Raw genomic sequence first — 109,031 nt, forward strand, 5'->3', positions numbered from 1 at the left:
CCTGCAGCTCAGCATTTGCCCCAACGAGCTCTTTCAAAGCAGCGACTTGCTCTTCGCGGCTCATATCCCCTGCCTTGACCTTATCCTTCCACTCCACCAAGACTCGCTTGAGCATGGCGCTCCCCGTCTCAACGTCTTGCTTGCTGTACTGCAGTGCTAAATCCTCATGCTTGGTGGTAAAGTCCTCGAGCTCATCTGCCTTGCGTTTGGCCATACGGACAACCTTGTCCGGGAAGCGAACCAGCTCGGCGACGTGGATGCCGAAACTCTGGTCGCACACACCTGGTGCTACCTTGTACAGCAACGTCACTTCGCGCTTCGCATCCGCATCCGCCTCCGAAGCCGCTGCTGAGCTAGTGCCGCCGATGTGCGCCGTGACATGGAGGTTCTGTACTTGCGGATACTGGTCGGCGAGAGCTGTGAGTTCGTGGAAGTGAGTGGCAAACATGGCAGAGCAGCCGATCTCCTTCACAATGTGCTCTGAGATAGCCCATGCAAGACCGAATCCGTCATATGTCGATGTGCCACGTCCAAGTTCATCAATAATGATCAAGGACTCTGCCGTAGCTGACTTGAGGATATTAGCAGTTTCAAGCATCTCGGCCATGAAGGTCGAGACACCCTTGAGTTGCGAATCGCTAGCACCTACGCGTGCCAATATGGAGTCATAAATGGTCAACTCGGCCTCTGCACAAGGTACGAAACACCCAACCTGTGCCATAAGTGCAATGACACCCGTTTGTCGGATATAGGTTGACTTGCCGCCCATATTGGGGCCGGTAATGATGAGAAAAGAAGACTTGTCGCGAGTAAGCTCAATGTCGTTCGTGATGAACTGAACATCGTCCTGAAGTTCCATACAAGGATGACGGGCTTCGCGAAGTATCGTCTGGCCCTCGCCACGAGCGTGGATCTTGGGCCGGACATACGACTCAGGGGCATGGACTGAGGCGTGGGAAAAGGAAACGATTACGTCAAGATGGGCAAGAACACCAGCTAGGCGCTCTAGAACTGGGCAGTAGGAGGAAGCAACTTGGACAACTTCGTGGACAAGACTGCTTTGTGTTCTGTTGTAGTTCTGGGACAGCTGATCATACTCGCGACGATAAGCCTGCAGCTTTTTGGTCGTGAAATAAACACCGTTCTTTTGTGTCGAGCACTCTTGATACTTGGAGTTGTTTCGAATGCAGCCAGCCTCTTGTCGTGTGAGACGCATGCAAACTCCGTGTACCTTGTGGCTGGTCTCAAGGAAGATCTTCTTGTCGGGATCTTGGCCTAGGTCTTTAGCCGAAGCCGTGAACTCGGCACGAATATCCTTGTCAAGCTGGTCAAGTTTCTTTCGGATGATGCGTAAGCTTTTATCAAAATCGGCTTTAATGATGTACTCATGTCGATCAAGAGCGTCGAGATCAACGGTTTGCTCCACCATATCCTGCAACTTGCCCAAGCTATCAGATAGGTCACGAAGCTTGATAGTGTATGCCTCGTCGAGAGGGTCTTTATAATTCTCATCCATGACACCTTCAAATGTGCCAATAAAGCCAGGTAGACGGATGACAACCTGGTATGCGCGGACGACGTCCTCTAGGTTAGCCTTGCCTCGCTGGAAGCGCTTTGAAAGTCTGTAGAGGTCAGGAATGGATCGAAGGTGTTCCTCCTGGAGTGTCTGTCGGAGTTCAGTATCAACATAGAAAGCTTCTACCAACTGTTGACGCTTCTCAATCTCCGTCTTGCTCATCAAAGGCTGCTTCAACCACTGTGCCAAGAGTCGACTACCAACTGGTGTCTTGCAGTGGTTGAGTACACCAAAAATGCTCATTGTTTTGGATCCATCTCGAGGACCTGGCATGAGGTTAAGGGCCTTTAGAGCAGCAGCATCTAGCTTCATGAAATGTGCCAGGTCGTGTTGATATAGCTGATACTGGCCAAAGTTGGAAGGATCCTGCAGAACACCAAGGTATTTGATCAGAGATGCAGCAGATCCCATGGCAAGCTTAAGATCAGTCTGTGGTAGAAGAGATGTCGATCGCTCATCCTTGAGCAGACGTGCCAGGTCTTGTTCAATATCCCTGGTACCAAAGTCGCCAGCTGGTCTCTCTGCGATAGCCACACCGCAGTTATCAATAATCTTCTTCAGCTTGGACAGTTCGGGGTCCTTCTCCTTTTCACCCTTGTCGATCTGGATCAAGCACTCACGGACACCGAGCTGGATAAGGAGTGCTTCAAAGTTGGAGTAGAGGTCGTTGTCGAGAAATTCGCTTACACCAAGCTCGCGGACGCTGGCATCGGCGAAGCAAACACCAACATTTCGAGCTTCGGATGCCTTTGTGGAGATTTTGACGGCGAGAATCATAGGGGCCGACTCAATCTGGCCTCCAAGGTCATCCTCAACATCTTGTAAGTTGCCTGGCGAAGCCTGCTTGACACACTGCCAGTTCATGCGACCAGAAGGGCTTTGCCAGATCTCTATTCGCTTTCCCAATTTGAGCAGGGCTTCTCGAAGGAATTGTCGGAATACGGTCATGGTCATGGTGACCGAGGGTAGTCCGGAGTTGTCATTTCGGCCGAGTTGTCGGACAACTGAAGTTGTCTTGTAGACCTGTAAAATAGTGTTAGCGGTGCTCAGACTTGGATTGCAGAAGAGACATACAGTTTTGGCGATATATGTGGCATCTCGACCATGTGAAGTATACCAATCTCCTCGGTCAAAGATACGGATTGTGTCTTGGTTAACGGCTGGCAATGATTTGTAGAAACGAATGAAGCCGCCCTCGTCATCGAGCTGGTGATATAAAATTAGTTGGGTGTATTCTGAGGTAGTTCATTTTCTGGAGGTACCTTTAGTTCTGGTCGTGAAGCCATAATAAGTTGATTGTCTTGTGAACTCCTGATACAAAGTCAATCAACGTAAGGGTCTCGTCGTAGTAAAAGTGCCTGAGAGACGTTGTACTTGTCGCGTCACTAGCTCCCGCATTGGCCGGGAGACGCGTTTTTGTGGGTTCTCAATTAAAGTGGTGACGCGAAACCTACATAAATTGGGTGTTGCATAATGTCTACATAAATACACACATGCATGCATGCACAACAATTCATTCAGGCTGAGTGATTCATGATTGGCCAGTTGATACAAAAGCACACGGCACCAACCCGTGATTCAACCTCTATCCCTTAGAATCCGAGGGCACCTCTATGGTATCTTTCGGGGACTAGCCAATCAGGTATATGGTATCAAAGATACTTCTTTTTACAGAGATTATACCTAGATTTAGGTGTCTATAATACTGCAACTTGTAGATCGCTACCTTTAGCCTCACTATTCTGCCACCTTAAGGCTGGTATCTGTGGCGTATCGATCGGCAGCCAATCAATACTGGGTCAAGCCCCATAAATACACTGCAGAGGTGCCTTCTCGGATACTAAGGGATTGGAAAGGCAGAGGCGCCCTTACACTTCCGTTTCTTCACATATCAAATCATCAAAAGTCACAGTGTATCTCGCTATTGACATCCCACGATTCTTATCATCAAATAGTCCCCTTTCAAGATCAGCGTCAATGATTCAACAGCAGCTAGCTCAGGGACCCTTGACATGGCTAAGCTGAAGAGCTGCCACCATGCCAGAAGAAGTCAGCCTCATCTCAAGAAAGGCACAGCGGACTCGAATGTCTCGAGACCAGGAATTATAATCCGAGACATATCTTGAGACTATCGATCTCCACATCGTGATAACCAGTCAGAGGTGCGCTATCAAAAGTTCAGTCGCCAGGATAACTTTCAGTCAGCCACGCCCACAACTCTACTAGGATATTGTCGAGATCTCATTTGACTAGCGTCAGCCGGCCCGTGTCATTGCTTTGAGACTTCTTATCACGAATATGGCAAGGGTGTGAATCTTGGGCCGTGGGGGCTTGGGAATCACTGCCTATGGAACCGTACGTGGTTATTTCTCGTTTTGTGGCGAGCGACTATTGAGAAGAACTACTTGTGACGTGATGTGCGCTGGCGAATCACTAGTTCTTGCATGAGGATTCACTTCCAAGGCATGAGTTGAGTGAAAACAATGAGATTGTGTTCGCAGTGCTCGTATTGGGCCAAGCACACAGGCACACGATGCTTCTTCTCCGTATAGAAGCTGGAAAATAGAGTCATTTTTAACCTTGTTTTTAACTTCTGCCAAGTGGGTATTCTTCGTTTTCTTTAACAGCAAAGAGCCGCAACCTAAATCTGCAAGTGGAAGCTAATTTTTTACAGGTGAATACGATGGAAACTCCGCTGTAAAAACCATGGCATTGTCATTGGTCAACAAGAGCAAGTTGTGCTTGAATATTCCGTGGCTTGGCGACAAGGATTGAACGCTCGACATTGACCATCCGGGTTCTCACTAGAGGCCCAAAATGGTAATTTACCGATTCATAGTGGACACAGACAGACACAGACCACAGACACCTCAAGGCCATCAAGGTCCTCAAGGTTCTCTCAGCCAAATCCACTATTTCCTCTATCATGGCTACGGTTATTGGCTTCTCGATGGCGGCTGGAGGAGACGACTCTTCTCTGAGTAAGAGGCTGAGACATTAACTTTTGCTCTCCCTCTCTGTTCTGTGCGCTTTTATTAAGGGTTCACATTGATACATATTAACTTTCTTCACTGCTACCCAGTATCTTAAAAGTCTTCCTCCTCAAACAACCCTTTTGGACAGTTTCAAGTTCCACCTCCTAACTCGAAACACACTCTCTCTTCCCGGTTGTTCGGCTTCAAGAGACGCAAGCTAGCGATTTAAGCATAAATTTCGACGCAGTCTCTCGGCTCTCCTGTGCCGTAGTCAACACTCAACAGTCGATCTCGTGCCGTCACCCGTCCGTCTCGCGCCTACTGGCCAATCTCAAGATGCACACCTCCGCTTTGTCACTCGCTGGATGGGGCCTTGTCTTCTCTGCGGCCTCTGCTGCTGCCAGCAATGTCCATATCGCCCCTAGAGCTACCCAGGCTCCCTCGACCACCGCAGCCAACCCTGAGGTAACTACCATTACAGGTTGCCACCTGCATGCCTCTGGACTGTTAGCAAATACCTCTCACAGGTCGATGCGGTTGACTGACACCCCTTCAGATATTGTTTCGCTGGTGAGACCGAGTACTTGGTAGATGTCAAGGTCACTGCAACCACAGACGTCCCTTCGCAGTACACCGACTGCCATTCCCATGGCTCTGATATGTAAGCTACAAATTGTGCCCCGCCATTGGCTCCTAGGTACTAACTCTTGTGACCTAGGTTCTGTGTAGACTCTGACGGTGCAGATGTTTCTGTTCAAGCTGAAGGTGCTGAGTCAGAAGAGGACCACGCCAAGGAAGATGAAGATCACGACCACGACCACGATCATGAGGAAGCAAGTGGCACCGGATCTGCAGCCGCGGCTGGAAACACCAAAGAAGCTGAGAACGAGCACTGCCATTTCCATGCTGGTGTTGAGTAAGTCGCTTCCTTCACTTCCACGTATACATCATCAACACTCGCTAATGCATCTATGTAGACACTGCACAGGTCATAGCGATTCTGAATCCAGCGAGACCGAGTCTGGTTCTTCCTCTTCTGCATGCCAGCCTCGGAGGAGAGACTATGACGTTGGTCTCCGTGTTGGTCTGCTCTTCGTTATCCTAGCCACAGGTGCTCTGGGTGTCTTTGGCCCCATCCTGCTGCACAAGATGATGCCCAGCAAACTCAACATTGTCCTCATTGTATTAAAGCAATTTGGAACTGGTATTATAATCTCTACCGCCTTTGTTCACGTATGTGAGATCATCTACCTTAACGAACGATTGCTAACTAACATCTCTAGCTGTACACCCACGCATTTCTCATGTTCGGTAACCAGTGTATTGGAGAGCTGGGCTATGAAGCTACGACATCCGCTCTTGTCATGGCTGGCATCTTCCTTTCTTTCCTTGTTGAGTACATCGGCAACCGCATCGTTCTCGCAAAGACAAAGGCTTCAGCCAATCTCTCTGGTGCTGAAAGGAAGAGTGCCTGGTTGTCTACTGAGGTTGTCAGTGTTCTGGTTATGGAGATGGGTATCCTCTTCCACTCTCTTCGTAAGTGTTCCCTCTATCATCCAATGTGTAGTTGGCTAACGTCACTGCTAGTGATCGGCTTAACGCTCGTTGTAGCAGGTGATGAATACTTCCTAACCTTATTCGTCGTCATTCTTTTCCATCAGATGTTTGAAGGTATCGCTCTTGGGAGCCGAATCGCCACCATCGGTACTTCGAACGATAGTCACGCCCCACCCGTGGCTCGCATCTCCCAGGACACTTCCTCCGCTCAAGATTCAGACAAGGCCCCTGCTTCCACTGAGACGATCCCAAACGAGGAATCGACCCCTGTTGGTTTGACCATGAAGAAGAAGCTCGGCCTTGCCTCTCTTTTCGCCTTCATTACTCCTATCGGTATGGCCATTGGTATTGGTGTCTTACAACAATTCAATGGTAACGACAAGTCTACTCTTATCGCAATCGGTACCCTCGACGCTGTCTCCGCAGGTATCCTCATGTGGGTTGGACTTGTAGAGATGTGGGCTGCAGATTGGATGTCAGGGGGTCATGGCCACAAGGCTGAGCTCGCTGACGCCAACCTGCTCACAACCATTCTTGCCGGCACTGGTCTGGTTGCCGGCCTGGTGGTGATGAGTCTTTTGGGTAAGTGGGCATAGAATTGGGGTTATTGGGAATGCTTTCTAAATATTGATCTTGCCTTCACGATAATACGATTGGCTAAGGAGTTTGGTGCCTGTATTTACGGAGTTCGTGTCAGGAGCATATGCAGTTGGGTTTGCCCTTTTGACAAAACTGGGGGCAACAACTGCTTGGATCTATACTACATACAAACGGCGTTGCTAGGATAGAGCAAATCGAAACGAGGTAAATGATGATGGTATACATCACTGCGTGCCCATGTTTGTAACCAATGAGACGATTCATATCAGCCCAAGCCAAGTGCCAGATCCTCACAAGGTAGCAGGCTTCCGTTACCGGTTAATTTTTTAGGAGCCCCTTTCCAAGGCTCGGGGCCTGGTACTTGGGTGCTCTGTACTTCAATGTCGAGTTGCGTGTACCGTTGTACGGCAGCACCTGGATACTGCTGGCCGTAGGGCTGTTCATGACATCCCAGTGATCGGAGATGCTTGGATTGCCGTAAGGCCGAAGAGCTGCAAAACGCATTCTTCACGACTGTCAGAACTTCCTATTGGTAGAATGAGAAGGTACTCACGTGTAGTTTCCGGGGGCTATTCTTGTACCGTTGGCGAGCTTGCCGAACCACCAAAAGACGTGAAATCCTCGTGATTGTCGTTTAAGCGGGAATGGCAATGTGTCATTCGGATCGTTGACAGTAGGGTCGAAGAACCAGAATTCCTCCGCATCTCGCATTGTTGTTGCTGAACCAATAAACCCATGTCTTCCGACCCGTGGAGGATAAGTCCATAAAGATTCTGACCAACCTTGTTCGAAGATCTGCTATCCATTAGATATCATGATCAATGGGAATCTACAGATAACTTACATCCCACCTAAGATTGTCGCAGGCGTATGATGTCCTACTGCCAATTTCAATAAAGTCACTCGCATCTCTATCGATATTAAAAGACCATCTTCCCTGTCGTCAGCAAAATGTGTACACGGGTTGAGTCACTTACGCTGAATCTTTATCAGGATCCGTGACAAATGGATCAACAATGAACATATTGTCAAATGCTTTCTCGGTGTCATATGCAGCTCCTGCCAAGGTCTCTGTAAGCTAGGCGTGTGAGTTCTTTACAAAGAGCTAACAAACCTCCGTATGGGATAGCCAATTTCTCCCCATGATCGGAATTGATCAATACCTTGCCACTGTATAGCGGCAGGTAATCATCGTCAACGTCAGGAAGCCCAAAAGTAACACTAATCACTGTAAGAGACCAAAATTTTGTCATCAACTCAGACCTACCTCAGTTCTCTTGTCTCTCCGGGTTCAATAAGGACCCTGTGTGGGAGCCTCACAGGGGGGTCAATGTTTTTGGGCTCAATAGCATAGAGTAGAGCCACTCCATATTCGGGATCGTAAATGTTGAAACCAGCTTGAGGCTCAAGCTTGAAAGAGTATTCGTGTGCTCTGCCGCCGGTATTGGTGATGTTGAAACTCCATCGTGGCCGGAACAGCTCTGTGTCCATCAAAGAAAAAGGCTCATACTCGAGTTGAGTGTCATAGTTGAGAACTTTCCAGGCGTCAACCAGTCCAGTACCGACCTGGAAAGGCGATGCTTTGTACTTGCGCATTAGACGATTATTGACAAACGGTAGGGTCGTTCCACTTGATGCGATGCGATCTCTGAGCATTTTCGCAAAGCCTGCACCATTGAAAGCACGACCACCGTACTGACCCACGAACAAAGCCGCAATGCCTGCAATGTAGGGGGCCGACATGGATGTCCCACTCAGCTCCTCGTAGCTCTGGTTCAGTACAGTGCTCATGATCATGTATCCAGGGGCGGTAATGTCGGGTTTAAGAAGCAACTCGTTGGTCGGGCCCCATGTCGTGAAGTAGACGGGAAGTGGCCCAAGGTCCTCGCCAGTTCTGTTAGCATTTGGCTTCGTAGTAACATTAGCAGCGGCGACAGCTAGAACTCCTCTGCCGACAGCTCCGCTACTGGAGTAGAACGGTCCAAACTCTCCTTCGTTACCAGCTGATGCTATCACGACGACGCCCTTGTCTACCAGTCGGCTGGCTAACATAGCCCAGGGGTTATCTGACCAGCCATTGGGTTGGCCAATGCTCGAGGTGATAACATCAGCCTTTAAATTCCCTGTCAGCAGTAACACATACTTGTGCATAATAGTACTTACTCCCGCATTATAAGCATCACACAGTGCTTGCATAATGGTCTCCTCGTCGGTCTCCCATGGATCCTGGCGATTATTAGCGGCAGAACTCGCGAAATAGTTCTTATTGGTCTCAAACACTTACATCAGAGAATACCTTGTATATGAGAAGTTCGGCCTCGGGCGCAACTCCAGTAAGCCTGAGGTCCATGTCATTAGAACTCTATCGTATTTGCCTCCAATAGAACTGACCATTCATTCTTAGCAGCAATGATACCTGCGACGTGAGTTCCATGACCTTGATAGTCCATGGGATCATTATCGGGTTGCTTGGGGTGCATTCTCTCATTGTGAGTTTCCCCTGAATGAAATGTAAGCCCTTGGTCATGGAAACAAGTCCAGCAAACCTACAGTCTGCTCCAACAAGATCATAACCCCCTTTGACTTTGCATCCAGGTCCAAAACAGCCTCCGAGCTTTACAAAATTAGTACGAAATAGAACCTGCTTCGCAATGAACATACCGCTTTATGAGTATAGTCAATGCCGGTGTCAATTATAGCGACAGTTGAACCCTTTCCACGAATACCGGCAGCATGGAGTTTGTCAACGCCCGTCCAGTGATGAATAGAATAGTTCCTTATAGATGAAGATGGGCCGCTCTCTGAGAACTCGACTTTTGGCATGGCCACTTTGTGGGCCTGCCACACGTTCACAACCCCTTCCATCTGGAGCAATGTATCCATGTTATCTGTGTCACTTTCAACCACCATCCCACTGAAAACATCACTACAATCAAAGCTCTGGAACAAAGGTCTTTTTCGATCGGGTTTCATGAGGAGTTGGCGTGTCACTGCGGTCGTGCCTTGATTCTGCAAGTGTGAGTGATGGGTTCAAGGACAGGACTGGTTTCTTTACCGGCTCGACTTCAACAATGAACTTTCGGGTGTTTCCAGCACTCGCTCGGCCAATTCTGGAGGAACGAACAGCCGGTTTATTGACTGCCTTGACATCAACGGCCACTGATGCCGCAACCAGCAAGACTTTCAACAGATTGTATGACTTCATGATGGCGGGGTGGTTTGAACGAATGATAGGGGATGAAGAATCGCTGGTAGAAAAGAGCACTAAGGCCAGGAGAACATATATATCACTCGTTATACTTCCATAGCATTGGTGCTTCTTCGGAATATTAGCATGGTCGGCAAGGTCTCGGGAGGATGCATTGTTAACGTTGCAGTCCTCACTTGGACCACGGAAAGGGGCAACAAGTGCGAATTTTCCAGTTGCCGTTGCGTGATTCAACGTTGAATGTTTTGGTATCACAGAAAGGGCAATCTTTTCCTGCCTCTTCATGTAGCGAATGTCCTTAGCCAAAGACTGCAGGGTTAGCCAAGACATCGTTCAGGAGGTTGAATTGATGTACGGCTAAGCACATCAACCCGAGTCGTGGGTCGGCTGTACTGGCTTCTACTTGGAGAGCACCGTAGCATCCCCTGATATTTGAGAATGTAGCAAGCCTAATGCTGAGAGTGCCCCAATTGACAATTGGGCGTGACGTGAGGTTCTTGTGCTGTCTAACGGCTGAGTTTGATATATATGAGTTATCCGGAAATTGCCACTGCCGGATCGTTTTGATGTAACGCAAACGACCTTTTGGGGCTCTATATCACTGTGATAGGCCGGCTGCAACACATATTCTCGAACAAGAGCGTTGTGATCCCGGAGCTGTGGGACCTATCTCGAGATCTAGCGAGATCCGGCAATGACAAGGATAAGGGATCTTGTGTCGAGAGGATGATGCATCCATCGACAGACGTGCAAAGGGCAATCAAAGGAGAGTGAGCAGTGCTATAACGGAAAGTTGTGCTGTTTCTTGTGTAATGACGTGCCTCGACGAAATGATAATGAGTGTATTCGACGAGGAACCAAAGCAAAGTGCCCAAGGAAACTTGTCCAAAATCACGAGTGTAGGAGATGCGGTTCAAGGTGACAGCTCACGTGAAAGATGCCATGATGCAATGCAGTGCGAGGAAGTTGCACTTTCAGTTTGACAGGCTGACAGGTAAGGCAGTCGCGATACACCACACCACCGCATGCAAGCCACAGTTATATTCTGATTGCTTATCCTCCTTACAACCACCTCATTGCTTCTCATGCGGCAGATTCGATTTGTTTGATAACCGCTTGTAGCATTTTGATCTCTTCCATAAGATTCTTTGGCTGGGCAAAAGGCTGCGTCTTGATACTCTAGAAACTACCATTAGGCCAAAACGGAAGGTACCTCCACATCTTGGAAGGCAGGTATTTCAGGTTTAACCTTTTTACAGATTCAAAATACATCGATATCTGTCTACCTACTAATCTAGCGATTTTCTACTGTAGGTTCCGAATTCTAGCTTACCTTATAATAAACCCCAATTTCTTGAAACACATCCAGGAGCCAAGGTTCGCTATTAATCGACAAATGCACTAACAAGCAATATATCACCAAAGTTTCTACTCATTAACCAAAACGAGCTTCGCTCTCGTTGTTTCTATCAACTCTGACTGGCCAGAGCTTGAGCCGGTTCCGAGTCCGTGCCTGACGATCTCTCAGCCGGTCTACATACTTACCTGACTCGTTGTGATAATCCCAAGCCGAGCCACATGGTCAAAGTAGTCAATATTCGCACGTTTTTGGCTTGAAACGGCGAAGAGAAACTTTTATTCCCATCCAAATCCATCAGTCTGGAAGCCATGAGCTGCGCCACTTTGTTCATGGTGGTAAAAACTCTGTCAATGAACAGCGAGCAACAGGCTAAAACTGCCAGTGATAGCCGGGCAAGACGACGAGAAAGGAGATCGCGTAATCGAGATGGATGAACCGATTGTTTCTACTACTAGTAAGCGGCGCTGCAGAAAAAACGTGCAGCTCGTGCAGAGAAGCCATACCCGATACAGCATGTCCAATGAGCCAACCATGCTCGCTCACCGGAGACCAGCAAGGGGGGCTGGTTCACTTCGCCGCTATGGAGAGGGCGAGGATGGGCTGCAGGAGATGTTGATTCTCTTGGAATATTGTGAGCAACAATTGATCATTTCTTGGGGAAATCTATATCATATGAAAATCACATAACCCTCATCTTAATCTCGGCTGATCGACGAGCTGAAAGACATGTTCTGCGGATGACATTTTCTGAGTCGGATCGTCCCACGGTTGCAACCTAGGATCAACATTTAGAATAGAGTGTGGATACTGACTCGCAGAAACCATGTGGTTTGACGGTTTCCATGCCTCATGCCCCATTTCCATTTGACTTCCTTTCTCGCGTGGAAGCCCCAGATACTGCGTTTCCTTGTCAGGAACCAATGGAACCTCGTTCGTGTTCGGCATAAAACGAAACCATCGTCTGCAAACTGCTTCTCCTCTTTCTGAACTGGGGATTGCATGCACCTAGACACCCCCTGCGTCAAAAATGTCAACCCGCCAACGACACAATCAATGCTGGTGTGCTATTTAGCGCCTCGGCCAGCGCTGGGAACAGACTTGGTCTTCTGAGGTCCGAGCTAGATGGAATAGCGACGTTATTAGCTTTTGGTCTAATTAACAAAGAGTGTGGGCTTCTTTCTTCACGGGCTGAGCTGAGGACAAAGAACAAACCAAACGCCTTTTGACGGGCCGTCAACGGGAGGATAGGGGAGAGCTTTGACAAGTTGGTGTGCAAGATTATCATGGCTTCAGGCCAAGCCACGAGGTCACAGTGACTGATGGTTGCAGTGATTTCCACCTCATGCTCCAGCCTCTTCAAGGCTCTATCCTCTCTCTCTTTTGTTTCTAAAGTCAAGAGCCACGAGGCAAGCTTTCGCCAACCTCCTTAAGGCTCAATCAAGTAAGGACAGAGAATCACTCAATGACCATCAGCGTTACCTTTCAGGGGGCCTCAACGCTCAAGCATCTACAGGTTGCTCCCCAAAGCTTTTCGGTCGCATGGCACCCTTGACACATCCATCCACTTTCACGCGACCAGTTCCAATTAGCATCCCCTGTCTAGGCTAAACCCACTTTCCGGGCCTCCCCTGTTGGGTGCATCCTCTTTGGGTTCTCCCCAGGTCAGCGAATGAGAGCATACTCTTCAGCTCAAGATGCCACTGTCGTCTGTCTTCAGTGGAGAGAGTCAGGCGTCTTACGCGTTACAGACTCCACTAACTCTCTAAAGTTACCTAGGTGCCTGCGGGCTGCTGCCCCCCGGTGTGCTCCCCTAGACAACTACCTAACACTAACTCCCTAGGGGCCCATGCATGCATTTTCAGCACCTCAACCTTGAGTCTTATCTTCCATCCAATCCTCCCCCCTCGTTCTTGTCCCTCTTCCTTGTACCTGTCGCAATCGTAATCCTTCTTCTACCCCCAGTCTCCCGCTCTCGTTCACATCCACTCATTCATTTTTGACTCCGATCTCTTTCGTGGACAAGGAAACATAACTCCAGGCGATTTGCTTCCTCTTGCTCACGCTATTAATGTCCCCTACTCTCTTTTAATACTGTCCAACCAGCCTCGATATTACCGAAACAACCGAGCAACCTGCATCTGTACTTGACCTGCTGGTAACCATATCTTGCAAACACCAACACCCAGTCAAGACGAACAATTGCCTCCCCCTTTGTGAGTAGGGTCAATTCAAGGACAACACAAGACACACAATCCCCCGAGACGAAACATTTTCACTCGGTACAAATCAAAAGCGTACGGCATTGATTGCAGTACGAATACCTGGAAACTTAATCTCCACATACTCGACTCCTCCATTACGAAGCCAGCCTCCCTCGCCGCGCTCAAATCTCACCGAGAGATCCGAACTGATCGCCCTTACATATACACGGGCTCAATCTCACCTCTTCTGAACTCATCACCTAAAAGTTCATACACCCACCGCAAAAATGGGCAAGTCTCTCATGGACAAGATCCAGGCCAAGCTGGAGCTCTTCCGTCTCGAGCAACGCTACACCCGCCGCCGTCACCGACGTTCCACCTTCGTCTCCAACGCCGTCTACGTTGACGGAGAGTACGTCTACCAGACTCCCAACAGCACTGGCTCTTCCTCCGGTTCCTCAAACATCGATGCCCTTCACGGGGACAAGGCCGGTGTTGGCTCTATGCCCGCCCCCTCGAGCGTGGTCATTGATGAGCACCACTTCCCTTCTGAGGTTCAGCACCAGCAACAACCACCTATGGCTACTGCTGAGCGCAAGCGTCTGAACCGCTTCAGCTCCATTCCTCACTTTGGAGGCTCAGGCAACAAGCAGATGCCCAGCATTCAAGAGCGACGGAGCAGCATGATCCGATGAGTTAATTCTCGGACAGTGAAACCAACACAAAAAAGACAAAATAATAAAAAAAATCTTGCGATGTTCCTTTTTTTATGATTGACGGCATTGGCGCCAAGCGATGGTTACAGCTTAGGCGCAGGCGTAGCAGGCGCATAGCTACAACGTGTAAGCAACGGGCACGATGAGATGAGCTGAGATGAGATGGGGTCGGATCGGCTTGGATTGGATTACATGAGATGAGACGGGAGACCATCTGATGAATGAATCGGACTTGACGGATACCCCCAATTCATTCAAGGTTTTCCCTACGACGAAACTCACCTAGTTTTGTTGGTACACGTTACAACATCAGATCACATCGCTCACTACCTACCTACCTACCTCACCTTTTATTTTGGTTGGGTTGTGTACCCAGCCATGGGCCCTTGTTTAACGACTTGTTACTTTGGTTACTTTTCCGTCCCACATGCTTTCTCTCCCCCCTTTCGCTCTGGACCCTTTGGAGAGGCTTCATTTTGGACATCTGGGGGGGGGGGGCTACGGACTGCAGAGCTTTGCAAGGCTGGACGTGGCATCGGTCATCACCGACTTTTTTACCTAATTTTCCTTCTCTGGCGTTGATTTATACTTTTTTGCTGTTGTTGTTGCTTCTACATCTTACTACTCAGCTTCCCACGGGAACAGCTTGGGGTTGTTGCATCACCATTTCTAGAGCTGACAGGCAACTGTCAGGCGCTGCAATCTGTACATAACACAACAAAAGGTATTGCAGGCGAGTTTTGTGGGGGGATACGGGCTTATGGACTTTAAGTTGAGGTACCAATGAATACAAACAGATATCATTTTCAAACACTTGACTTGGTATCTTGCTGCCGTCTATGACGAATGAGGATGAAACAAGTCTTGATCGATACGAGATGTGGCATTGAATTTTAATTTCCGTGGATCTGCGAGCTATGTCAGTGTCTCAGGCTTTCAAATTCCTAAAACAAGGTCTGTTTTAGCTGACCGTCGCAATGTCATCATAACTGTCAGATGCACAACACGATTGCGAATAAGAAGACATCTTTAATCATGGTCATAAATATATATATCAATGGGTCACATGCATTCTTACACGAAACTCTAGGCTTCGGCAGCCGGTTTCTAGCGTCTATAGCTCTTAAATCATTGGATCGTCTAAGTCTGCGTCGCCAGAGACGTTGGATACTGCAGACGACAGTGGCTATACACAAACCTAAAGTGACAGAAGTCGTTTCATATGGTGCGATCGTCCCAAAATTCCTTGATCAACGCATAAGATACATACTTTTACGGTGTAAGTGGCTGTGCTGTCTGGTCTGGTCTTGTCTTCTCATATATGCATGAATGTCTGAGCGCGTAACATGCTTATGGGTTGGCTCATGCTCAATCAACCAAAGAATTGACAAGATGTTACAGAATCTAATCATTGAAAGACATTTGAAGCAATAATACAGAAGCAAGAAATGCAGAGGCCCAACATTACCTCTCTAAATACCCCGTCACTTGAGTAGGCTACCCTATAGCTTCACCGCAACTTTTGAAGTTCGTCCCACCAACTGAAATGCGGCATCTACTGGAGGGATTATTTATTATCAAGGAAATATTCAAAATAGGACATTGAGTACCGGTGGGCAATACCAAGCTTGCCTTCTTCATGGATGATATGTAAATATGTATTCACTAGGTGGTTCAGTCATGATAGTTCCATGTCACAGTCCATTATTCCTACAACAAAGGACACACATGGAATACAGGGTATTGTAAGTGGTTGTTGGACACAATATGTGGTGCAATTTCGAACCCGATTAATGAATAAACAAACACCTAAATGACAGCCTTTTACCACTGCCTTCCATGCAACCTTGGTATAAATTCAACTCACCCAAACTCCATGAACTCGCCTCGCTTTCGAATGCATCCAACAACTTCGAACAAAACAGGGGGGTATACGGCTATGATATAAAACCAAAAGCATTGGATGCCCATCCTATCTCCGGGTGAAAACCAACTTACGCCATGCTCAAACAACAAGTCCGTCATAAGCTCTCTCCACGGTTCGGCTTCCCATACCTGGAACAGTCCTCAGCTGCGCAAGACTGTCGATACGGCCACCAGCCTCGTCATCGTTGACGAGCTCAAGATAGTCAACCAGGTCACGGGCTTTCTTTGCACCGAAGCCGACTAGGCTCCGGATCTGATCGAGGTCGCGTGAGTTGACAATATCGAGAAGATGCTGAGTTCGAGGCGATGCGGGACCTTCATCATCACCTGAAAGGATGGACTTGGTGGCAAGAGCCTTAACCTTGAGCTTTCGAGACTTGGGCTTTGAGGCACGGTGAGCAAACCCTTCCTCATCAACGTCTGCCTCGGCAGTCTCATAATCACCGTCTGCATCATCGTAGACGAGCCTTCGTTTCTTGTGCTCCGAACGAGGAGTTTCCCGGCGAGGAGAAGGAGCGGGAGCGTTCCCGTTTAACCGCGATCGCAGTCTTTCAATTTTGTTGAGCAGCTTTGCTTGTCCAGGAAAGTAGGGCAAAGCTCTCTCGTACATCTTGAGCGCGATCTCATCCTCGCCACGCTCCTTGTGTTGGCGAGCAGCCAGGAGGAACCTCAAACCCTCCGACTTGGAATCATCTCGCCATTCATCGCTGTCAATCCGCCGCTCGAGAGCCTCCAATCGCCTTTGCACAGCATCGCTGATTTCAGGATGGACCGTTGGTTGTGGCTGAGATTCCTTTTCAGCTGCAACTCGAGCAGCAAGGATCTCACTGACCTTCTTCTCAACCATGGCTTCAATTTGAGCAGCGGAAACCGTAACAGATGCTGGAGCTGCAGGTCTTGAGATCTTACTAGGTCTCATAGCAGCATCATTTTCAGACTGCCGCTTGACTGGATTGACTCGACGGGCGATATTGGAGCTCACTAGGGGACGGCTGACAGGTGCTGCTGGCTTGGACTTGTCAGTGTAGACGCTGAAGGCCTTGACGGGCTTATTGGCATCGGCAGCCTTGTCAGCGGCCTTGGCAGCAACATTACCGTTGTGCACATTGGTGAGATTGGCAAGTGGCCGAAGAGGTTGACGCTGGACATTGGAACCTGCGAGACCCGAGTTTGCCCTAGGAACTTGCTTGTACACAATCTCATTCTCAATCTCCCTAACCTCAATCCTTTTCGCTCGAGAGCTGACGTTGAGACTGCTGAGGGTGTCGAGGTGATAACTTCGCAGAGGGGACAGATTTAAGATCATGACAGTGATTCCATTGTTCTGGCCCAGTGACAGAATTCGAGTCATCTTGGACTCCCGGTAGGGTATCCTCTTGTCACCGCGGCCGATAGCATCGATGCACTGGCTCAGGACAAAGAGACTCTTGTTGATGGCCGCAGATTCCACCAATCTCTCCTTTCCGTTGTCGGTTCGGCGGTTGTCTTCAGACCCGGCCAAGTCGATGGCGGATGCAGTGCTCTCCCTGACCATCTCCGAAGTCGTTTGAATCAGCTTGACCCGTAGGATAGCATGGCTGCGGCTACTGTGGGCATTGAGCTTGGTAGCTGCCGTGACACGGTTGTTGTTGGCTTCGATATATAGCTTCTCAAAATCCTTGAGGTCTTCGCAAGCTCTTTCTGACAGACCGACAACGATAGTCTTGCCATTGGCCTCAGCTCGTAGTGGCAGACCGGTTGGCGTCCGCTTCTCGGGTGGCTCGAGGAGATCAAACACCTTGTCGTTATAGATCTCATAGTAGGACAGCAAAACCTGCACATCTGTCTCACCACGAGAATCCTTCATGATCTTCTTGCCCCTTCGAAAGACGTTGCTGAGCATCCGAGGAATCACCCCGCGGTCTGCCAGCTTCATTCCGCCTCGCATCGTGTGCGTTTTACCGGTACCGGTGACACCATAGGCGAATATTGTGACATCGTATCCCTGGAAGAGAGACTTGACGTGCGGCGCCACTATTCGAGTCAACACACGATACGATACGAGCAGGAACGAGAACGTAGTAAACGAAAACAAGACGAAACAAAACGCGTTAGCTTATGAGATCGCACCTTCAGCAGTAAACAATTCCTCTTGAGTCGTAGATCGGTCGTACACGCCATTGAATGCGAATGAGAACTCCTCAGCCTCGTTTTTGGGGTTGGGAATCTTGACGATCGTGTTTGGCTTGCCAGAATCCGCGGTATCGGCTCGAACGATAATGTCACATTCGCGCTCCTTTTCCAGCAGCGGTCTTATCCTGGAGACCACTCTCACACTCATTGTGTAAGTATACACGTGTATTCGGTATCGAGAGAATTGTATTGGTTGTGAGGGCGAAGAAGCTCAAGGTGTCGTTGAGCCAGACTCTGTCAGCCTACCAAAATGGCCGCTACCACGTCCTGAAAGTTAGCAAAGATTTGCTATAGAGAAAGATAGCATGGGTAGCGGTCTAGTGAGATGAGGAAGAAAGCACGGGCCGTTGGCACAGCAACGGGTGTTCACGTGATATGCATGACGTGTGGGAACGGGAAAAGCCGCTAACAAGACTGATTCGCTTTTGGTGATAGCGGGTTGAGGTTGAATGTGAGGTGGTAGATATACAAGCTGTACAGCTCTCTCAGAGCTCATATATCCAACAAAATGCGAGGCCAATTGCCCTTGACGAGAGCGGCGCGAGGACTCTGGCTGCGGGCATTGCCCTCGTATACTTGCACTCAGTGCAGGAGTATTCAGATCAGCGCTGCGCCGAGCACTGAAGCGCCAAAGGTTGGAGCCGATGCCTTTGGAGCTCTCGAGGCAAGGGATCCCGCGGGTATGATTTCTATCTGCCATTGAGCAATGACAGAAGCGAGTCTCTGACCCTTGACATGTTTAGATGCTCGATTCGAGGTTCTCGGCTCACCATATTCGCTCCTTTCTGTGACCTTGTCGGCATCGCAGAAGCTCTATACTCGGAGGGGTACCTTGGTTGCTGTAGCCGGCAAGCCTGAAAATGTACGCAGCATCACGACAAAGATACCGCAAGATTTATTAATACGATAAATAGGCCCAGTCCACTCTCTCGGTCCTCAACCCGATCACACGAGCCTTTCTCGGCGTTCCCTTTCTCTACCAGCGCATCTCAGCCACGACGCCCATCACGGCCTTGATATCGACGAAATCACCGACAACCACTTTTACAGTCCTCCACCTTGACGGAACTACAGATTGGATGATCTCACAGAGAAACGCACTGTTGGCTTGGACAGGTCACACTCTTGCGCCCTCGGCGCGCATTCAGAGCAGCCTCACACTGGCCCATTGGGGCAACACGCTCCTAACGGGACGAGGTCTTGCCGCTCTATCGGCACCAGGGCAAATCTACGAGCTCGCTCTCAAGGAGGGAGAGGAGTTTGTCGCACACCCCGGAAGTGTTGTCGCCTATTCAATCAGCCGACATCCGCCACAGCCTTTCCGCTTTAAGAGCAACAGCCTACGACTCCAGGTGCCCTCGCTATCGAGATGGATCTCAGAGCCTGAGTGGGTGAAGACTGTGCGTAACTCGGAGGTATGGAAGTACCTTGCAAGAGCCTTCTACAGCATGCGAACCGCTACTCGACGAACCATCTGGGGCGATCGTCTTTTCCTCCAATTCCATGGTCCCACAAAGATCCTCATGTCTAGCCGAGGAGTGCGCGCTTCAGACGTTCTCACTAACAAGCAAGTAAATGAGATTGCCGATGCGCAGCCCGGTGTTCTGGCAGAAGCTCTCGACCTAGAGAATAAGCCCAAGCTGACTGACGGTACCGAGACCAAGCCTGACCCTGTCAAAGCTGTTGAGCCAGAAGTGGAAGATAAGTCAGTGACGGGAATTCACGTTGCCACAGTTGAGAAGGATGGCAAGGTGAAATTTGAGGACAACAAGGATCTCAAAGAGTTCATACGATGAGAATGTGATATGAGTGAGCCATGTTGCGGAGCATGAAATAAAAAAAAAGGAGGCAGACGAGCAGGAGGCTTTTACACAGCACAACGTTTTGTTTGTCATGTATGATTACTTCCCTACCTATACTATTCATCACAGAGCTGAAGCCTTTATGTACCAATATTGAAATGTTTGAAGAGCTGTTACTTGATTGGTGCGCTCGGGAATCCGGCTCATACTGAAGTTGTGGCTTGAGTCTTGAAGAGGCACAGCCAGCACCATCACAACAGCGCATGCCACTGGGTAGGGTAGGTACCGGTATTTGATGGTCCGTCGGGCTAATCAATTCTCGCATCGGATCCGAGCGGTTTATTCAGTCTGGCCCCTATCTATAGGAGGAACAGCTCAACAACAGGCTAAAAGTAAAAAGTAAAAAGCACGACGATCACTGACTCATCTCATGCAGCCAACTTATCTGACAAACCATTCGAGCCATTCCTTCTCAGTTGTATTAATAATGTAGGCTCGAAAGGAGCACTCGTATGTTACCATAGCTCGAAATTATTGGATGATTTCTGTTGCCAGCCACGCTTTGGGCTTAGACAGCTCGCGACTCGGCTTTGAGTTAAGTCCAATGTCAGAGTGAGACCAGCCTTATGTCTTGTGAGTACCTACCTACCTAGTGTGATAACGGGCGAAATAAGCAAAGGGCACCCTTGTTAAAGCCGATACTGACCCACACTTGGACGGATTTATCACCTCCGCCAAGGACGAACACCGATTGACGGTGCAAGGATAGATACGGTACCCCAGAGGTATTGGTTTCAACAACGGGAGATCTACCCCACTAGTTAACATAGATCATGTATTATAGTACATAGGTAGGTAGGCAGATGTAAGACGGTGAGATTTACAGAGCGTACTTAGGTAGTTATAAAGGCTCTGCCCATATGGGGACTCAGATATACAATCACTGCACAGCAATGATTTCCACTTGTTGGCACTGACATGTATCATGGCCCAGTGGCAGCTTGAGTAACAAACACACAACACACAACATACAATAATAATTCTTTCCTTCCTTACGTTAGTACCTACATCTCAGATTACACCTACACAACCATCATCATGGCTCGTTCGACAATATCCTCCTCCTCCGAGACGATCAATGACAGAAACCTCCAACCAACCACTTCGACAGACCCTGAAAAGTCAGGTCCTCAACCTATTGCCAAAACAGAAGCCAACATACACCCGGAACCTGCCAACGCCGTCGCGGCAGATCTTGAGCGTGGTGACAATGATGAGAAGAAACAGAAGCAACCGCCAGCAGGCCCTCCCCCAGGAATGGCACCAGCTGATTTCCCCGATGGTGGTTTCGAGGCTTGGCTTGTTGTCTTTGGTGGATGGTGTGCTCTGTTCTGCACATTCGGCCTTGTCAACTGCGTGGGTGTGTTCCAGAAATACTATGTTTCTGGACCGCTTAGGGACTATGATAGCTCTGCCGTGAGCTGGATCACCTCTGTTGAGGTGTTCTTCATGGTCTTCTGTGGTGCCATTGTATGTGTACACATCCTCCTCGTATCAATGCAATGAACTAACATCTTGCTAGTTTGGCAGTCTGTTCGACAACTACGGCCCCAAGTACCTTCTGTGGTTTGGGTCCATCGCCTACATCTTTGGTCTCATGATGATTTCTTTGTCGAAGGAATACTACCAGTTCTTCCTCTCACAGTCCATCGTCGCGGCCATTGGATCAAGCGCTGTCTTCAACGCTTGCATGTCCTCGCTCGTCACCTGGTTCTTCAAGCGTAGAGCTGGCGCTTTCGGTATCATGGTCTCAGGCTCATCTCTCGGAGGTGTTGTTCTTCCAATCATGATGGACAAGATGATTCACAGCGTCGGCTTTCCCTGGATGATGCGGACCATGGCTTTCATGTTCCTCATTTTGCTTGTCTTCTCTTGTCTCACTGTCAAATCGCGTCTACCTCCTCGCCCCAAACCCTTTATTGTCAAGGACTACATCAACGGTCTCCGCGAACTTCCCATACTCATCACTGTCATAGGCTTCTTTTTCTTCATGTGGGGCATGTTTCTTCCCTTCAACTATGTCCTCCTCCAGGCTCAGGCTGCGGGCATGTCCAAGACTCTGATCCCTTACCTGCTACCTATCCTCAATGCTGTGAGGTAAGTCACGCCCTTTCTAGACCATGCTTTGCAGTACGTCCTGACTTTATCACAGTATCTTTGGTCGTATTATTCCCGGCATTATCGCCGACAAGATCGGTCGATACAACGTCATGATCATCATCACATTCATATCCGCCCTCTTTTGTTTCTGTGTCTGGATTCCTGTCAAAGATACAGCCGGCATTGTCGTATTTGCTGTCATTTTTGGGTTCTCATCTGGTGGCTATATCAGTCTCGTCCCGACTCTCATCGCACAGCTCTCCGATATTCGCCAGATTGGTACTCGTGTTGGTGCTGCGTTTGCGATCCAGTCTTTTGGTGCTCTGACAGGAAGTCCCATCGCTGGGGCTATCGTGTCTGCTCAGAATGGTGACTATCTGGGCCTGCAGCTGTTTTGTGGCTGTTCTATGCTGGCCGGTTGCATATTTTTCGTCTTTGCGCGCTATGTGCAAGTCGGGTTGAAGGCTGTCAAGGTCTGAGGTCTGTCCAGCACGCACGGAAGAGAAAGTCACAGACTAGAGAGTCGCTGAGTTGGCAAAATAGGATCAAGGGCAAAAGCAGAAGGAACCCACACGAGACGGGATGAATGAAAACATTTAAAAACGGTTGACATTGAGAACGCAAGATAATCAGCATTTAATGAAAAAGATATCGCTAGCTTATACTGGCGTGAATAATGAGATTGCCGTCAAGTCAGATCAGGGTGGACAGACAATGCTTGTGGTACACATGAAAGAGCAATATACCAGAACAACTATACTTGGATGAGTTAGCAACACCTCCAAATGAGCTTGCAGTAAATAAAGATAGAATGAGCGGGTTCTCAGGATGTAGATATTCGTGAGCGTTGGAATCATTTATATCATAAACAGCCTCTGACTCGAGATATCATCATAGGACGGTATACAAGAAGATGGAAAAAATCAGACGTACCACGATGCTTCACAAAGAGGAAGTATGGTAAATGCATAGATAACGAGCTAAGTGTCTTGGTACAGTTAGTATTTTCCCTTGAATATTTAATAGACTTATAGCAAGTGAGAATAGGGGCTCAGGATGTAGATATTGGTGAGTGTTGGAATCATTAAGATCATAAACAGCCTCTGACTCGGTATATCATCATAGCAAAGTAAGAGAAACAGGGAAATACGTGACCTACCATGTGATATGATAACATGTGGTATTTCCTCATGATAGAAAGCTATCAAGGTAATCTACCATAGTCAGTGAATAGTTCAAAATAACATCATCAAAACCATGCGAATTAATAGGGGACTGTGCTCAGGATGTAGATGTTGGTGAGGTTCGGAATCATTTAAGATCATAAACAGCCTCTGACTCGGTGTATCATCATTGCAAAATGGGGAGGGATGAATGAAAGCTCAGATAACATACCTTTTGGGAGAGAACTGACTGCCCAAGCGTGAGTTGGCACAGTTCAGAGCTTCACATGGAAACAAAACAAAACTCCAATTCTCTAGTGTAGCATCTCTTCCTCGCCCAGAAGAGTTATGTACAATCGCTCCCGTCCCGTTCGCCCGCTTGTCGCATCGTGCTTATTGGCTACCCTCGACAGTCGCCTTAATGGGGTTAATCTCAACACCGTACTTCTCACTAAGTCGCTCTGCCCTTCGCTCCTCATATCCAGGAGGTCGGATACCTATCAAAGTGTGAGAGGTTGTCCGGCCACATGAAACGTCGTGCGCGACTTACCTCGGCCCTCGCCAATCTCTGAAATAGTCTGCTCAATTGGCAGTCGGGTGCTTCGTCGGATGATCTCCTTGCGCTCGAATTCGTCGTCCTCTCTCTTGAAGCTATCGTATCGGCCGCCGAGGTAGTGGAACATACCCTGGAAGATTGCGAGACCACCACCTAGTCCCATAACAACGGGCATTCGTCTGGCTGCAGCGTGTTAAATCATGCGGTTTTTGCGATTTGAGGTACAAGATCAGATCATACTGGGAAGGCCGAGAACTGAACCCAGGGCAAAGCCACCGAGAGCAGCAGAGAAGGCGTCGTCCTTTTCGCGGAGGTTCATTGAGCTTCGTGAGACGAAGACATATGCGGCGGGAGCGGCGGCTATATGACATAATTAGTACCGCTAACCCTCCAATTGATCTCGTCCACCACATCTATCGTACCTCCAATACCGATAATATGAGCACCTCGGGTGAAGACGCTCAAGATGCCGACATTGTTCTTGGCCATGGCATTCTTGACGGAGGACAGGAAGAGACCACTGAGAGCACCGATCACACCAGCCTTTGCGGTGTCATCGAGGACATCGTAAGGCTTGAAAAGGTTGTCGGCCTTCTTGTGTGCCTTCCAATTCGCGCTCGACGGGTGCTCCATTGCGATTGCTGTGAGGGAGAGGAGTTGGGAGCTTTTATTTCTTGGACCTGAGGTTGAAGCCGAGCTCTGGAAACTGTAGGATTGAGATGCCTCCACAAGAAACACGTGACGTTGGTCATCCAATTGCTCTGCTCTCATTGGTCAAGGAGAGCTCCATGAAATCCAAGTCCTCTGTCGCAGTACGTACCTCCGTCATGCCCCACCATCGCTGGACTTAGAGAAAAATTGGCTATGAACTTAATAGATATAGTCTTTGTCTTGAGCTTTAATTCTGAGTAGAGCTATTCGACGGGTTGCCATTGACTCATATAGAAGCTCGGTTTCTATTGATTTTATGCAATTATTTTAACTTCGGAAACTGCTCGACAATAAGGTTGTTACGCAGCTCATTTTCCTGGTCGACGTTATCCTGCCAAACCTCTTATACGACTTAATCTCACGTTTAGAGAAGTTGACCTCAACTTAGAATTAATTTATCAATACGCGATATTGGTTTTCTGTATAGACAAGACCGAAAGTATTGATTCCCCCAAGATGGAGCCAACAACAAGTGAAGGAGAGACAGATCTGCCTCATCAGGAGCCATCCTCACTATCAGAAAACTCAGCCAACACTGGAGATAGTGAGCAAACAGTCACCACCGACTCTCACACCAGGCCAACAGATAATGTGCCCCTTACAGAGGGCTCGAACATTCCTCAAAAACGGCCTGCAGATGACGAAGCCGCCGCACCAATGTCCAAGAACGCTCTCAAGCGTTTAAGAAAACAGCAGCAATGGGAAGCCGGAAAAGAGGAGCGCAAGCAGAAGCGAAAGGATAGCCGAGTCGCACGCAAAGTCCGCAAGCGTGAAGAAAGGGCAGCGCTTATCGCCCAGGGCATTGATCCAAATGCCAACAAGCAGCAGAAACCTCCTTCAGTCAATGTGCCTGTCACACTCATCTTCGACTGTGACTTTGAGCAGTACATGCGCGAGAAGGAGCTCATCTCACTCGGCAGCCAAATCACAAGATCATACTCAGAGAACAAAAATGCGAGATATCGTACACACATCTTCGTCTCGGGTTGGAATGGAAAATTGGCTGAGCGGTTCCACCAGATCCTCGATGACAAACACAAGAACTGGAAGGGCATTGACTTTGTGGACGGAGATTTCATCGAGTGTGCGAAGCAGGCCCGAAAGAGGATGAAGGATCCGAATGATCGCATGGTCGATCAACTCCAGAGGAGCTTGGATAACAAAATCCCTTGGGCAAGGGATGAAAAGGACCCTCTCCCCTTGCCTGACCCCGAGCCAGAGCCCTCTCCCGAATACCAGGACATCGTTTACCTATCATCAGACTCACCATACACACTCGAACGCCTCGAGCCCAACACAAGCTATGTCATCGGCGGCCTCGTCGACAAGAACCGCGAAAAGGGGCTGTGCTACAAACGAGCAAGGGAACGTGGCATCCGAACGGCTCGGCTGCCTATCGGCCAGTACATGGTGATGCAGAGCCGGACGGTTCTAGCGACAAACCACGTCGTCGAGATCATGCTCAAGTGGCTTGAGTATGAGAACTGGGGCGATGCGTTTATGAGTGTTATCCCTAAGCGCAAGGGCGGTCATTTGAGAGACCAGAGGGGTGATTCAGGTGAGGCAGAAGAAGCTGAGGGTCAAGGGGCCGAGGAGCTTGAGGAGGAGGATCAAGAGATAAAGGACCCTGATGCTGAGGAGACCACATCTCAAACCAGTACCCCTGAAGTCGAAGCTCCCTCAAAGTAGAAACATCTGTATTGGTGTCGTGCTGCGCCAGCCAGTTCCAAAAGCAAATACCAAATGTACCAAACGTACTAAATATACTGTTCATAAGTCTAGACCATCTCATATCGCATCTAAAAGTCCATGGTTTCATCCTCCCGCTCCCGTTTAACCTTGACATCCTTCTCATCCTTCATCAACCCATTAACAAAGTGTCTGAACTGCTCAATATATGGCTTCAGGCTTGTCTTTTCCCAGTCAGCTATGCCTTTGCCACCCTCCTCCTCCTCCCCCTTCCAGGAGTCGATCTCGGCCAAAAGTTCCTGCACCGTAGGCACACCTAGAGGATCAAAGTCCTCGAGATTCTTTGTATTAATGGGCACACAAACTCGGCCGGTACCAGGATGTACGACAAAAGGACTCTTCAGCAAATGGTTGAGTTTCTTGCTGACTTCAATATCCAGTCGGGGGTAGGTGTATTCTAAGACGATGTCTTGCTTGGCTTCAAGGAGCTGTCTGGCGTCAAGGTTTTTGCTGGCGCCTGACTTTGCTACTGCGTCAATGTCTGCCCATTTTGAGGCTGATGCACGTCCTGGAGCGGCATCCCATTTCCTTCTTAGTGATTCGTTGAGGTTCTGGTTTGGGAGCAACTGTAAAAGCTTCTCAGATTGCTCAGCAGAAGCCCATGGGTCTTGGACATCCAGAACGTCTTCTTGGAAATGAGTTTTCAGGATCTCCAAGCTTCGTCTGCAAGGAATTAGTATACCGTCTTCACAAGAGTCTATGCCATGAACTCACGCCAAATGAGGATGTAATGGTCTCCTCACATTCACCTTCTTTCCGCTCTGAGCACCTCCCTTGACCACCTCTAGATAGCCTGCAATTGCTCTTCTCTTCTGATCGTCCATGCTTCGAACCTTCTTATCGCAAACCCAGGCGTGAGCACCTCGTCGTCCTGAGTACACCCACATGATGTGCTTGAAGCCAAAGTCTTCCCTCAACGCAACATCTACCACTTTAATAGCCATTGTCATGAATTGCCAACACTTGTTGCAGATGTTCGCCTTGTCACAGCATGTTCGAATATCATCGTAATCTGTCAAATCTATATCGAAACACAGCTCTTTCGCGAGGGGCTTGAAGGCGGATGAGTTGCGGAGTTGCTTTCGGTCACGGGGATTGGTGGTGTACACTGGTCCGATTTCGAAACGAGAGGGCATCAATCGGAGAACGTCCTTGCGAAGCCTGTAACAATATGAGTGTTAAATCGCAGTGAGCAACAAGACCACGTACATGTCGGCAGTAGGGAAGGATTGGTATCGGAGGTAGGCATCGTTCTGGAGGGTGAAGGCAAACTCTCGGTTGCCAAAGTCGTTTGTTGGGGTTGGACTGTGATTGAGCCACTGAAATAGGTATCGCCAGGGGAATAATCGCTGATAGAAGCTTCGCATGACCTCAGGATCTGAGGCTTTCAATGTCATAGCATCGCTATAACTGATTAGTTCAACCGCTGTGCCCAAACGGGGATTTTACGTACAAAAGCGGTGCAACTTGTGAGCTTGGCTGAACAGCCACAGAACTAGGGAATTCCTCGTCTGAGTCGACATCGTCGAATAGGTCCTCGAGTTGTTTGGATTCCTTTTTGACGTCGTCTGTCTCGTTCATCCTGACATCAGCCTCCGGCGCATCAAGACTCCCATCAGAGATTCCTGTCTCCTCCGTAGGCTCGTCCTTAACGTTGCTTGGGGATGACATGGCTTCCGCTTCGACAGAATGGGGCATTGTGACTAATCGACAGTGATTACAGTCGCGATCAATTTCAGAGCGCCTGTAAATTCGAAGTTGTCGTTGCTGGTTGTCGCAGTGATGGGACTGGAAGATTGACTAAAGATGGCGGTCGAGGGGTGAAAGTGAAACGCGTCAAGACGCGTCCTTTCGCGTAAAGCTGTTTCCACTGCTGGCAATTAAATGAAGTACGTATCTTTTTTAATCCTCATCCCACCAAAAAGATTCATCGATCTTGTAAATTCTTAATCAGATTCCGTTTGCTCCATAACGATATAGCTACCTCTAAATGTCAAGTAAACTCGACGCTTGATATAAATTAAACTTTTAAAATCGTTTCTCAAGATAAAGCCTCAGTCTGTATCTTGATCTATATGCTTGGGTATTTTCCAATATGTCTCCGCCTCTCGGACGAGGTCTCAGCTTTCCTCAACTTCCTCGATCTTTCTAATCATATCGCCACCAATCCTGGCAATCTCTGACAATACTGCCTTACGGTTCACCGCAACTGCATCTCCATCCTCGTCGGTGACCTTGTGGAAATTATAAGGAAGACCAGCTCGGAACTTCTGCTGCTGAAGCTTCGGGTTCCAGATCGCCCCTATCACAGCATCGTCCTCGTCGCTGTTGTTGGTTCCCCGGAAGAATACAAGTGAGTCGTCGTATACACGCTGTAGCTCCTCCATCAATACGTCGACAGGATGAGCACGGATGGGGAGCGGTGCGCGACCCGTGCGATCATCGAGGTTCTTGAATTGGGAATGACGGCGGGCTGAGGGGTCAGAAGCAGCCTCTCGAAGTATTGAGCGAATAGCTTTTCGAGATAGATGGAAAAGGACATCGTAGTCTTCAAGAGAAGTTTCGAAAAGCTCAGTAGCATCAATACGGTATCCGCTGTCCTTCACAAGCTTACATGCAGCCTTGGCCAGTCGGGTCATGCGTGAAGCGATGAGCTTAGAAGGTCCACTGCGGGTATAAGCGAGACCAGAAGTGTCATTGGAGGTGGCAACAAACATGACTGTGTGGTTCATGTTGGGGTCCTTTTTGCGCCGAGACTCAAGCTCTTTGCGAATGTTATGGCGATCGTCATCAGTCAGCTCCTCTGCAGAGTCGACAATCAGAGGCTCGTCACGCCAATCCCAGCGCGACAGGAATGTCAGGGTGCGTAAGAAACCTGTTGAGGCACTCGTGGGGGCCCTCCATGGGTATGGTTGCAAGAACACATGTAGAACGAAGAGCTCAATAAGCTCCTCGCTGATGTGGCTTGAAAGCTTGTGAGAGTTGAACCAGTTTTTTACCAAGCGGATGGTCTGTGATAGAGGATGAAGGCGTGTGCAAAAAGTTGAGATAGTCTGTGTATGAAGTGGTAGGGTAGCAAAGAACCAATTGGTCCTAGCAAATACTGCTTCCGACTCTTCTCGAATGTGAGCATCAAGCGTTTTGTTCTTGATTTGGCGCTCAAGGAGGGTATCTTCCAAGTCTGCATGGATTCTCAACCTGAATGCCGCGCCAGATTCGTAGATAATATCGAGATACGCTAAGTTCTCGATACCAATCTCCTTATTATCCCGGCCAAGGTAGGTTGTAATGTTTTCTTTCGCGGCCGTGAGACGCCTGTCAAAGTCCAGCAAAAACTCAATCTTGGTCTCTTGAATGGCCACTAGGTTCTCAGGCCATCGATTCGACGCCTCGAAATAGAGGTTCACATCTATAGGCTCAATAGTACCTGTGTGGAAGCCTGGGCTTGGGGCATCAACTGAAGCATATCTAGCGGCTGGTGAAACCGGTGAAAGCTGTCTAATCTGCAGTGGCAACCCTTCAAGATTTCGGATGTCGTATTCGAGGGTCTGGAACGCCCTTCGAGCAGCATCGAAAGCCTCCTTATCCAGATGAGAGAAGGTGACAATGTTAGAAAAGCCAGCTCCAAAAGCTATGATATCTTCGCTGGCAATCTTCAAGTGTCGTTTCAAGGTGTACGCTGCGATTTCCTCGCAGATCTGGAATGGAACTTTGCTTGACCACTCAACGCATTCAAGGATACTGCCATCCTTGAAACGACGCAGCTCGGCCTTCTCGCCCCAGAATTGTCGGAACTTGGCAGCTTCTTTTTGTTCTTCTGCTGCGGGACCGTGCTCCATCTGTCTGGACATCTGGGCGAATTCGAACATGACACTAAATTGAAGCTTATCAGAACTTGAACTTGGCGCGGAGCCCAACGACCACCCAGCTCTAGTAGGCAATTGAAAATGCACGAGATGGGCACGATTGCCGTAGGCCTTTGCAAGTACCCTGTGTGCTTCTAGGCTAAAGTCCCATGCAGGTCCTCTGCAGTCAGTAGAGCTACTGGACTTGACAATATTCTTGCTCTTGATCTCAAAGATAGCATCGAATGTCTGGAGGGGAGCATCAGACCTGACAATAAATGTCGGGTCGAACTTGTCGGCAGCTTCGTCAGCGAGGAGGTCGGTGGTAGACTTGGCGTGCATTTGAAGTAGATTCGCAGACCAGGGACTCATCTTTGACAACACGTTGAGCTCTCGAATCGGGTCATACATGACAGGGCCAGCTTCTCGGACAGAGTCGGCACTTATCTTCGAGGATCCGAAAATGAAAGGCTTCTTGTTGAAATCAGTGGCCGAAAGGAACTGAACAGCAGCTTTGAAAAGTTCAGTGCTGCTAAGAGAGTTTGAAAGCGCTGCCTGTCCATTCCGCCCACCCATTTGAAGCAAGAGAGCAATCATGACAGACCACTCGAAATGACCGAATCCGCCTTGCGAAATGGAACTCCCGAAACCCCTCTGCTGCAGCCAGATTCTTCCCAATACACAGGCATCAGTCAGGGCAGGGCACTCGTTCTTGGCATGCGTAAGAACACGCAGGTAAGAGATGAACGTCTCCTCAGCTTTCAAAGTAGAGTTATAGAAAGGTGTTCCGGTCTGGGTCTTTTTGTCGTCGGACTCTCCACTTCGGTTGTTGTTAGAGCTAGGAAGTAGTTTTGACTTGGGGAAAAGGCCATCAGGAGCGCAAGGGATGAGTCGAATAGTATACGGGGATTTCGCAACCTTCGCCTTCTTCTTGGAAGCTTTCCCATTGGCGTCCTTGGCGTCGGTCTGATCCTCCTCGGACTTGGGTCGAAGTCCAAGTACAGGCAGAAGTGGATTCTCGTTCAGGTATTCAAAGCCGATACCCATCGAGTCTCCCAACTCTTTCTTGACGCTGGCGGCGACGTAGGCGATGTAATATGCTCGGCGGTAAAAATATCGCATGCTTGTAAAGTCCTTCTCCTGGAACATGGTCTTGGGCATCTGAACTACCATATCGATGCCAAATTGCACCTGGGACTTGGCCATGGTCTTGGCGACATAGCTACCAACGACATTGTATGAAGCTGGTTTCTCAAAAGAAAGCTTGTAGGAAGCATCTATAGCAGGCTTCGGATCGGGATAAGGAATAACTATGCGATGCTTTTTCTCAAAGCGGCTCGTGACTTCGGTGATCTAGAAAATATGTTAGTCGTCAAGATCGGCGACTTTGCGCATAGTACGAACAGGCTCGGGTCCGTGGGGAGTCGCAGTGTCAATGGCTTCCTTCAGTCGGTGAAGATTTGCATCAACATCCTTCAATGCCTTTCCATAGTCAAGCTTTGCCTCCTTGAGCAGCTCGTCCGTTTGGAGGACAAAAGTGCTAGCGGTTGAGACTCTGGCAGAGCTGCGAGCCTCAAAATCAATGAGAGCATCGTGTCTCAGACCAGATCCAGAGTGGTCTAGCTTCCGGCGCTTTGAACTAGACTCCATGGCGGTTTAATTATGCGCCAGATGGTGGACGGCGATTATCAACAAATTCGAGGTCCGTTGGTGTTGAAGCTGCCACTATTGACTTTGGTCCGCGCTCATGCTGTAATTTTTTTTCTGAAGCCAGGATCTGCGGGGCGATAAGGAGCTTATCGGAAACGGTACGTACTACCACCTCTAACCAGGCAGTGGAGGCATTCTCAATCGGATCCTGGACTCTCGGATCCGAGCATCATTGATTTGCGTCAATACAATCATCGTCTGTTCCCTTCTCACAAACGTACCTCTCCTTTCCTTCGGTTAGATCGTCGCGTATTCTCCTTTTGAGAAACTCACGCCATATCTTCCCTGCACATAAATTATGCAGCTACTACTGTAAAGCATATTTCCAACCGTTCAGGCGATCACACTCAAACAACTCCTTGCTTAATTATACCCGCCAGGTAGACCACGCCTTGCAGAACGCTCAGGCCAGTCCACTCTGATACGTGATGCCAGCCAACTCTCTCGCCCTTCTCTTTTTTGGCCCCGCCCCCCATCTTTCACCTTCACGATCGTGATCGTCAAGCCATCAGTTCGAAGCTGAGACATGTGAGGATTCATGTTGGTTAACCACTTTCAACTATGTGTGTAAATTAAGAAAGGCACTCTTCTGAGACTACTGTTTGATGACATGACCCGCGAAGGCGTAGGATTTCGGGTTGTTTACCATTCCAGTATAAAAGTTACACTGACCAAATGGAGTCAAGGCCCTGAAAATCAACCACAACTTCAGCGCAGCTCGAGACACACGCTTGTTTACCTATGTTTATGGTGATAGACACCAGCCAGATCGAGAGACCAACAATGCAGCGCCTACAGTAGCTCTGCTCGTCCATGCATTAGCCTTCCAGAATGAGAACCCCTACTTGCCAAAGCGACCTAGTCGCTGCAGGTTTCTTCCGCCCTTGACGTCTTTAGCCTTTTGGACCTAAACGATTGGTCTTTGACGTAACACTGTCGTGTGTTTGTTTTGTTGTGTTTGAGTGTCTTGCCTTCTCCTTGCCTTAACCTCCATACCACTTAGCCTGAGTTGGCCTGGCAAGCCCCAGATGGCACCCACGCCAGGTTCCGTGCTTCCAGTCTCGAATCATTGCTTTTGTGGTGTTTAATGCAGTTGAAGGCACGCAGCATGTAAGGAGAGTTTGCGTTGGAGTTCTCGGAAATTGCCTTTTGTTCATCATCAGGTGGCTATAAGAACAAGGTAACCCTGTCCATCAGTTTATGGCTTGCTCATGCAAACCATGTATCTGTTTGTTGAACAACTCTGATAGCTGCGGTTTCTTGTCCACTGGCCTAGTCTCTAAGTCACGACGGGTATTTCTCCTTTTGTTAGACTGTTGCCTCGCGGCGCGTCACGCTTCTCATCATAATACTGAACCTTGCCTGAATTACTTGACGCTTCTGTCCGTGAAGATCAGCAAGCCAGTGTAAATACCAAAAAAAAAAAAAAAAAAAAAAAAAAAAAAAAAAAATAAAAAACTTCCACTTGTCAAAATGGAGTCATACACAAAACCAAGACCATCTCTCACGCTTTCCTCATCAGCCATGGACCTTGACACAGATCGAAGAACACCATCGCCGGTACCCTCACTAGGCTATGATGCTCTCAGCACACCCACAGCCGAGATGCCCACGCCGCCAGCTTTTGCCTCAACGTTCTCGCTGCCCATAAATGCAGCCAAGAATATGTCCCTTGGTACCTCTGCTTCTCCAAGAATTGCAAACGACAACGACTTGCTGCCTTCTTCGCTGCCTCAAACCGAAACATGTGGAAGCGAGAGACCGGATATGTCTTGCATGGGAGGAACTCCCGACTTTCTCCTCCTGTACTGCTTCGACTTAGACAGAGCGGTAAACTTTTACTCGCGTTGCTTCGGCTGGAGGTTCTTTGGGGATGTGAACGCCCAACAGTCTGACGACCTATATATGAGGCAGTGGGGATCTTCACACTTTGACGTACAGCCCATGAACTTCTTCAACTCAAGCCAGAGCGGAGGATCTCGCATCACAGGAGCTTTGATGCAAGTGAGAGACACGGGAGACAGCCGTGCTCAGCTCGAATACAAGCGACAGGTAGCCATGGCACGTGGTGTAACACCAGCATGCCACATCCGAGTGGCTGATCTTAGTATTGCCGAGACGTTGATCGAAAATAACTACGGCGAGATCAAGCACCTGCGATACGGCGTTCGACAATGCATCATGGATATTGGAGAGTTTGTTGACCCTGAGGGAAACTTGATCGGGCTGGTATCTCTTCACCCGGAGAATGCCACTACTGCTATGTAATGTGGATTATCGAGTTGAATTGGAAATGGTTATTGTGGAGGATAAAGGAATACCCGGTGGTTCATTTTCATTCTTCCGCTCATGCGAGCATCCAATGTTTTAGGGAACTGCCACGATTTGCTTATAGAGCTAACGATGGCATTTGGAGTTTGGAGTTTGCGTCCGAAATATCATGGACACTTGGCGTTTTGTTGCAGAGAAGAAGAAGAAGAAGAAGAAGGGAGGGAGTGTTGATAACCCCATGCTTCTAGCTCGCTCACCCTAGTATTTAGTAACTAACTTGGAAGTGAATTAGAGTCCATAGCCGACCTCGGATCGGAAAACAACCGGGTCGGAAATCTACGATACGCTCTGTAGTCACAACAATTGCTACTAATACACATAATCACCAATGAATAAAACGGTGACTGAACCCCGAGATGTTCCTCTCCAAGAATCAGCAAGTTTTCCTAACAAAGCTAGCTCGTCGAGGTGAAATCCCGGCCTGTTTGGCTGTCATGAGAAGCCCTGTTCCGTCATGACAAGTCAACTCCCGAAACGAATAGCCGGGAGGTTCGGAAAACCCATTACCCGCCCACTAAATTACAGCGCCAGACTGCCCTGCCCCGGACTTGGGCCCCCGCTGTTCTCGCTGTCCTGCCACTCATGATCACTTTATCCTCGGTCTCCACATGCAGAGATCGGGGAGATCCTCCACTTCGCTTCCGGTCAGAGGTGAAGGTTCTCTTGTACGGGGACCACCCGGCAGCCGTTAGAGGAGAGCTTATGAGGGTGACCCGCCTAAATGTTCCTGTAAATGCTGTTTTGGTATCATACCGAATGCCGATTATCGTTTCCGAACTTTGGTCGCGGAATTGTATTCGAGCTTAGACGGAGGTCGATTTACGGCCAGAGCCGGCCTTAATAAACGGATATCCCCCGCCAACGGCCCGTCGACTTCTATCGTCATTGTCGGCTCAAGTTCTCCCTCATAACACCTCTTCTTAGAATTCTTGCTCTCTGATCTGTCTCTGGAAGAAAGAGCCCTGGCGCATGAAGCTCAATTGATCGTACAAATAAGCATATACCATAGCTACTCTCCTAACCGACAGCAGGGTTGTCGACACTGAAGCTATTCCCAACCTACTCATCCGTCCTCTCCAAACACACACATCATGTCTTCCTCAGCTTTCCGGTTACGGACCCTCCGAGCCTTTGCTCGCAATCCCACAAACGTAGGTCTCTTGGGCAGCTCAATGCACATCTCCGCTGTATACTGACAATTGTCAAGCCTAATGCCGTCCTCGCACGATCCTTCTCGGCAACCGCTCGCCGCGCCGAGATCAACAAGGTCTTCCCCTCTGCCAAGGAAGCTCTCAAGGACATGAAGCCTAACACAACCCTCCTCTGCGGTGGTTTCGGTCTCTGTGGTGTTCCTGACTCTCTTATTAACGAGGTTCTCGAGAAGCCTGAAATCAAGGGTCTCACAGCCGTGTCCAACAATGCTGGTACCGACAACTTTGGTCTTGGTAGACTTCTCAAGACTAAGCAAATCCGCAAGATGATTGCTAGCTACATTGGCGAGAACAAGACCTTTGAAAAGATGTACCTCACTGGTGAGGTCGAGCTTGAGCTGACCCCTCAGGGAACTCTCGCTGAGCGATGCGCCGCTGGTGGTAAGGGTGTGCCCGCCTTTTACACCCCTGCTGCCTTTGGCACAGTTGTTCAGACCGGTGATCTTCCTCTGCGCAACAAGGCTGATGGCTCTCCTGATGTCTACTCTTACCCCAAGGACGTCAAGGTGTTTAAGGGAAAGTCTTACCTTCTTGAGGAGAGCATTGACGGTGACTATGCCTTCGTCAAGGCCTACAAGGCTGACAAGCTTGGTAACTGCCAATTCCGTCTCGCTGCCCACAACTTCAACGGTGCCATGGGCCGCAACGCCAAGATGACCATTGTCGAAGCTGAGCACATCGTTGAGCCTGGCGAGATTCCTCCTGAGGCTGTCCACCTGCCCGGTATCTACGTCAAGCGCGTCATTCAGAGCACCGAGGAGAAGTCGATCGAGAAGTACACCTGGGCTAAGGACCCCAACGACCCCGAGGCTACCAAGGCCCTCGGCTCTGGTGACACAGCTGCCAAGCGTGAGCGCATCGTTCGTCGTGCTGCTAAGGAGTTCAAGAACGGCATGTACGCTAACCTGGGCATCGGTATGCCTATGCTTGCCCCTGGCTTTGTCGGTCCTGAGGTTGAGGTTCAGCTCCAGTCTGAGAACGGTATCCTTGGCCTAGGTCCCTATCCTCAAAAGGGCCAGGAGGATGCTGACCTGATCAACGCTGGCAAGGAGACTGTTACTCTCAAGCCCGGTGCTGCTGTCTTTGGCAGTGAGGAGAGCTTTGGTATGATTCGCAGCGGCCGTATCAACCTCACCATCCTTGGAGCTATGCAGGTCAGCGCCACTGGCGATCTTGCTAACTGGATGCTTCCCGGAAAGGTCAAGGGCTTCGGTGGTGCCATGGATCTTGTCAGCAACCCCAGTGAGACTAAGGTTGTCGTGACAATGGAGCACACAGACAAGAAGGGCAACCCCAAGATTGTCAAGCAGTGTGCGTTCCCCCTGACTGGACGTGCTTGTGTGTCGAGAATCATTACCGAGTTGGTGAGCTTCCCAAATCTTCTTCATGTCATCAGTTGATGAATGATATACTGACTCTCATCCTAGGGTGTGTTCGATGTCGACTTCGCCAACGGCCTTACCCTTATCGAGATCGCAGATGGTGTCACAGTTGACGAGGTCAAGAGCAAGACAGAGGCTCCCTTCCACGTCGCCGAGGATCTCAAGCCCATGCTATAGATGACGCAAATAAAAGAGAGGGAATGATATTACGATTGGATACCATAGCGCACGGTCATGTGAAAAGTATTTTGAAGAAGGATTACCCGGCTTTGAGATGACAAGCTCGCGGATTGGAAAGAGGGTCTAATGGCTTGAAGCCATTGCATCAGAGGGCGGCCGTTGTAAGCCACCGTCTGAGCGGTTTCGCTTGTTCCCGTTGATGCATGGAAAAAACAATAGGCTTGTTAAGACGGTGTTTCCGCAAGGGAGAACAGTTAAAGGATTTCAAGCGACAAACAATATAAAAAATTCAATACAACCCAATGAGAGGCCACATCTATCATACTTGATTATTTTTTCTTTGGTTTATTATCATGCGCAAAGTCGGCTCCTTCAGTACAGGTAAGTTCTTGTCGGTGTTACAGAGGTAGTGAAACGCACCTCGGGGAGAAAGAAAACCTCTAACATTAAACCAGGGTGTCAAAATAAACTGGTCTAGAGGCTTACTAAGATATACGCAGACTTACCTGAGTCTTTTTATCACTCAGACAGAATATACCAAGTTTTCCTGCCTCCCCTTAGTTGCAGTCTCACTCAACCTCGCCACTTTCTCAATTTCATTCAAATCAGTCATGTTCGACCCAGAATCTGGTCCAGCGTTTACGGAGTATCTGATGACCCGAGAGGCTCTTACGGCTGAGAGCAATGCTGACTGGAGCCGGCGCCGTCCATACCCTTCCTTTAAGCTTCGAGGCACAAAGGGACCTCGATCTTTGGTAGACATAGCTATCAGTGTTGTTGGCGATAATTTCGGCAAGATTCGCTCTATAACCCATCTCGAGTCATTGCCAAAAGCCATACTATGGCGCATTTGGAGGTATCTCGAGGCACGGTCAGTACGACAACCTGCGGATGGCTCGGAAAACATCTGGAGATCTGCGACTGATGCTGATACTGAGGTAGAGGAGTGTCTCTTCATGCTTGGAGGTACCTCTCCAAACTCCTCCTGGATGAAGGAGATGAGAAAAACCTTGGCCTGTACCGCTTTCGACAGCACATATGCCATCCTGGCAACAATCTCGCCCGCTACACTCAACCTCTGACAGCACCGCCCTCGGACTTCATAACACACATAGTCATCGCTGGCGGTTGCACCTTTAATACCCATGATCTTCTAAGTTTGGCGGACATGCCTAATCTCGGTGTCCTCGAGATAATTCAGCCAACAGAGCGGACTGCGTTCCCAAATATTTCAGATCGTCTTGTCCGGGGATGGTCTGAGAAACCAGGTCCATTCCCCTTACTTCGAGTATTGCGAATATGGGGAGATGAGACGACATCCAAGGCATCTCTACAATGGGTGTCGAAATTCCCTTCTCTTGCCCTGTACGACGTTATTGGTGCAAGGGACGTGTGGGACGCCAGTCAGCTGGCAGCGCAAGAACACGGGTGGGAGCAGGCAGATACACCGCCACATAGGTTGGATGACTCACTGTTGCGCTATCTCATGCTCTTTGCGCCGCTAGAAGAAACCCGGGACAGGAACATGCGTGACCTCGCTGCAAGTATCGATAATGACTTGGTGTCGTTGTGCAGCGACTCGCGATGTGCAGTTAAATTCGTTCAGGATCGCCAGGCACCACTTCTTCTTAACTACCTGTGTGATACTGCAAAGGAGAATACGCCTTGGTGGGATATTGATGCTGCATCTCGAGAAGCTCGCACATGCCATGGAGTTGCATTTGAGGCTTGGGCATTTTGGCTTTACTCCTTTCTCGGCCAACTTTGTTCTGATCAAGATTTGGAAGCCCGTGGCGCCTTTCCCTACAAGGCTGTAGCAGGTCCCTTCATTCTACCCTCACGGCCGATTGCATGCCTCCACTTGGGTCACAGTTCTCAACGTGGTGGTATTGATACCAGACCATCATATATTAGCCGGGGGCTATTCGCAACACGACAATTCACGTTTACACGAAAATCCGTCATTCCGCCCAACGGGAAGAAGCCTGCTACAATACCAAAGGGAGTCAGCTTGGTGTGTTCAGAGAGGTCCGCACCTATGTTAGCAATAAGGAAGGCCAAGAGAAAACGGGTTATTGATGTTTTGGAGGATATGGGTCTCGGGCGTCCAAAGAATCTATGACATACAAGTCTCTTTCAGATTAGTATTATAGTATGTTGACATAAGCTTTGATCTCTCTTCTTTAAACCTGATAGTACGTTTCAACTGAGGAATTTATCCTCGGAGAAACCTTCTCATTCTAAGCTTAGGTATTAAGAATAATCATTCAAAAGGTCAACTAGGTCTTGTCTAAGTTTGCCTAAGTTTACCTTAAGTCTTTTGATCGCTTAGCTTAAGTTTCCTTGCCTCCTCTTGTTCATATATTGGGTTTCACTAATATTCGCTCATTCAGTTACAGCAATTTCCTTCCCTCTTGCTTTTGCACCACTTAATACATAAAGGTTGATAATGTCCTGAGTGAACGTGATTCGTTGATAGTCTAGAACACTGGTCAACGAACAATCTTCTTTTGTTCTGTCAAAGTGCCGCGAGCCATGTTCTACCGTGACAAGTGACAGTTTTGAAGTATATATAAGGAGACACTTCTTGAACATCTTCAGTATAGAAGTTTAATAAAAAAACACTTCAACTCACAAATTCAAATCATACCTCTTTGCTGTGTCCCATAAGTCTCTCGTGGTTTCATAACATATATATTTCTTTGCTCTTCATCTTGAAAGGGGCCTTTCTTGTAAAGTTCCCACATCAGAAGTACTACTCTCTGTAGAGAGCAGAAATGCCGGAGTCTAACATGACCAGTCATGATGGCTCAGAATCATGCTTCGCTTTCCCTGACCCTCTCATTGCACTAACCTTCTTCAACAGCGACCTGACGGACTCTGTTCTACCGAGTGATGAGGGTTTCATCAGTGACGATGATGATTCTGATGATGAATTCTCCGTCCCTTCGACCTATTTGACAACATTCCCTGTTGAGCAGCTTCTTTCACCGCTGCACGAGTCTAGGAGTACCAGCATGTTGTCGATGAACTCAGAACTAGATATTAGCTCACAGAATGGTCTATCTGACAGCAACCCAGATATTGACAAGACGAGAACCCCAGTTACATCTCCCGATCACGACTTCTTGTCCTCAGGCTCTTCTAGTTCTAACTCTGAAAGCGGCGACGACTCCGATATCCTCGCGCCCCCTCGTCGTCGTTCCCAGGAAGGCAATAGCCCAGATGAGCCACCCAGAACCTCTACGATCGTGTCACCAACGCAGAAACTCAACACGGAAACGCCTTGTGAGTCAGATTCGGATCTTCCGTCGTATCATGTGCACCAACTCGACTGGAAGCATCCAGTACATGCTGGTAGGCTCCGCGAGCGTGGTGAACAACATGACAGGGAGATCAAAGCACTCTTTTGGGATACGAACCACATATTCAGACCGACGGATGTTCCTGGGAGCTCTCGGTATAGAAAAGAGCTGAGGGACTGGCGAAGATCACGCCGAGAATATATCATGAACAAACCAACTGCTCAGAAACAAGCACAGGATCAACGGCATCTACTGGCGTTGTCATATCTTATTGAGAAAAGAAAGAGATTCTTTGGTAAGAAACGCTAAGGAGAAGGCGTCATGTGAGTAGTGTAGAACACGAAACGTGTAAGAATGCTTGGTGGCCCGATGGTAGCTAAGTTTGGAGGTGTAGTTTGTGTAGGAGAAACCTTTATCTGTTGGTTATTCTGACGCATATGCCAAGATAGATCGGCGGCATTGGCATCGCAACTTTAAAGAACGGGAATGTATTCAGTGTCAAAAACCTAGTCAATATCAAATAAGACCAGCATAAAAAGCTCATCACCAACATATTATGCATCATATGATGGAGTAACGTGAAGAATGAGGTGTGATGAATAACCTACCCTATACAGACACAGCACGTTAACATTTCGAGATTGTTATGGCAAAACGCATGATTGATCTCGAACACAGACGTCGAGCTTAGTAGCGCTCAGGAATTTCGAAAAACGAAGAACGAGTGCGGGAAGAGTCTTAGGATTATGCCTCGGTTGAGAATTTTGAAAGGTTTGCAGATTCTAGGAGGTACTACTGCAGCCTTCATCTTTCGCTGGGGGTGTATTATATGGTCACTTTGTGAATATGAGGGTAGCACGACGCAAGCATAGGTATGAAGCTACATATATGCCAGACAAGTGAGGAAGCATCCATCTGCTCGCACATCTGACTCACCTCAATCATGATTTCATATTCTAACAAGGTATGAAAGAGTATGTACCGCGTCAAAATTTCTCTCTCCCAACGTAGCAAAAGCTACAAACAGAACAGAGGGTAAGTGTCAGCGGTAATTCATCTTTCCTCCAGTTTCCCCTCCAAGTACCTCCATGGTGTAATGAAAGCCAGAGTGAATTTGAAGGATTCAGTTTTTTCTAGTAGGTTGAAGAAGAAAGGAAAAAATGATACAAAAACGCGGCTCAGTCGATGTGATTTTGTTTACCTGAGTGGGGCACCAAAAGCGGGAGCGGAAGATTGATGTGCCGAGAGCCACTGTAAGTAAGTAGGGTCCATCCATCTTATGGAAGTGCCTGAGAACTGGGTCTTGTGAATCAGATACACAGGAAGTAGGAGTCATTCCTAAAGTTTAGTGAGTAGATTTCAACTCAACGGAACCGAAGCCAAAACCTTGGATCATGGTTTCAGCCTGAGATCAAAGGATGAGTCAAGATCTCAAAAGAAATTAGAGCTTTGTGTCGCGTGCACGACAGACGAGCAATTTGTTATGCATGCCCGTTGCAAGCACACTCTGCTGGCGGCATGAAACACGCCCCTCAGTGAGCTGATCAAAACACGACAAACAGGGGTTCTCTTATTCGTTCAGTTATTCCAGCGCCCAGCCGCCCAGCCCGTTCCTGAAAGTCTGGAACAACTGTTCGCAGACTCCACTTGATTCACAGTGTAAGCTGCACTTAGACTTGATATAGTGAATCACTGCAAGCTCGATAGGGGGTATCGTTTTTTTATTTTAAGAGTTGAAGTATTGTACATTGGACACCCAAGGATTGAGTCATACCAGGTCTTGCTTGTCTGCGTTCTGCTTGAGTTAATCAGGCTCCTGTGCGACGTAAAAGTCTCTTATTAGCCTTGATCTTTACGCCTATCACTTCGATCCATTCACGTTGATAAACTTCCGAGAGAAAAAGTAATTTATATTTTGATTCATACTCCACCTGCAGTGATTTGAAATTCGACTTGAAATCATATATAAGAGAAGCAAGGTCACTCAAAAGTTCCTGATCAACAGTCCATCACTCCCTCTCATGCTTGTTCGTTTATCAGAGCTGCCGTCATTAGCTACCCCGCTACCCCGCCCTGCTGAACAAGTTTGACCAGCAAACAAACGTTCATCTGTGAGACGGCGTGATAATCGACAACACAGAATATCCTGACCTCAACGATTTGAACAGGTCACAACACAGGAGTCTCGAGATAGACTTCCGCCCCCCCCCAAAAAAAAAAGCTCACCTCCCTCATACCTATTTTATCACAGCTTACCCATCATGGCTCCTGGCGGTCCCCCTGGAGGAGGCTCGCGTGGCCGAGGAGGCAAGTTTCGAAAGCCCGCACGAGGAGGTATGTTAACTACAAGCATGAGCCCAATGACCGGACTGACAAATTCACAGGTGGCAAGAAGTTTTCTCGCGATATCCGACCTCTCGATGCCGACGGAAATGAGGTTAGCATGTGGGCTGTCGACCCGAACAAGAAGGACGACGACAACGATGAAGAAGAGTCTTCCGAAGAGGAATCTTCTGAAGAGGAAGAGGAAGAGGACAGCGGGGAAGAATCTGGTGCTGGCCCTTCTCAAGAACAAACCCAAGAGCAGTCACGCGAGGCTCGAAAGGCAGAGAAGAAAGCCCGAAAGGAGGCTGCCATAGCTAGACAGAAGGCCAAGACAGTCGAGGTTGGCGATCTGCCATCAAGCGACGAGGACGAGAGCGAAAGCGACGAGGATGACGATATGCCTGCAAACCCCAATCACTCCAAGAAAGCCCGCAAGCAAGCGGCGTCCTCTGGTGTTGACGAGATCACAGATGGTGTCGAGAACCTGCAAGCAGCACCAAGCCGACGCGAGCGTGAAGCTCTTGAGGCTGCAGCTGCTAAGGAGAGGCACATGCGATTGACAGCTCAGGGCAAGACGGACGAGTCTCGGGCCGATCTGGAGCGTCTCAAGGAGATCCGCGAGCGACGTGCTCTTGATGCTGCGCGCAGACAAGTGAGTTACCCACATAGCCGGTATTCTGTCCGCAGGGTGGCCTTACTAACATAATATCAGGCTGAGCGTGAAGAAAGAGAGGAGCAAGAAAAGATCAAGAAGGCCGAGTTCGAGGCCAAGGAGGCCCGTCGTCGAGAAGCTGCCGCTGGAAAGAAGGGCAAGAAGAAATAAAGGCCACCGAGAACATGACATACGAACTCTCATGAAAGCATTTGATTTGGCTATTGCTTAGGTACTATCTAGACTCAACTTGTTCAAAATATTGAACAGAAAGGCGTAAAGTGATACAAGTCTAAACGTGCTCTTCTAGCCCATGTTCCAAGTCTCTCACATGAGATCTTAAGAACGAACTACTAGCTGCAATCTGTGAATCTCAACCAGGTATGGAAATCTGAGAGACTAGGGTGAAATTAGGATGGCACAGACTTCGATGATAAGTGAAGATATATGGCACTTAGATTACTTGTGGCCATCATCGAATCTCGTCCAGACTCCAGCCAGGCTTAAGGTAGCCCAAAGTTTCAAGTATCCCGGCGTAGCAGATAGCACAGACACCTGCTACGAACGAAAGGGGGCCGAGTAGGTACTTAAGCGGTGTCTGTATTTTAGTGACATATAATTTGATTGAAGCCATTGGTGATCCTCTTGGATTCAGACACACGATGTAAGTGTCTTGGCCTCCAGCCATCTACCAAAAGCCACAGAGTCCTATGCTGCCTGGATTACTAATGAACTCTGGAGCGACAGATCGTATAAGCGCCCCTCCATCGAGGAGTTTCAAACTTAGAATCTCCTTGGTCGTGATATGATTTGCGATCGATTCATACAATGCTTGATGGGGCTCAGAGGACCCTGAATATGGCGTTGGTACGTACCTCGGCCTGAATGCGCTAGGCAGTACCTAAGGTGCAGGGGGTGGATCGACTGTCTTGAATGGGCCTTCCCCACACAAAGCCGGTCATTCTTTAGCGGGCACCTCAGGAAAAAAAAATTACAACGATCCTCCCCGAAAAACTGAAGTAGCAAATCGCCATCCAAGCTTTCTTTTCCAACCTCTTTTTTATTATCGAGGACATTTCGTCAGCACGACTCTCCATAGCTGACTTTCTCGAATACTGGAGATACGACGGTATCACCGATATCCTACCTTTTCAATCACCAGTTAATATGACAGAGTCTGAGCTGCAGGTCCGTTCTTCTACATGCCCTCCAGCCCCGCCTGTGATGGGACAAATCTTTGAATCATGGCGATAGGGAACCCTGAAGCTGACTGTTTACGCTTTAGGATTACCTGTCCGGCCAACGCGGAGCCTTCGAGGGCATCCTTGGCCTCATCCCAGCCAAGATGTACTATGAACAAGACAACAGTGTACGTGAAACCAATGCCTTGTCAGGTAAAAGCCAGCCATATCACCGCCTGGAATAAACCCATCACATGCCTCATAATATATCATATGCATCGCAATGAACCAGAACGAGGCTAATACAAATGCAGGATCAATGGAGCAAGAAGAAGCAGACAAAACAACAGGCTGCCGATGCGCGACGCGGAAAGCTGGATCCCGACAGCGAGCGGAATCGAAATGCCAAGGAAGTCTTAGATGAACGGGCCAAGAACAAGCGAAAGCTGCGTGAGATGGAGAAGCATGACGATACTGATAACGAAGATGATTGGGAAGACCAGGAGCCCGTCCCTGGCGTAGAGACGGAGAAGCCTGGCGAGGGCCTCAAGGTCAAGACAGCGGAGACCAACAAGAAGAAGAAGAAGAAGCTCAACGACTCGACAGAGACAGAGACTCAGGATATTTCAGAGACCAACAAGAAGCTGAAGCTCAACGACGAGGGAGAGACAGAAGCTAGGGACACAACTGAGACATCTTCCAAGGTGTCGAAAAGGGAAGAGAAGAGGGCGGCCAAGAAGGAAATGAAGAAGGAGAAGAAGGCTGAGAAGAAGGCCAACAAGACAAAGACTATTGAAGCCGAGAAAAAGGATGCACCAACTCCGACAACAAAGGCTCAGAAGCAAGCCGCGAAGAAGCAAAAAGTAGTTGAGGAGGAGGAAGAGACAACTGCCCACGGTGACGACGAGGTTCTACCTATGGACATCTCGGGTCTGGAGAACGAGGATGAGGTCACCGCCAACTCAAGTAATGAATCCGAGCCACATTCTCCTACCTTTGACACCAACGATTCTACGACAACTCCTGCTGAGACAACCGCCGAGCCTGCCAGCACGACTACCTCCACCTCATCCACTATTCCTCCTTCGGAGAAACCTAAGTCTATCAAGCTCCCTGCCGACACCTCTGCGATCCGAGCACGTCTCGCTGCCAAAATTGAAGCGCTTCGTGCCGCCCGAAAAGCTGACGGACCTGATGGCAAGCCAATTCGTACACGCCAAGAGCTCATTGAGTCGAGAAGAAAGAAGCAAGAGGCTCGAAAAGCCCACAAGCAGGAGATGCGCAAGCAGGCCAAGCTGGAAGAGCAACGAAAGCGTGAGGAGGCTTTGGCATCTAGCTCACCAGGTGTTATGAGCCCCGCGGTTGAACTCGACGAGACTGCTAGCAACTTCACATTTGGTCGTGTCGCTTTTGGTGATGGCGCTCAGCTCTCACGCGATCTCGGCCACGTGCTGAGCCAAGGCAAGAAGAAGGGGCCGTCTGACCCCAAGACAGCCCTCATCAAGGTCCAAAACCAGAAAAAGCGTCTTCAGGAACTTGACCCCGAGAAGCGTGCTGATATCGCCGAGAAAGATATCTGGCTGACAGCCCGTCGCCGTGCCGAGGGCGAGAAGATCCGCGACGATGAGGCTCTCTTGAAGCGTGCCGTGAAGCGAAAGGAGGCCGCCAAGAAGAAGAGTGAGAAGGCCTGGCGCGAACGATCTGACGGCGTCAAGATGGCTCAAAAGGACCGTCAACGCAAACGTGAGGATAATTTGCGTCAGAGACGTGATGACAAGCTGCTCGGTAAGGCGGGCAAGAAGAAGAAGAAGGGTGGAGCCGCCGGAGGCAAGAAGAAGAGTCGTCCTGGTTTCGAGGGAAGCCTGGGCGTTGGGGGCAAGAAGAAGTAAACCGAAGAAGTTATGACGCGGTGAGGGGGAGGTGGAAGATGAAGAGAAAGGCTGGTTGAGTTTTTATCCTTCGATTTATTCAAGATACACGGCGCTGGCGGAGTTATGGTCGGCAAAAAGGAGAGGAGCATGAAAAACATCTTCAGGACTGAGCTCGGCGATGCATGTACTACCTTAGTTGATATAATCCATCACTATACGAAAGCAGAGAGCGTGTCTCGAAGGTGCTGTCAAGCCTGTTCATGCCTCAAGTCCCAGAAGTGCAAGTTCCCCATGTTGTCTTATCAAAAGTTGTAGTATTTTTGCGTTGAGTGTGTAGATCCAGGTCGTTCATTCATACTTAAACTATTTCAAGTCCATCACCAGATGCGATAGCAAATATCTCAAGGCCCCAAGTTTTCATAATAGACAAACGCCCATGCAAGGTGGCTTAAAAGTTGTCTGTGGCATTTTCTTTTTCATTACAATGGAGATACCAGACCCAAATCGATGACAAAACAACAACGGCTACCTTTCACACACCGAACGACCTATGAATTTCGCCCCCTTTCCCTAGCCTTCCAAGAAACACATCGACAGAACACACACACACACATACACAACAAAGCCATGGTCAGAGTCAGAGTCAAAGTCATAGTCATCCCGTCCACCTCCTTTTTTGTTTCCCAATAGTAAAAAGGAAGAATAGATAAGCCCCGACAAAAATAAAAAGGACATTAAAAGAAGAAGTTTGGGTGGGTTATGGAGTCCTACCACCAACACCACTTGTTCAAGCGCCCAACAAAAATAAAACTTTGCGCTGAGTTGATCGATTGGCCAAGCTCCCAAGTTCTTCATGTCTTAAACCCAGCTGCAACCCAGTTCAATTGAGCAACAGGCAAGTTCCAAATTTCCGGAATTGCTCCATATAGTAGCGGTGGTGTGTAAAGACTCGTTCTGGTTTCATCTGGGCGAAGGGAGTCATGAGACTGTTGTCGTCAAAATCATTTCGTGAGAATGGGTTTATCAGGGATTAGGATCGGATAGTTGGAACAGGAGATTTCGAGGGAGGGAGCTTGGCCCGGTTGGGAGCTGGGTAGTTGAACGAAGGTGTAGCCAAACGTCACGTTCGGCAGTGGTGGACACGCATGAAGCTTGCACGAGTACGTCTATAGGAGAGAGTCGAGTCTAGTGAAGACACTCAAGCAAGCTGCAACCACCTCAAGCTGGAGCTCCTTGTCCTTGCCACTATTGACCTCCTGTAGCTACTGTCAGTTATGGAAGTCTAGCGTGCATCACACATTACCCACCTCGTTAATGAGTTGAGGCAAGTTGGCACCAATGCCGTTCTGCGTGGCCTTCTTGCCGAAAGGCCATTGGCTGTAGTCGGCGAGTAAATCATCAGTCTGCGCAAAAGCCCGTTCCCTTGCCTCGTGGCCAAGGGATGCGAGGGCGTTCTCGAGGACATTAGCGGCGTAGGCGGCGCAAACCATGGCGATGCTGCGCATATAACGGAATTCGAGCGACTCGGGGAGGAATTGGCTACCATTGAGGACGACGGTCCGTTGGGTAAGGATGTTGCGAACCCGGCGGCGGATCTCCTCCTTAGCACCACCGTCGGCGACGGGATGAGTTGCCATGTCGAAAAGGAGAAAATTGCGCTTCTCGGTACGGAGGATGCCCTTGTCGACCAGGCCCTTTGCGAGCCGTTCTCGAACCTGCTTGAGCTGGTATCCGATCTTCATCAAGTTCCAGGTTTCGCCTGTGATTCGCGAGGCAGTCAGCAACGGTTGCTTAGGTATTGGGAGAATGGTGGGTAGGGTAATTTACCGCTCATCAAGTCAATCCAGGTTGCGACGCTCATCTTTTCGCTCTGCTTCATCATCTTGAGAGCCTCGTCGAGAAGAACCTCGCCAGTAAGGGTGTCGTCTATGACCTCGATGTTGCGGTCTGCGAGGGGGAATCGGCGTCTTGAAGCATCCTTCTCCATTGCAATGCGACCACGGAAGGCCAGTTCGATGACAATGCATCCTCGAAGGGCGTAAGAGATGTTGTCGTTCCAGAAAGAGAGGTAGCCCTGTGAGCATTTGAGAGTCAGAGGTGTTGGTCCCTTGAGCACAAAGGGCACGTGTATGAGCACGAGTGGCAGCCTACCTGCTTATCCTTGAGGCCAAGTAGCAAGACCTCCTCCATGAGGGTGAGCTTCGGCTGCTTGCTCCGCTCGGCGCTCTCACTGATGTCGCGAGGGTCGAATGCGATCTTGTGGCCATTTTCTGTGCTCTCGTAGCTCGTCTCGGGTCCGTTGTCCCTGGCGCTTGGTGTGCTCGTTCTAGGGGCAGTGCCGTTGCTGGAATCGCCCTCAGCCGCAGGTCCTGCGCCGCCCGCACCGCGGCGTCGCGTCAATCCCGAGGACATTTCGAGTAGATAGAGATGATTAGTTTTGGTGCTGGGAGGGAAAAGACGGAGACGGAGGTGGAGGAGAGGGAGCGACAGCAAAGTCGATTTCCGGAGTCGAGATGAGGTTGAAGGGGTAGTTTGATGGATATCCTGTCCTGGGACTTTGATTGACTGGGCTGAGCCTGAACGGGGCTAGTTGCGCGTTCAGATTTAGGGGTTTGGGACTGGGGCCCGCGGGCTACTCTTGATAAGTGAATGAGCTCCCCAAGTTACAGGCGTCTCATTAGCTGTTGGAGCCAATAGATCGCTGAGCCGTTGGGGGACGGAATGTCCTTGCATGGGGGTCTAGGACCAACTATTGATGCTATCGATATGGGCTGATTCTCCCTTGTTTCCCCTTCTCTTTTGGTTGACTTTTTGATTTAAAATGAAGACCCAATGCCATCCAGAAGATACTGATGAACGACCTGGCTTCTTTTGCTTCAGAAGCTAACGCAGGGGGAGTTGACCATCCATCAGCCGACGATGATCCGTCTTGTGAGACAGTTGGGTGGCTCGGACATATGAACGAAAAGCAGCAGACAATAAAGACTCTCTACACAAAAGACTCTACAAATAATAATTGATTTTTTTGAGGATTGGTTCAATTAAGTGTACGAAAAAGAGGAATGAATCTCTCCCACCTCGGTAAAGTTGGAGGCATAAAAGGGAACTTATACGAGGTCTCTAAAGTGTAAGGGGGAAAAACCACGTAGCTGTGCCATTTCCCAATGAGTACCATCGAATAGCTGTTTTATGATAGTATGCTGACTTCACTAATAACTCCCTTTCACTACGATATTTTCTATTTGCAAGATTGAGTGGAAAGGCGCGTTCAAGAATTGCATGAAAGGATGCCCAAAGGATCGACCCAGCTTACACGGCCAACCATAAGCTCGAGAGGCTTCCTGGTGCTTGTCCAACCCAATAACCAAACAGCTCATCAATGTTACAGCAAGGATGATTTTTTTCCCTGTCAGCATTCCCCATACTAAGTATGTATATTGGCTTCGTTATTGGGATGTAGCCAATGAAACTCGTGTTCTGAAGCCAACTTCCTTCCTCTGCTTCCGTCTGCCATCGTCCAATTCTTCCTATTGAGGCTCTATAGCAAGTATAGAAAGAAACTTGTTTCACCGCTCTATGTCCGGTCCCGTCCTGTTGCACTCCTACTCTGCTAGGATTCCGTGGAAGTCCACCTTCAACACTAACATGTGGCGTTAGTCAGCCAGACACGACACGTAACTCCACCGCACACTTCAACTACACTTCATCCTGCCATCTAACAATACCCTTGGCTTTCGATGGCTATCTTAACGCCGCGTGGACAAGAAGCTCAATCGAGGCTGCACATCCTCAATCATGCACCAACAAAGGCATAGTTGTTTCCCCTTAGTTCGCATCCCTAGTTGTGACAGACTTGGACGCAACGCATCAACTCTAAACCAGGCAGCGCCGAAAATCTCTTTATTTAACGACCATACACAACTGAAGTGTAAATACAATATTTCACAGAACGCAAACCCACATCAGAATCTCAAGTTTGAGTTGGTAAACTGTTGTCCTTGGTTACCTTCTCGGCTGACCCCCCCTGAAGTCAGGGGTGCTTCTTTATATGAACGAAGATCAGTTCGCATGCCATGCGTCTGTGTTACTCTGTTCAACAGTTTGATCAGATGGAACTGGCTTTGGCTCTCGATTATGCAAGCATTGCAATAAAATTGAGCCGTATCGACCTTGTGAGCGGATATTGCTCAATCGGCATTTGGCATAAGGTATATCAAAGTGGTTGTTAGTTGATCACATGGCTTACTACCACCAAACTTTGATATGATCTAAGAGGACGCAAATATCCCTTCTCCTTTAAGCATGTGACACATTCACTGCTGAGCCATGCACATTGCTGCCTGGTGTGGTGATTTTGACTTTGTGTTCACCACAGTGGAAGCTCAGCGTGAATCAGACAGCTGCCTGCCAGCTGCACCCCGTGCCTACCACCGTCACCACAGCACATACCTTCATTAGCGATCACAACAGAGTCTCTTTCAACAAGCGGGGGGCCCCTGGGGGTGACTTGGCGGAGTGGTCGTCCACAGGAGCTCTGGGTACGCCCAGAGCTCCTGAGTTCGAACCACACCCGCCGGGTCACCTTACAAACCCTCCTCAGAGACTCTGTATGGCCCCTGGCACCCCTAGGATGGGGACGCCCGGACTAGGGAAGCAACGAGGCCATAAGTGTGAGCAAAGAAGTACCCAAGCGAAAGCAGGGCGCGCAGTAGATCCACCACTATAGAGTCGGATGCTGGGCGTGTAAGTATGTAAGTAGTTAAATGATAATAATAATTCTTTTTGACTACTTTGTTTATATTTTTGGAATTTATATAAGAGTAAGAAGCGTTATGTTAATGAATTTATGTCCCCCTCAAGAATTATATTCCGACGCTCTTCTTCCAAAGTTCATCGAAGTCGATGTTCTCATTCTCAAACAGCTCCCTGATTCTCTTGGCTGCTGCCTCTTGCTCCTTTGGACCAAATCCGCCTGGCTGTGTCGCTTCAAATTGAACAATCTCAACCCAGCGATAGAATAAGTCCTCCTTTCCAAGCGCAATGAGCACGTCGCGAAATGCAAAGACTTGTCGCCGTCGCTCATCCTCACTTGACGCACCACTACCGCGCACATCGTAAGATATCCAACCGTAGTCAGCGTGGTGGACAAGAACCACGCTCTTGAAGGCCTCCAGTGCAATCTCCTTCTTGTCTACTAGGCGATGTGCGAGTATCATGTGTGCCCAATCCAAATCCCAGTGGCCATTCATCAGGAGATATCCGGTTTTTTGCTCTTGAAGAATAGGAGACGTGGCATGATTGATGTATGTGAGCAGAATCTTCTTGGAGCCTTCATCAGTTAAGATGTCAGTGAGAGCTTGATCCCATTCTCGGCTTCGGCGGACATAAATCTCCTGCTCGCGGAAGCCGACTTGCCATCGCCATTGACAGGGATTACCACGGGCTCGTCCAGCGACAAATTCCACAGGCCAGGGCCAGACAAAGACGAACAGGATGAAATCAATCATCATTGTCCCCGAGCGTTTTCCGATCTCCCAGGCAATCTCAGACCACGTTGAGTCAGCAGTGTTCCAGGTGGTCTCGTTGTCGTGGCCCAAACCAGTCATGATGAGCGACCAATACCAGGGGAAAATCCACCACATGCGAAGGACAAAGAGAAGTACAACGACAATGTTCATGCCAACAGGCACGAGGAAGATCTTTCGTTTGAATTCGGCAGGTTTGTTATCAATGTGTGTGACATAGACGTGCTTCTTGTCCAGAGCGTTGATGAACGGCTCAAGGACCTCAGGGGGCCGCTTGAATGGTGAAGGGGGAGCCTCATTCTTTTTGTCGACGAACTGGGCCGATTTCTGTTTCCCTCCTCTCTTATTCGGTGCCATTTTTGATGAGATTCGGCCTGATGATCACCGAGTTTGGGTGAAAAGGGGTGATATTAGGTATTGTGGTAAGGTATATATGCAGGCGGGAGGTGTAAGTTGGAAATGTGTTCTCCAAGACTCAGTAGAAATCATGTTCGAAGCTTGGTTCCACAAAATATCCATTGGCTGGAAGTGTCCATGGACATAGCGTTTGATATTGCAAAAGATGTCTGATGTAATAACTATTAAAGGGAACGACCAAAAAGAGCGTTACCGGTTAGACAGGGTGAATCCAAGATTGCTCTCCTAGAACACCTAAATTTGGAATTTAATATCCTCGTCTTGGCTCACTAATTGAAGCCCAAAGATAGGTCGATTTGACAAATGACGTCCATTCATTATCCGGGCTCTAACTGTGGCGGACAATCCCGGCGCCGAGGGTGCCCTGTGGTTAACTACTAACCTAGAACTCCACTAAGTTTGGATTTCTGTTGTAGCGGGACGAACTTATAATTAGCACGTTCAACTTATTCGGTTGCAAAGCCAATGTCGAAGCAGATTCGCTCCAAATCTGCCAATCCCCCGTCGCGGCAATGTTGAGAGTGCGCACCTTACAGGTTAGTTCTCGACCATCGGTCACTATTGGCAAACGTCTCACACAGTATCCAGGAGCGCAGTAATTCTTACGTATGTGCCCTCTGCCGTCACAAACTCTCGCCCAGCGATTCGCAGTCCAGAGATCGCCATGTGTCCAGCGTCGGAGCCACAATAACATCAGTTAGAGCCACTCGGCCATCTTCGTGTCACTATCTACGATTATCTGGTGTGCGCGCCTTGTCGACGAGCTCTATACTCCACGGACCGAACGATAATGGCAAGCCGGGAGGCTTCCCGGGGCGTGGTTTTCCTGGAGGGTTTGGAGCTGGATTGGGGTCTTTCGGAGCATTTGCGAGCAAACCATCACCAGATACTTCGAAGCAAAGCGTTGACTTGCTTCCTCATGAGCAAGAAGCTCGTAAAAAGATGGGATTGCCTCTGAAGAAACCTCTCAAGGTTGAGGCTGCCCCCACCCCGCCACCTGCACAAAACAACGTCAAGAAGCGATCAGACACCCAGAACGCAAATCAAAACCAAAGCCAAAGGAAGAATACATCTCCAGCCAGAGACAACCAGCAACCAAACCGATCGAACGACGGAAACAAATATGCTAGACAGCAGCGGCATCAGCAGCAGCAGCAACAGCGGGACGCAAAGCCAACAACGCCCCCATCAAATCTGTTGTCAAGCTCAATTCTTGCTGAGGCTTTCAGAACAGATCGTACACCGGCTCCAGTGGCAACGCCCAAGTCATGGTCTACTAATGAGCCTCCCAAGCCAGCTGCACCCGCTTGGGGAGCTTTCAGCGCTCGAAAGGTTGATACTCAAATACCCCTCATCAGCAGAAAAGCGGAGGCGAAACCTGCGGAGAGCCAAAACAAGAACAAATCGAAGAATGTCGCACCAGCAACAGGCCAGGAAGAGGGTGAGAGCGTATGGGGGCAGCTGAAGCGCTCCCGCAAGCTGGAAGAAAAGCCAAGCCGCGGGGAGGATGGTTTCTGGGACGCACTCGAAAGTCGAGTCACAAATATTCGTAGCAGACCTGGCCCCGGGGGCCAATACTTGGAAGCGCTTCAGGGGGCAGATGGCATGTTACGAGGTGGTCAGCAGTCGCAGGAAGATCAAATAAGGCGCAAGTCACGTTTCGAGATGGAGGAAAGCGATGTTTCTGATAAGCGGAGAGACAAGAAGGACAAGCGCCCCAAGAATGTTCATCGGAACGAGGCTGAAGACGATGACTTTGACGAAGATTCAATTCGACGCTGGGAAGCTAGACAACGCAAGAAGGCTGAGAAAGAAGCGAGAAAACGCCTTGAGGAAGCTACAGAAGCCGCTCCCGTACCCATCTTTCTCCCCGAGTACATTAGCATCTCCAACTTGGCTGGTGCTCTCCAGATCCGCATAGCCGACTTTTTGCATGATCTGGAGTCCATGGGATTTGAGGATCTCACAGAGGAAACCATCATGACTGGTGATACGGCAGCCCTTGTCGCTCAGGAGTACGGCTATGATCCCACAGTGGACACTGGTTCTCAGCGCGACCTACAACCTCGGCCGGCGCCAGAAGATCCGTCATTATTGCCAAGCAGGCCTCCTGTTGTCACCATTATGGGCCATGTTGATCACGGAAAGACTACTCTTTTGGATTGGCTACGCAAGTCTTCCATTGCTGCCCAGGAGCACGGTGGCATCACACAACACATCGGTGCCTTTGTCGTTCAAATGTCGTCGGGCAAGCAGATCACCTTCCTTGATACGCCAGGTCACGCTGCGTTCTTGTCTATGCGTCAACGAGGCGCCAATGTCACAGACATTGTGGTGCTGGTCGTGGCTGCTGACGACAGTGTTATGCCACAGACTTTAGAGGCACTGAAGCACGCTACGGCCGCCAAGGTTCCTATCATCGTGGCAATAAACAAGATCGATAAGGAAGACGCTCGAGTGGATCAAGTGAAAGCTGATCTTGCCCGCCATGGCGTTGAAATCGAAGACTATGGCGGTGATGTTCAGGTGGTACCCGTAAGTGGCAAGACGGGCAAGGGCATGCAAGATCTCGAAGAGAACATCGTCACCTTGTCTGAAATCCTCGATGTCCGCGCCGAAGCAGATGGCATGGCCGAGGGCTGGGTTCTAGAATCTAGCATCAAGCAGACTGGCAAGACCGCCACAGTGCTTGTCAAGCGAGGAACTCTGCGTCTTGGTGATATTATCGTGGCCGGCAAATCATGGGCCAAGATTCGTGGCCTTCGAAACGAAGCTGGTGTCGAGATCCCTGAGGCACCCCCTGGAACTCCTGTCCAGATCCTTGGCTGGCGCGAGCTGCCTGATGCTGGAGAGCAAGTTCTCCAGGCGCCTGATGAGGGCAAAGCTAGGACAGCGATCGAGTACCGTGAGGAAATGGCTGAGAGACTGGAGAGCTCTAAGCAACTAGCTGAACAAGAGCAGCGCCAGCGTGAGAAGGAGGCCGCTGAGGAAGCCGCCGCTGCTGCAGAAGCTGAGGGCACTGAAGCAGAGCCTGCCAAGACTGAGCCCGGCATCATTTACCAGAACTTCATTGTCAAGGCTGATGTCGCTGGGTCCGTGGAGGCCGTTTGTGGCACTGTCCAGGAACTCGGAAACAACGAAGTCCAATCCAAGCTCTTACGATCTGGCGTCGGCGCGATCTCTGAGTATGACGTCGACCACGCTGCTGCATCCAAGAGTATCATCGTCAACTTCAATATGCCTATCCTTCCTCATATTCGCCAGCGTGCCGAAGAGGCCGGTGTGCGCATCATCGATCACAGCGTCATTTATCACGTTGTCGATGATGTTAAGAGTGCACTGTCGGACCTACTACCACATACTATTACAAACAAGGTACTTGGCGAAGCAGACGTATTGCAAGTATTTGGCATCAACGTCAGAAAGAGGGTGCAGAAGAATATCGCCGGTTGCAAGATCCGCAACGGCACTATCAAGCGGACGTCTATGGTCAGGGTTATCCGTGGTGGAGAAGTCGTCTATGATGGTAAGTTATACATTTCTCCTTTTTACACATTCTACACATCCTGCCCGTCTCTTTACTCCTTGTGTGTCTCTTCCTGATGCTGACTCAATCCACAGGCAAAATCGACACACTCAAACATGTCAAAAAGGACGTCATGGAGATGGGTAAGGGCACCGAGTGTGGTATCGGTCTTGAAGACTTCCAGGAGCTACAAATCGACGATCAGATCCAGACTTATGAGGTAATCAAGGAAAGGCGAACGCTGTAACAACAGAACTGTAAAATATGTACAAAAGGCGGAAATCAAAAGGTGGTCGCTCTCTGAGGAAAGGGAGTCGTGTATGAATAGATGCATATGAAGACATGGTCCTAAGACGGAAGAGCATGCCAAGATTTGGGTGTTGGATAGAGGGACGATATACCAAATTTCACTGTTAATACTAAAAATTACAATTCCATGACCCCGGTGTTCAAATTGGTGAGTAAGTAATGTTGGTTAGAGTGATACGATTTCTGTTTGGTAATCTTCTGCTCAACTTCGAGATGGCGCACCCACAGCATTGGATGAGAACGTCCTCGTCATAATGGTAGCCTGGTTACGCTCCTTTTCCAACTTGGCCAAACCAATACGATCAGTCACAGGCGTAGCCTCAATGATGTTATCAAATTCATTGTCGTCATCGTCATCGTCATCTTCGCTTCCGCTCCTCTCGTTATCCGAGTCAGGCTGAACACTGGTATTAGGCTTGAACTGCTGCTGGTGTTGATGTGGGTTGGGAATGGTGACAGGCTTCTTATCGTCTTGTTGGTTGGGGTTAGTGAAGGTCTTTGAGGCGAGAACTTTGCGGCGAATCTCGGCCATTGCGTCCTCGTCATCTGAGTCGTCAGATATTGCATAGCGATCCTTTTCTTCTTCTTCCTCCTCCTCCTCCTCCTCCTCTTTTGGCTGAGATTTAGGGGGCTTCTTGCCAAGATATATGCCATCCACGCTTCCCTCTTCCTCTTCCTCTTCGTCACTGTCATCCTCTTCATCGTCGTCGTCGCCGTCATCAGAAAATTGAATACGTCTTCGATTGGTATTTCCGCTGGTCCACATATCGTCGTTTCCTTCCTCCCGACTCTCCGCGTATTCCTTCTCCAGTTGCTCCATCCACTCTTCTTCAGTCTTTTTGATCTCGGCCTCATCAGCACATGCAGCATATCGCTTGAGCAAGCTGTGGTTGATCTCGAGGAAGGATGGTCCGTATGAAAAAGGGGCAAGAATCTGCTCCGCCCAATCTGAGTGACCACAAATGTAGAAAGCTGCAGCCAGCGCTTCAACACAGTTCAGACGCCAGGGCTTGCCATAATTGACCGTATTCGCAGCGACGAGGTACGGCAACAACCGCTCACACTTCCCACCGACTTTGTTCCACTGAACCTCCTGCGTCCTCGCCCAAGAGCACTCTACAACAGCAGCGCCGTACTGGTCCATGAGCTCGCGATCGGCGGGGGAGACGGTATGTTTGCCGTTGGGCGTGATGATGACTCCGTTATGGCGTTGGCCGAGATGCAGGTCGCGCATCATTCCAAGTTTCATGAGTTTCTTTCCGGAACAGCGTTTGGGATCGCAATGGCCGAGATCCCAACATGCGGCTTTGAAAGCTGGGCGCGAAGAACCATCACCATCATCATCACGGCGGGGTCCTCGTCGCGGGGTTGGGCCTCCCTTTCTACCCTTGGAGACGAAATCCTTTTTGTGACGAACCATTTTGGATGGGTTTGGCGAATACCTGATGTTTTATGGTACCTATTGTTCGGAGGGTATGCGTTGTTGATGTTTTAATACGAGTAATGCAGACTTCAAAATTAATTTTTGCCTCGTCCAAAAAGCTATGGAAGATGGGTTGATAAGGTTCTCATGGTGGGGTTGATTTATTCCGTCAGTCAGCGAGGGGCAGCAACTCGAGAGGGCACTGAGCGCTGGGGTCCCCTAGCACTTTGTAAGCGACGAGACCTACCTAATAATGGAAGGCTTCAGCACCAAATCCGCTATCACGCCGCTGTAACAGGGGCTTACGGAAGGGATGCGAGAAAACCTAGGTAGGACCTTGATCTCAAGCTAAATAAAGACTTAGATACATTAGCCTAAGTTTAGAGTGGCTCGTTGATGAGTTTATTCTGGCACCCTATCTCGATTTTTTTCGTTGTCACCTCAATTTACAATAGTCAATTCCTTAACGTACTAAGCTGATTGGCTGCTCTTTCCATGTCTGCGCCACAGAGCCACATCTTACCTCTTAACAGGTAGGTACCTTGAGCACCTACCTTACTAACTTCCGTATCATCGTGTTGTCTACAGGTCCCTTGGCCGTTGGCGACGTATACAAGTTCGAAGACCATGATATGGCAAGAGAGGTTTTATTTTAAATCAAGAACTTATGCCCTTTTCTTTTCTTTATCCTTATTTCACGTTGATTGCCGTATCTACTTGTCTTGTTTGTTCTTTTAAGCTGTTTCCGTAGGCTTGCTCCGTATTCGGTCGACCACTGGGCTACCTACCAGGAGCTCCCCGCCAGACTCCGAGGATACCTATAGTACTGGACTCCGTCCGTTAGTAGGTCCAGTTGACCAGCTCACCCTTCTATCAACGTAGCACTACCTCGCACCCGTCGTCCTCGACCAACGCGCGCACGCAAAATACCGCGAATAACATCGTAATTTTGTGTGTGCACATCAGTATTTTATATTTGCAATGGAGGCCGCTTCAGCTCGCGCAGCGGCTCGCGACCGTTGGGGCGATCTGCCATCATCTGGCAGAACCCCCTCCCAGCTCCAGCGCTTCATCCAGGCTGCCTGCAGTCCCGAGAACTACGAACCCAACCTCGCCCTCAATCTCGAGATCGCCGACCTTATAAACTCAAAGAAGGGAACTGCTCCTCGCGAGGCTGCTACTGCAATCGTCAACTACATCAATCATCGCAACCCCAACGTGGCTCTGCTCGCCTTAGGCCTTCTTGACATATGTGTTAAAAACTGCGGATACCCCTTTCACCTACAAATCGGCACAAAGGAGTTCCTCAATGAGCTCGTCAGAAGGTTCCCCGAACGGCCGCCAATGCGCCCTACACGAGTCCAGGCCAAAATCCTCGAGGCGATTGAGGAATGGCGAGGGACGATATGCGAAACGAGCCGATACAAGGAGGATCTAGGATTTATTAGGGACATGCACCGATTATTGAGTTATAAAGGATACGTCTTCCCTGAAGTGCGGAGAGAGGATGCTGCTGTATTGAACCCCAGTGATGTAAGTTAATTCGCTTCTGCATGATGTGTCCCATACTGAACAGATCATGTAGAACCTCAAGTCCGCCGAAGAAATGGAAGAGGAAGAGCGAGAGGCGCAATCAGCTAAACTTCAGGAACTCATTCGTCGCGGCACCCCCGAGGATCTCCAAGAAGCCAACCGACTTATGAAGATCATGGCTGGCTACGACACACGGTCAAAGACCGACTACCGCGCAAAGGCCGCTGAGGAGGTTGCCAAGATTCAGGCTAAGGCGCGATTACTAGAGGAGCGACTCGACTCCTTCAAGGAGGGCGACAAGATGGAAGATGGTGATGTCTTCAGCGAATTGGCTGCTGCCCTACAGAGTGCACAGCCTAAGATCCAGAAGATGTGTGAAGAGGAATCTGACGACCACGAGGCTGTCGCCAAGTTGCTCGAGATCAACGACAGCATACACCGAACAGCAGAGCGGTATAAGCTGATGAAGAAGGGTGATATAGAGGGCGCTGCAAAGGTTGCCGCTGGTGGGCCTCCCCCCTCTGCTGCTGGAGCTACAGCATCGTCTTCAAGCGCAGCGAATGAGCTGTCTCTCATCGACTTTGAAGTTGATGCCAGCAGTAATGGCGCTCAGCCAAACAATGCCGCTGTGCCCTCTGCGAGCGCTGGGGGCCTTGAGAATGACCTCCTCGGCCTAGATATTGGTGGAGAGTCGAGCAGTTTCGGGCAAGGCGGCGGTATTGCTTTGGGCTTTGGCGCAAACCAAAGTAAGTTGCCAATACAAACTCCCCGTGCCCATTGCTATACTAAACCATTTTCCAGATATTCCTGGTCCTGCGTTATTATCTTCCATGACCCAGGACAACTCTGCCCGAGGTCAAGTTTCAACTCCAACTCCTCCCCCCTTTTCACAATTCGCCTCCTTCTCACAGCCCGTCTCTCAATCGACGACACCTCAGCCTCGCTTCCAACAGCAGCCTCCTCCCCCATCACAGCCCGCCTCCGATCCATTCGCTATTCTTGGTGCTGGTAACTTTAACTCTCAACGTGCATCTCCTGCGCCCCCTCAACCACAACCCGCTCCTACAGCCAACGATGATGACGAGTGGAACTTCTCCTCTGCCCTACCCCCAGAGCCAAGCAAGCCCAAGGAGCACCAGGCTGTTGTGAGTAACACAAATGTGAAGATTGAGATGATTGCCAGGCGAGCACCTGGCAATGAGAACGCTATTAACATCGTCTTTGCCTTTTCCAACAACGTGACACAGCCCATCGGCGAATTTCACTTCCAGCTCGCCGTGACAAAGGTAAGCATACCCTTCATGCTTGCTGACATGGCATGAACTGACATAAACCCAGGGCTACGAACTTCAGCTCAAGCCTCAGACTGGTCGCGATCTTGCCCCCCAGCAAAATCGCGGCATCACGCAGGAGGTGCAGATCTGGCACGCGGGCAACCGGGCTCAAAAGGTCACAAGCGCCAAGCTGCGGTGGCGTGCCTCATATAAGACCGGCGAACAAACCGTCAACGAGATGGGTGAGGTCACCGAGTTCAGCCTCGCATAAGAGCAGTGGTTTGCTTCCCGGGATAGAGGTAGGCAGTATATGCAGGCAGTATGTGAAAGAGTGGGATGGGGATTTTAAGAAGGGTTGAAGGAATACTTTCTCGTTTGTTTGTCTATATGGACTGGAGCATAGGACAGAAGAGAAAAGCGAGACAGCGGATGCTTTCTGATTTGTCAAGTGGGCAGCTAGTTGCCTGGAATGATATGCGTATTGTGATGGTGACAGGCTTGTTCGCAAACTTGAGACGTTGGAGAATACATTGGATTCAGATCATGAATGACAGAAATTTGTTCACAACGAAACGCTATTAAGAGTCCAAGTCTGTGATTTTGGTTACCAGGGCAAAGCGCAATTTTGACATAGGCTCGTTACTGCTATATTCATCAGACCATCATCTTTTACAATTGTTCAACTCCAACTCTAACATCTAATACCGCTGAACTAGTCCTCTCTTGTGGGAAGTGCCCGAATGGTTGTAGCCCCTTGTCTGACTATTCTCCTTTCAAAAGCTACCATTGTCTGAGGGCGAATTATCAGCCATCTCTGGTCTTTTCTTGCTTCATGACTGGGGCCACCCATGTGTCATCCCTCTGCAAGCATATAAACCAGGTAAACGCCTGTAGTCCCAGGATCAAATCTCTCACACGCCAATACTCCCACAAATCTGGAAACCGCATAAGGAGGCCATGCCGGATCATCCATGATCCGCAAAAAAGCCTCGGAGAGTGCAAAACAAAGGGAAAAAATGGGGAGGACTCGGGATTCCCGGTGTAAGTAGTTGTGGGCGGTGTATGCTGCCATAGCACGATGACAGAAAGTTAAGTGTGCTGAGTTGGAGCACACCTTTTATTTGAATGTTGTTTCTCTTTTCAAGAGTGTTACGCTCAACGCTGGCGTCGAAGATTTTATGGCGTGAAACGAGAACCATTTGCAGATGACGAAGGATTCTAAGCCCCTAACTCGCTCACAGCAAAGGATGGCGTGGTTGGGTTTAGTGAGTAGCCACCCTGGGTAGGTGTCTTGGCCATTTGGGCCATTGTTTCGCGCTCAGCCTTCTCGCGTTCCCGTTGCGCCTTCTCCTGCTTAGTGATACGGGGTTTTCGGGTGACAGAGCCACCTCGAGATCCAGGCCCTCCGCCGCGGCCGCTGCCTGTCCCGCCTCTGGTCGACGCACCTCTTCCGCCTCCTCTGCTACCTCTTCCACCCCGTCCGCGCTTAGGGGGACCATCATGGCTATTACTTGTTATTGCTTGATCACATAAGACAAAAAAGGAAGATACATACCCAGCAGCTGGCTTCTCGACCTCGGGTACAAGAGGGCCAGAGTAGACAAAGAACCCGTCACGGCTTGCTGCCGCCTGAGCTTCCCATAGGAGCTCTGAATCGTCGACAAAATCATCATCAACATCGTACTGATCCTCCTTGAAATTACGCTTCTTCTTGGGCTTGGCCTGGGCATCAGGGCCGCTGGTCGCGCCGTTGTCGGGGTTGCTAGCCTCGGCATCGGAGAGATCGACGGACATTTCATCACCAGATTCGCGGCCCGATTCCGCCTTTTCTAGAGAGGCAGCCGCCGCAGCGATGCGAGCCTTGCGGTCTCGGTTGGCAGCCAGGCGAGGGTGAAGAGCATCCCATCCATACCGTTCCTCAGCCATGCGCATGAAATTGACATATCTGTTTGTCTCGCCAGCCTGGATAGGTATACTGAGAACAATGGTTGGGGCCTGGGCTTCTTCCCCTGGCTTAGCTCGACCAAAGTCGAGGATGGAACGGCCTTCACTTTCTCCCATATCATCGAGGGTGTCAGTCTTTGGCGTGGAAACTCCAGTGTGAGGCTTCTGCTTTGGCGATGACTTCTTGATAGGGCCATTGGAAATGGTGGTAAAGTTAGATTCTTTGATGACTGGCCTTTGAACGGGTGGTGGTGGAGGTGGTGCATCCTTCTTTGCTTCCTGCACTGGTGGCCGCGAAGAAGGAGTTGGTGTCAATATGCCGCGAGGGTCTTTGGATGGTGATGGTGGTTGAGATGGTTCATGTGCCTGGAAGCGAGACTGGTTCGAGGGTGGCTGATATGAGCTGCGGGATTCATTCCCACCAAGAAGGCTAGCAATGGTTGGCGATCGATTAGGCATTTGAGAAGCAGGTCTTGGTGAACCAGAAGTAGACGGGTAAGGGCTATGAGAAACCATTGTCTCACGAACAGGATCGTAGTTACCGCGGATAGGATCGTAGCTTTGACCGCTGGTACGAACAGGTATAGATGTAGAGCTATTATGCTGAGATTGAGGTTGGGTCTGGGGTTGAGACTGTGGTCGTTCCACAGGCGTATCCGAATTTAGTATGTTCTGCATAAAGTGTTCACGCTTCAACATCTTTGGTGAATAACGTTGTTCGGGTTGATGTGATGAAGACGATGTTTGACGGTTATGATGAGCAGGTGACAATGCTGATATATGGGAGACATCCGACATGCGTCCCTGGCCGGCGGATGATGCAGCTTCGGCAAGAGACTTTGAATCTCCCGGGATTTCACTCTCGCCATCTGCAGGGGCAATCTTTCTCTTGCGTGGCAATGCTGGCGCATTAGGATCGCGAGGTTTCCTAGGCTTTCGAGAAGCCTTAGCTGCATCGGCACCGTCCGAATTTCGAGGTTTCACAATGGTACCAGGTTTGCGTCCAGGCTTCTTGCGCGGCACACCTGCAGCGGTTAATTGGACCCATTGGTTGTCGACAAGTGCGTATCGTCTAGGGGGGCCTGTGCCTGATTGGGGTGGCATAGGCGGTGGAGGGCGTTCGCTGTGATTCTGGTGGCCGATGTGTTGATATTGGCCATCGCTGGAAACGACGACGATCTCGTCATAGTCTTGCGGTGCTCGGCTACCGGATCCATTTCGTGATGGTGAACCAGGTTCTGATAGCGATCCGGAAGGAGGCGATGATAGTTCGCCGGCTGATGAGTCGTATCGTGACATAGACGTGTCGGCGCCTGTCGCAGCCATGCCGAGGTGTAGAGAGGCAACGAATAGCCTTGTGCAGCGCGTATTACAAGAATGTGAATAGAAACACCAATACAGGCGGTTATTGCATCTGACAAATTGATTGCCAAAATTGGAAACAGGGGATATTAATGCTAGAAGCGGGCAAAGGAACCTCGCATTTGCAGCATCAAAACCCAAGGATCAGATAAAGCGTCGCGTAGGGCAAGGCTGTGATTCAAACCATCGAATGTCGATAAGGCAACGAATAGCGGTCGACGGGTGGTAGTGAGTGGTACACGCTAAATGGCACCGAAATGCAGCGTCAAAGTGAGTACCAGGTACAGCGAATAGAAATGCCTGGATCTATAGCGTGCGGGCCTCGTCAGGAACGGAATGGTTGCAAGCGGGAAAGCGTCCAGTCGGAGAGTGACGAGGTGAAACGAGCTGTGAGTGGCCAGAATGTGGAGTGCAGGTGCGGGCGGTGGAGTAGGTCGAATCTCTGAATAGCCTCAAGATCTCGAGTTGGGAAACGACTTTGGCAGTGAATGCGGCCTTCCAGAAGGAAAAAGTGAGCCGACTGCAGGGTACACGTCGCTTGGAGGACGTTAAGAGGTACTGCCACACCAGGCGCAGAAAATAACGACAATATGGAGATGATTGAGATGTGCGAATAGTGTCAAATTGATGAAATCCGACGAATTCGACAATAAAAACCACTGGTCGTTGTTGGGAAAAATATGTGGGAGGTGGATGTTTGAGTGAGGGAGAGGAGGGAAAGAAGGGGAGAAAAGGGAGGAGAAATGAGATGGGGATGGCTACGTTTTTTTTTCGGGGCGACGACAATATTTCTTATTTTCCAGGCCAGGAAGGAGAAAAACGGGGCAGGCCAACAGCTTCTCTTGTTGCCAGCAGCTAAATAAGAATGCTACGACTCGGAAACAACAAGAACGACGAGACGAGACGAGACAGACAAGGCACGAGGTACGGTACGAGAAGAAACGAGCGAGGGGGGAGGGGCGCGGACCATGACAAGCATCACCAGAAGAAAGGGAAGGGAAAGGACAAAAGGGAAATTGTATTAAAAACCGCCGAGGGGCGTGGCTAACTCTAGAACAACCAACCTAATGAGATGGGACTCAAAATAGGCATCGACAACATCAGGGAACCAGCTAAGTTAATGGTGATAGGGGGTCTACCAAGTAATTAGGTCATGCCATGGCATTGGATGCTGGGGACGGATGGGACAGGACAGTGCAGTACAGAGTCAAATCCATCAGAGGGAGCAAGTGAAAAGAGCCAGCAGACCCGAGCTTAGCGGGGGGGGGGGAAGAATGAGTAAGATGTAAGTTAATGGTAGACTCAAAAAGACATGCATAGGCGGAAGTGATAGAGAAAACAGACTTCCATGCCCGTTGACGCACGGATACATATTTTCTTTAGAGTAAAGGTAAAGGTAAAGGTACCGACCGACTCAGATTCCATGTGTAACATCCGTAGAACATGACAAGGGGGGTCGGGTCAGCTTTCGCAGGTGAGTTGAGGGGATAAGAAAAGGCGAGACTCTGAATATATTACAGGGTCTGCTTATAGTAGAAGTCTGGTATGGCACTTGGCCAAGTATTTTTGACACCCTAATTCAACCACCGAAGCTTTTCTTACTCCCCAGTGCAGGGTTGAGGTTCCATTCTTAGGTACCTTAGTACATACCTTGGGTTAGGTAGCGTGGGGAAACTGCCTGCCTGTAGTGGACTGTGGACTCCAGGAATATCTCTCGGCTTGTGACATGTATCCTTTTGTACTACCTCAGAGGGCTATCTCTTGCAACACGTCATTTATCCGCTCACCTCTCAGCTGCAACAGTCATATCAAAATCACAAGCAATAACGGCCTCGTGATATTGATCAATTCGTTCAGAGTCAGCAACCAACTTGACTAATCACCTTCTTGCCTAGTGACAAACATCCCAGTCCAGCCCAGCCCAGCCCATCGCAGCGATGAACTGGTCCCCCCCCTCCTTGAATGGTGTGGACCATCTAATCCCGAAACCAGAATCGTTGAACCAAGCTTAGGCGCGGCACGTCGACAGGGATCCAACGCGGCTGCAGTAATGGCTGCATCAGCCACAAGTTTGTTTTTTTCGGTTAAGGTACTACTTGAATGGGGCTTTTTTTGTAATTTGTTCTTTTTCCAATATTCTGAATAGCCTCCCAATTTGCAATTTGAAGCTGATATGAATATGTATCGTCATGGACTTCAGAGGGATTTTTTGTGGGTTTTCTCCATTGATGTTGAAGCTATCGGTCGTTCGACCATCAAATGATGTTGCAGGGATTGGAACTCTACACGGTACTGTACGCCATAAATATTGTGCCTGTCATCCACTGTTACCTCTTGGAACTCATTGCTTAAGTCCCAGAGATTCGTTTTTGACTTTTCCCTTTGGTAATCTCTATTCATTCCACTCAATCCGACCGCGTCAACCTTGACTCCACCCGATTTTCAGAGGCATTCATTTCTTGACGACTAGCGAAAATACAAACACGTAAAAGTGCAGCATGAATAGGGGCGCATAATAAACACTCGAACTCTCCTGGGGCTTGCTTTGTTACAAACAAATTGCACCGAGTACCACATCAGAAAGCTTAACGATTGAAAGCCACAGATGACAGTCTGAGCATGGTTCTGTGGCACAAGGGTTCTGGAACTCAAGAGGAACGAGAATCGATCGGCGCTAATGCACCACTATCCCAGTCTAATCTGTGGCGGTGCGACATACCCTCACAATTAAAATCGTCTGTCTCAGGAAACGAAACTCAAAAGCCCTGTTCCAGTAATAAATGCACATATGATGTTATAGCAAATTCTTTTGAGGGTAGCAGGGATTTCGGAAAGTGCCAAGGGGTTTTTTTTTATTTTTTTATTTTTTTTTATTGGCAGGGTCTTCTTCTTATTTGGGCACAGAACGATCAAGAGAGGAAAACCGGGGACTGAAACTCGAATTTCCAATCCTCGGTACCTTTTACGAGTCATAACGTGTTTTCGCCTGATAAAATACATCCACAAATAACAACTCGGGATACTTTCTCCTTGTCTGGATAGACTGGCATAACCTTGATTATTTTGTATTTTGTCTTGTCTATTCTTGGAAGCTTAGTATTGGTATTTCCATAAATCTCCATTAATCCAGGTCATTCAAATCCTTGCACGTGGCACATTCAAACAAACGCGCTACTGGATGTGGGGTCACAAGGCCCCTGACCCACAAGCATTTCTCCGTGGTTCTCTCCACTGACTAAAGATAAAATAAAAAAAAAGAACGTCAGATCCAAAGCTTGAGAGAGATCTTGTCCATGCTGGCTGCATATACATCACCAGAATGGATCCGACACTTTTTATCAACGACATCGTTGAGCACGATACTTCCACAAAGAAGCCTGCTGAGTTTAACGACCTGCCTATATCCTCTACCGGCTTCCCTCAACATAAAAGAAGATGGAAGACCTCCGCTTTCAAGCAGAAGCGCGCCGGAGCAGCCGGAGCAACAACGCCTGCCGAACAACCTAAAGCCGGAAAGCCATCTCAAGCTTCGTCTTCAGATGTAGATTTTAAGGATATTGAGAGACAACGCATAGACCAGGAGAACCAGGAGAAGATTGCAAATATGACACCCGCCGAGATCGCTCAAGCCCAAGAAGATATCATGAACGGTCTGAACCCGGCTCTCATTCAAAGGTTGCTATCGCGGGCCAACATCGAAGAGCCTACTGGTCCCTCGCCTTTTGATGCACCAAAACAAGAGAAACAACAAGAAGCACAAGACCCTCCACCTACGATTAAAGTCGAAGACGCTGCCACGAACGAAGCACCGGAGAGCACCTCAGCGACTACACCCCACGCTCGCAAGGCCTCAATAGAATCGGCATCGCAAAGTTCCCATTCAGTTTCCCAAGAACCTTCATTGAAAAAGGTGTCGGATCACTATGATGAAGACAAAGCTCCGACGCAAATACCACCCGATCTGTTTCCTATTACCGACCAACCCAAGTCGGTTCATTTTCCTGTACCACCAGCTTTGGCCGATCTCGACCCTTCCGACCCGAATTTCTTAGAATCGCTGCACAAGAAATATTTTCCCAATCTACCCGCCGACCCTAGCAAGCTCGCATGGATGGCACCCATTCCTACCGAGGACAGTCCGGCTGACAAAGACTCCTCATACTATCCGCATCCCGAGATTGCTGTCAACGCTCTGCGCTTCGACTTTCAGGGCCGATTCTTATCACCAAGAGTCAGCCGATCCATCCCTTCTTCGAAGGGTTTACACCACCACGGCGATGCCCCCGAGGCTGCAGGATACACAGTTGCGGAGCTAGCTCATCTTGCCAGAAGTGCTGTTCCTGCGCAAAGATGTATGGCTTTCCAGACATTGGGGAGAATTCTCTATCGTCTCGGACTCGGTGAGTGGGGCAAGAGTGAGGATGACCCTATTGCTATGGGAATCTGGGCAGTTGTCAAGAAGGGAAGGGTCCTCGATAGCTTGACTGAGGCTGCCATGAACGAAAACGGTCACAGAGGAAGCCGAGTCTACGCTACTGAGGCGTTATGGCTGTTTGAGAAGGGTGGCTGGAAGGAGAAATTCAAGGGCAGGTGATCGTGCCATTTCCGTTCTATAAAAATTTGGGTACATGACCTATTCACGATAATGAGACAGCAAAATACAACCTGTATTTAATAGAGGAACAGCACCTTGTCTGATGTTGGAAAAGCTCGGCACGTGCAGACTCATCGATCCAGTTTATTGACAGCATCGGTGCTATAAACTCGGCTCGTCAATGCCAATTGGTGCCACGTAGCGATGATAATGAAAGATGTAGCAGGTGCTTGGCGTGATAGACATCGGACCATGCATTCTTTGAGGAATAACAGAGTTCATTGGTTTTGTTTTGGGTGATAATTCACTTATCTTCCACTACCTGACTATCAAAGCTTAACCAGGCGTAGGGTGAAGGTTGACGCAATACCTTGTCTAAAAGATTAACAGAGGCACTACAGACAAACCTTACATACTACAACTAAAAGGGGGGACTATATGGTTGATGGCGTGACTATAGCTAATGTTAACATGTTCTATGGAGTTCAAGCTGATGAATGGAATAAACACGCTCAAAACAACTCTCTATATTAAAAGTACAAGGGGCTCTTGTGGCTCGAAGGTAATGGCTTATTAGCACTTGGAATAGAATAAAGGATCTAATGCATTCGGTGCTCCCGTTGAAAGAGTCTAACAGATAAGGAAAGGTTCGCGGAGCACTCGACGATCTTAGCACAGTTGGCCATGGTTTCTGATCAAAGAGAAATCTGGAGCCGCATGCACTGTAAAAATAGGTCAGGTAAGTAAGGTAGGTTTCTGAACTCAAGTGAGACAGTGTGAAGGCTGAGTCAAGGGCGAACGGTTGGCGGTGATTATGCGGTGTGTGGCTAGGTTGTACCCAGTAAGAAACAAAAAGGGAGGCCACCTCAGCGGGAGCCTCCACTGGGCCTGGGCACTGGGCTGCCTACCACCTACCACCCGGGCTACCTTACGTAGGTACGGAAAAAAAGAATGGGAACCTGGTCCGGCCTAACGAAAAAAAATCCATATTTACCTATGCTTGGTGGCCAAAGCCGTCAACTTCTTTCTCTTCCCTCTTGTTTCGTTTCCCTTCAACCAAAAACATCACGGCACTGCCGCGCCAATTCCTCCTCCTTCTCCCTCCCTCTGGGTGACTTGCCGTCTTCTTTTTATCTTCCTTCCGGTCACCGAATCAGTCAGTTCTTGTCTTATTACTTCGCTTTGTCGGCTTCGCTCAATCGCAATCGATCGATATTCCCCCGCCACTTTTTGTTTGTTGCTCCGCGACGACTTCAAACAACAACTCTCGATCCAAACCTTTTGCGAGTCGGATCCAGCGCTCTTGATCCCCTCTCAAGCGACTATTTGTACTGCTCTTCGTTGCGCAGTCAAAGAAAAAGTACAACGCTTCTTTTGGCATTTTGCTCTCCCGCTTATTCGCCCAATCCGAATCTGAGCCTAAGCTTTCTGCCCCACGATCGCGATCTACATCGACCGTCGATAAGTGCACGCACACGATACAACAGAACTTTTTGACAACCGGCCCCAAAAAAGACTTAAGCAAGACACGAGACACTGTGACTTTCACTAGCCATGGCGTCTCCGCTGCAGTTTGCCTACCGAACCCAGAGGGACATCGGCATCACCGACGCCGCGCCCGTCTATCAACCTCTCGCTGGGTTCAAGAAGCCTGAAGGTAACCTCCGGTGCTGTACCTACTCGCCATGTGGTCGCTACTTCGCTTGGGCCTCTCCCGAGGCTGTCACTATCATTGATCCCTCAACTTCCCAGCAGGTCCTGTCCCTCCCCATCTCCAACGTCTACGAGCTCGGTTTCTCTCCTCGAGGTACTTTCGTCATCACCTGGGAACGCCCTGCCAAGGATGAGAACGGAGATGCCACCAAGAACCTCAAAGTCTGGCGCGTTGTGGAGGAGGATGTCTCTGGTCAGGACAAGCAGCCCCTCGGCCGCTTTGTTCAGAAACAGCAGCAAGGCTGGAACCTTCAGTACACAGCTGATGAGAAGTACTGTGCTCGTCTCGTTACAAACGAAGTCCAGTTTTACGAGAGTCACGATCTCGTCAAGGTCTGGAACAAGCTCCGAGTCGAGGGTGTCACCAACTTTGCTCTTGCTCCTGGCAGCCAAAACCACGCCGTTGCCGTCTTTGTTCCCGAGCGTAAGGTCAGCAAATAGCCAAAGCAATTTTCAAGAAGTGTATACTGACAACTTCCAGGGCCAACCCGCTGCCGTCAAGGTCTTCAACGTCCCTCTTTTCACCAATCCAATCTCCCAAAAGACCTTCTTCAAGGGAGACAAGGTCCAGCTGAAGTGGAACAAGCTTGGCTCCAGCCTTCTGGTGCTGGCCCAAACCGACGTTGATCGCTCAGGCAAGAGTTACTATGGCGAGACCACGCTGTATCTGCTCAGCACCACTGGTGCTTTTGATGCCCGCGTGTCCCTGGATAAGGAGGGTCCCATTCATGATGTTTCTTGGTCCCACAACTCGAGAGAGTTCGGTGTTGTGTATGGTACCATGCCTCCCAAGGCCACCATCTTCAACCACCGGGCCGTTGCCACGCATTCCTTCCCGATTGCCCCTCGCAACACTATCACTTTCTCGCCAAACGGTCGCTTTGTTTTGGTAGCAGGTTTCGGCAACCTTGCTGGTCAGATCGATGTTTACGATCTCGAGAAGGATTTCCGCAAGATTACCACTTTTGAGAGCGGTAATCCCAGCGTCTGCGAATGGAGTCCCGATAGTCGCTACATCATGACTGCCACAACCTCTCCCCGACTTCGTGTTGACAACGGCGTCAAGTTATGGCATGTTAGCGGCAATCTCATGTATAACGAGGATATGGTCGAGTTATACAATGTTGTCTGGCGACCTCAGGGTCCCGAGAGCATTGCTCCCGGTGACCCTTTGGCACCCATTCCTACGCCTCATGCCTCTGCTACGGCCTACCTGGGCTCGGTCAAGACTCCCAGCAAGCCCGCTGGTGCCTACCGCCCTCCCGGCGCCCGTGGCCTGGCCACTCCTCTGCACTTCAAGCGTGAGGATGAGGGCGGTGCCGCCCACGTTGTGAGCAACGGACTACCCAACGTCGGTCCGAACGGTTTTGGTCGCCCTCGCCGCGCTGTGCCCGGTGCTGATTTAGCTGATCAAGCTCCCACGGTTAGGACCGTCCCAGGAGCTGAACCCTTGGGTGATGAAAACTCGTCCAAGTCTAAGAACAAGAAGAAGAGAAACAAGAAGAATGCCCAGGGTGAGGGCCGGCCCCAAGGCGAGCCTAACGGTGGAGCTAGCCTGGCGCCTCCTCCTCACGACCGAGGCCACGGCTCCGGTCACGAGGGTCGCAGCCCCGAGCGACGAAATCACCGCAACCGGAGCCAATCGCGTAACAACCAGGCCCGAAGCCGCAGTAACACTCACCGCAACGGCCATGGACACCATGCTCATGCAAGCCAGGGTGCCGGAAGTGGTGCTCCTGATGCAGTACAGAACCCTAACGCTAAGAAGATCCGCAGTCTCCAGAAGAAGGTTCGCGCCATCGAGGACCTTGAGATGCGTCTGGCTGGTGGAGAGAAGCTCGAGGATACCCAGCTTAAGAAGATCAACACCAAGTCGTCCGTGCTTAAGGAGCTCGACGGATTGGAGAAGGGGAACTAAAGGACGGACGACTTTGGGGGTTGATAGGGGACAATACTTTTAGGTGATTCTTTAGCAGAAGTGACATGTAGTAGTAGGTTGGAATCTGTCAGATTGGGAGTATTGGCGAGCCACAGCGGACTCTGTGATATTGGGCTGTACTTTGTTGGACACCTGCTCGGCGTGGATAGGTCGACTTTGTGGTTCTTCTCATGAAGGCAGTCAACCAGGGAGTCTCAAAAGTCATCAGGATTACGGGAGACTTGGTCGGCGTACCATAGTCTGACAGTACAAAATCGCAACAAAAATGAATCTTTTTGTCTACATAAATCTTGAATTCCTACGGCGAGATGGTGCAAGACCTTTTTGTGTTTAATATGTAGATGCAATACCCTGTGGCTGGCGATGGAAACGATCAGAGTTCATATACATATCTTTCGCTTCTCGTATTCAATATCAAGCCTCGATACGAGGCCCGGTTAGCTCAATCGGTAGAGCGTGAGACTCTTAAATGAGTACACTATCTCAAGGTTGCGGGTTCGACCCCCGCATCGGGCTGTTCCTATGTTCCAAATGGGATTGAGTAATTGTTAATATCTTTTTTGAAAAGTTTTTGAATATTGAGTACAAGTGAACTTGTGGTTGGTGGTTAACTGAATCGTAGTGTTGTTATCGCAATGAGTCCTGGTATTGTAAATAAGGCAACCGCTGGGTTTATGGTTGAAACATAAAACAAGTGATCACCTAAACTTTATTGTCCATGGAGCAACAACGTAACAATTCACAAAGTGGCATATATTTCCCAACTTCCATTTTAGAGTGCTTTATATACTGTAAACGATTACGCATGCTTTTTTCATCATCAATCGCCTGCTGTCTTCTCCAACACTCCTTCTCCCTCTGTCTTTGGGTTCTCTGCTTCTCGTTGCTGCTTCTTTTCAAGCTTCTTCTGATACTTGGCTCTCTTCGCATCAAGTCGATCCTGCTCCTCTCTCAAAGCTCTAATGGTTGGGCTCTTTGCTCTGATCTTGGCTCCGTATCGCCAGAACACGAATGGAATTGGAATCATAGCTACCTCGAGGAGGCCCAGAAGTGTTCCAGCCCATTGAGGGGTCATGGCGGCGTATATCTTAGGACCAGCCAGGGGCAAAACGCCGCCAGCAATACTGCGAATGACAGCGTTTCCGGCGAGGGCACTGGCAGCGTATATGGAGTACGCGCCAGCCAGATAATTCGAGCCGTAGATGAAGCTGATGGTGTTGCCTGCACCGAAAGGGATGCCGAAAGCGATCGGAATAGCCCAATGAATGGTCGCTGGCAGGCATGTCCACGAAAACACAAGCTGGCCGATCGGGGTCAGGATGGCGCCAATGGCCATGACTAGAGCCGTTGCTTCAGGCTGAGGCCTGCCAGTGACTGGGTCTCGAGGCTGAGAGTTGATCAGTCGCCGGAAAAGAGGCTCTGCGAAGATGGCAAGCATGGTTCCGACGCCGATGCCTACAAAGGCCAGTCCTGACATGCCTGCATCCCATCCACGGTGCTGGGAAAATACGATTGGGTATGCCACAAAACACAGATATAGGATGGCATAAATCAGCGATATCCTGTGATGCCGTCAGGGTTAGCACACAGGAAACAGGTACGCCAGCAGGCATGGGACTACAACTCACCAGATATCCATAAACCACAGAATAGGTTCAGATGCCAACAGAGTAAATGGCCTACTCATGTTGATCTTTATCAGGTGACGGGTGGAAACCCTTTGGTCATACTGACACCAATACCGCGGGTCATCGTTCTCCTTGCGCAATCGTGCCGCCTTTTGTTTCAGGATTGCGGGATGGTATGTCTCCTGCACTGTTATCATCATGAGAATTCCAACTCCACCAAGGATCAGAGGAATCCAGTTATCCCATCGCCATCCCAGATACTGGTACACAAAGCCGCCAATGATTGGGCCAGTAGATGGTCCGTTCAGGGGCGCGATGGACCACATGGACATGGCTGCAGCCAGATAATCTGGATCCGAGATATCGACGATAGTTCCAGGACTGTTTGAGATCATAGCGGCACCAAAGACAGCACTGAAGCTGTGTTAGAACGGCTGTGACAAGGTTGGGAGACACCACTTACCCAAAGAAGCGTACAACAATGATTTCTGTTAATGAAGTCGCCAGAGCACATGGCAAGATCAACAAAGCCCATACAGTCAAGCAGACAATGTACACTTTTTGTCGGCCGTACAGCTCACTCAGAGGTGCCACAATCAGACTTCCCGCAGCAAGACCAAGCAAATATGTTGTCAAACCAAGTGTGGTCACAGTCGTTGACGCCCCAAACTCCTCGGCCAGGCCAGATATCGATGCAGTGTAACATGTGCTATACAAGACGACGACCCATGTGGAATACGAGACACAGACGATAATCCATGCGCGATAACCCTTTGACCAGTTTCGGGGATTATCTGGATCACCGTCCTCAAAGAAAACCTCAAAGTCTGGGGGGCGAGAGGCGGCGCTGGTCACACTGGTGCCAGTTCTGGTGTAAGTAATAGGTTCGCGAGCCTCGCGCTCTGCCTCTGTCTCGACATCTGGAGTGAGGGCGTGCTCCAGGGCCTCAAAGACATCAAGGTCGTGGGTGCGGCTGCGGCGTGTTTCAATGGTCCTGATGGGCTCTAGGATTGGCGACGACCCTGTTGAAGAAGCCGAGGAAGACGACTCGGCGCCATTGGCTGGCGATGCCTCCTCGAGGTCTTCTTTCATGACTGTTTATATACTGCTCCCAAACCTGGTTGTTGTGAGTTGATCCGTCAGATGGATTGCGATGGCGACTTTTATAAGCAACTGTCGTCATGTGCCGACTCAGGTTGGCTGCCCTTGGTTTATAGGACAATGCAGTTCACGACACAGAGGGGGCAGTAGTGGAATGTCTGAATTTTCAGGTCAGAGATAAGGATGAGATAACATTGACGATGACCGGAATACGGCACACAAGGGAATCAGAACTACAAACAGTTACACTACATGGGTAAGTGGTAAATTGCGCCCTAGGCCTAGGTATGTCCTACAACCGATGTGGGTGCCGAAGGAGCTTTCATCAGCAGTTTAGCCTCTTTCAAGTGGAGATCAACAAACTCTTGTCAGCGCCGGGTGGACCTTTTGGTCCTGTTGGATCACATCTGTTAAGGATGCTGTGGGCAGGCCTGCAAACACTTAACTCGCCGCAACGGATCACGGATCGGCCCCGTTCTCGTGGACCCAGCGGAGGAGATAAGCGTCTCAGGTCGGCGGGAAAAGATCTACACGAGTCAACTGACGACCCTGCAAAATCTGAATCTGACTCTAATTATTTCAACCAGATCAGAATTCGATAGGATATGAATGAAGAACCAGGAGCAAAGCTAGGCAAGAAAAATTGCTCATGCTTGATGTATCATTATAAACAGCAAGCCTTTATTCACTCTTAGCGCTGTTTGCGATATCGACCTCCCCTTAGTCGGCGCCGAAATCGGCGATACTCGGCCGAATGGATCCCGTTTTCGGAGCCGCACCGGCCCCACAACGGCCGGATCTGAACCTTAAAAGTGGTAAATGCTTGATTGAGCCTTGATCGTGAGCGAACTTTAAGAGTTACATCTGAAGTCTGCCCTGACCAATTCTGGGGTTAGTAAAGCTTTATTACAAGCTCTACTATGTAAGCCTCCGAATCTTACAGAATCTATTTATCAAGGTAAGTCACTTGTTCAGCTGGATTTTAAGGTTCAAGGCAGCAGCTGCGTGATCTGCTGACTTGCTATTAAGGTTATTGTGTATTTTTCTGGGCATAGTGTATGCCACCTTAGCTTCATGTGTAGTCACGATATCACTACCCTCTTCACCGACATCATTGTTTGGCCTTAACTACTAATACTTCTTTCAAGACCTGGTCAAGTGCTCTAACCAAGATTTACTATGTGTTTCATACAAGCCTGCTGAGGCTGACTAGGCTGCTAGGTTAATCTTGTTGTTTTCTTTACGTAGATTTGTATGTAGTCTATACTACAATTATGTGTTATTTACATGTCGGAGTGGCGCATAGGATGCAAGTGAGACATAATGATGTAGGCCATGGACATGACTGGACGGCCCTCAAGATTGACATTTTTGGGTGATGTATGTCATTGACACTGAGTTCTGTATCTATTGCTGACAAGTATTCCTTAGAAACTATCTTCTAAGCTTCGTTCTAAGTCATGCATTTATCTCATCGATTCACGAGTTTACTTAAGTAAAAGGGGCCATTATTTTGATGAGGGACTGAACACTTGCCCACGGAACATGGTCCAGTTAGTATCAGACTAGGATCAGTTCTCTAGGCGTTGTTTGGCTGGCATAATTCGCTCCATTTAAGGATCATCAACGTGGGGGAACCCTTATAGGCATGGCCTAGATGAGTGTTTCCTAGACGTTCTATCCACGAAACAACGGGGTTCGAGTCTTGGTAGTATTTTTTATATTGGCGAGTCTTCCCACAGCTTTCTAGAATGACCTTAGCACCCCTAATCATATAGACTTTGCTCAACTAGATAGCAGGTGTATCCTTATTTATACATGAGACCTCGTCCATTCCCACCGAGACATTCTTTTTTCCTGTTCTTCCACGAGGTATTATACTTGTTATGGTTTCCCTCCGGTACGCCACGCACCCAATGAGGTCTCAAAACAAGACCAGTATCAGGAACTATACACATATGTACAATGATTATCTTCACACAATTTTGGGTCTGGTGTAACGTAACCAGGGTAAGTACATGCCTTCCAACGTTGAGATAAAATGATGGCCGCCGTGTTGCGCGGTTATAGACTATTTCTAATAGTAATGCTGAAGATCCGAGTTGTTAGTGGCTGCTTGGGCGCCCATAGGTCGTCCTTGTGATGGTGCTGGACCTCGAGGCGGTTGCCGGCCTTGGCTGGGACCGCTGGGCGCTGATACGGGAGGGTTGTTGGATTTGCTGAGTGGCGGGTAGGCGTCATCATAATCCATCTGTGGCCCGTAGCTGCCCTGCTGGTTCTTTGGCTCAACATCGTCGAGAGACCTATAGTTGTAGCCTCCTCCTCTACTACGACCGCCACGGCCGCCTCTGGCATTACTACGACCGCCACGGTTACCCCGACCTCGACCCGCTCGGCCACCTGAATGATAGCCTCGGGACTCGTTGCGTCCGCTGTAGTGGCCATGTGGGTTTCTCTGGTTCCAGCCCTCATCGCCATTATGCTTCCGTTTAGATGTTTTGTTGGCAAACAAACTCTCGTACTCGTCTTCCCTTGGATCCTCTGGCTCGATGCGTAGAATGACCTTCTCACCAACCACAGTTTCGAAAACAAAAGACCTTTCCGGCGGCAGGGGTTGCCAGTTCTGAATCTTCCCTGCGTCCATGGGTTTGATGCCTTTCCTCAATGCTAGCACGACGAGCGGACTGGGGTTGTCGGTATGGAACTTGGCGTGTTGGGGGGTAGGTCGAAGCTGTGCCGCCCAAATATTATTCTCAAAACAAGCTGTGCCCACTACCTCCCACTTCATCTTACTGCCCATGCCGCCGACCTTTTCCAGGATACTAGCTGGACACGGCCGGGGGCAGATGAGAATGTTGTTGCCGTGGTACTTCAGCTCATGCTGGGGCATGTTTGGTGGTATATGTGCGAGCTTGATGAGCTTCTTGGTGTCCTCGGGTCCAATCATGTAGCCAGTGAAGTACACAGTCTTCTTAATCCTGAGTCGATTCTGGCGCCCTCGCGGGGATTGCTTCAAGACCATCTCGTTGTGGATGTTTATCATGTGCTGAATCTCGGCGACCTCGATCACGGGATCTAGAGTCGTCGCGCAATCTGCCACCTGGATCACTTCAGCTGTAAGAGGGCCGCGTGTTGGGGTTATATTTTGTTGGCGGTTGAACTCGGCGAAGAAGTCGCGGAAGCCTTTGGTGTGTTTTGGTCGATCCTCATACACGCGGATCTCTTCTGCTTGCTTGTATGTCTCCATCAGGGCCCCGAGAAAGAGTTGCTTGAAGTGCATCGTACTTTGAAACTTCTGGTTCGAGGGGCTCACGGCGGGTTTGAGACCAATCATATCGAATTCGAGTCCTTTGGCCGTCACCATCTTCTTAATCAAATCAGCGAACCCGCGTTCCGAACGACCCGTTAGTAGAACGCAGAGGGCGTCCTTCTGCTTCATGCTCAGCTTGACAAGATCCACGATTTTGTCGTTCCACCAGCCATCCCAGGCACGCTTTTCCTCGATGTCGATGCCTTCCCCTGTCGCCGCGAGGATGCGACTGTCATGCCACCAGCCGCCATTGACAAACGTTTCCTGATTCGATAGTGTCCCAATCGTGGGCCCGTTCCAGAGTTGGGGATTCGGTAGAGGGGTCTTGAATACTGCTTGGTGTTAGATGCATGTATGTTTCCATTGACTGAGGCGCGAACTCACGAGTATTGTCAAAATCGTAGACGTGCAAGGATTTGATCTTGTCGACGGCTGTGGAGGGTGAATTAGCGTTATGCATGAGAAGCAGATGGGACGAGAGAATGGACATGATGCAACACGAACCTGGTAATGAGTTGTTCAGAACGGACCATCGCCCCAGAGCTGTGATGGTGTGTTGCGACGCGGTGGCTGCAGGCCCATGATATGCGCTGAAGGCCGAAGCCATGGCGCCTGAGATGCTGAGTCTGCGAAGGCGAGAAGATGCTGTTGTCGTTGCTATCGACGGAGATGTAGCGAGCATACAGCTGGTCGTAGAGTATCGCGGCAAATTAGGATGGAGGAAAAGCGAGGCTAGAGTTGAATTGGCGTTGTTCGATGATGTAGTTGAGGTCCAAGTTTGTCGACCCTTGAGGATAAAGTGACGGTGGGGCCTTGGAGTTGTAACTGTGACGCTACTGGCCCGAGGCGGCTCCAGGGCCTGTACAGGCGATAGTCGCCGCATTTCAGGTGCCTACTAACTGTGGAAAGAAAATCACAGGCGGGGGCTAGGTGTTCAATCAAGATGGAACAATCAAATGAAGGAAATTTAAAAGATGCCTGTGAATCATATTTTGTGGGCGTATCAGCGCAAGCTCAACAAAGACAACCTTTCACCCGAACTCCATCCATTACATACTTTACCTTATTACCCCTCATTGAACTGAAGTGAACTGAACTCAGCTGGGCTGGACTGGGCTGAGCTGAGCTGCATTTACTTGCATTTCACCTGACACTCTCTTCTCCTCTGTTTTTGATAATGGCGTCGCCTAGTGCTATTCGCTTCGTCACTGGCACCAAAAAGTCTCCTCTGGGCTCTCTGCATCTTCAGCTTCGCGTGAAACCGGGAGCCAGCAAGAACCGCGAGGGCGTCATAGCCGTCACCGACGATGCAGTCGAGCTGTGCGTTTCTGCTCAGGCGAGAGAGGGCGAGGCCAACAAGGCTGTAGTTCAGGTCCTCAGTGGTATATTGGGCGTGCCAAAGTCTAGTCTTCAGCTGACACACGGCATCAAGTCACGCGACAAGACGATTGTGCTGGGTGGGATCAAAGGGGATGTAGAGGATTATGCAGGGAGCATACGGGAAATACTTGACAAGGCAGCGGAGGAATAATCAAACACGAGCGATATGATCGGATATGTATGCACCTATCTACCTATCTACCTCAGTAGGCACTAAGGTATACACTATTGGTTGGATTGTTTCTCTTGAGATATGAGCCTCTCATTGGTTGGTGCGGTTCTCTTCGAGATACAGACTATATCACTGGGTTGTTATTGTCCAGAAACGTTTGGGACTGGCTGAACATGTCCGTCCACTGGTTTCCTCTCGTCCTATCGGTTGTGTATGGGATGAGGGTGGCTGACGTTAGAGTATGGCTTATATCCTATCTTACCTACACTTCATTCATGCTCACGAAGAATACCCTAGGTTTCACTCTGGTTGGGGTAAAGATTCTTCGAGTTATCCACGTTGATCGTAAAACACCACGTCCCCTACCTGGAGGACTTATAGACTACATCTGGTGGACCATCAAAGCATAACAGCAGATGATTAAGTGACTGTCAAGACTCTTCATAGCTCCTCTCCATGTCAAGTATTGACGTGGCAACGGATAAATACGTGTATGTATGTACTGCATCGCTATAGCTGTTTGAACCGTAAACGCATGAATGCTCGGCAGTGGTATTTGAGCATTTACCGTCTTTTTCCTATCCACAATAATGTTTCATAGAGAGAATGCAGGGCTGCATATCAAACCCTGGGACTGAGAAGGAATACGGCCCACGGACTACTGAACGCGTATGCGTCTTTTTTTTTTATAAATAAAAAAATTTAGATTACCATGCGCTGCGCATCGGCTTTTCTCATCATCATCGGCATGTTAAGTTTCGATCGATCGAGGGGAAGGGATTGTCACCCTGTCGTTCTGGCCGTGGGTAAAAGTGAGCCCAACTAGAGACAGAAAAAGAGCGATGCCCGATGTTTGACAGTCCCTTTGATTTGGCCCAAGCGGCTAGGGCGTAAGTGTCCGCTATGTCGGGAGGATTGACAATGTGCTGATCAAGTTGAGGTTGAACAGAGACAGGAGGTATAACCAACGTCCCAACAAGAGATGGGACGAAGAGCTTTGAGTATACGGGAGGCCTCTGGCACTTACATTAGGTATTGCAACGCAATAGCACCAAGTTGTCCATGTACTTGGTGTTCAATCGCTTATCGGAATCTCCAAACAGATTATCAGAGCATGCAACTTGAGGCCCAAAGGATCGGCAATCCCTCACTCACTCAGGTCTAGTTTGTAGATCGATATGTACTTCTCGACCCCTTTGACCAATTTAGACACCCAATACTTACACACCGGCTGACCGGTAACACACAAGATCACACACCCCATCCCGCACAAAGCTACAGTGCAGAGTAACCGATACTTGTTGCCCAGCCCTTGGGATACAGCCCGTTGCTTCACAGTGCTCAGCGTCAAATCGGTCGCTGGAACAGAGGAGCCACAGTAGCGAGGGGTTCTCCTCTCGAGCCCCAGCGAAGTCGCACTCCCTATCTTGGTGCTGAGAGTGACTCTACTGTGGCTTAATGCCCTCAGCTTGCCAGAACAGGAAGCATGTCTGGCTGCTTGACAAATACCATTGGACGCTTGTTGCACAACCGACGGGCGGGATCTTCTCAGTCCCTGCGATGTGTATCACAACCCCTGGTCTCTCTTTCTGCCCTATGAATAGGCAGGCTCCAGGGAATGTATCGACACTTGTCGAGTGAAATGTCTCCAGATACCTTTTATCTTTCTCACCGACCTTTTATCACACTCCTCGCAAAAGAACCGCCCCTCAAACGTTGCCCACAGTTGTAGTCTTTCTTGGCCGCTAGAGTCACTTAGCATTGCACCACGGGATCCCTTCAGGCCCAGGGTTGTCGTGAGTTTGTTAGCCACAAGTCTGGCGTTTTGATCGACGACATCCAATGAGGGCTCATGTCGAAGTGACTTGTGGCTCATAGCTCATCGATCCCCTCATGACAGCGCACGCCCCCTCAAAGACTAGAATAGGTAGGCAAGTACTCAGACTCCAATCACCTATCATATGGATGCCGAAACAGTCAGCGTGGTAAAATATCATATGAGGTTTCACTGATGTCGAAACACAAGTACAGTATCGCCACCTACGAGGGGAATATGATGTGAACTGTGGCTTACGTTGCTCCCCTGCTGTGGCGAGTTGAGTGATTAGTATGTCCCTACGGAGTAGGCCTAGGTCCCATTGAAACACACCACAATTGTCGGGGCCTAATTGTTATGTCTCATCCGGGCCGTTGTTGAGTGACCCTTGCTCAGCTCAGTGAGCCAGTCGAGTTGAGGGGGAGGTGGCTTGGGAGAGCAGGTGAAAGGTGTTTGAGTGTGTTGCGTACCCGCCCATCACTTTCAATCGACATTGGCGATCCAATTCCCCTGAGGCGCGAGCTTAACCTCGATTGTGGCTAGTAATGACCAGTTGTACGATCATGACATGGGATTGGGTCCCAATGTCCGGGCACCGCCAGGCGCCGGATCCAATGTTTGCATGATAACACAATTTCCCATGTCAACGGACGGGCACCGGGAGTATGTTGCCGACCGAGATGTTCTACTTGTCTGCACTTCAACTGGAGACACCGTGCACATAGCTGGGTCATGCCATGCCATGCCATGCCATCGCCGATGAATCGAGACTCATCCGCCAAGCCAACAGCCAACATAAGCGACGCAGCAAAAGACCAAAAGACAGTTCTGAGCCAAAAGGGTTTGTCCCGATGTGGAAGACATATTCCATGGGTGTCTGGATCGTGCGCGCGTCCTTTGCTCGGTGAGTTACTCTATTACTCTATCATTCTCACGAAATGAGCTGAGTGGGATATTTCACTGCAACCGCCTCCAGTTCCCCCCCTCGAACTAGACAGCGCATCGCAGATTAGAGCAAACAGGTGCGACAAATCATATTCCAAGACGCGCCAGGCACCTTATGCCCATGAAACATCGCTAACACGTCAATATCTAAGACCATCCATCATTCCTAATCAAGTTGAGCAGAAGCTTGAGTCACTTACAAGCCACAACGTTAAATTGATCCTAGACTGTGAAGCTCGACGTATGTAACCCCAGAGAGGAGACACAGTATGATTAGGTTTGTATAGTCTGGGGGAACACGCAAACCCCCTCGCCACAGGTGGCTAAGCTCGGCACTTTGTTCCTTTTGACTCCATCTTGGCAAGGTACTCGGTCGACCAATTGCTGTCAACGGAAATAGTAATCTGCTCGGAAGACGGCTCGAGGTCCCCTTGGCGAACTTGGTGTCCCTGTGGCAGTGTGGCTCATGTCGGTGTAACCCAATTGCGTTGCTATTTCCGAAGTCTGGGCTTCGCTTTCTCATAGACCATCTTTTTGAGTTTGTTGACCTATCCTTTCTAATTATTCATGCCGCTTGGCGCTTGTGGTCACCGGGTAGAAAGTCCGGCTTGGCCAGGATATGGCTGTTTGGCTCTTGAATTCCTTACCCTTGACGCTCATTCGAAACGCATTATCGATGTGCTAGCCACGAAGCGGTAGCCTGGGATCGAGTCGTTATGATTTGTCCACGACACGCATGTAAACAATGCTTCGAATAGCAGCCGTTGAGTGCCAAAATTGGTCCGCCACCAGTATTTGGCCTAAAGGACCCCACAAACGGTTGAAACTGAGGCCCGAGCAAACCGACATGCTACTACATACCTCAATGCCTCAGGACCTCACTTTATGATGAGCACTGCTGCTGTTAAATGAACCATGAAGATGTTGAACAAGTGTGGGTATTGTATATGGAATTATATGTACGTCGTGTTCCCCAAGAACAAGATAAGTATCCCATCTTACTCGCTCGCCCAGCCTCTTGCTTGCATTACTTCGTAAGTCCTATTTCGTGTACGCCGGACTCATCCGCCCATTGTATAAAAATGTGATGCATATACGCTTCTGTGTTTTGCTCGAATGCTTTCAAGAAAAGAGGTAATATCGCAGTAGAAATATGATGATGTCGCCTCCATACCCGAGGTTGGACAGACTGACGAGGCCGTCCGTATAACGTGTTGCACAAACGAATATGTGTTGCTTGGCAGGATGTGGATTTATGTAGTGAAGATCCACACTCTTATGTGATTTTCGAATAATGCGGTAACCGGCGCCAAGAGTGTGCGCTCATCCTCGTATCTGGCAATCCGGCCATTCCACATGACTGCATCTCGGCTGGCCAGGGTACTGTCTGTCGATGAGAGAATTAAGAGCGGTGCAAAAATTCTCACTAGTACTTCTGCTCGGCGCGAGAATAGCCGCCCATCCCATCCATCGTCCGCCAAATCCTTATGGCATATGTCAAACAAAAGGGGCACTGAAATAGTCGCCACTGCTGTCACAAGTGTGGTAGCAAAGAATGAACAAGAAAGATGAAAATAGAATAGTAAGAATAAAAAGAAAAACCGGTGGTATCATTTTTCAACAAGAGTAACAATCGTCAACGCCCCGGGGCCAACAATCCCAATCCGTATATGTATGTGATCGTGTGTCCAACCTGGCGACAGGCCGAGAGACCCCAGCAAAACAGTACAAACCCAAGTCTAGACCCATATGTTGCTTATCGCCGTAAACTCATCGCCGTACGTACCCAAGGTAGCATGGCGGGAGTTGGAAAAAAAAAGACACAAAGGAAAAGGGAGGAATAGTGCGATTAGAAACTAAGGCGGAGAACGAAACCACTTGTTGCTTTGTCGTTAGATTCTGCAATATCTTCGGTGGCATCGACAGCCATTTCCCATTCCCGCTTGACTGCCGGTCCAGTAACTTCTTGTACCTCAAGCGTCATGTCTTGACCTTCCTTGAGCTCTTGTACCACATCGTCGTCCATCTCCACCTCAAGGCCGTTCTGGATGGAATGGATTGTGCGGAGGATTCGAGCAGGGTCGATGCCCCACTTGGCTGCGATTCGGTTGTTGAGTTCCTGAAGACTACGTTGCATCAGGTAGATAGCGCGGTGGTAGTCAGAGCTTCCGGGCTCGTTTGGATTCCTTCGTTGAATGTAGAAGCATGCCACAGGCTTTGGATTTCGCTCCTGAGGTGGGCGGTAGGACGAGTCAACACCTAGAGCCTCGATCCATCCACTAAGACTACCATCATCGTCACCCTTGGCGATTCTTGTGGGTTGTTCGGACCCTTTCCGCGATATGTCACCTCCCGCTACTGAGTCGAAGTTCTTCCATTGACCACCAGCGCCAATACCAGATGCCTGTGATGCCAGGGATAGAGAACTGGGCGAGGGAGAAATCATGGAGCCCGCGACAGAGCTTCGTCCGCTCCTGGCCTGCCAGTTGGGACCTTCGCCAGGCTTGGTCAGAGGCGATATATCCCCTGGAAGAGAAACAGGATGCAGGTCTGGGTCGTCGGGCTCTTCGCCCCGAAGGAATAATACACTGACGGGCCGTGTACTGGTGAACATGTCCTGCAACGTTTGGAGCTTGAAATGTAAGTCTTCTTCCATGGTAGCTCTTCCACCACCGCCTGCAGAACTGGCTGAGGACATAGACCATGTTCGCTTATGCTTCTGAACTTTGCCGGGTCTTTGCGGCTCTCCGATCTTTGCAGCTCCACTGGAACGTTTGCGCTTGCCAAAATCCTTGAGACCACTCTCCGCTTGTGCGATTTGCTGCTTAAGCTTGTCGATAGACTTTTTCACATGTGCCACGTCGTTAGACAGCTTCCTCTCTGCTCCATGATCACGGAAGAGCTTGACCTTGCAGTAACAAATCTCAGGGTTGGCGTCGGCCGCTGGCTGTGAAGGATCGCACGGCACGGGGTGAGTCTTTGCGCAGAGTCTTACAGGAATACCCTTGACACCTTTCGAGTGGCTGAAATCGGTAGAGAGGAAGTTGAAGCGAACTGCGATGTTAACCTCGGGAGGGCCATTGATCCCTGGTGTCCAAGTGACACAGAAGCCATCAAAGGAAGACGATTCAAGCTCCACACGGGTTCGCTTATCGTCACCTTCAGCTGGCTGTCCTGCCTCTACGTATTCAACTGCTTGAAGCTTTCCGCCTCTCTGGTGTGCCTCATTAGTGCCTCTGCCTTCTTTCCAGAGACCCCAGCATACACCTGGCCGCTGTCGTTGCTGCTCATCCTCAAATGACACCCGCACGAAGGTGCGATATTTGGTTCCAGGGGCTACGGGCATGGTAGCGTTTGTATCAGCGACAGAAAGTGAGTAAGCCTGTCCCTTATTAAGATAAGTGACGGGGATTTCGTCTGCATGCTTGATCATGGCAGTAGGAGCGTTGAGGGTTGAGTGAAATCGAAATTTTTCTGCTGAGGCCGGAAGAGGATGGGATATAGGACCACCTGAAAACTGTCTTGTTGGCATGTTCATTATGGGTGTAGTCTTATGAAGAGCGGCACCAATGGATGACATGCGCTCTTCAGAAGGATCCGAGTCCATGGGTGATCCATCTTGATCCATGGTCTCATATCCTGTGTCTTGGTGAACGAATGTAGAGGGCGCAAAGGTTGGCTGGGGTGGTGGCGCTTGAATGAACGGGTTGAAATGGTGAAATTGGTGTGGTTGCAGTGTCTGAAACCCCGACATATCCATCACTGGTTGAGCTGGGCCAGGATGCAGCGAGTCCCCCGATGTTGGCATAGACAGCGGCGTGTTAAGTCCCATTCCCAACCCGAGAGTCGGAGTATGCAGGTCGCCGGCCTGCGGGTGAAATAGTGTATTAGTGCCTCCAGGTGTAGGTGTGTAGTAGCCAGGTGGTGCATTAGCAAAGTTGGCGAATGACATGGAATTCGGATCTAAGAGAGAAGGAGTAAATCTCCAAGGGTCGTTAGTCGCCCTAGGGGTTGGATCTTGATCACGGAATGCATCTTGAGTGAGGTTCTGGTTCCTATGAAGAATATTAGTAACTGCGCGCGTAAGCCAGGTGCAAGCACCATGGTACATAGTCGCAATAGCACATACCGATCAGGTAGAGGCACAGCAGGCACGTTTTCGGCACCAGTAGTTTGTGACAGGCCTGGAGCAGTAGCAGAAGTACTGGCAGCAGCAAGGTCGGGGAACTGCTGTCGGAAATTGGCCAGCAGTTCATCGCCCGGCTTCTGTGAGCTCGTCCTAGGAAAGTATTGTGTTAGTAAGGAGAAAGATGAAGGTCTGCAGCCTATATTATGAGGCCATAATAGCGCAGATGTCCAGACTAATCCTATAGTGCGTACCTTTGTCGAAACATGTCGACGAGCGTGCTAGGCCGTCTCAAGACAGCAACAATGTCGTCGAATGGTTGTCAGCGCAGCGCGGAAGAACAAAGTCTTCGAGTTTAGACGATCGGCAATGTTGCTAGTTTGCGAACAGAATACGTAGGCGCAAGTTTCGAAAATAAGTTATTGATAAGTCAGTTGCTGCCGCTCTTCATTGATTTTGTGGTGCAGCGTTCAATGTATTGTTGCGACGGGTTGTGGTGTGGGATGGTATGGTGGTGGTGCTGGCCGAAGCGAAGCGAAGCGGAAAGCGTTAATCGCGGTAAGCCGTTAGACGCGTTATAACGGCGAGACAGGGTAAAGCGACGAGCCAGCTGTACTGAGCGAGTGTTGACAGAGGTCGACAGTTTTCTCGCGAGGGTGGAGGATAAAGTAGAAATAGAAGAGAGGTGCGTGAAGCCCGTGGGATATTGTAGCAGGTGGTGTAAATAGTAATTAAGAAGGGTCAGGTAAGGTGAGCTAGAGAAGGTAAGGGTATATTGGAGGAGTGGTGGGGACCTGTCGTCAGTCCCGCCAGGCCAGAGTACAGTGGAGGGTGAGGGTGAAAACCGAAAAGACTCGATGGACGGAGAACGAGGATCTGACTTCGAAGTTCCTAAGTACCTCGTACCCACGTCCCAAGCTCTGGGCTGGGGCGCCGAGGCGGTGTCGTGGATCGAGTGGATGAGGTGAATGTGGATATGAATCGGGAGGAGGCGTGTCTATAGTAAGCGGAGGGTACTTGTGCCACACGGTTTTGTGCCTGTGCCAGATGCCAGGGAGTGGTGCGATGTTGGAGTCAGGATGCGACGTAACGCGGTGATCTCAAGTGATGCCGAGATATTATGTATGTATGTATGTATTGTATTTTTGTTTTGTTTTGTTCAGAGCTGAACCCGCGAAGCCTATTTCAACTGTCGCAACACTGCGGCGTCAACGTCTGTCGTCAGAATGCGACTGCACTGTAGATCGGGGCATTAGCTTTCCAAGGGAGACCTGAGAGAGGAAAACACCTTTGCCGATGGAGACTGGACTGTTCGACTGTCGGGTTCTAGCGAGCGGTTATGTGTTTTGCAGGTGTCGACGCAAGCGTCCTTCTTTCACGCCGAGCCAAGCAGTTGTACATACATACAATAGAGTGGATGTGATTTTGGGGGGCGACAATAGCTTGTCCGCAGTGCCGGGATGCCGTCAAACAAAGATAGGTACGGAGTAGTAAATCACTAATTAATTGCAATACTGTCAGTGTTTGCTGGCTAAGATGTCTCTCTTGTGCCCCTGTCTTGTACATACATGCTGCTGTTCATGTGTGGCTGGAGCTTGCGATACCTTACATTAAAATGTGCGCTTTGCTGTCTACAGTAGCCAGCCTACCAGCGTCGATATTTGTGAATCTAGGAGGCCTAACCAGAGGGCGTCATTTTGACGCTGCTACTTCGATACCCAAAAGATGTCGCTACCGTTCTAGATTAGCCTATCTCTCTGTGTCCAGCATAACTGTCTGTACTGTGGCGGTCGACTCAGAAAGATGCACTGTTGTGTCGCTCACCTACCTAAGTATGTATGCAGGCAGAGTCAGAAGGACATGCATCCATACCAACATATCCACCCGTCGATTTTCGGGAGCCTGTGGGGTCAAAGCCATGGGGGCAAACCAACGACCAGCAAGGGGGACCCTAATCCCAGGAATCTTCTCATCCGCTAGGGTCAAGGGTCGGCGGGCAGCTAGAGACTAGGTAGCAACTAAAAACACTTGTACTACAGAGACCATGGGCATGGGTGGAGAAGAGAAGAGTTAGAGGGGAGGCAGAAGGAGGAAGAAGAGGCTCGTCTCGTCCTTCGTTCGCTGTCTGGTATTATCGGCCGTGTGGTTTGAAAATTGTTAGTGAGGAACAAGTACTTTCTCCTTCGGGCGGTTATGACAACAACCCCTCCATGCATGTCCTTTATTTCTCTATTTCTCTCCCATCCTTTCTCCCTGTGATTGATCGGAAGAGAGCATGTCGCTTGTGAGGCTTGTGACAGGACAGAAAGCCCAAGTAGGGTAAGGTAAAAAGTTGCACATACAGAGCAAGGGAGGCTTCGGGCAGTGACGCCATTGCAGCGTTGTGGACATTTAGCTTCCGCACCCTTCTACTGGATGGAACAGATGAGACTTGCGTTAGATTTTCTCTAGACTGTAGATTGAGTTAACAGAAGTGCACGTACGTCTACCTGTGACTGAATGCATCTGCATCTAATTATTACTACAGCGTACGTGCCGGCGAGAGTGGCTTTATCAGAGGTTAGATGAAGAGGGGTGAGGCTTGACAACTCTGCCCCCAGAATTATCCCATTTCCATCCCGTTATTTTCCCCCGGTGGTTAGGCTAGGTTGAGTTCTGATGTTGGATGTGTTGCTGCGCTGTAATGCACTGTAGCAGTTAGTTATTTCCCATTCGAAGCTGTAGGCGGGGACCCGGTCTCCCACTGTCGGGTCTGTTTCTAAAAGGCAGTGGTCCTGGCGCCTCGGATACAACAGCGGTAACCCTTACGCAGGAACGCCAGAGCCGTGGGATGTGGAGGTTCCAAACCCACACTCGAACACTAGTTGGATCGGATCTTTACTCTGCCATCGGGTTGTATCTAAGAGAACCTCGTCTGCCATCGGCTGCCCACGCCAAAATCACCCCTCATCGAGAGTTCTAATTATCGCGAGGTGCTTGCTCTTTTATCGGAGACCGGGGCTTTGGGGTTAAACCATTGTTTGAGACTTTCTTTCTCCCCCTTCTGCCTTCGCATTCTCCTCTTCAAGCGCCATTCTCGACTAATACTTGAGCTTGGGGTTATTCGAGTCGGTAAATTAAAGTCATGGAGCCAATGACATCTGATGGAAACAAAAACTCTACCTCTGTTCTATATGGACGCATACCGGACGCTAGTCATCCACAATATGTACTTTGGATGGGGAAAATCAAAACAACGTGACTGAAATGTATGTTTTTCCCTACCTGTCTACCTACTAACCTGAGGATGGAGTCTGCCCATGCCATGCCATGCCTCATCTCCCGTTTCCCGGCGCAATGTGTATGCGCTGTGCTCCCTTGTACCCCCTGTTGCGTATATCCATCATATGAGTCCTATTGGCCGGAGGATGGCTCATTTGGAAAGTCCTGCAACCGCATCCGTACAATGTGTGTGAAGACTACCTACATGTAGGGCAGGGCCTGGGTTTCTTCCAACACTGTCCCCGGTCTGGCGGCATGACGGATGGGTTCCCATCCGTTCCTTTTCTCATCTGCATCACTCACTCCACGGCCCGAAATGACCTCTGCCTCTAGGCCTTCCCCTTTGGGGTCCTACCACCACCTGACCACGTCTGTCATGCATCAGAGCAACCCATGGTCAACCCGTGGTGAGATGTTGTGCTGTAGTTTTCGATGTGAAAAAGACTACAGCAGCACCCAGATAATTCCTGTCATTTCCAGAACGTCTATCAATATGATAGCTCCAAAACTAGAAAGGGCCTGCTCTATTCTTCCCGTGTGGCTGTGCTGAACCCTTCGGATTCTCAATATTCATCCTGGTCTTGGTACTACCTTACCTATGGTTCATCTCTTGTCCAGGCGCGTTTGTGTGCATCTAGCAGAGGTTCCGGAGTAGTCCCTAGATCATTTAATTGGTCTGAGCGACGCCGAGGGTTTAGAGCTTATCCATCCTCTGAAGAAAGTCACCTAGTCGTCACAATCGAACCATTGCCCTCATACCGCTTGTCCTGATCCAGCTTGGTGCAGACGTTGGAGATGCCATTTGCAAAAGCCATGCGCTGCAATTGTAGCGGCCGCCGAAGTCCCTCCCTAGTCTAAGTCTTTGGTGGCCGTTACCGTTCTTTCGATTAAAGATCTTCACCACTCACTCCAGATTGAGAATAGACACGTGGGTGATTTGCATGTGTGTTCTTCGGGTCTAGGTTCTGTTGGGTCCCCGCACGTCCAATCCGTTAATTGGGTTTGACGACAGACAGCTTCACAGCCACAGTTGGAGGCGATACCATGACGACGCCACAGGGCTCGATCCCCAATCCTCGGCATATTATTGCCCAATTGCATGTTCTGGGCCGATTCCATCTGTGCCGATCAATATTTGACTGCCTTATCTTGTTGATCACTGCCTGAGATTTCAGCTGCTCAGGCATGGGCGTGACTGGCAGGTGTGGCTCTGAGAGTTGTTGTGGCGTAATGAACGTGGCTTGACGCGTGGTTGTTGCCTCCCCCCAGTGGGGAGTTTATTAATGAATAAGAAAACTATTTTCTTTGGATCGCCGACTTTGTATCATGGCATCTCGGCACTTTTACTTGTAGACCTTTTTCATGGCGTTTGTGTGGAAGGTGGTGGCCAAACTTTTTGGTTTGCTTGAGAATTGACGACAGGGACAGTGCTCTAACCGTCACTGACCTAAATTTCTCTTATGGAGTTGTCGACAGCGCGTGTCATCTCAGAGGTGAGGCTTCATTTCGTGCAACTCTTGAGTTTGAGAGGTTGCAGCCCTGTAATGGATCGAGAGGTAATATCAGGCGCCCTCAAAGTTTCTTACTATAATGTTGATAAGAACCTGGTATAAAATGGCATGCCCAATCCTTGGAGAGCATAAGATTTCTTGGTATATTTTCCAATATTGTCCGAACTCTCAGCTCAGCGAAACAGATCAAGCAAATATATTTATCCTTTCAACCAGCACAAACAGAACCTGGCTTTAGCAGTAGGTATTATCTTCTAGTATAGGAAAAGTCTCATGGCAACTGACCTCGTTCCCAATAGCGGGCTATCCTCTTCTCTTAACGCCAGAGATGAGGTTACTATATGGTGTCTATCTGCTTCTGTCTGTCGCGTATGCGGCTGATGTAAGAATTCATTTTATTCACCATAGAGAGACAAATGCATCTTCTCTTATTGCATATAGCACTAGTGGGGACTTGATCACAAGGATCTGTGGGACAACGATTAAAGCTAAAGAATCCGTCGACTTCTCCAACATTAACGAAAATGGTGTTGGGAATTTCACAGTTGATAGTACCAGCTTCTTTGTTCACTCCGATCCCAAGTATTCTGGAGGTCCTTCATGTTCTACAGATTTCGATCATGCCTATACTGCCATACAGTGCTCAGGTGTAAAATGGGATCTTGAGGGGGTTGTTAGACAGGATCCGAAGTCCTGTTTCTTTGGAAATCTCGCGGGAGGGGGCTTTGAAGAGTGCCAAACTGACACCCGATACCACAAGTTGCTTCGCCGTTGCGGCGAACGGGAACCAAGGCTTGACGGCGACGGTCGGTATCATCCTTTCGAGTAAACTACCTAGGCTCGGCCTTGCTAATATACACTTCAAGGATGGCCCCACCAGAGATACTACTATCAACAGCTTTCAGTAAGTCTTTTACTCCCCTCTGTACCCTACAGGTTCTTTCACATCTTTATATTGCTACTAAATATCTGTAGGAAGTTGGGCATTGCAGCAAAACCCAGGGCTGCTCTGTTACTTCATCTAACACGGAGAGTATCAGCAAGGGTTGGAGTGCGACTGTCAACCTCCCGATTTGGATCTCGGGAGGCTACTCTGTATCAAAGTCCTGGGGCACTGGGGCTGCATATGGCTGCAATGGCGGCGCGGGAGACCAAGTCTGTGTCTGGTACAGGGTTGCGCACACTGCCTGTAAGTCACAGCCTTATCTAAATGGCATTGATAGAGTGGTTAAGAAACGATACAGATACAGTTCGGGAGCCCAGGGGACTTAGCAAGAAGGATATGCATGGCCCACAAATTGTGATCGCCTCCCCAAACAAGAACAATGAAGGCGGGGGCTTTCAGTGTGCGACTGGAAAGAATTGCGTGCATAAGGGCGCCATGTATTGGGACTGCCATGGGAAAAGGTCTAAGAAGTTTACCCACTGTGGACCTCCAGAGCAACCAGAGTTGGACCCCAAGAACAACTTCATAAGACCCTATGCGAAAGAGAAGACGAAGACCACGAAGGTAGAGAAGGAGGCGTATGATGGATTAAAGATTATTTCATGATAAATGAGCAAGAATCATGGGGGCACATACGGATAAGAACTATACGGAATCCTGCAACTGGCTCCGACATGCATGGCTGGAACAAATACTATGTTCTAGCAAGATCAGGCTCCTTGTTCCCTTAGGCTACTATACTACACGTCCTGCCACAATAAGTTGTCTGGTATAGCTATTGCCGTTTAATCTACAAGTATTAATCTCATATATTTGTTTCGTGGCCATACCTTGTCTTGCTTGTCCCGGGGTGCATAACTAGCTGGCAATTCTAGCTTACACGCACCAACCGTTCGAACAGCTGACCCTTGGCAGGCATAGGTAGGCAAGCGATCTTGGAGGACCACAATATCCCAAGACCGAACTCCTACCTGGCTATGGCTTATGCCACTATCAAAATGCCGGTTTCTTCTATGTTGCCAAGCATAAATAACATCCAATGGCTATATATTCGATCGATTTGACAAGCTGTGGTCGGTTTAAACTTGAAGTAAGTACCTAGGTACGGAGTGTCCAAGCTTCTAACTCTTTGTTTTCTAACGCTTCCGAAACAGTCTCATCAAATCTTTCTACTAGATACCCAGTACCTTCAGCAGAGTCAAGCTGGTGGTCCAGTCAATTGGATAACTAGTAAAGCATACGACTATAGCTCTCCCTTTGATTCTGCTTGTTTGGAGCTCCCCTATTCCAGGTTGAGAGCGTTTGATCTGGTCTCATTGAAATTATGTCTAGTTCATTAATAAACGCCGTTGGTGCTTTACCTTTACCAGGGTTGCCCTGTCAAGTCCCATCTGGTGCCATCTCGGAACACATCCTAATCCCAGTCAAGTCCATCCAACAATTGCATGTTCCGACTTGGGTGTGCAGCCAAAGATGCAGGACCATGCCACTACTGGGCTTGAGAACGGAAATATGCATCGAGCCAGCTTTGCATCCAACTCCCCAGTCTATGCCTTTTTACAGTCATCAATGACAACGGTGCAGCCCTTCATCTGGGCTTAATCTCGGCAAACTGTTTATGGGTCACGTCCGGCAAGATCTTGCCCGGATCACAACGTTCACTAGCAGAATCGAAGGATATGGTATCGGGCGTACTTGTTGGTTACGTCAATGTAATCGCCAAAGGACAATCTCTCTGCTCTATGTCCTCGCCGTTTACATTTCAAATTTTGGGCGATACCGTCAAGATATCCAATATCAAGACGTTAGGGCTTATACAATATTCTCAGTCCGAATCGACTGGAGATTGACGCTCCTTCTAGCCCTGACAAGGCCCTCGTTGCCCTGTGGCCATGAGCGTGTGGCTGGTAGTTAGGTCGTAACGGACAGCTACCATGCGGCAGGTATCTTGGTGTGAACACCACACAATTTTCGGGCGAGTTGCGTACCCCATGTATCGTTTCCTTCCCCTCACACCCTTCCTCACAGATCAATCTCTTCTGGGGGGTTGTTGATTGACGAACAATCTCTTCAAATTCCAGGTTCGACCACCTTTTGAGGATAGTGTACTGTATTGTTTGTCATGGCTTACAATGCCTTTTCGTGCTCGGCTAACCCTTTTTTGAGATGTTATGTGTTAGTTCACCACACGCTTGGGCAGATTAACAAAGAGCCGTTCATATCGATCAATTCAGATGTCATCTTTCTCAGATGTCAACCCCAAAAATGAAAGCTGGCTCGTGATATCTTGCAGGCCCTTCAAGTGGGCAGTGTACGAGAGATGCATTTGATCCAATACCGGTACCGCACACCAAGTTGCCTGGAAGTGCCGTACAATGAATGAATGTAATGCCGAAGCTGAAGAAAAGAAGCTGGAACTTGATACCGGTTTCCGTGCAAGGGCATTCAGGACCTTGGAGTGAGACGAGACGCCTGATTGACTTCCGGAACATTAGCGTTCATCAGAGCGGAGATGTCGCCAAACTTGTCCCATTTCGCCCTACAGGGGGACTAGGGTTTTGTCCGTCCGTCACAAGAGATGGATGGGCCCAGCCACAATGCAACAGCCATGGCCATGATGTCATTGTTGCTGTCCAAGATCCTTCCACGTCAGTCAGCCCACGAGGCTGAAACCGTTATCGAAGCCTCTAAAGAGCAAGACATGGAGTAGTAATGGCAAGGGACTTGGTAAAATACTACTCACGGTCCAAACATGGGACAGAACAGGTTAGAGTTGTCAACGTGGCACCCTCTTTCGCCAGTCAGACTGGGACGCTAGGTATCATCTTTCGAGTCCACTGATGATGCCCCCGCACAATGACTGAGGGAACTTAAGCATCACGAACAGCAAGCTCTTTAGAGGCGTTGACGTCATCGGAAGATTTTGCTGGTCTCCCCACTACCTAAACAATTCAATTTTATACCACTCGGTCGGACGTTCGATCGAACTCCCTCATGATCGTCCCGTTGTTCCCCGATCGAACATTTTTAGCACTCCATTGATGGAAGTTTACTAACACCTGTGAGAAATCAGATGGAAAACAGTACTGCCTAGCATCCATATGATCAGGGTCCTGATTATCAGAACTGCATATGTATAGCCGCGAATACTGGACCCATACCTGCGGCATGATTATTATCTTGAGCCTTGTCACACGAAAGTGCGAATGGTACGGAGTAATCAAAACGATTTCTGTTGGTTTACTAGGGTGAGCTTCCACCGGTAACACCCAATTTGGGAACGAGCCCTACCTTAATCCACCTGTTATATATACAGTACCCTGTTTCCGTACACTGGGGTCGATGCGACCCTGTGGTCAGCCTCCAGCATCGGCGAACCCCTACTTTGAATAACCGCAACTTTATTCGCTTTGCTTTGTGGGATCGGAGCCAGATCTTGACGATTCGGTTTTCAGGGGAGGGTGCATTTCAGGAGGCCCAACTGTTCAAGATACTTTCCTGTCTAGGGCTTTCTTGAACAATGGTTTTGCGCATCAAACACTGGCTTCTTGGAGCGTAGTTCGGGTAAAATCGATTCATTCGAATACTTTCACATTACCAGGCAAGCTGGCGCTCTTCGTCGTGGTGCTCCCTCAACTACGATCTCCATCAACTGAGCATGCCTATCATTAAGCGGCTGATGCCGTACACTACACTACACTACAGTCAAGCCACCACCACACCCCTCTCCCTTGCTGAGGGCCACTGTACTGGGTACTTTCAAGCGTGTTCAATCTCATCACCGGCAGTTCGAATGTATCATCAATATCGTCATCTTTCCGCACTCGGCTACCAGCTCGTGTTGCAAGCGAGTGTTATCTTTAGGACCTCAACTTCAACTTGTGAGAAAACTTCGTTTTGTTTTTTCCAAGGATGATGAATCAGGGTCCTCTTCCAGAAGCCTTCCGTATCACAGGGCTTAAAACTTTGACTGGAACTGCCATACCTAACGGGGACACGATCAGGTTGATCACTACATCATCGCACGTCCTACCCATGCGCATCTGCCCTCCTTGAAGGGTTTTTTGGAGATTCCTGCCCCCCTTCTCCACGCTTCCTGTACCTGAATTGGTGTCTTCCGTCGTGACCGTAAAGTCTTGATGGTGAAGGGAGCTGATCGTTGCTTGGACAGTACGTCCGCTCCGGCAATCTCAATGGCGCGTTGCTGGTGAGAGACAGGCCAAGATGCCCAAAATAAGAAACCCATTTACTCTCTATTTTTGGAAATGCTCTTTTCATCCCAACAGCGACGATCTCGGTTGGATATGCACATGGGTATTTGAACTCCAAGGGTTGTTGGGGACGGTGGTGGTGGTGAGTTTGGTGATAGTTGCATGCAAATGTCGATGATGTTGACGCGTCCTTTGTCGAGTCATGATCACCGCCATTCTGCTATCAAAAGGAATGACTTGCGCTGAATAACTGAATCGTGTCGTGTCATTTACTGGGATATGACTCGTGTGCTTTTGCTATCATGTCCCTCTCACATTACAGCTACAAGTCGTCTCGTGGCTGCGCTGGTAATCCGCATCATCTAGGTCACAATGGATTGCATTCCAGGTCAAGGTCAGAATGTTCCTCATCTTCTGAACAGCGTTTCTAGAGAATAGTGGCTTTGAAAGCAAGGATAAGCAAAGCATAACAGGGGTAGATACGTGTGGCCCTCCACATCATAAGGTATACATCTGCTCTCCATCACTGACCAAACGGAATGAACAGGGAACGTTGGATAAGGAACCTAAGAACATAACATAGGTACTTGTAGGACTTCTCCGTACCGGGTAGATATCACGGGCAAACAAAACAAAACAAAACCTTTAATCAATCGGTTGTGACAACTGGAGAATTTGGACTAGGCGATATAGGGTACGCAAGCATCCACCACCACCCAGATACATGTATTGATTATGTAGAAATCCTGCGTATCAAAGATGCCACAACTGTAGCGCTACGTTGGTGCAGGGCTTGTTGAGCCGGAGAAAACTCCAAATTGAGGTCAGTTCCATTTAGCTTACGGTTGAGCAAAGACTAAGCCGGTGGACTATCTTATAAATCAGTTATAATATGGCAATTAAGTCAAGGTTGAGGTTATTCCATGACACTCCTCGGGGAAGGGGAAGGTATCATAACGCTCCATATTATGGTTACTAATTTTAACCAAGGTATCTCATATCACTGGAGACTTTGATGAACTGTATGTATACGGTTACTCAAGAAGTGTGCCCAGACAGCCCATGCAATTTCTGATCTTAGATGCACATGCCTAAGTCAGCAGTAAGGTAGGATAGGGACGTTCATACCAGAATCTTGTTAGACGAAAAGGGAAGGCTTGATAGAATTAAGTGTAGTCTAGGAGTTGGAGGACTATCTATAATAGCCTCGAAGATGATGGCCTCTATGGGCATCATCAGTTTGTCCTTACTGCCTAGATAGGCTGTATAGATATTAGGTAGCAAGGCAAACAGCAAAAAGCTCCAAACATAGGTATAGGCAAACCTAAGTAACAAGTCTGGATGAAGGCGATGTGTAAACATGACACACCCAGTTCTTACGATTACTGGCGACAGTATAGACTCTGACTGAAAACATATAAACAGGTAGCAAGGTGTCTTGTGTTATACTATGTTTATAAGAAACCATGTCCCTTTGTTTATTTTGTACTCCGTGACACTTACAGATAGAAGGACGCAAAACCATCTATTCCTCATCGCTGTCGTCCTCCTCCTCGGCGTTCTCCAGCCACTCCACCAACACGCGGCACTTTTCCTTCAGCAATGCCATGGTCTCATCTTCAACGGCACGGTCATTCCCCCACCAACTCAGAATACCCTCCTCCTCAAGGATATCGAGCGCATACAGCTGCTGTAGCATTGCGGCGAGGAGAGTGCCAACACGGGGCTGCTCGGGTCCTTGGGAGCGCGTGAGAGCCTTCTGGAGCGCGATGATAAACTCGACTTGCTCGGCCTCATTATCATCATCGCCGCCAATTCCGACCTCATTGATGAACTTTGTTGCACCTTTGCGAGCCCTTAGTGCTTGTTCAGCAGCCTTGCTGGGTTCGAGATTGCCGTGCTCAGGGGTCATAAGCTCGACTGCGCGACGGGCAAATGCGGTGGCCACGGCTCGGCGCATCATAGCGTCCGAGGCATCGTTAGAGAGACGCAAGCCCATGAACTCAAGCTTGGCCGAATCGAAATCACCGGACTCGGCACGAAGAGCGTCGACCAGACCGTGTACGGCCTCGCTATGGAATGAGAGTTTGTCGCCAGCATCGTCGGAGGCGAAGGACGTGCGGCGGGAGGGGTCGGTGGTGTCGACGTGCAGGGAATTCTCATCCGGAATTTCTTCAGAGATTTCGGAAGACAGTGTCGACACCGATGAGGTGGAGATGTTGAACTGGGAAAGGTTGTACATGAGACTCTTCTGAAGCTGGCAGGGGTCTCTCTCGTCAACCTCATCATCCTCAGGGTCCTTGAATGCTGCGGCATTGGTACCAGAGCCAAGTAGCTCGGAATCCGGCGTTAAGGGATTGCCCTCGGAATCGACACATGAAATGACAGTATCTTTAGGTAGTCTTATGCTCTTGCCAATGTTGACACCAAAGGAAATGAGGCTGCCTTCTGCTATAGTTGAGTTCTCTCCAATAGTGGCCGAATCTGCCACGATAGATCGGTATATTCTCGCGTCGTCCCCGACTGTGGTGTCGTCCCAGATGTAACAGTCCTTCAATATGACATTGTTACCGATCTTGCAGTCTCGCCCAATTATGCTGTTGGAGATTTTACTTCCTGGGCCAATCATGCTGTCACGTCCGATGACCGAGTTCTGGACTTCGGACGTATTAGCATAGAATGCACCGTGCTCGACTACAACCGCAGGTCTGTGACGCTGGTAAGCCTGCTTAGGAACAATATTGCACTCTGGAATGAAGGGATAAGTCCATCGGCCTAGAATGTCACGACTGATGGCGTCGTACTGCTGTAGATTGCTTGCTCGGGCTGCGTAACCTTCCTCACAAATCTCGGTATAGATCATCTTGCCATTCAGCTCCCAATCCTTGAGCACGCCGTGAAGGAAGTTTCTCCTGGGAAGCTCGTAGTCGAAGCTTTCCGACCAAAGCGCAAGTACCTCGGGTGTACAAATATCGATCTGAGCATCGATGAGGTCGGATCGAATCTCGAATTCGGTTGATAGCTCATCCACGACAGCTGGATCTAATGACATGTATCGATCGCTTACCAAGGGGTTCATCTCATCGTAGTGAAGACATCGTTGAGTCTTTGTGTCGACCACAAAAATGGGCGTGATTCCATTTGTCTTTGTTCGGTGATCATCCTCTCCACCACTGCGCAACACCATTGTCATGATGTTGGCTGCGCTGTCTTGCCTCCGTTTTCGGTGCGCCGCCAAAGCGCCATCGAGCATTATGTTGGACACGAGGTCGCCATGCACGAGGATAAAATCGCCATCGACAAGAGACCTCTTGTCCATATCGCGTAGGACATCGCCGGCTGATCGTGCATCGGAGACTCGGACAAATTGTAGAACTGAAAAGGGGGATGTGCGCGCGGCTGCTGACCACCGAGACCGGCTGATGTAGTCTTCGACCTGGTCGGTATGAGCACCACAGTAAATGTAGACTTCGTTGACACCGTTCATGGCTAGAAATTCAAGGGTATACTCGATGAGGGGAGTGTTCGCGAGAGGGAGAAGACACTGCGAATAAGCCCATTAGCATGAGCACACGGCCGAGGCGAATAAGAAGGCATACTCTTGGCTTCTCGGTGGTAAAAGGCTTGAATCTGTCTTGAAAGGAGTCGGCGAGGACCTGAAGAATACGCTGTGAGCTTGCGCTGGTCTTGAAGAAAAAGATACCCCGCCATGTCACCTACAACCGCCTGGAGAACATCCTCGCTTTTGCTCTCGGCCCCTGATTTTGAGGATTTCTTGCCCTTGCCACTATTGCCCTTGTGCGACATGATTATTTGTCGGGGTCAGAGCGTTGCGTCCGAAAGATATTGGGGCGAATATTGTGAAGTTTTACGTTGAAGCGCACGCAAACCGTGGGGTTAGGTCAAATTTCCAGTGACTCAATCGACGGAACTTAACTCCCCACCTCACCTCGGTGTAGGGGCTCTCACCTCGGTGAAAAGGTCAAGCTGGTCTGCTGAGGTAATCATTCAAGCTCTCCAACACCCCACACTGCCAAACGCCTGTTGATCTTCAACGACCTGTAGTGGAAATAATAATACCCGGCGCCGAGCGATGAGTCCCGATAGACTTAGGTGGACATTCCTGACTTCACTTTGCTACACATGCCAGGCATAACACATCAGCTCGCTATATCAGGAGCCTTGACTGTAATACGCGTGCCAGTAAAATCCTGAAAGCACCCAGTAGTCGTGATTCCGCTTTGTTTGTTTCTTGGCAAGCGCAGACGCTTGAGCGTCTAAGTTTCGCTTAACAAGGAGCTATTGGTTTTGGAGGGGGGTTTGACTTTTGACAGACAGCTGACACTCGAAAACTGGTTCGATAATGGCGTCTCTCAATGAAGCCCGTCCAAGCACGAGCCTGGTGGCACATAAACGACAGGCACATGCTCAGGAACAGGCAGGACTCACCGAATGACAAGACTTGGTGTCGCTTCGGTTCCGGGAGGTGGTAGCGCCCGATCGGGGACTAAACTAGAGAGGCAACATTCATCTATGCGGCTTCGCCGACGGTCCGACAACTTTCGGGTCGTTTGATTTCCTTTTGAGCATCTTCCCTCTTGAGCAGGGAAAACAACAAATCATACCTCCTAAATTAGAGGGTGGATGGGGCTTCCGGCAGCTGGAATTGCCCAAGCATCAACTGTATGTAGAGTTGTCCCTTGTTGGGTTCGGTTCCTCGACGAACGAGGGAAATGTCCGAGACAACGAGAGATCACAACTTGACATATGATAGCCATACTTTCCATCACCCTCAGCGACGAGACTACGTACCATGTAACGAAATCTCGCCGACCGGGAGATGTGGATTAGTGCGGCTGTCAAATGTTGTTCGCGTTCAGTACACCCACTAAGGCATCCGCAAGTGTCTTTTAGATGTCTTGGGTCCTAAGTATGTCTCGGTCGTAGCATTTGATGCAGATGTCTCTCAGTTTAGACAGTTGCAAGTCAAGTAGGTAGTTTGCGGTGGTCAAGCTTTGTAGATGCCCTCGACCTACCTCACCCTGGTAGGGTAGTAGGTAGGTACTAGGTAGTAAGGTATGATGATCTTGCCAAATGTACTGTTAGATGTTGCCCTGTTGCCATTCATGGATACAGACTGAAGATGATGGTTTTAGACCAAGGACAGGTCAATAAAAGTCTTCCATCTGAGGGTTTCCAGTATATCAATGTAAAGCAAATCTCAGGAATTCAGGGTCCTCTCCCCCTGTTATTAAACAACCCCGCAAATAGGCCCTAATAATTCAAAAGAACTAATAAAAGAATGATTTCTAAAGTACGAGCGCTGGACCCTCCCTTCTTCTTTGCCCTTTTAAGGAATTCTCAGCCGTGGTCGCCAGATTAGTTCTAGGTAGGGGAGAACAGATTGCGATTTCCATATCTGCGGTTCGTGCACAGTGTGCCCGCATCCGCTCATACAGTTGCAATGGAGGCAGCTACCCGCTTCGTTCTCGCCCTCGTTCTTTGCCAACGGCCACGGTCTCGACCGATCATGGACTTCTCGCTTGTTTCTATCTTGACCTTCACATTTGAACAAACCATTGCTTCCCAACAGAGTATCTTGGGGGATCAAGAGTCTATCTTTACGTTCAATAAGATGCGGCAGTCGCTTCTCCAGCACCCTCTACCCGACGACCACAAAGCGCCCGAACAGTATATACAGTAAAGGACAGTGTTCGATATCCTATAAAAGGAATAGACGCGAAACAGAACAGGCTAAAAAGAAACATTTTTATACCCTGGTCTAGTATTGCTAGATCGAGTTCTGGCTTCCACTTTCAATGTTACTCAACATTGCTTGGTCTCTATTCAGCTGCGCTGATCTCCCTTATTACAGCTAAATCCGTACCACGCCATGCGAGGAAAGATGACCATTCCGGGCAAGGACACCACTAAGACCTGATATGCTGCGGCCAGTTGAAGCATTGGCTGAGGCTGAGTGTGTCGTCTCAGTTCTTGGCTGACCTTCTATGATTCTGGTTCGACGATAACCGAAACGCCTACAGCAAGTGGTCATTGGCGGACTGATTCCTCACTCTCCTAAGCTATTGCCCCGGAACGCTTCCCTCATGTCTTTTCAGCTTTCTTCAAAGATCAAAAGTTAGGCTGTTGATTGAGAATGGTGTTTCAATGCAAGGATTTCAGGTTTCTCAGCATTTAATCCCTGGCGCTGTGTCGATGCCCCGATCTTGCTGCATCGTGATTCTCTTGCAGATCTTTTCACAGGGCGCCAGCGCCCAATACTGGGTCCTTAGTCAACACAGCCTACATGGTATAAGAAAACGTGGCCGGCCCTCACATTAAATCTGTATGGAAACACCAGTCGTGTTTTCATTCACCTCAAGGACAACCCAGTCTCAAGACAGTCCCTTAATTATTCATCCCTGACAACTGGGAGTCTCACTACTGTTGAGTTAAGAACGCTGGCGTTTGGCTTGACCAGGGAACCGCCGAGCCTACCTAACAACGATATGCCTCTATCTGGAGCATGAAAATAGGCGGACGTATACTTGAGACTATCCAAACTATGATTATAGCCATTTGATGTCAATCAAGGTTGCTGCATCAGAGAGAACTATGGTTGTGGCTACATGATTTAGACAGTAGCCATATTTCCAGACTGCTGGGTCTCCAATCCCGAGTCATGGCTACAAGCACGACATGTGTCTTCCGTTGATCGAGTGAGAGAAATTCCCAGCATTCCACAGCAGGCCACAAATGCAGCCAGGAACGTGGCCCCAGGACTCAACACCAGAAACGCTTTACGGCGACTTTCTCATCTAGTTAAACTCCGAGTTGATTGGTCACGTTGGAAGTTTAAGCTGACACGATAGCGCAAACACCTGGACACAAAGCTGGCCAGGTGTCGATTGCTACATCAAGTAAAGCATTCTTTACCTCTGTTGTCGGCTGCCCAAGTCTTTAGTAACACTACGTGCATCCACCTCCCTGCATGGCGCAACACCGCATGGCTTTACAAATGGAACCAAGACACGGGACAGCTCCAACAGCCTTCCTGACATAATCAAGCCAGGAGTGAAGGAAACAATGGGGCTAAAGAAGGAGGAACACAAATCTGACGGACCCGTCATTCTTGCAGCGAATGTCTCGTCGTGACCGGCTTCGTGTTTGTAGTGGATGCCCTGTCTTCCGTACGCATGGCGTGAGAACGATCAACATGGCGGCGAAGCCAGGACAGTAGTAGAATGGATATCTGAACAGCTGGGTGGTTTTTTCTCTCTCACTTCTTCACCAGCTAGCGATCTTCCAAACGAAGCTTTGGTCACATAGTGGCCACGGTGCGCCATGATCACCTCCACACAGTCGAATTTGGGGACGATCTCCAGTACAACCGGGCAGCCAACCAAGGGTCATGGAGTACTGTGAAGGACCAAAAAGCTTTGGATGGACACAAGGGGACACCCCACAGGGACGGCCGCCAGACTTGTTCGTGCAATAGCGCTTCATTCCCACCGCGATCTTGGTTGAGGCTAAACCAACCTTGGCTGGAAAAGCCCACTCCGGCTCAAGCTTTTGTCTTTCGCCTTGCCTTGCTCAAAGCATCAGTAGCGACATCAGCATCAACAGCAAAAGCACAGATCCCCCTGCCCCAGCCCAAGTGGGAAGTGCCATCTGCTCTCGGAACAGAGCGTGTTAAGCAAGTTGTGCTAGGTATTGAGTACCTGAAAATATCCATATCTCCTGGCTAAGAGGTAAGTCCCTACGACCCCCCGCCAAAGCCAAGCCACTCGAGTTCAGAGACAAAAGCAGGCTCAGGCTATTCCGTTCCACCCACGCCTGTGCCCACTCCCGCTCACACGGCCTCCCAACTTTGTCTGTCTTGAGATACAACTCAGGCCCTGTCCCCGTTCCCCGTTCTTCATTCCCTCCATTTTCAGCCCCTTGGTCCTGCAATTGCGACGGCCCTCATCTATCGCATCGTCGCCCTCGATCTCCCTGCGAAGACCCTTTTATTCAATCTGGAGCACTCTAGCCCGCAAAGCTTTCTAGCCCCTGGACTTGCTGGTGACGACTGAACATCAACGCGTCCAGTTCTCGAGTCTGCAATTAGTCCTGACGCCATTCGTTATCATCTCAACTCGGCGCATCAAAAACCATCCATCCTCTGTTCAAAAGAACCGGAACCGTTCTTTTTTGACTTATTGTTACCTAAGGTTCGACAACGATCAACGGCGACTCGGCCCGGTTAAACGCCTCTTCCATCCGTTACCCGTCGAATCGACTCTTGAACAATCCGTATTGTTCTAAATAGCAGACCGGCGGCGAAACCATCTCGAAGCAAAGCATAGAGTAGCAAAGGCACTCCTTACATAAACGCATAATATGTCTGGTGACGGAACCTCGACCCCCGGGGTTGGTGGCAGCAATGCCAGCGAATTTGTAAGTCGACAAGACGACAGTGGCTGATTACATCACAACTGACACCTCTGACAGGTTCGCAAGCTTTATCGGTATGGCTACTTGTAGCTGCCTGTGCATGCAATGCTAACAGATTCAAGGATGCTCGAAGATCCAGCGCATCAAGACGTTGCAAGATGGGGAAAAGATGGCGACACGTTCGTTGTTGTTGAGGTAGGCTTGAGCTGAAATTGACTACCATCATCAAATACTAACAGCGCTAGAACGAAAAATTTACACGTTCAATCTTGCCTAAGCACTTTAAGCACAGCAATATGGCCAGTTTTGTCAGACAATTGAACAAGTACGATTTTCATAAAGTGCGACAAACAAATGACAGTGGATCTGCGGCCAATGGTGCCAATGTGAGTTTACCTGACCGTTAGATGTTGAAGCCAATAATAACCAAAAAGCTAGACTCTTGAGTTCAAGCATCCCAATTTCAGGGTCGGTAGCAAGGATGATCTCGATAACATTCGTCGAAAAGCCCCAGCACCCAGGAGGACACAAGCTACAGAGGACTTCACAACCAGTCATCACATCAGTGTCATGACTGAACAACTGACAGCTACCCAGCAGCAAGTGCAACAGCTCCAGGAGCTCTTCACCGAAGTGTCTCAGACCAACCGACTTCTTGTGAACGAGGTTCTGACTCTGCAAAAAATGCTCAATGCGCAAAAGCAATCACAGCACGAAATGCTTAATTTCCTCTCACCTTCGGGGAACCGCCATCAACAGGGCATGCACCTCAACGTCGGAACATCTCCTCTTGATGGTAGTGACGATTCTGCACCAGAACTGCGACGGGCTCGTGAGCTTCTGTCTAGCGTGACACCTGATCAAATTGCCGACCGAGAGCTGGAACGTCTTCAGGGCGTATATGGATCTCCGGCAGACTCCGCAGTTGTCATCCCACAAGCCTCAATGCCTATGATGCATGATCCAATGAACGACATCAACCGCTACCCCGTGTACCCGGTGGGTCAAACCGTCGGCATCGATCCTTTCCACTCGGATCACATCCATAAGATTCCTTATGCGATGCCGAATGAGTCCAGCGCCAACGCCATGCAGGAGGTTCCCGCTCCCCAGCCCATCAACATCCAAACACATGCAAACTCGAACTCGTCGACCAATTCGGCCCTCACTTGGGCGTCACGAAAACCCAGGATTTTCCTTGTTGAAGATGATCCGACTTGTGCTAAGATTGGTATCAAGTTTCTCAAGTCGATGGGCTGTGAAGTCGAGCATGCTGTACGTGATTTTCCCAACAAGCCTCTCGGGCCGCCTAACTGACCATTGATTAGCAAAATGGAGCAGACGCATATAGCCGTATCACTAGTGTTGCCCGTGATCATTTCGACATGATCTTCATGGACATCATAATGCCCAAGCTGGATGGTGTCTCGACTACCATGTATATCCGGCAAGACTGCCCTGCCATTCCCATTGTTGCTATGACGTCGAATATTCGATCTGACGAGGTCCACTGCTATTTTGAACACGGTAAGCGCTAGCCGAAGCATGAGTCGCGAACGGACATGGGAACTAATTTTGCATGTCCAGGCATGAACGGAGTTCTGGCTAAGCCATTCACCAAGAGCGGAATGCAGAAGATTGTCGAAAATCACTTGAGCTATCTCCTTAAGGGTTATGACCCCTCGACTCAACAAGAATCAGGCTCAGGTTATGTAGTTGGTGGCGCAGGTTACATGAACCCGCCGAGCAACTTGAACACTCCCGGCGGAACAAATTTCAAGTTCGAGACAACGCCTACGCCGCCGGCGACTGGCGCCACTTGGTCCCCGGGACAGATGCCGCAACAGTCCCCCATGACCGCAGGGATGGACCAAGGCTATGGCATGGTAAATGGCGCAAGCCAGTACGGTCTGACGCCTACCAGCGCGAGCCGAGCTAGTTTCCCAACAAACATCTCACAAACCAGCCAAGGGCGAATGGATGGCCAGAGCCCACCAGAAAAGCGCCAGCGGACCTACGTTTGAGCCACTGATATAGTAATATGTGCCTGATGTACGCGTGACGCTACATCATGAGGAGTATGGCGTTCGGAGCGAGACAGTATGGGTATTTCAAGACTGGTGGCTTCTTGGTGTTGGCCGTCATGGAAGAAGGATTTTGTCGTCGTATATTTCGCATTTATGATCGGGGAGACGCATCGGGTCCGGATCCCTTGACGAACAAAGACATGTAGCAGAGATACAGCAGGCAGGCAGGTAGTTGTCCCTGGCATTGGCAGAAACGGCGCGTTCGCGGATTTGTTTCGGGAGTGTTTGGAACGTCTGATGAACAAGTTTTGATACCTGCAATAATATCATTGTTATTTGGGTGCGAGCCCTGGCCCAGCATGCAACATTTTTGCTTTATTGGTGGTCCCAAGGCGCTGAATTGCTGAGATCCATTTCATGGACCTGAGGAGGGCACGGCATAATGGTCCGTCCAGTGAAGCTTCGTACACCACCTGACTGACGTATCGATTCAGGCCGTAATCATATTCGACATTTGTTTCTGCTGGAGAGTTTGAGTTTGAGTATAGATGTCTAGATTGTTAGTTTAATCGGTGGGATATAGGTAGCATTGGATAGAGAGGGAGTAGCATTGTGACATATATATATATATATATATAATAAAAGTCAAGTTGGCCCTGGAGTAGATGGATGAAAGAATGAAAGAATGAATTAATAAATGAATGGGGAAGCACGGAAATGTCGGAAACTATTGACCAAAAGTGTTTCGAGCAGCAGAGAACAGATGACAGATATAAATACCCAGCACAGCACAGCACGTCCTTATTACAACAAGTTAACGTTTGCAAGGTTGCGTAGGTGTGGCACAGGGAGGTGCAGATCGATTGAGTTCTGGACCGTTTCGAATGGTGGGGTTGGAGGGAGTTTGGGCACACGAATTCCCTCGGCGGGCTTTGTTCAGAAGGGACTTTTTGCCTATAGCGCCATGATGTAGCATCCGTCAGCCGTTGCACCGCAGAATTGGGTGCCGTTGAGCTATGGCTTTGGCCTGGACCGTCTGGGTTGTGCACTGAAATGCGGCATAGAGCCGGTGTTTGTGTTGCTCGATAGTGGATGTATCTGAATCTTGTGCAACCCCCATTAATAGCAGACCTAGGTATGCACTTGAGCTTGTGCTTGCGCCTGTGCTTGAGGGTTGATGACCTACCTAGTCTAAATGATAACGTGGAGGTAAATATTCCTCTTGCCTTGAAGAGTAGAGATGTAGAGTAACTACAGTACATATGTAACTATCCAATTTCTATCCCCTGTCACCCAGACCCTGTTATACTTTGACATGGCATGGCTTTGGAATAGTCGAGACTGCGCTGCTCCAGACTAGAAGGTCGAGACAAGACACTACCGAGACCAGGACCAGTCTTGGCACTAAATAACATGAGAGATGACGTCGGCATCAAGGTCATGTCATGTAATGTAATGTGATCGTCTGAGGACTCGACCGTCTTCTGTCTGTATCCGTGCTATAGCCAATGCCTGTCTCTGCCATTCCATCAATCGATAGTTGCTGATACGTCCGAGCGGGTCGGCGGGCCTGGGAACTATTTATTGTGCGTAGGACTCCAAGCAACCGTTGAACTTTTGGCGGCAAGGCACCCACCCGTCTGAAGGGTGGTGAGCATGTCACCAAAAGCTCGAGATTCGACCAGAGGTTGTTGAATATAGGCCTGGAACGATTGCTTATTCCATCTACCGGCAAATATGTACATATTGGAACCGGCCAGCGGGTGTGTGTGTGTGTGTGTGTGTGTGTGTGTGTGCTGAACGAACGGGGCTGGACAGGCGCTGGCGCTGGCGCTGATGTGAATTCTTTGGCATGGCTGGACGGACGAGTGCTTTGATCCATCTAGACTTCGAAGGATTCTGTGGCTTGATGCATGAGCAGGGGGGAGATTCATCTTCACATTCGAACAGATCGCTCTTGATGAGAGAGTATTAAGGCAACCACAGTTTAAAAGGTTCTGTCTCTAGACAACAAAACTCAACCCTTATTTCTGCTTAATAGTGCTGAAAGATGAAAACCTTCATTGCATAATGTGGATGCTGTGTTAGTAGAGGCGGACGACAAGAAGACGTAAAAGCCTGTGGTTGAAGGCTATCTTCCTTCTTTGAGACATGTGCTCCTTTCTCTGAATGGACGT

The 109,031-nt window shown here is 49.3% G+C and overlaps 32 protein-coding genes, besides 1 other annotated feature; 18 read left to right on the top strand and 14 right to left on the bottom strand.

The window, feature by feature from the left end:
• FFUJ_13567 (probable DNA mismatch repair protein MSH2) overlaps window positions 1-2,862 on the bottom strand; it is a gene marked incomplete at both ends in the record, with an annotated part of 2,897 nt that extends 35 nt beyond the window's left edge. The window contains 4 exons of the mRNA XM_023576267.1: window positions 1-800; window positions 864-2,599; window positions 2,651-2,782; window positions 2,839-2,862. The exon at window positions 1-800 is cut by the window's left edge and continues 35 nt beyond it. Coding sequence (XP_023429441.1) covers window positions 1-800; window positions 864-2,599; window positions 2,651-2,782; window positions 2,839-2,862 — 2,692 coding nt within the window.
• A 2,025-nt stretch (window positions 2,863-4,887) lies between these two features.
• FFUJ_13568 (related to zinc transporter) lies at window positions 4,888-6,704 on the top strand (the record flags this gene model as incomplete). XM_023576268.1 has 6 exons in its annotated part: window positions 4,888-5,057; window positions 5,108-5,212; window positions 5,270-5,467; window positions 5,529-5,784; window positions 5,835-6,087; window positions 6,139-6,704. 6 exons carry the CDS (start codon window positions 4,888-4,890, stop codon window positions 6,702-6,704), a joined length of 1,548 nt encoding a protein of 515 aa, XP_023429442.1.
• Window positions 6,705-6,973: 269 nt separating this feature from the next.
• FFUJ_13569 (related to subtilisin-like serine protease) lies at window positions 6,974-9,913 on the bottom strand (the record flags this gene model as incomplete). XM_023576269.1 has 11 exons in its annotated part: window positions 6,974-7,199; window positions 7,262-7,503; window positions 7,553-7,640; window positions 7,686-7,779; window positions 7,823-7,929; window positions 7,976-8,934; window positions 8,993-9,047; window positions 9,100-9,208; window positions 9,259-9,322; window positions 9,370-9,573; window positions 9,764-9,913. The coding sequence occupies 11 exons, from the start codon at window positions 9,911-9,913 to the stop codon at window positions 6,974-6,976; spliced, it is 2,298 nt and encodes a 765-aa protein (XP_023429443.1).
• Window positions 9,914-13,764: 3,851 nt separating this feature from the next.
• FFUJ_13570 (uncharacterized protein) lies at window positions 13,765-14,172 on the top strand (the record flags this gene model as incomplete). The annotated part of the gene is made up of 1 exon (XM_023576270.1): window positions 13,765-14,172. One exon carries the CDS (start codon window positions 13,765-13,767, stop codon window positions 14,170-14,172), a length of 408 nt encoding a protein of 135 aa, XP_023429444.1.
• A 2,026-nt stretch (window positions 14,173-16,198) lies between these two features.
• FFUJ_13571 (related to chromokinesin Xkid) lies at window positions 16,199-18,439 on the bottom strand (the record flags this gene model as incomplete). XM_023576271.1 has 2 exons in its annotated part: window positions 16,199-18,132; window positions 18,229-18,439. The coding sequence occupies 2 exons, from the start codon at window positions 18,437-18,439 to the stop codon at window positions 16,199-16,201; spliced, it is 2,145 nt and encodes a 714-aa protein (XP_023429445.1).
• A 360-nt stretch (window positions 18,440-18,799) lies between these two features.
• On the top strand, window positions 18,800-20,087 carry FFUJ_13572 (probable Altered inheritance of mitochondria protein 24, mitochondrial; the record flags this gene model as incomplete). XM_023576272.1 has 3 exons in its annotated part: window positions 18,800-18,971; window positions 19,035-19,153; window positions 19,206-20,087. The coding sequence occupies 3 exons, from the start codon at window positions 18,800-18,802 to the stop codon at window positions 20,085-20,087; spliced, it is 1,173 nt and encodes a 390-aa protein (XP_023429446.1).
• Window positions 20,088-21,191: 1,104 nt separating this feature from the next.
• FFUJ_13573 (related to monocarboxylate transporter 2) lies at window positions 21,192-22,732 on the top strand (the record flags this gene model as incomplete). XM_023576274.1 has 3 exons in its annotated part: window positions 21,192-21,623; window positions 21,676-22,250; window positions 22,306-22,732. 3 exons carry the CDS (start codon window positions 21,192-21,194, stop codon window positions 22,730-22,732), a joined length of 1,434 nt encoding a protein of 477 aa, XP_023429447.1.
• A 1,077-nt stretch (window positions 22,733-23,809) lies between these two features.
• Window positions 23,810-24,605, bottom strand: FFUJ_13574 (probable NADH2 dehydrogenase (ubiquinone) 21.3K chain; the record flags this gene model as incomplete). XM_023576275.1 has 4 exons in its annotated part: window positions 23,810-23,913; window positions 23,967-24,155; window positions 24,213-24,332; window positions 24,395-24,605. 4 exons carry the CDS (start codon window positions 24,603-24,605, stop codon window positions 23,810-23,812), a joined length of 624 nt encoding a protein of 207 aa, XP_023429448.1.
• A 534-nt stretch (window positions 24,606-25,139) lies between these two features.
• On the top strand, window positions 25,140-26,372 carry FFUJ_13575 (probable tRNA (guanine-N(1)-)-methyltransferase; the record flags this gene model as incomplete). The annotated part of the gene is made up of 1 exon (XM_023576276.1): window positions 25,140-26,372. One exon carries the CDS (start codon window positions 25,140-25,142, stop codon window positions 26,370-26,372), a length of 1,233 nt encoding a protein of 410 aa, XP_023429449.1.
• Window positions 26,373-26,482: 110 nt separating this feature from the next.
• FFUJ_13576 (related to DNA primase 48K protein PRI1) lies at window positions 26,483-28,130 on the bottom strand (the record flags this gene model as incomplete). XM_023576277.1 has 4 exons in its annotated part: window positions 26,483-27,095; window positions 27,147-27,593; window positions 27,642-27,836; window positions 27,886-28,130. The coding sequence occupies 4 exons, from the start codon at window positions 28,128-28,130 to the stop codon at window positions 26,483-26,485; spliced, it is 1,500 nt and encodes a 499-aa protein (XP_023429450.1).
• A 422-nt stretch (window positions 28,131-28,552) lies between these two features.
• Window positions 28,553-31,927, bottom strand: FFUJ_13577 (related to UTP22-U3 snoRNP protein involved in maturation of pre-18S rRNA; the record flags this gene model as incomplete). XM_023576278.1 has 2 exons in its annotated part: window positions 28,553-31,630; window positions 31,682-31,927. 2 exons carry the CDS (start codon window positions 31,925-31,927, stop codon window positions 28,553-28,555), a joined length of 3,324 nt encoding a protein of 1,107 aa, XP_023429451.1.
• A 1,533-nt stretch (window positions 31,928-33,460) lies between these two features.
• FFUJ_13578 (uncharacterized protein) lies at window positions 33,461-34,255 on the top strand (the record flags this gene model as incomplete). The annotated part of the gene is made up of 1 exon (XM_023576279.1): window positions 33,461-34,255. The coding sequence occupies one exon, from the start codon at window positions 33,461-33,463 to the stop codon at window positions 34,253-34,255; it is 795 nt and encodes a 264-aa protein (XP_023429452.1).
• A 1,154-nt stretch (window positions 34,256-35,409) lies between these two features.
• On the top strand, window positions 35,410-37,088 carry FFUJ_13579 (probable succinyl-CoA:3-ketoacid-coenzyme A transferase, mitochondrial precursor; the record flags this gene model as incomplete). XM_023576280.1 has 3 exons in its annotated part: window positions 35,410-35,469; window positions 35,526-36,893; window positions 36,957-37,088. 3 exons carry the CDS (start codon window positions 35,410-35,412, stop codon window positions 37,086-37,088), a joined length of 1,560 nt encoding a protein of 519 aa, XP_023429453.1.
• A 614-nt stretch (window positions 37,089-37,702) lies between these two features.
• FFUJ_13580 (uncharacterized protein) lies at window positions 37,703-39,213 on the top strand (the record flags this gene model as incomplete). XM_023576281.1 has 2 exons in its annotated part: window positions 37,703-37,962; window positions 38,034-39,213. 2 exons carry the CDS (start codon window positions 37,703-37,705, stop codon window positions 39,211-39,213), a joined length of 1,440 nt encoding a protein of 479 aa, XP_023429454.1.
• Window positions 39,214-39,868: 655 nt separating this feature from the next.
• On the top strand, window positions 39,869-40,705 carry FFUJ_13581 (uncharacterized protein; the record flags this gene model as incomplete). The annotated part of the gene is made up of 1 exon (XM_023576282.1): window positions 39,869-40,705. The coding sequence occupies one exon, from the start codon at window positions 39,869-39,871 to the stop codon at window positions 40,703-40,705; it is 837 nt and encodes a 278-aa protein (XP_023429455.1).
• Window positions 40,706-42,657: 1,952 nt separating this feature from the next.
• Window positions 42,658-43,544, top strand: FFUJ_13582 (related to 28 kDa heat-and acid-stable phosphoprotein; the record flags this gene model as incomplete). XM_023576283.1 has 3 exons in its annotated part: window positions 42,658-42,730; window positions 42,781-43,373; window positions 43,434-43,544. 3 exons carry the CDS (start codon window positions 42,658-42,660, stop codon window positions 43,542-43,544), a joined length of 777 nt encoding a protein of 258 aa, XP_023429456.1.
• A 996-nt stretch (window positions 43,545-44,540) lies between these two features.
• FFUJ_13583 (related to RRP14-involved in ribosomal RNA processing) lies at window positions 44,541-46,443 on the top strand (the record flags this gene model as incomplete). XM_023576285.1 has 3 exons in its annotated part: window positions 44,541-44,561; window positions 44,659-44,742; window positions 44,869-46,443. The coding sequence occupies 3 exons, from the start codon at window positions 44,541-44,543 to the stop codon at window positions 46,441-46,443; spliced, it is 1,680 nt and encodes a 559-aa protein (XP_023429457.1).
• Window positions 46,444-47,591: 1,148 nt separating this feature from the next.
• On the bottom strand, window positions 47,592-48,837 carry FFUJ_13584 (related to trans-Golgi protein GMx33; the record flags this gene model as incomplete). XM_023576286.1 has 4 exons in its annotated part: window positions 47,592-47,681; window positions 47,733-48,184; window positions 48,253-48,499; window positions 48,577-48,837. 4 exons carry the CDS (start codon window positions 48,835-48,837, stop codon window positions 47,592-47,594), a joined length of 1,050 nt encoding a protein of 349 aa, XP_023429458.1.
• A 2,450-nt stretch (window positions 48,838-51,287) lies between these two features.
• Window positions 51,288-52,307, bottom strand: FFUJ_13585 (uncharacterized protein; the record flags this gene model as incomplete). Its single annotated transcript, XM_023576287.1, has 1 exon — window positions 51,288-52,307. The coding sequence occupies one exon, from the start codon at window positions 52,305-52,307 to the stop codon at window positions 51,288-51,290; it is 1,020 nt and encodes a 339-aa protein (XP_023429459.1).
• Window positions 52,308-52,879: 572 nt separating this feature from the next.
• FFUJ_13586 (related to translation initiation factor IF-2, mitochondrial) lies at window positions 52,880-56,140 on the top strand (the record flags this gene model as incomplete). XM_023576288.1 has 4 exons in its annotated part: window positions 52,880-52,903; window positions 52,956-53,566; window positions 53,660-55,893; window positions 55,989-56,140. 4 exons carry the CDS (start codon window positions 52,880-52,882, stop codon window positions 56,138-56,140), a joined length of 3,021 nt encoding a protein of 1,006 aa, XP_023429460.1.
• Window positions 56,141-56,404: 264 nt separating this feature from the next.
• Window positions 56,405-57,622, bottom strand: FFUJ_13587 (uncharacterized protein; the record flags this gene model as incomplete). The annotated part of the gene is made up of 1 exon (XM_023576289.1): window positions 56,405-57,622. The coding sequence occupies one exon, from the start codon at window positions 57,620-57,622 to the stop codon at window positions 56,405-56,407; it is 1,218 nt and encodes a 405-aa protein (XP_023429461.1).
• Window positions 57,623-58,606: 984 nt separating this feature from the next.
• Window positions 58,607-60,703, top strand: FFUJ_13588 (probable Arf-binding protein; the record flags this gene model as incomplete). XM_023576290.1 has 5 exons in its annotated part: window positions 58,607-59,158; window positions 59,211-59,904; window positions 59,960-60,018; window positions 60,070-60,444; window positions 60,497-60,703. 5 exons carry the CDS (start codon window positions 58,607-58,609, stop codon window positions 60,701-60,703), a joined length of 1,887 nt encoding a protein of 628 aa, XP_023429462.1.
• A 947-nt stretch (window positions 60,704-61,650) lies between these two features.
• On the bottom strand, window positions 61,651-63,702 carry FFUJ_13589 (uncharacterized protein; the record flags this gene model as incomplete). XM_023576291.1 has 2 exons in its annotated part: window positions 61,651-61,936; window positions 61,988-63,702. The coding sequence occupies 2 exons, from the start codon at window positions 63,700-63,702 to the stop codon at window positions 61,651-61,653; spliced, it is 2,001 nt and encodes a 666-aa protein (XP_023429463.1).
• A 3,355-nt stretch (window positions 63,703-67,057) lies between these two features.
• Window positions 67,058-68,332, top strand: FFUJ_13590 (uncharacterized protein; the record flags this gene model as incomplete). Its single annotated transcript, XM_023576292.1, has 1 exon — window positions 67,058-68,332. The coding sequence occupies one exon, from the start codon at window positions 67,058-67,060 to the stop codon at window positions 68,330-68,332; it is 1,275 nt and encodes a 424-aa protein (XP_023429464.1).
• Window positions 68,333-69,886: 1,554 nt separating this feature from the next.
• Window positions 69,887-71,963, top strand: FFUJ_13591 (related to eukaryotic translation initiation factor 3 subunit 9; the record flags this gene model as incomplete). XM_023576293.1 has 2 exons in its annotated part: window positions 69,887-70,474; window positions 70,527-71,963. The coding sequence occupies 2 exons, from the start codon at window positions 69,887-69,889 to the stop codon at window positions 71,961-71,963; spliced, it is 2,025 nt and encodes a 674-aa protein (XP_023429465.1).
• Window positions 71,964-72,415: 452 nt separating this feature from the next.
• Window positions 72,416-72,500, top strand: a tRNA (tRNA-Lys).
• A 304-nt stretch (window positions 72,501-72,804) lies between these two features.
• Window positions 72,805-74,704, bottom strand: FFUJ_13592 (related to mfs-multidrug-resistance transporter; the record flags this gene model as incomplete). XM_023576294.1 has 3 exons in its annotated part: window positions 72,805-73,546; window positions 73,613-74,026; window positions 74,076-74,704. 3 exons carry the CDS (start codon window positions 74,702-74,704, stop codon window positions 72,805-72,807), a joined length of 1,785 nt encoding a protein of 594 aa, XP_023429466.1.
• Window positions 74,705-76,790: 2,086 nt separating this feature from the next.
• FFUJ_13593 (related to nucleolar rRNA processing protein GAR1) lies at window positions 76,791-78,906 on the bottom strand (the record flags this gene model as incomplete). XM_023576296.1 has 3 exons in its annotated part: window positions 76,791-78,355; window positions 78,408-78,455; window positions 78,528-78,906. The coding sequence occupies 3 exons, from the start codon at window positions 78,904-78,906 to the stop codon at window positions 76,791-76,793; spliced, it is 1,992 nt and encodes a 663-aa protein (XP_023429467.1).
• A 294-nt stretch (window positions 78,907-79,200) lies between these two features.
• FFUJ_13594 (uncharacterized protein) lies at window positions 79,201-79,554 on the top strand (the record flags this gene model as incomplete). The annotated part of the gene is made up of 1 exon (XM_023576297.1): window positions 79,201-79,554. One exon carries the CDS (start codon window positions 79,201-79,203, stop codon window positions 79,552-79,554), a length of 354 nt encoding a protein of 117 aa, XP_023429468.1.
• Window positions 79,555-84,185: 4,631 nt separating this feature from the next.
• Window positions 84,186-86,730, bottom strand: FFUJ_13595 (related to transcription factor BOM; the record flags this gene model as incomplete). XM_023576298.1 has 3 exons in its annotated part: window positions 84,186-86,391; window positions 86,466-86,615; window positions 86,717-86,730. The coding sequence occupies 3 exons, from the start codon at window positions 86,728-86,730 to the stop codon at window positions 84,186-84,188; spliced, it is 2,370 nt and encodes a 789-aa protein (XP_023429619.1).
• A 4,832-nt stretch (window positions 86,731-91,562) lies between these two features.
• Window positions 91,563-92,786, top strand: FFUJ_13596 (uncharacterized protein; the record flags this gene model as incomplete). XM_023576299.1 has 4 exons in its annotated part: window positions 91,563-92,040; window positions 92,101-92,138; window positions 92,210-92,423; window positions 92,479-92,786. The coding sequence occupies 4 exons, from the start codon at window positions 91,563-91,565 to the stop codon at window positions 92,784-92,786; spliced, it is 1,038 nt and encodes a 345-aa protein (XP_023429469.1).
• Window positions 92,787-97,916: 5,130 nt separating this feature from the next.
• Window positions 97,917-100,198, bottom strand: FFUJ_13597 (related to GCD6-translation initiation factor eIF2b epsilon, 81 kDa subunit; the record flags this gene model as incomplete). XM_023576300.1 has 3 exons in its annotated part: window positions 97,917-99,935; window positions 99,991-100,047; window positions 100,112-100,198. The coding sequence occupies 3 exons, from the start codon at window positions 100,196-100,198 to the stop codon at window positions 97,917-97,919; spliced, it is 2,163 nt and encodes a 720-aa protein (XP_023429470.1).
• Window positions 100,199-104,773: 4,575 nt separating this feature from the next.
• On the top strand, window positions 104,774-106,851 carry FFUJ_13598 (SKN7-like protein; the record flags this gene model as incomplete). XM_023576301.1 has 7 exons in its annotated part: window positions 104,774-104,830; window positions 104,885-104,901; window positions 104,950-105,022; window positions 105,073-105,213; window positions 105,266-106,102; window positions 106,156-106,354; window positions 106,415-106,851. 7 exons carry the CDS (start codon window positions 104,774-104,776, stop codon window positions 106,849-106,851), a joined length of 1,761 nt encoding a protein of 586 aa, XP_023429471.1.
• Window positions 106,852-109,031: the final 2,180 nt, after the last annotated feature.

The sequence above is a fragment of the Fusarium fujikuroi genome, chromosome FFUJ_chr04 (assembly GCF_900079805.1).
Source record: "Fusarium fujikuroi IMI 58289 draft genome, chromosome FFUJ_chr04".
NCBI lineage: Eukaryota > Fungi > Ascomycota > Sordariomycetes > Hypocreales > Nectriaceae > Fusarium > Fusarium fujikuroi.